Genomic DNA, 121,896 nt, shown 5'->3' with positions numbered 1-121,896 from the left:
GATGAAAACCGCACAATTTGGCATTGTCACCTGATTCTGCATGATTTGTTCTCTCCCACATTCCGGTAAGTTCCTCCACTCTCGTAAATGAAACCCTCTCTCTGCTTCCCTCCCTCGTTCGAGTTCCTCTCACCGGGGAGGCGTAGAGCTCCACCCCGCCCCCTAGCCCGGCACGGAGCCTCTTCCCGAGCACGAAGCCCCACCCCTGGCACTTAGCCCCGCCCCCTGCACAGAGCTCCGCCCCCGGCCCAGAGCCTCTTCGCCAGCACGGAGCCCCGCCCCCTGCACAGAGCTCCGCCCCCGGCACTGGGGCTCGTCCGGCACGGAGCACCGCCCTCGCGCCCACCCGGGGCCCACCTCCACCTCCAGGCCGCCCTGCCTCGGCCACCGCGCTGCCATGGTTGGGGGCCTTGGGGCCCCCGGGCGCGGCCGCGACGAGCCGCCGGAGAGCTACCCACAGCGGCAGGACCACGAGCTGCAGGCTCTGGAGGCCATCTACGGCGCCGATTTCCAGGACCTGCGGCCTGAAGCGTGCGGACGGGTAGGAATATGGGTCGTCCGGCCTGGCCTTCCCCGGCCCAGGGCCCGAGACGAGACGTTTCCAGATTGGGCCGATCCTTAGGATCCTGCAGCCCTTCCATCCTGTCCGGTTCCACCCGCGCTCACTTTTTGTCCTTGCACCCGCAGCCGCCCGGATCTCTAGAACCCCCATCTGGGTAGAATTCTCTTATCGCCTTTCACCGCAAGTAGGCTCCTCTTACCTGGCAGTGCTTTTTATCCCTGCTGACACTGACCCCGTACCATTCCTGCCTCCCTCCAGCCTTGCCCTTTATGTTTTCTTGAAAGCTCTTGAGGATGATTTTTATCCTTCTTTATATAGACTCACTGCAACTTTGTTCTGGGAACACTTTCTGGGGCTTGCACAGGCCTTTCAAGTCTCACCCTTCCGTGTATTCAAAACTGTAAACCAAATAATCCGCACTTTTCTCCCCAGGCATCCTCACTGTGTTTTCCAGTATGGAGGAACTTTCTCTCGGTACCTTCCTCTAAGGTGCTTAACTGAAAGACCACGTTCTTCTTAGCTGTAATAGAGAAGTGTGCCGAGTCTAGATATTTAAAAATGGCATTTGATTTAACATACTGTTTTCCCTTTTGTCTGGAAGTAAGTCAAGGCGTATTATAAACTGCTAGTACACCTCCATCTCACCCCCCTTGAAGAGTTCATCTACCAAGCTATTATGTCTCTGAATATTATTTTTAAAGTAGCACTTTCCTTCATCTGCCTTTACTTCTGTCATTCCACAGCATCTGCCTCCTCTACACGTCCAGGATTTCCTCCAGAAACAGGATCTTCTGAGCTGTCAGGGCAGCTCACCCAATGGGCTGCTTCCTTCATTCATCAAATATTTATTGTTCTAGGCATTGAGAATATAGCAGTAGGCAAAACAGACAAAACCTCTATCCCTAGGGAGTTTACTTTTCTAGTGCTTAATTTCAAAAGATATTTTTAACCTGAAATAGCAAGAATGTAAATATTCCCCTTATACATGCTTACAATAAAATAACATGACTTTCTAGTGATCTGGTAACTTCTCTGTTCCAAAACATTATAGAGAATCAGGAAGTAGGCCCAATAGCAGCCAAAACATGTCACACAGTGCACACCCTTCCTCAATGCAGAGCCCCTAAGAATTCATTCAGAGCCGATTTATTTACTTTATACAAACTTAGTTATCAGGTTCTAGGGAAGCAGGAATATAGAGAGGAAAATGAAGTTACTCAAGGTAGGGATACTGACAATCCCAACAATTTACAGCTGCTCACCTTTTTAACAAGATAGGAGACCAAAAAAAACAAAACAAAAACTGTAGCAGACAGGCAGAAGAATTCAAATAGCTGTCTGTGGCCCATGATGCACAGATGCACAAATGGCCCTAAACACTTTCATTAGGCCCCATAGGCAAATAATTGATGGTCATAAAGTCATAATCAGAGTTTAGTCATTCAACAAGTACTTATTATCACCGGCTGTTTGCCAGTGGTCAGGAAAAGGCTGTACAGGTCCACAATCCCTTCTCCTTGAGGCCCGATGGATTTCACAGTTCAGATGTGTTCATGTGTGTTCATGTGAATGTTACCTAATACCTCCTGTGGTGCATGGGGCAGCATACACAAAGACAACAACAAAATGAATGAATATTCAGATAGTCACAGAGTGGGATGAATAAAAACTACAAATAGCCTCTGGTCAATTCAGGCCAAATTTGCAATTGATAAATTCAGGTCAGATTTTTTTTTTAAACTTCTTTTGGGGGGACATATTATAAATGTAGATTTCAGTTTAGAAGCACATGTATATAATTTTTAAATAACTAAACAGTCTTGGAGTGCATACTAAAAATTAACTGAAAAAATTCGAACACCGCTGGTTTAAAATATGATTAACCATATAGTTGCAAATTTATTATTAACTTAATTAGCTTGGCCAGCTTTCCATATCAGCAAAGGGTCTGCTCATTTATAATTTAATGGCTATTGCAAATTTCCCTCCAAAAAGCTTGCTTCTATCTCTGGGTCCACCAGTAGTGTATAAGGGTGTTTCTTTTCCCAAATCTACCAACATTATATATCTCAGACTTTTTCGTCTTTGCCAGCAGGTAGATGAAATATCTCTCATTTTAATGTTTATTTCTTCAGTTATAAATTATGTAGACTATCTATGTTTGCAAGCCATGGATTTTTCTGTGAACTGCTCATGTTCTTTACTATTTTTCCACTGTATTGTCTTTTTTCTTATACATATATAGTCAGAATATCTACTTTTTGTTTTATGGTCTCTGTGATTGGGTTTTTTTTTCTTTTTCCTTTCCTGGAAAAGACATCCCTACTCCAGTGTTACCAAAAAATCAATTCCCCAAGGTTTTCTTTTAATTCTTTCATGACTTCATTTTTAAACTACCAAATTAAAGATAAAAATAACTTTTAAAAAAAGAGTTCTTAGCTCCATCTAAGTATGAATCTAGCCATCCCTACCTCTCCCTGCCCCCATAGCTAACCAGTTAGACAAACATAGTTGAGTTTAAATTTTTTTTGCACTACTAATTTGAAATTCTGCCTTTATACTACATGAGACTAGCTTTGTGAGGACAGGGTCTGTGTATTTGTTCACTCCTATATGCCCCGTGCCTGGTTTCAAGCTCTCAAAAATGTTTATTGAATGAAATAATTTCCATATGTTTTGGGTCTATATTTTGACTGTCTATTCTATTCCATTAATCTATGTAAGCAACAATACCACACTGCTTTACTTACACTAGTTTTATACCAAAGCCTTAATATTTAATGCGGTTGCCTTTTATAAGGCATTCTTGTAATTTCTTCACTAATTTACATTCTTTTTTTATATGAGCTTTAGAATCAGCTTGCCTGGTTCAAAAATTCTGTTGGCATATTTATTGGAATAACATTACATGTATATAATTTGGGGAGAATTCAGATTTACTTCTGAATATTTTAATGTTTGTTTACAGTGGAGCTATGGGTTATTAAATTTTTAAGAATCTAGCATTTCTTAGATTGACAAAAGGCAAATTCTTGGACAGAAAATGAATGAACTTGGTGATTTTTATATGGTAAGTTACAGAAAATATTCATTCTTAAAAAAAGAGATATGAGGATATTAGTAATTTTTAAGGCATTTAATATAAAATCCAGAGGGATGTTATCTAATTTCCATTTTCTGAGCTTTTTACTCTCAGCATTTTTATTTTGGGCATCTTCACAGATTTAAGAAAAATCAAAGGCCTGCCCAGACTACCTAGCTTTCATATGTTCCTTTATTTCTAGGTTTTTTAATATTTTCACATTGACTAGAGTTTCTCCACCATGTTTCTCCCCCATGTTACAGATCCAAAGCAGGTAAGAAATAAGAGGCCATGGTGAGCAAAATCTTGCCATCAAAATTCAAAGAGGCTATGATTAGCAGAGTCCTAGGTAACAATTGTAGGTAACCGAACACCTGAAAGTGATTTGAATTGTGTGTAATTTTCATTTAATTTCCCCAACTTCATCCTTATTCTGCTCTTGCCTTGTAAATAGTGAAGTTTAGTTACAGGCTGTCATTGACCCTCATGCTTCAGATTTGCAGCTGCATAAGATGGCTGATAAAATCCTTGTGTTTTAAGTCTTGCCCTTCATTCCAGTACTGTAAACACAGTCAGATACTTTATTTTATTGGGACTGAGTGGTAGAATGTGCCTGAGAAAAGCACGTTCTGACCAAGCAGCAGGGATTTCTGGCAGCATTGGGTGGGGCTCCTCCAGGAGGTGTGTATTGCACAGAGAAGGGTCCCTGAGTTGTGTTCCTCATCCTTTGGGGTATTTTAAGAACCTTGACTGATTTTGTTTCTTGAAGAACTGATGCTTTTGTTGTTGTTATTGTTGAGCTCAAATGAGCATTATTTCATGTTTTAGGGCTGAATTTGCATAACTCTTTGGATTTATATGTTTGAGATTTGTTTGGTTATTTGATAACAGTTCAGGAGAGTATCCAACTTGATGATCCTATTAAGATGCAAATTTAATTTATATCGTATGGTAGCAATATATGGCCTTCTCTCCTTGTGCTGGTTTCATGTCACTTGCATTTCCAGTTTTCAAAACAAATACTTTGTTTCTCATTGAGGACTTCATGTATTTTGTAGCTGGTAAACTTTACACTGTGTTTTTCTTTCCTTTGGTGTGCTTGAAAAAGCTCAGTTACTCCTTGCTTTGTGTTAGTCTGCAAATATTCCAGGAATTCATTACTTCCTTGTTCAAGTGAAGTCAAAGATTTTTATCAACACTGAATTCTCATGACCATTTATAGTCATGGAGGTCCTAACCCACCCAGCATCTGGTTGGTTAAACTGTTTTTAATCAGTCCTGTTTTAGCTCCAGTAGAAGTCCTTGAATGCACTAGTATCAGCGCTACTTGGTATCCTAAACTTGTCTTACATAAAAGTCTCTTCATGGGTTGGGGAGCCTCTTAGTTTGCTTGAGAAAGGCCTGACAAATAGTCTTATCTCTGAAAGCACTATTCCCTGAGATTTTTATTTATTTTTATTTTCACATTTATTTTCACTGAGCCTGTATTGTTTAGGATTATATTTGGCTGCATGCAACCAAAAAAAAAAGTTAAAATAATAAAAAAAAAGTTTATTTTCTCTCATGTAAAATCTGTAGTCTAGGGCTCCTTCTGTTTTGCTCTTCTACCATCCTTGTTGTGCCCCTCATAATCCAAAATGGCTATCTGAACTCCAGCTATCAGATCTGCATTCTGGATGCAGACAGCTGGAAGGAAAAAGAGATGAAGAAATTACACCCCTTTCCTTTAACATCACTTCCTGGAAGTTGCATTTGATATTTCTTCCTACATCTTATTGGCCACACTTAGCTGCAAAGGTCTCTGGTATCCAGCTGAATTATCAGGGTTCTTTCTATGGCTAAGAAATAAGGAGAGAATGGATGTTGGGGGATAATTAGTAGGCTGCTGAGAAATCCCCCCAAATCTGTGCAGAATATCATTCTGGTCCAGTTAAATTCTGTCAAAGAAAGATCAGGGCCTTACCAGTAGCCCATCAGACCAGTAACTTAAGTGTCCTGCTGTTCTCACTTTGGGTTGGCCTCACGTGGTACTCAGATCCAGACAAGCTGTTGGGTTTGTCCCCAACCATATGTTATTCCTGAGTGCTCATGGGCGTGTTCCTTCATCCAGGCCACCCTCACTGGACTCACGTACCTCCTAAAGCCAAAGTCTTTATGCATCCAGGAGTCTTCATTTTGCACCAAAAATCTTTCCTCTTTCCTAAAAGTTTATTTGGACACTATCTGGGCTCACTGCCAATATCATTGCTGTCCTGCTAGTGTTCCTTTGCTGTGGAAGTTACGGGAACCCTAGACCTGCCTGATGTTCTATGGCTAGTTCCACCCAGGAGTGTTTGCAGGGTCCTAACTCTCCTTTTTCAGCTCCCTCTTGGTGTGTGGCCTGTGTTTTACATACCAGCATCCCTCACCAGGGGAATTTCATCCCAGGGGCTGGCTGAGTGAGTCGAGGGTTTAAAGGCCTCCCTCCCTGAGGCTTGCCAGCAGTCCTTACTGGACTCATTGTGCTTTGTTAAACATTCCCTTTAGCAAAGGATATCTTCATAATGTGTAGAACCCCAGTAGGTCCTGTTTCATGAAGCTTACTTCTTGTTCCAGTGGCTCTGGGCATAAAGTCATGCTCCACCCCAAGCCATTTCTGAAGACGGTTAGTTACATTCAGATATACTCTTAATTTCTTTCATAAAAACAAAAGGGAATCTTAAACCAGATTTGTTACCTTATATATGCAGAGATTACTCACTTCATGTGGCATATGTTATCCTTGTTGCAAGTTTATTTCCATACTGGGCCCAATAAAGGCCTGTCCTTTGATTTGCATCTATATAGTTTCTACTTGGACAACTTGCAGATAATGATAGTTCTACTTCTTATTATTTACATGCTTCTTGCTCTTTCCAGTTATAAAGGGCTATTCCTGTTTTGTTGCTTCAAAAACAGATCTACCATTACTCCTAGGTGGGGTTCTTATATTTTAACACCTTGATTTAGCCCTTTCACATTGGGCCTGCTGAGTGTTGAATATCTTTAAGGAGACATTACCCCGTTCTTCCTTTTCTTTCTCACTCCCTCTCCCTCTCTTTTTCTTTCTCTTTATTGTGGTAAAATATACATAATTTTAAATTTACCATTTTAACCATTTTTGAGTATATAATTCAGTGACATTAAGTATATTCACGACCTTCTGTAAATGTGACCACTGTTTCTAGAACTTACAATCATCCCAAACAAAAACTCTACACCCATTAAGCAAGAGCCTTCTTTCCCCCAGCCCCTGGTAGCCTGGTAGCCTCAATGAATTTGTCTATTCTAGTTAGTTCTGGCTTATTTTGCTAAGCATACTGTTTTCAAGGTTGATCCGTGTTGTAGCATGTATCAGAACTTCATTCCTTTTTATGGCAGAATAATATTCCATTGTCTGTATATACCACATTTTGTTTATCCATTCAACTGTTGATGGATTTTGGGGTTGCCTCTACCTCTTGTCTATTGTGAATAATGCTGCTGTTAACACTAGTGTACAAGTATCTGTTTGAGTTCCTGTTTTCAAATCTTTTGGTTATATACTGGAATTTCTGGGTCACATAGTAATTCTTTTTAACTTTCTGAGGAATCAGGGAACTGTATTCCACAGCAACTATATGATTTTGCATTCTCCACATATTCATCAATACTTTTAGTCTCTATTTTTTTATTATTATTCCTAAATAATAACCATCCTTCTGGGTGTGAAGTGATATCTCTTCATTTTGATTTGCATTTGAAATGATATTTGCTGTTAAGCATCTTTTCATGTGCTTGTTGACCATTTGTGTATCTTTTCGGGAGAAATGAGAGAAATGTTTGTTCAGTCATTTTCTCTTTTTAAAATTGGTTTCTTTCTGTTGTTGATGAATTGTAAGAGTTCTTTATTATTCTGAATATTACTCTCTTATCAGACATATGATTTGCAATTATTTTCTCTTATTCTGTGGGTTGTCTTTTCACTCTTGATAGTGTCCTTTGATGCACAAAAGTTTTAAGTTTTTACACAGTTCAATTTATCTATTTTTTCTTTTCTTGCCTGTGTTTTGAGTTTTACACTTAATAAACTACTACCAAATCCAAGGCTATGAAGATCTTCCCTATGTTTTCTTCTAAGAGTTTTATAGTTTTATCTCTTACATTTAGGCCTTTGATCTGTTTTGAGTTCATTGTTGCATATGGCATAAGGTAACGATCCTACTTCATTCTTTTGCATGTAGATATCAAGTTTTCCCAGCACTATTTATTGAAAAGACTATCCTTTCCCTATTGAATGGCCTTGGCACTCCTGTCAAAAATCAATTGACCATGTATGTGAGCGTTTATTTCTGAACTCTCAGTTCCATTCCATTGATCTGTATGGCTGTTTTTATGCTGGTACCACAATGTTTTGATTACTGTCACTTTGTAGTTTTGAAATTGAGAAGTGTGAGTTCTCCAACTCTATCCTTTTTCAAGATTATTTTGATTGTTTGGGTCCCTTGAAATTCTCCTCTTATTTTCTTACCTCTTTATTTCTTTTTGTATCTTTTGAACTAGGTCAACTATGAACTTAGAACACTATTCTCATTTGCTATTTTGAAATAAAGTTTTCACTGGTTGTTTCACTGGTCAACAGCAAAATGAGAAAATTAAAGTCAAAATAATGTGAGTAAAGATACATCTGTGTAACATAAATTGACCGTTCTTAAGACATGACTGTTCTTTATTCTGAGATATTCTTCCTTCTGCTTTGGTATTAAAATATCCTCTATCTTCTAAGGTGATATCTACAGTAAAGGGGTGGGGCAAAAAAGAATTTTCTTGACAGAATTATTAGCTGGTGATTATAAGTCTCTCCAAATTTTGTGACCTAGGAAATGAGAAAGCCTGCAAAGATTTGCAATGTTGAAAATATCCAACATTGCACTGGTAAAATATTGTCTGAGTCTAATTTCTCTGTTTTAATGTCTTTAAAATGTGGTTGTAAAACCTCTGGACTGGATTGTTGTCAGGAAATGAGTAACAATAACACAGGCAAAGACTGGCTGATGGCATTTGCTTCAGAATAAGTTGGCCATAAGTTGATAATTATCTAAAGTGAGTGATGGGTGCCTGGAGTTCATTATACTATTATCTCTGCTTTTGTTTGAAAATTTCCACAATGAAAAGTTAAAAATAAAAAAGTAGCTGAAAGGATATTTAAGGAGACCTGTCAAAGCAGTAGTTTTTCATCTTTTTCTTAGCAACTAAATATTTTAGTTTCTGTTAGCAGCTAAAAGCTTTGTATGCTAACTTCTGTCTAATATATAAAGCAGATAAACATTGCACTGCCCTGGCCCAATTGGTTAGAGGAGGTGTGGAGCCCTGTAAGGTTAGACTCACCCTTGCCTCTTTTGTGTCCTCTCCAAGGAAATCACCAGCTTTCCTTTTTTTCTCATCCTTCTAATCCTCTAGGCTCCTATCAAAGTCCAGTCTGTCTCTGTAGGGCCCAACTTTGACAAGGAAAATGCGTTCTCTCTGGCACAGGGTTTGTTTTTAAACCATGCTTTAAGAAAATATGACTGGGAGAAACTAAGATGGCGGCTAGGTGAGACAGGGCAAAAAAACACCTCTGTGAAAAACACTAGATAAAAACCAGAAAGTGACCCAGAATACTGGTTACAGTGATGTGCCAGCTGGACGAGGTCTGTATACTTGGTGAAACTGGGAGTCTGCATTCTGAAATGAGTGAGTAAGCTGGCTGGAAGACCCGCAGCCGCGCGGCGTTGTGGGGAAGCCAGGGCTTGGCATTTGGAGACCGACTGGCTCTTTTAAAAAAAAACAAAAAGGGAAAAACCCAGGAGCGGCTGCAGTTGCGGGAGTGGGAACCACGCAGTAAAACAGCAAGAGGGGGCTGGGCCGGCCTCTTGGTGTCTGACCTGGAGGATGGTCCGCTGCAGATACCCTCGGGGCCGGGGGAACGGAGGGGAGAGCTGGAAGCAGAAAGAAACCCCGCGGCTAGCAGCTGGCTCCCCGGAGGGCTGGATAAACTCCTGCCCAGGGCCGTGCCCACAGCCCAGAGCCCCACCAGTTGTCCCGGAGCTGGGAAGGAGGAACTGTGCAAGGGGGGGGGTGTTGAGACGCCCCATTCAGCCATCTTTGCATCAGGCTGAGAGCACCCCGCACAGCCCAGCAGCCCGGGGCTTCCCTTGAGGGACAGCGCTCACTTGTGACGTAGCACGGCATTCCCTCCGCAGAGGTCCTGGAGGATCACGACTAGGAGGGGGGACCCGCTCAGAGAACCCAGGGACGCTACGCCAAGTCCGGTGGTTTGTGGGACACAGCAAGAGAGAAGGTCTGGGGCTGAAATGAAATGAAGGCTTAGACTCTTGCGGCGGCCTTGAATCTCCGGGAACTTGGGGGATTTGAATATTAAAGCTGCCCTTCCTCCCTGGCCACCCATACACACGCCCCACATTCAGGGCAGATGGCTCCAGCAACACACCCAAACTGAGTTCTCCAACTGAACCCCACAAGAATCATTTCCCCACACACCGCGGGAACAAGGTTGAGAACTGACTTGAGAGGTATAGATGACTCACAGATGCCATCTGCTGGTTAGTTAGAGAAAGTGTATGCCACCAAACTGTGTTTCTGAAAAATTAGATTGGTATCTTTTTTTTTACAACTTGAAAGAACCCTATCAAGCAAAGCAAATGCCAAGAGGCCAAAAACAAGAGAAAATCTTAATGCATATGATAAAACCAGACAATATGGAGAATCCAACTCCAAACACACAAATCAAGATATCAGAAGAGACTCAGTACTTGGCAGAATTAATCAAAGAACTACAATCAAGGAATGAAAACATGGCAAAGGATTTAAAGGACATCAAGAAGACCATGACTCAGGGTATAAGTGACATAAAGAAGAGCCTAGAAGAGCATAAAGAAGACATTGCAAGAGTAAATAAAAAAATACAAGATCTTATGGAAATAAAAGAAACTGTTGGTCAAATTAAAAAGACTCCGGATATTCACAGTACAAGATTAGAGGAAGTTGAACAACGTCTCAGTGTCCTAGAAGTCCACAGAATAGAAAATGAAAGAACAGAAGAAAGTACTGAGAAAAAAATTGAAAAAATCGAAATGGATCTCAGGAGTACGATAGATAAAGTAAAACGTCCAAACTTAAGACTCATTGGTGTCCCAGAAGGGGAAGAGAAGGGTAAAGGTCTAGAAAGAGTATTCAAAGAAATTGTTGGGGATAATGTCCCCAACCTTCTACACAATATAAATACACAAAGCATAAATGCCCAGTGAACTCCAAATACATCCACTCCCAGACATATTCTGATCAGACTCTCAAATACTGAAGAGAAGGAGCAAGTTCTGAAAGCAGCAAGAGAAAAGCAATTCACCACATACAAAGGAAACAATGTAGGACTAAGTTGTGACTACTCAGCGGCCACCATGGAGGTGAGAAGGCAGTGGCATGACATATTTAAAACTCTGAGAGAAAAAAATTTCCAACCAAGAATACTTTTATCCAGCAAAACTCTCCTTCAAATTTGAGGGAGAGCTTAAATTTTTCACAAACAAATGCTGAGAGACTTTGCCAATAAAAGACCTGCCCTACTTCAGATTCTAAAGGGAGCCCTACCAACAGAGAAACAAAGAAAGGAGAAAGAGATATAGAGAATTTTAACAGACATATATAGTACCTTACATCCCAAATCACCAGGACATTCATTTTTCTCTAGTGATCATGGGTCTTTCTCCAGAAGGGACCATAAGTTAGGACATAAAACAAGCCTCAATAAATTAAAAAAAAAATTTTTTTGAATATACTCAAAGCAAATTCTCCAACCACAGTGGAATACAAATAGAAGTCAATAATTTTTAAACTGTAACTCCACTGTTTACTTCCTACATGATATAAAATACACAAACTCTGATGACAAATCAGTGGTTTTGAACTCAACGTAAAATATGTAATTTTAGACAACTATATAAAGGTGGGGTAACGGAAGAGTATAGGAACATAGTTTATGTGTCCTATTGAAATGAAGATGGTATCAAAGAAAAACAAGATTGTTATGGATTTAAGAGGTTAATTTTAAGCCCCACAGTAAACACAAAGAAATTATCAGAGAATATAACCATAGAAATGAAAAGTAGAGTATGGGTTAAGAGAAATGGGGGAAGGGGCAATGAGGAGTTAAGAAATGAGTGTAGGGTTGCTGTTTGAGGTGAAGGGAAATTTCTAGTAATGGATGGTGGGAAAGAGCATTACAACATTCTAAATGTGATTAATCCCACAAATGGAGGGCTAGGGAGGGGGTGGAATGGGAAGATTTAGGCTGTATATATGATTCCACAATTGAAAAAAAAAAAAAGTCTAAATAGATGACAATTGAATGCCAAGTATGAACCTGGATGGGATTGGAGAATGGAGGACAGGAGGCCCAAAGGAACACAGTTGAGACATAAGAAAAAGGAAATATAGAATGTAAGCTTTGTATCATTGTTGAATCTCTTGTACTTCTTAGCTGCACTTAATGGGATTGCATAAAAGAATGTTCTTATTCATGGGCAGTGTATATGTGAATTATAGTGTTTGTTCAAGGGTGTGTGCAGCTAGCTCTCATATGTTCAGAAGACAGAGCAATAGATGGATGATAGGGAGGGAGGGAGGGAAAGAAACAGCGATATGACAGCATGTTAAAGTTGGTGGATTGGGCTATCGGGGGAGGGGGGTCAGAGTATGATGGAATTCTGTGTATGGGTTTAGTATTGTTTTTGCAACTGTTCCTATAACTTTGAATTTATTTCAAAATTAAAAAAATATTTTTTTAAATAAAAAAAAGAAAATATGACTGAACACCTATATAGAATATAATTACCTATAATATTTTAAAAATAGAACTTTTGAGCTAAGATGATTATCATCCTAATCTTTATTGATTGGCTATCTAGGAAGAAAAATATTTTCTTTTTCTCTTTTAGGTCAAAAAGCCCCCTGAAATCAATTTAGTTCTGTACCCTCAAGGCCTGACTGGTGAAGAAGTATATGTGAAAGTGGATTTGAGGGTTAAATGCCCGCCAACCTATCCAGATGTGTGAGTACATATGTAAAAAGCTTTGATGTGATTTCAGTTTTCTGTTTTGACAGCTCGAAATTAGTGGTATTTTCTCCTTCTTTTCCCCATTCCACTTAAAGTTTTATTTCCTATCCCTTGTTTCATCAAAACTACATCAACAATAGAAATTTTCACAAAGACTGTCTTGTTTTAAGTCTGCTTGTAATTGTTGAATAGTCGCTACAGATATTGTTATTTGTACAGTGACTAATTGTTTACTTCCTCTGAAGTGTTAGCTTTTGTTTATCTAATTCTTCATAAAATAGGAAGAGTAAGACTTTAGAAGGAAAAGAGGAAGTTTGGTGACTATTAAAGCACTTGTGTACTTAGTCTTAAAGTGATTGGCATCAGAATTCAGAGTAGCCTTCTGTGCCTAAGACGTTTACTTCTAGAGTGAAGGGGTGAAAGCCACCCTGCTTCACAGTGGGGCCCTCCTGGTATCGCTTCCTTGCACAGAGCTGTCCCACACACTGCAGCATGTTTAGCATCCCTAGCCCCTCCCCCAAAGGCCAGGAGTGTTCTCCACTCCACTGAGACAACCACAAAAACCCCACACATTTCCAAACTCCCCCTGGAGGTGATACCACTTCTGGTCGAGAATCACTGGTTAGAGCAAAAGCATTAGCCTATCAGGACTCACGTGTTCTTTTTTTTATTTTTTTGAATATTATGGATATTTGGTAGAATCTTTCCCCAGACATTCCATGTGAAAAGGCAGATTGGCTTGGATGATGTTATGTGGTTTGAACTTATTTTGCAGGGTACCAGTCCAGATTTTTGAGTAGGAAAGTGACAAAAGAGAACATTGCCTTACACAGTGGATGGTAAATTTATGGAATTTGTTTTCCTAAGAGGTGATGGAGGATGTGAATATACAGATAAGTCAAGGCTGAGCAACTTGAGACAACCCTCTGTGGGCCCCGACACTATACCTAGAGTGTATATATAGTAGGTATGCAAAAGCTAATTAATGAATTAATTAAAGGGAAAATAAATTTATGAAAGAAAAATAAGACAGTACCTCAAGAACTCAAAATGTTTATTCTTCTGGAAAAATCAGAATGAAGAAAACCTTAGATATATAAGTGCTAAAATGTTCATTGTAGCATTATTTATGAAACTGAAAACTGGAACCAGTCTAATATCAGATGCTAGTGCAATGTTACTCAACCTTTGGCTCTGTTGACATGTAGGGCTGGATAATTCTTAGTTGTGGGGCTTGTCCTATGCATTGTAGGAGGTTTAGCAGTATCCCTGGCCTCTACCCACTAGAGCCAGGAACACCGTCTTCACCAGCTTGTGACAGCCAAAAATGTCTCCAGACATTGTCAGATATCCCCTGGGGGGCAAAATGGATGAGAACCACTGTACTAGAGAACCATTCAGGTAAATCTTGATGTGTCCACTTGGTAAAAATATTGTGGAATGATTTTTAAAAACAACATGGAAATACTTATAAAAAGTTAGAAAATAAAAATGATAATATCAACTATATAAAATTATGAATTAATGTGGCAAAGACTTCAAGAGAACCGTGGAAAATAAGAAAAAGTTTCATTAACTGGGTACTGTAGGTGACATTTTCACCATTCTATTAGTATTGCTGTATAGTGTTTGTTTAATTTTTAAAAAATAATTATGGAAAGCTTGACTTAGGGGGACATTCCTCATCCTTTTGAAATGACGTTTTGTAGGAAAACTTTCTTTTTCTGCAAATAGTCTTTGATGCCTCTGTGAGAGAGAACATCCTGAGTTAAATGGACCGTATGTGGACTCAGAACTGTAGTTCTACTATTGTTTTCTCATATAAACTGCTTTCTCCCAGATTGCCATCCATCCAAGTAGATAATGATTACAGTGACTTATCACACTGAAGTGTTGGGAGAATGCATAGAATAGGTGAATAGGCTTTGTTAACTTAAGGTACCATGCATTCATTACTCAGGAATATTTGAGATAAAGTATTGAATAATCTATACTTCAGTAAAACTAAATGAAATCTATTTAATCTCAGTCAGTTGTTATTGGATGTTAATTGGTTGCAAATAAAAAGAAATCTGAGCTTTCCTTGAGTAGAAAATGTTGACTCTTAGAGAAGCTCTATAGGAATGAAGAGGGGCATGGATTAGGCAAACTAGGAACAATCAGAGTTTGCAGAGTATGTAAGACTGGATTTATATGTGAGTGAGTGAGCATTTCCACCCTGTGTCCAATCATAGAAGAGTGACTAGCAGGTTGTGGGAATACTATGTGGATCACTATGGTACCATCTTGCCTAGTCCTTCTTGTTCTGCTTTATGCTGGAGCACACAAACAAGGGCAGAACACTTGGGCTCTTGCCAGAGAGCTGCCAGAGCCAGATTAACTGATGTTGGAGGCAAGCCAAGATCAAGAATTACCGTAAAATGATACAAGGAAGTACACAGAGCTGGAATGATATTCTAAAAAGAGTTGGGACCTGGGCCGATTGTGGCAGCCATAGGAAGGCTGTGAATTCAGATTTGAGGCATCGCTGAGCCCGCGGAGAAGATACCATGAGCAAGGCTCATCTGCCCGAGTTGAAAAAATTTATGGGCAAGAAGCTATCGTTGAAATTAAATGGTGGCAGACATGTCCAAGGAATATTGCAGGAATGTGATCCCTTTATGAATCTTGTGATGGATGAATGTGTGGAGATGGCAACTAGTGGGCAACAGAACAATATTGGAATGGTGGTAATACGAGGAAATAATATCATTGTTAGAAGCCTTGGAACGAGTATAAAGAATGGCTGTGTTCAGTAGAGAAATAAATTGCTTCCACATGTCCCCTCCCCAAAAGGCCTTTTTTACTGTGATATAATAATTAGGTCATGTGTAGTCTTCATATTAAAATTTTTTGTTAAACTTAAAAAAAAAAAAGAGATGAGAGTCTGGGGCAAAACAGAGGCAAATATAATTGATGTTGGGAACATGGGAAACCTTAATCAGATTATAAAGCCAAAATCAGAAAAAGAGAAGTTGGGAGAAACCAAAATCAGACCTAGGGGGGCCAGATCACCCACCTGACAGCCCAGACTGAAGCTTTTGACTAGTCCACCGCCTCCCCAAAAGGTGCCATTCACTCCATGCAAAGCACTGTGGCAAATGGAGTTGCTGGGATATAGTTGAAATCCTTTTGAGATGAAGGGAAATGTTGCTGGGGGCATAGAGAGGTTCACATATGAGGCCCATACGAAATCCCCAGGACCAGTGTTGGAGCTTAGCAAATGTTCATGTGTGCTTTCTGGAGTAACTCCCTTTTTGTTTTCTTTTCCAGAGTCCCTGAAATAGAGTTAAAGAATGCTAAAGGTCTATCAAATGAAAGTGTTAATTTATTAAAATCCCGCCTAGAAGAACTTGCCAAAAAACATTGCGGGGAGGTAAGATTTGTTTATGTATAAGAAGACAAAAAAAATCTCATTGTGTTCACCAGCATTTGCCTTATTGCCCTTTCTTTAGTTTAAAGGCTTTTCCTGTGTACCTCATTCCAATTTGGACTAGGATATTTTGTTTTTATTGGTAGTTATGAAGGGGAGCATTGTAATTTATATTTCTTTAATTTACAATGTTTGTGAATTACAAATTGAAGAGTATATTTAGATGGTACTAATGATGCTTAAATTAGAATTTTTGTGAAAATAGTTGATGTGAACCTGGCTGTAGTTCTTTCACATTTTGGGCCTGCCATCATGACTTGATCTTGACTTAAACCTTCATGTTGGAAAATGTTAGCAGACAGGCAATTTCTAACCAAACTTTGCCACCTCTTCTCTTTTTGTATTAGAATTCACTGTTTTCCTTCTCAATAATTAGCACATTCTCTACTCCTTCACTGTCCCTTCTGTGCCTGAGCGTTTAGTTCAGTACCAAATTCTTTTGTAACCCTCTGAACGTAGGGGTGCACAGGAGTTCACCGTTGGGTAGTAGAGCTCCCCGTGGAGGGCAAGACTAGGTGACTGCTGAGAGCTGACTATTACTGTGATTTCCTTAAACCATGCTTCTTCTCTTTGAGTATAATCCATCTTTGTGTCACTTTTGTATAAAGTCACTCCATGTTTTTGCCTGGGCAGCTTGTGATTAATTATCCCATCATGTCAAAACTGAGAAGCCTTAAGAAAGGACTAGCCCTAGACCGCCATGTCTATTTTGGACCTCTCCTAAAGATGATCAGATGTAACTTTCACTTTCTATAAAATGATTGGACTGCTTTTCACGTGCATTCTGTAACATAGTGAACCATAATGTGGTCTGTAGGGTGCATTTGGCTATAAAATTATGTCCACCTAAATTGCTGTTTCCAAGACTTTAGTGATTGATGAGAACAGCCTGGTAAAAAAAAAATTAGAAATTAAAAATAAGCCTTGGGAGTTATTCTAAAGTTTTTTCTAGTGTCAGGGTACTCTAATTCTAACTAAAAAATGCTATATTGGAAATTCAGTACAAAAATTCATTGGTTTCTTGGATTCATTATTTGTGATTTTTTTTCTGAAAATTGTTTTGCTTTATTTTGAATTAAACCTTTTATTTTGAAATAATTATAGATTCACATGCAGTTGTAAGAAATAACACAGAGAGATCCCTGTATCATTTACCTACTTTTCCACAATGATACATCTTGCAAAACTGTAGTACAATATCACAACCAAGATATTGACATTGCTACAGTCAAGATACAGTACATTTCCGTCCCCACAAGGATCCCTCATGTTGCCCTTTTCTAGCCACCTTCCCACCCCTACCCCATGTTTGACACCTGGCAAACACTAATCTGTTCTCCATCTGTATAATTTTGACAATTCAAGAATATTATATAAATGGAATCATGTAGTATGTAACCTTTTGGAATTGGCTTTTTTCAGTCAGGGTAATTCTCTGGAGATTCCATTGTTACATGTATCAATAGTTTACTGATTTTTATTGTTGAGTAGTATTTAACCTTTCATCCTTTGAAAAGCATCTGAGTTGTTTCCAGTCCGGGGCTATTACAATTAAAGCTGTTATAAGCATTCCTGTACAGGATTTTGTGTGAACATAGGTTTTTTCCTCTGGGATAAATTCCCAGGCGTGCAATTGCGGGTGGTTCATTATTTGCATGTCCAGTTTTTTAGGAAACTGCCAAACTGTTTTTCAGAGTAGCTATACCATTTTACATCCACATAGCAATGTGTGAGTGATCCAGTTTTTCCACATCCTTGCCAGCATTTAATAATGTCACTATTTTACATTTTATTTTTATATTTTTAATTGACTTTAATTTTTAGAACACTTTTAGATTTACAGAAAAATTGAGCAAATAATTCAGAGTTCCCATATATCCCCCCAAACAATTTGTGTGTTAATGTTACCCATTAATGAACCAATTATTATTTTAATATCCATAGCATATGTTCAGGGGTTCACTGTGTTATACAGTTCTCTGGGTTCCAAGAATCCCCTGTAATTTGCCTGCTCATCCTTCTCCCCAAATCCCAGGCAACTACACATCATTTTGCTGAATATAGTTTTGCCTTTTCCAGAATGTCTTATAGCTATAATCCTACAGTATGTAGCCTTTCAGACTGGGTTCATTCACTTAGGAATATGCATTTAAGGTTCCTCCATGTCTGTTGTGGCTTTTGATGGCTCATTTCTTTCTTTTCTTTTTTTAAATTTTTATTTGAAAATAATTTCAAGCCTACAAGACAGTTGCAAAAATGATAGAAAAACCAGACCGAGAACTCCAGCATTCCCCCACTCAGATGCTCATTTGCTACATTTGCCATATCATTTTATCTATCCATCCAGCCATCCATCCACCCACCTACCTACATATTTTCTAAACATTTGGCAGTAAGTTATATATACAATGCTCCTTGAACACTTATATTTCTGTGTACACTTTCCTAAGTACAGGGATATTCACTAATGTAACCACTTAAGTACAGTTACAAGTTCAAGAAATTTAACATTAATATAAAGCTTACAGTCTACATTCCAGTTTCTTTGTGTGTCCTAATGATGTCCTTTTGGGTATTTTCTCCTCCATTATTTGATCCACTCCAGGATCATATATTGCATTTAATTTTCATTGTCTCTTTATCCCCCCCTTTTTTTTTTATTATGGAAACATATTTACAACATAAACTTTCCCATCTCAACCACTCCCAAGCATGCAATTGGTGGGATTAATCACTTCCATAGTTTTGTGCTACCTCACCACCATCCATTACAAGAACGTTTTCAACGCCCCAAAGAGAAACTGTGTACTCGTTATGCATTAACTCCTCATTCCCTTTCACCCCTGCCCCAGTAACTTGTGCTCTACTTTCTATCTCTATGCATTCAGGTATTCTAGCTATTTCATTCAGGTGGAATCATACAATTTCTGTCCCTTTGTGTCTGGCTTTTGTCATCCAACATAATGTCTTCAAGGTTCATCCATGAAATATCACATATCAGAATTTCATTCCTTTTTTAGGCTGAAGAATATTCCATTCTGTTTATCTGTTATATCTACATTTTGTTTATCCATTCATCTGTTGATGTATGCTTGGTATGCTTCCACCTCTTCACTATTGTGAATAATGCTGCTATGAACATTGATGTATAAATATCTGTCCAAGTATCTATTCTTAGTTCTTTGGGATATATACCTAGAAGTGGGATTCCCACATTATATGACAGTTCTATGTTTAGCTTTTTGAAGAACCACCAAATTGTCTTCCACAGTTGCTATTACCATTTTACATTCTCACAATGTGCTAAGGCTCCTATTTCTCTGTATCCTCACCAGTACTTGTTATTTTCTGGTTTTTTTTTTGTTTTGTTTTGTTTTATTTTTAGTAATAGCCAATTAGTTGGTGTGAAGTTTTATCATTGTGGTTTTGATTTGCATTTCCCTAATGGCTAATTATGTTGAGCATCTTTTCATGTGCTTATTGGCCATAAGTATATCTTCTTTGGAGAAAGTCTATTAAATCCTTTGCCATTTTTAAATTGGGTTGTTTGTCTTTTTGTTGTTGAGTTGGAGGAGTTAATATATTCTAGATATTAAACCCTTAACAGATAAATATCTTCCAAATATTTTCTCCCATTCTGTTGGTTGTCTTTTTACTTTTTTTGATAATATCCTTTGATGCACAAAAGTTTTAAATTTTGATGAAATCCAATTTATCTGTTTTTTTTCTTCTATTGCTCATGCTTTCAATATAAAGTCTATGAATTCATTGCCTAATACGAGGTCCTGAAGATATTGCCTTTGCTTTCTTCTAAGAGTTTTATAATTTTGTTTCTTATATTTAGATCTTTGACCCATTTTGATTTAATTTTTGTATATTCTGTGAGAGTCCAATTTCATTCTTGTACATGTGGCTATTCAGTATGATTTGTTAAAAAGACTATTCTTTACTCGCTGCCCTCCCCCCTACGTGGGACCCAACTCCCAGGGGTGTAAATCTCCCTGGCAACGCAGAGTATGACTCCCGGGGATGAATGTAGACCCGGCATCGTGGGACTGAGAGTATCTTCTTGACCAAAAGGGGGATGCAAAATGAGACAAAATGGTTTCAGTGGCTGAGAGATTCCAAATGGAGTCGAGAGGTCACTCTGGTGGACATTCTTATGCACTATATAGATAACACCTCTTAGGCTTTAATGTATTGGAATAGCTAGAAGTAAATACCTGACACTACCAAACTCCAACCCAGCAGCCTGGACTCCTGAAGACAATTATATAATAATGTAGATTACAAGGGGTGACAGTGTGATTTTGAAGACCTTGTGGATCACACCCCCTTTATCTAGTGTATGGATGAGTGGAGGAATGGGGATAAAAACTAAAGGACAAATGGGGTGGGATGGGGGGATGATTTGGGTGTTTTTTTTTCACTTTTATTTTTTATTCTTGTTCTGCTTCTTTCTGATGTAAGGAAAATGTTCAGAGATAGATTGTGGTGATGAACGCATAACTATGTTATCATACTGTGGACAGTGGATTGCATATCATGGATGATTGTATGATGTGTGAATGTATTTCAATAAAACTGAATTTAAAAAAAAAAAAAAATTAAAAAAAAAAAAAAAAAAAAAAATAATATTCTTTCCCCATTGGATAATCTTGTTGAAAATCAGTTGATCACAGATGTGTGGGTGTTTTTCTCAACTCTCAGTTCTATTCCGTTGACCCATCTTTGCGCATGTACCACACTGCTTGATTACCTTTGCTTTGTAGTAAGTTTTGAAATTAAGAAGTGTGAATCTCCTATTTGTTCTGTTTCAAGATTGTTTGGCTATTCAGGGTTCCTTCCAATTCCATATGAATTTTAGAATCAGCTTATTAATTTCTACAAAGAAGTCAGCTGTAATTCTTATATAGGGATTGTCTTGAATCTGTAGGTCATTTTGGAGAGTATTGCCATCTTAATGATAAGACCTCTGATCCATGAACATGATGTTTTATAGGTTATTTAGATCTCCTTTAATTTTTTAACAATGTTTTATGGTTTTTAGAGTATATATTTTGAATTTATTTTATTACATTTATTCCTAAGAATTTTATTCTTTTGATTCCATTGTAAATGGAATTGTTTTTTTAATGGCATTTTCAGATTCTTTAAAAATTTTAGCTATTTTAATACAAGTGTAGTGATATCTCATTTTAATTTTTTTATATTTTTTATTGTAAAGTATAACATATGTACATAGAAGTGATAACTTTCCAAGTGCAATTTAACAAGTAGTTAGAGAGCAAATTTCAAAGAATATTATCGGTTACAGTTCCACAGTTTCAGTTATTTCCTTATTATGAAATATAAATGTATACAAAAAAGGTAGTATCTTTCAAAGTATGATTTAACAAGTAGATAATATAGGAAATTTCCAAAGTTGTTATGTGTTACAGTACCGTAGTTTCAGTTATTTCCTTATTGTGAAATATAACATATATACAAAAAGGTGATAGCGTTCAAGTTACAATTTAACAAGTAGCTATAGAACAAATTTCAAAGGATACTATGTGTTACAGTTCCACCATTCTTTCCTTCTATTTCAATCCTTTTCTTCTAGCAACTAATACCCTAGCAACTAATAAAGAGAAAATAATATAAAGATTCAGTATCCATTATCCTTTGTTAAATTCCATCTTGTCTGTTGCTACCCCTTCCTCTAGTTTAATCACTTTCCCACTCTTCAGGGATGTATAGGCAGTGACCGCCCTAACCTGTTCATGTTGAAAAGGGGTGTTGACTTTATGAGCAAAGGGGACACATCTAGTTGATGTTCTTGAAGAAGCTATTGCCTCTAGGTTTGGGGACTTAGCTGGCATAAGAGCTCTCTGAAGGATTTAAGTTTCTGAAGAATAAACTTTAGTGAGTGAAACTTCTATAGAGTCTCAGATAAAGACCTGGGTATTCTTTAAGTTTTCGGTACTACTGTTGACTTGGGCTTATCATATTGTGGTCATTTGGCATATCTAGCTGAAGCTTACGTAGGAGTAACCTCCAGGACATCATTTCGTTTTTAATTTGCATTTTCCTAATGGCTAATAATGCTTAACATGTTCTCGTGTGTTGTCATTTGTATATTCTGTTCAGCAAAATGTCACTTCATGCCTTTGCCATTTCTAATTGGATTGTTTGCTTTCATATTGTTGAGTCTTGAGAGTTCTTTATATATTCTAGAAACCAGTACAAAAAAACATGTGACTTAAAATAAAAACTGGAAACCATCTAGTTGAAAAGAAAAATAAAGTGGGAGGTATCAGCATACACAATTTCAAGACTTTGAATAGCTGTGGTAATCAAGACTGTAATATTGGCTGAGGGATAGGCGCATAGATCAGTGAAATAGTACAGGGAACCCAGAGGTAGAGCCGTATAAGCATAATTTAGAAAACTCAAAAGGAGACAGAAAATCTATTGTAGTTACCCATATTTTTTGCTTGCTATGTTCTTTCTTTCCCTCTTCCTTCCTTCCTTTCTGATATTCCAAGTTTCCTTATTTTATCATTTCCTTTCTCTTTATAGAATTTCCTTCAACCATTCTTTTGGAGTAGGTCTAATGGTAAGAAATTCCCTTAGTTTTCGTTTTTCTGAGAATGCTTTGATATCTTCTTCATTCCCATGGAATATTTTCACTGGGTATACAATTCTGAGTTGACAGCTCTTTACTTTCATCACTTGAAAAATTTTATGCCACTTCCTTCTAGCCTACATGGTTTCTGATGAGAAATCTGCTGTCCTTTGAATTGTTTTTTTCCCCTGTAGAAAAGGTGTCATTGCTTTCTTGCTACTTACAAGATTTTTCCTTTGTCTTCAGTTTTCAGATGTTTGACTATGATGTGTCTTGGTGGAAATTTATTTGGGTTTATCAACTGGGTTTCACTTGGCTTCTTGAATGTATAGGTTTATGTCATATCAAATTCAGGATGTTTTCAGCTGTCATTTCTTGGAATACTTTTTAGCCCCACTCTTTTTTACCTCTCTTTCTGGGATTCCAAAGACAAGAATAATAGATCTTTTGTTACAGTCCCACAAGTTCCTGAGGCTCTATTTTTTTGTTTTTGTTTTTGTTTTCCCAGCCTATTTTCTTTTGGTTTTTTAGATTGTGTAATTTCTACTTCTCTATATTAAGGTGTACTTCTTCCTGTTCTCTCCATTCTGCTGTTGAGCCCAACCAATAGGTTTCTTTTTTCTTTCTTTCTTTAATGCAATTTTATTGAGATATATTCACATACCATATAGTCCATCCAAAGTATACAGTTAGTGGCTCACAGTATCATCACATAGTTGTGCATTCATCACCATGATCAATTCTAGAACATTCTCATTACTCCAAGAAGGGGAAAAAAAAAAAAAAAAGGAGAAGAAGGAGGAGGAGGAGGAGAAGGAGGAGAGAACACCCAAAACATCCTGTACCTCTTATCTTCCCCATCATTGATCCCTAGCATTGGTGCAGTATATTTGTTAATGTTGATGAAAGAATATTAAGGTATTACTATTAACTACAGTCAATAGTTTACAGTAGCTGTGTTTTTCCCCATATACTACTCTATTATTAATTCTCTGTAATAGTTTCATACATTTGTTCTAGTTCATAGAGGAAATATTTTATATTTATACTGTTAATCGCAGTCATCATCCACTATAAGATTTACTGAATTATACATTCCCATGTATTAACCTCTGGCTTTCCTTCTGGTGACATATGACTCTAAACTTCCCCTATCAGTTCAGCACTGTTAAGTATACTCACAGTAAGGTGCTACCATTACCTCTATCCATTTCCCCTCATTTAAATTCAACCTCATTAAAAAATTCTGCACATTTTAAGCAGCCACTCCCCAATCTCTAACCTTGTTCTATCTCCTGATAACCTATATTCTAGATTCTATATCTATGAGTTCATATAATAATATTAGTTCATATTAGTGAGATCATACAATATTTGTCCTTTTGTACCTGACTTATTTCACTCAACATTATATCCTCAAAGGTTCATCCATGTTGTTACATGCTTCAGGACTTCATCTGTTCTCACTGCTGAATAATATTCCATCATATGTATATACCACATTTTGTTTATCCATTCATTGGTTGATGGACACTTGGATTGTTTCCATCTTTCAGCAGTTGTGAATGATGCCACTGTAACATTGGTACGCAAGTGTCTGTTCATGTCCCTGCTTTCAGATCTTCTGGGTATGTACTGAGTGTGCCGGTTTGAATGTATTATGTCCCCCAAAACTCCATTATCTTTGATGTAATCTTGTGTGGGCAGAGGTAATAGTGTTGATTAGATTGTAATTCTTTGAGTGATTCCATGGAGATGCGCCCCACCCAACTGTGAGTGATGACTCTGATTGGATAATTCCCATGGAGGTGTTACACCACCCATTCAGGGTGGGCCTAAATTAAATCACTGGGGGCCACGTAAATGAGCTGGCAAACAGAAGGAACTCAGTGCAGCTGAGAGTGACATTTTGAAGAGGAGCTACAGCCAAGAGGGACACTTTGAAGAACACACAGAAGTTGAGAGAGCAGCTGCAGATGAGAGACAGTTTGAAGACGGCCGTTGAAAGCAGACTCTTGCTCCAGAGAAGCTAAGAGAGGACAAACTCCCCAAGAGTAACTAAGAGTGACATTTTTGAAGAGGAGCTGAAGCCTAGAGAGGAATGTCCTGGGAGAAAGCCATTTTGAAACCAGAACTTGGAGCAGATGCGAGCCACGTGCCGTCCCAGCTAACAGAGGTTTTCTGGACGCCATTGGCCATCTTCCAGTGAAGGTACCCGATTGTTGATGCATTACCTTGGACACTTTATGGCCTTACGACTGTAACTGTGTAACCAAATAAACCCCCTTTTATAAAAGCCAATCCATTTCTGGTGTTTTGCATTCCGGCAGCATTAGCAAACTAGAACACCGAGTAGCAGGATTCCTAGATTGTAGAACAACTCTATACTTAGCCTTCTGAGGAACCCCCAAACTGTCTCCCACAAAGTCTGTACCATTTTACATCCCTAACAGCAGTGAAAAAGTGTTTCTATTTCTCCACATCCTCTCCAGCACTTGTAGTTTCCCATTTGTTTTAATAGTGGCCACTCTGAGAGGTGTAGAAATGATATCTCTTTGTGGTTTTTATTTGCATTTCCCTAATAGCTAGTGAAGACAAGCATCTTTTCATGTGCCTTTTAGCCATTGGAAAAATGTCTATTCATGTCTTTTGCCCATTTTGTAATTGAGTTATTTGTCTTTTTATTGTTGTATTGTAGGATTTCTTTATATTTTCTGGATATCAAACCCTTATCAGCTATGTGGTTTCCAAACCCCATATTTGTAATTTCATACCACATAGTTTTTTGTTTGTTTGTTTGCTTGTTTTAAATTCAGTTTTATTGAGATATATTCACATACCATACAGTCATCCATGGTATACAATCAACTGTTCACAGTACGATCATGTAGTTATGCATTCATCACCACAATCTATTTCTGAACATTTTCCTTACATCAGAAAGAATCAGAATAAGAATAAAAAATAAAAGTAAAAAAAGAACCCCCAAACCATTCCCCCCGTCCCACCCTATTTGTCATTTAGTTTTTATCCCCATTTTTCTACTCATCCATCCATACACCAGATAAAGGGAGTGTGATCCACAAGGTTTTCACAATCACACTGTCATCCCTTGTAATCTACATTATTATAGTATCATCTTCAGGGTTCCATACTACTGGGTTGGAGTTTGGTAGTTTCAGATATTTACTTCTAGCTATTCGAATACATTAAAACCTAAGTTTTAATTATTTGACAAAGTTTAAGTGCATAAGAATGTTCACCAGAGTGACCTCTCGACTCCATTTGAAATCTCTCAGCCACCGAAACTATTTCGTCTCATTTTGCATCCCCCTTTTGGGCAAGAAGATATTCTCAATCCCACGATGCCAGGTTCAGATTCATCCCTGGGAATCATATCCTGTGCTGCCAGGGAGATTTACACCCCTGGGAGTCAGGTCCCATGTAGGGGGTAGGGCAGTGAGTTCACCTGCTGAGGTGGCTTAGTTAGAGAGAGAGAGGGCCACATCTGAGCATCAAAGAGGCACTCAGGGGGAGACTCTTAGGCACAATTATATGCAAGTTTACCCTCTCCTTTGCAGTAACGAGCTTCATAAGGGCAAGTCCCACGATCGAGGGCTCGGCACATCAAACCGCCAGTCCCAATGTTTGTGACAACATCGACACCAGTCCAAGTGAGGAAGTCCAACACTTCTGCACCTTCCCCCAGCTCCTCAGGGTTGTGGGGGGCGTGGGGGGGGGCTGAAAATATATTTTTTTATTCTCTGCCCAAATTACTTCGGGATGTGTCACTATTTCACTTTAACTTACACTAACCTACTGTATCTCACTTCCTATTCAAAGTTTCATGTAATTGCTACCACATAGTTTTTTATTTCAGTTATTTTATTTTTCATTTGTTAAACTTTCATTTGGTTCTTCAATATATCATCTGTTCCTTTGCTGAGACTTTCCAGGTTTTTGCTAAGATTTTCTTTTTTCATTTGTTTTAAATGTGTTTGTAATAGCTCATTAAAACATTTTCTTGATGCCTGCTTTAAAATCTTTGTCAAATAATTATAACATCTCTTTCATCTTGTTGTTGCCATCTATTGATTGTCTTTTCTCATTCAGTTTGAAATCTCCTTGTTCATGGTATGATGAGTGACTTCTTTTATTAAAACCTACACATTTTGGGGATTATGTTATGACACTCTGGATCCTATTTATATCTTCTGCTTTAACTGGCTTCCCATGAGACCACTCTGTCAGAGGAAGGGGGTGCACCACCTCATTACTGCAAGGTGGGGTTAAAGTCCAGGTTCTCCACTCAGCCTCCATTGACACTTGAGGGGACGGGTGAGGCTCCGGGTTTACCACTGGACAGGGATGGGAGTTTCAGCTTCCCACTAGGCCTTCAGTGATACTTCTCTGACTCAGGGGGTGGAGGTGCCTCGTTACTGCTCCCACCCTGACCTCCACTGAACCCCAGGAGGGTTGGTGGCTTTTTTACCTCCAAGCAGTGGTGAGCAGTGGCATGCTCTGACACTACCCAGTGGGGAGGGGAGGGATGCCTTGTTACTGCCAGGTGGAGGTCGGAGCCCAGGCTCCCCTTGTCATCTCCACTGACACCTTGGGAGAGGGGAGCAGTTTCTGCCTGGTGGGGGTGAAAGTCCTGCCTCCTTCTTGGCCTTCTCTGACACCACTCTGGTGGCAGAGGGTGGGGGGTAGGCGGGTGCTGGGAGCTGGCTTGTTACCGCCTGCGTAGGATGGAAGTCTAAGCTCTCCACTTGGCCTCTGCTAGCAGAGTGGGATCAGGGCCATGAGTTTTTGTGTGATGCTTATCTGGAATAAAATGGTTGTTGTCTAAAAGTTTTCTGTCTTGCTAGGCTTCTCCTCTCCTGGTCTTTGACTAGAGCGAGCAGGCTTTTCTGGACAGATTTTGTTTATTTATTTGCTTGTACCTTTTCCCAGGTTGCTGGTTTCTTAAGCTCCCAGTCTGGAATATATGAGGCAAAATGTAAACCTAGGTAACTCTTGGGTCCCAAGATCCCTCTCTGGTCTGCCTTCTTCTCTCCACCCTTCAGGATCTTCTTATGTTTGTCTTATACATATTTAATGTCCAGGGTTTTTAGTTGCACTCAGTAGGAAGAATAGGAAAAAGTACATTGACTTCATCTTCCTGGAAGTGGGAGTCCCAATTTGTGATTTTTAATATTTGTTGTGTTCCCAATGCCTTGTGAGACTTCCATGCCTTTCCTGTCAGTAGCACTATAGCTGCCATTTGCAAAGGAAGCACATCTTGATTTAAAGGGATATAAACTGTTGTTTGACATACTAGTATCAACAGAGGTATCAGCATGTAATGAAATTTGAAAGGGCATTAAACATGGGTATGCATCATGCAACTCACTGTTGTTGTTTGTCTAAAAATGTTTCTGTTAAGTCTGAACTAGTGGAAGTCTAAAATATGCATAATTTCTAGGGAAGTAGATTTATTTTCAGGTCAGATAGCGTATAATTAGATATTAAAGTGTGGCTTAGGGATTTGTTGAGGTAATACATTCACTGAGAAACCAACTTTTAAAATAAGGAGTCATTTAATTATTTGACTGGATATAGGTACTCAAAAATAATTTATTTGTAAGCACTTCTTGCCTCTGAAATATTTTTAATCTCTATAGCAACTGCATTTTTCAGTTATATAAAAGTAAACCTAGGTGTACTCCTTAGACTTAACTTTTTTTAAAATTAGTAAAGTCAAATCCATTTATTCTTTCCTTAATTCATGCAGTGAACAAAACCGTTCAAGCCATGTCCTGAGGGAAACACAGAAAGCCAGCAAATAGCTTTCCAACAAGTCAGGGGGAGAAAAGTCTATGAAGAAAAATCAAAGTAAGGGGTTTATAGAATGATGGTAAAGGGGCTGTTTTATGTATAAATTGGTAGTATTGGAGCAGAGGCCTGAGGGAAACAAAGAAATGAACCATGTAGATGTGGAGGAAGTGGGAGGTGAGTTCTCATTTTCATCCAATCTCATGTATTTTGTCAGGTTTATTTGTACAGAAAAGCTAGTAAATTAAATAAATTTGTAAAGGAAAAACCCGCCACCACTTGACTCCTGGCTCCTTTTTGGTTTAAAAGTGGTTTCTCTTTGACATAATAGAAAGTGCCTACTTTTCCCAGCTCTCCTTAGAAGAGTTGTTCTTAGACGATCTTGCCTCTTAGACTCTAGACTGAGTGTTTCTCAACTGTAAATTGAAGTATATTCAGTAAATACCAAAGCTTCTGGTGTAATGAAATATAATGTTAACTTCCCCCAACAATAGCTGTGGTTTCTTTGTGTTTGACCCCCTGAGAGAAAGGTAGAACATCAAGTTCACTAACTTCTGGATTTTTGTGTACATGAGTGCTATTATTGTATACCACCCTGAGTCCCTGTTGAAACTGTTTTAAACATGTAATTGAAATAAGAATTTTTAAATTGTTTTATTATATTTGAAAAAGAAATGTCAGTGTGGGGTTCCTCATCTGCGTAAAGAGCTTGGCACTCTTGGAGGGGAACTTTGAGTCAGTGTGAAGTCTCTGGAATTCTTGTTCTATTGCTTTACTAACCCAGGCATGATCCATGGTTCCAGGTACGATTTATGGGGTAGAGGAGAGTGGCTTCCTATATTCACATCAAGAATGTCTTAAGAGGGGGGGGCCTTTTTCCTTCTGGTACTATCTATGAATACTCCCCTAGACGGAATTGAAATACATTCTAAATATTGATCAGCCTCCAGCTAGTCCATTACTAACAGGAGGTGGTGAAGGCTTTGAGATTTGCCTATATACACTAACAATATTTTCAGTGTTCTGTGGGGATAGATGAAAGCTCTGATGTTGGCAATGTTTATTCTCTCTACAACTGTCATTATGTAGACAGGTTTTCTCGGGTGGGAGGTAGTTCTTATTTTCATCCAGATTTAAATATTTCATCAGACTTGTAGAGAAAACTATTGTGTTGGATTTATTACACAGAAAATGCCAATGAATTGAATAGGTCTACAAAAGAAAAGTAACATTTTATTTGTCTGGTTAGTGATTTGTCTTGATAGCATCACAATGAGATGAGACATTTAAAAGCTTTCTCCTGCCATGAGTGCATCTCATACCTAATTCAGAATGTGTCATATAAAAATGAATATCACTATTGTAAGTGGTCTCTGATTGCCTGCTTGTTTTTTCTGTAGTCGTTCTCCTATGAGCCCTGTCTTCCCATTGTGTGATCGATTGTGGTTGATTTTGGTCTACACGTTTAGGTGATGATATTTGAACTGGCTTACCACGTACAGTCATTTCTCAGCGAGCACAACAAGCCCCCTCCCAAGTCTTTCCATGAAGAAATGCTGGAAAGGAGGGCTCAGGAGGAGCAGCGGAGGCTGCTGGAGGCCAAGCAGAAAGAGGAGCAGGAGGTGAGACGCTGCCGCCAGCCTGAGACTACAACCTGTTGTGGGTTTTTGTTCTCTCTCTGCCTGACCCTAGGCTCGTCTTCCTTTAAGTTTTGCTCAGATTTGATTCAAGAAATATGGATTAGAATGAGAAGAGGTCCTAAGAGTAACTGGAAAATAATTGAGTGGTTATTGCCCTCTCAATGATCAGTGCTGCCACTTAGAACCCTTAGTCCAGATCTAAAAATAAACAAACAAACAAACAAACCAGGCTTCCTGTGGCCGTCCTGCACTTGTTAAGCTGTCTGGGAACTCCCTGAGTTTTGGAGGCTGTTTTCTTCTTCCCTTTGTGAGACAAATATCTCCATGCCCAAATGGATAGCAAAAGCCAGGGATGGAACTTTTTTAATGTTCACTAACAATTTGTATTTTTTCTTCAATCTATTTGTGTAAAGATATAAAATCCTGTTTATTTTTAGGAATATTTTTCTACTTTGTGTTTTTCTATGATTTTTTTCCATGTGCAGGATTTAATTTTTACCACAGCTAATTTTTGTTTAGGGCTTCTTTCATTGCTGTTGTTTTTTTTAAAGTCCTTTATCCAAAGGTAATATATATATATCTAAATTTCCTCCTAGATTTCAACTTAATTTTTTTCTACTAGGTCCTTTAGTTAATCAACTTATCTAGAAACTTATTTTGGTGCAGGTTGTAAAAAAAAGGATCTAAATTTATTTTTTTCCCAGACATCTTAATACCATTTATTAAATAATTATTCTTTCTTAAGTGATTAGTAATACTTTCCTTAAAGCATCTTTTAACCACACACACACACACACACACACACACACACACACACACACACATATTCTGCTCAATGTGTCTCTTTTTCTTGAGTCTCTATCAAACTCTGAAGTATTTAAAATCTGGGTAGTCAAGCTTTTCTTTGTCCCTCCCCTTTCTATTCTTCTTCTTCTTCTTATTATTATTATTATTATTATTGTTATTGTTATTATTTATATATATGTATATTTCTCAGCCATTCTCACCCATTTATTTTTACAGGTGAACTGTAGAATTGCTTTCTCAAAATCAAAACAAAATAAACCCTTTGGGATTTTAATTGAAATTGTTCTAAACTTACATTTTCATTTGGGAAGAATTGATATCTTGACAATATTAAACTTCCCACTCAGAAATGTTTCTCCATTTATTTTTATCTCTTTGTGAGGATTTCTAATTTTCTTCATATAGATGTAATTATTTCTTACAGATATTTCTAGGATTTTTGTTCTTCCCCCTGCTTTTCTTAAGTTCTTATGCCTGGTTTATTTTTCTTTCCCCCTTCATTTTGTTATCCTCTCCTTATGTTAATTAACCCTGTCTCTTTGTTAGTCCCATTCTTTCTGTTACTGCCTATCTCCTATTTAATTGTAAATCCTGGTTATCATTTAGCATTTAAGGTTCCTTATAATGATTCCTTATGTCATTGTTTTTAGGAAGGCATATTTTTACTTAGAAGGTAGTGAATGTTTAACCAACAGTCTTGTTTTGGTATACTGCTCTAACTATCTAAAAATTTGGGATATGTTTTTATACTTTATAGTATTATTGTTACAGTTTTTAGTGATTCTCTTAATAGTTTTTATAATTACAATCTGGACTTGTAGGGGGCCAATAAACAGAACACTCTTTTTCCCTACCTAAATTCAGAACTAATTAAGTGATAGATAAATGAGTCAAGTGGATGAAGCTCAAAATACCACTTAATACTGAGAAAGGTGGTGGAGAATGCAGCTGAAGGCTTATGGCAAAAAGGCATGGTGCCTCTGCCATCGCCACCCCCACTCCAGACGCAGGCACTGAGGGCAGCGGAACCCTCCTCCAGTGAGTGAGCCCCTGACCCCCTGGCAGAAAGCAGGCACAGAGCATGCTCTCTGTAAACAAGCAGATGTCAAAGTAGAGAGGCTAAGTCAAAGCACTGTAGTGAAAATCCCTCCACATGGAAGCATGACTAGTGGGGATTAAATGCCTCTCCCAGCAGTCTTCAAACCTGTTTAAGTGGAAATGCCTGTTGGATAAGAACTCTGATAAAATTATCTAACTGCAGTTTGTATTACAATTCTGTATATTCAGGTCTCTTAGGAAAGAGGGACTTGAGTTATTGAAATTCACAATATTTTCTGTGGTCCCAGAATTTATGTGTTGCATAGGTTTTGGAGATGGGCTTTTGATGATAGTGTAATTTATTTCAGCAACGTGAAATCCTTCATGAGATTCAGAGAAGGAAAGAAGAGATAAAAGAAGAGAAGAAAAGGAAAGAAATGGCTAAGCAGGTATTGTATCATTAATTCTACCAATATTTACTGCTTTAGTTTTATAGGCTGCTTAAAGCAATGCCATAGAATGGTTTGGCTTAAGCAATGGGAATTTATTCACTTACAGTTAGAGTCTGGAAAAACGTTCTAATCAAGGCATAATTAAGGTGAAGCTTTCTTTATGAAGACTAGCTGCCAGTGATCCTTGGCTCTTCTCCCACAGGGCAAGGCACATGGAAGCATCTGCTGATCGCTCCCTTCTCTTCTGGATTTCGTTAAGTTCAGCTTCTTGCTTCCAGGGCTCACTTCCCACCCCACCTCACGCCCCCCTTCATTCCACTTATAAAGGACTCCAATAAGAGGGTTAAGACCCATCCTGAATGAGGTGGGTCACACCTTAACTGAAGTAAGCCTCATGGGAAGGTCCTACTTAAAATGGGTCCACACCCACAGGAAAGGATTAAATTTAAGAACATGTCTTTCTCGGGGGTGGGGGTGGGTGGGTGGTACATACAGCTTCAAACTACCATATTTGTTACTAAATAAAAAATGTTTTTATTTCCATTGATAATACTTTGCCCTTCCTTATTACTATCAGTAGCAAAGCTTAAAAGAAGCAGTAGGAAACCAAAAATATCATTGCAAACTTAGATTCCCCAAATAGGTAGCAAAATTTAGAGTTGTATGTAATCTACAGATGACTTCGTGTAACTAAGTAGCTTATCAAATGAGTCAAAGGAAAGAAGAGGTTAGAGAAGAGTTGAAGCTTTGATAATTAGCCTAGACTGGAATTTTTAATACTTGGAAAATAAAACTGTTTGTTCATACCTAAGAGTGAATGAAAACAATATGGATCTACCTGAGATTTTATTTAGTGATGGAGAAGAAAGATTCAGCAGAGCAGGTTTTAAAGGCAGTGGTAAAAAGGATAACGTACCTTTTCCTTTATCTTTCCCAAATCCAACTCAATCAAAAAACAGTTCTACATGTTTGGAGAAATTTGTACTTACTCTTTTTTTATAGAATTGTAGAATTTAACTTAAGGGAAGCTGTGCGATGTAGCAGAAGGAGGCACTGACATAAGAGGGAGCCACACCTGGCTTATGGCTTTGGCTTTTTACTGCCTCGCTCTGTGACCTGGGATGTGACACTCTGTGACTCATTTTCATCTCCTAAAATGGGACTGATAGTGCCGTCCTTTCTGCCTCGTGTATTTATTCCCATGTATGAGTGTGCTGCCTGTGTAAAAACACAAAGCCATGTATAAATGTAAGGTGATTTTACTGTTTCTACTATTTCTCTCTTATATCTGATCTGCCTTCCCATCGGTCACTCCTGCTCTTTGAATGCCCCCTTCTTCCGTTCACCTCCTCTTGCTCTTCTCTCTCACTTCTTACCCAAATTCCAAGATTCTAAGCATTTCCACGTATAAATGTACATTATCTCAAAACCATAACATGGACTTCAGACTGTGTTTCTTAAACTAGTACATATTTTAACATTAAATCTTTCAAAGTTGAGTTAGACTCTATTGTGTTTGTAAGCATTCAGTTTAAATAAAATTTGCAGTCTGTACAGTGACTTATATCTACTGTGACTTATATCTAACATAAGTTTTCCTTTTTCTAGGAACGCTTGGAAATTGCTAGTTTATCAAACCAAGATCATACTCCTAGGAAAGACCCAGGAGGACACAAAACAGCTGCCATTCTCCACGGAGGTTCTCCTGACTTTGTAGGAAATGGTAAACATCGGACAAACTCTTCAGGAAGAGTTAAGTAAGTTCCCTTATTTCTGATCTGGGAGAATGAGAGGTGTAGAATTAAAACAAGTTGTAGTGAAATTTGGGGGATATTTCAGGTAGTAGATGTAATAACTTTTTAAAAGCTTATATATTTTAATATGTTAGCAGTATAAAACGTTTTCATTTAACCTTTTCCAAATATCTTTAATGAAAGTTTTGCAGCTTATTTGCCATAGATAAACCTCTTTATAACAGCCTTTAACACTTTATAGTCTTATCTACAGTATGGTTTGAGCTGACTTTTAATGACCCAACTACCCTGTAAGTGATTTTTAAAAATTCTGCCATCTGAATAATCATCATCCAATCAAATTTCATACTGTATGTGTTTCCGTCTGTAACTCCTTTGGTTCCACAACAGATTTGGGGAATGGTCCATAATGGGCACTGGTGTAAGAATATCCTTTACATGAAAACAGGAGACCCAGTTTGCTGTCAGGCCTCCCTCCCTACTGTTACCAAGGATATTTGGCTTCCCTGTCCTTGCAAGTGGGCTCTTGGGTTGTTCCCTGTCACCTGAGGTCACATGAAGGATATTACTTCTTCCACATCATTTTCTACTAAAGAATTGAAAAAAAGGCCCCCATAGGCCAGAAATGAATTTTAGTACAGAACCCATTTATGAGTGGGTAGGTTATTAAGTAATGTAAGCATTGTAATTCAGCTTCTTTATGTGTTTAAACTATCTCTTGTGAGACTCCTAAGCAGCACTTAAAACCAACATTTACTTTGCATCTATGAAAAGAAAAATTTTAGATACTATACTAAAGACTTATATGAACTTTGGGGCTATAGCTTGTTTATTAAAAAGGAAGCATTTAGTTCTTTTCCTAATTATCTATTTTTTTAAAAATCAGCTCAGAAAATCATTTTTCTGTTAATATTTAATCACCTGCTGTTAAGGTGAATTAAATATTTTTTGAATACTGTTCCTGAGAACAGTTCCTTTTAAGGTTGTAACTCCTACCAATTATTTCTGCAACTGTGCCAGAATATAATGGGCTCCCAGTAGGCAACATAGTTTGAAATTGTCAGGAGATTTCACTAGGAAATGTTTGGCAAATTCTTATTGTATAAGAAACATAGAATTAAATCACTGGTATGAATAAGCCTTTTCGAACATATGGAAAAAAATTGTTTAAATATCTGAATTTTTGCGACTAACTATAAACAATAGGTCCAAGGTTAGACTTGCTTTTGAGATTAAAAAGAAAGTTAGCAAGTTTAGGAGGAGAAGAAATTCTTTCTCCCCCCAACATAGGTAGAACAGCTTTTTATATAATACCTGTAGAGTGGCATTTTTGCATCTTGGATAGAACAACATTCCATGAGCATTCAAGAAGGAGAATGAAAAGAAATAATTTTCATCCTTCTTATCTGTTGTTTGCCAAAGTCGTTGCACACACCTGCATGGAACTGTGCATTTGCACTAACTTTTTTGTCTACTGACTAGAAAAGAATAAATCTTTCCTGAAATGTAGTTTACATGCTGCCTTTGGTTTAAAAAAAAAAAAGTCCTTGATACTCCAAAGTAAGTATTAGTTTACTCTCGATTCTTTTTCTTCCTTGCTGTTCATTGGTCTTTATGGGTTGGAAAATTAGAGGAAATAAGCAGTATTCCATTTTCAAAAAAAAATTTATTGAGCATTTACCATGCACCAGGCACTATTCAGTAAACAAGACTGAGAAAGACCCAGCTCCCATGGAGCTTATATTCTAGTTGGAGGAGACCGTCTCCAAGTAAACAAGAAAATATCAGATAATGATTAGTGTTATGCATTAAAATTAGTACTATGAATTAAAATAAGGCTATGTGAAGGAAAGACTGGTTGACTACTTTAGATTGGATGTTTGGAGGGAAAAATACAAGGGATTGGATATTGAGTGATAAAGGAGGGTGGTTTTAGATTGTGGGATGTGAGATCTGGATGACAAGAAGGAGCCAGCCACACAAACCAGAGAGCAGCTGGTACAGGAGACCTGAGGCTGGCACAGACTTGTGTGCAAAGCTCATCAAACAGGACAGTGTGGTTAGAGTTAGTGTGCATGGGAGTGGTTCAAGGGGCTAGACAGGGGCAGGTCACAGAGGTCTTTGTTGGCCAGACCATGAGTTGAGATATATTGAGAAGTCTTTGAAGGATTTAAACAGGAATAGGACATCATCCAATTCATATTTTTAAAAAATTTTTCCTCGCTGCAAGTGGAGAATGGCTAGCAGGGGGACAAAAGTAGAAGAATGGTTTCCACACCTCATTTCTTACCACTCTTCCCATCTCCCTCACCACTAATCTTTGCAGCCACACTAATCCTTCAGTTCCTTGAGCACACCAAGCTCCCCCCATCTCAGGGGCTCTGCGATCACTCGGCCTGGCTTTGCATGGTTCTTTCCTTATCACTCAGGTCTCCCCTCAAACAGGACTTCCTCAGAGAATCCTCTCTGCTGCCCTCCCCTGCTGGGTCAGTCATTATCCAGTTCTCTGTTTTATTTTTCTCTATAACCCTTACCATTCACTGAAATTCTTATTCATTTGTTTGCTTTTTTGTTGTCTTGTCTCCTTTCATGAGATTGTAGAGTTTATGAGAACAAGGAACCTCGTCTGTTTTTCTCAGTGCCTGGAACACTGCCTGACAGACAGTAGGTCCTTAATAAACATTTGATGAAGGAAAGAAGGGAGGGAAGATGAAAGAAAGAAACAGAGAAACTGTTTTGGGCACTCTTAGGGTCTGTAACCTCTTTAACCAGCACAACTGTGCTTTTCTTTATCTGTGGGGTATATCAAGAGTCAGTAAGATTTTGTTTAAACAAAAGGTTTCCAACTGCTTAAAACATGAGAAAGGAGAAAAGAAAACTTAATATTGTAGTAGGAAGAACTTAAAGGCGTGATACTCAGAGGTCTGGCCTCTTGGCCCAGCATTTTTTTTAGCTGGCTTTCTCTCTCTTTTTTTTCCCCAATTCAGTTTCATTGAGATATATTCACATACCCTACAATCATCTGCAGTGTACAATCAGTTGTTCGCAGTACCATCATATAGTTGTGCATTCATTACCACAATCAATTTTTGAAAATTTTCATTACTCAAAAAAAAAAAAAAAGAGTAAAAATACAAGTAAAAAAGAACACCCAAAACATCCCATCCCCTGTCTTATTCGTTTAATTTTTGTTCCCATTTTCTACTCATCTGTCCATACACTGGATAAAGGGAATATGAGTCACAGGGTTTTCACAATCATACAGTCACATCATGTAAGCTATATAGTTATACAATTGTCTTCAAGAATCAAGGTTACTGGGTTACAGTTCAACAGTTTCAGGTATTTCCTTCTAGCTATTCCAATACACTAAAAACTAAAAAAGGATATCTATATAACGCATAAGAATAACCTCCAGAATGACTCTTGACTCCATGTGAGATCTCTCCGCACTGAAACTTTATTTTGTTTCATTTCTCTTCCCTTTTTTGGTCAGGAAGGCTTTCTCAGTCCCATGATGCCAGATCCAGGCTCATCCCTGGGTTGGCCTAGCTTTTTGCTGACGAGTCTTTGCCTTTTTGAAAAACGTTTTGTTCTGTGTTCTTATAGCTGTCTTTTGTAACATGTCAGCATAGTCTTCCCCAATCCTTGCCTTCTTCCCAGGGATATTGTATCTTATAAAGAGGCATTTGAGCTTTTCAGAAGAAATAAACAAACAAATCTTATAATGAATGGCTCGTGGTAGAGAATTATTTTTACATATTCCAATGACTTGCCCTTTTTTTCAGATTATTAACTTGAAGTGTATTTCCACTATCAAACAAGATCAGGTTATCTCCTTGTTTGTTTTTCCCATCCTAAAACCAGGGTATGGTAACTGCTGGCTCGTCAGCCCTACAGAGAAGTTACATCAAGTGAGTACGCATCAGGCGTGGAATTCCTTCCACTCTCCCCAGAAAGCCAGTGAACCATCTAATGTGTAAAAGACGGGAGGAGACGGGGAGGTGGGGGCAGTTTAACACATCTCTGCAAACCTGTGCTCCTCCGTTGTTCTCCACTTCTCTAGTTGGTTCCATGGGGGCATGCACTGGTTCACCTCCAATTAAACAATATCAGGAATTCTTATTAATTTGGTTTCCACAAAGCTACCCTGAGTTTCAAATTGAGGGATCAAGAGCTAGAGTTTTTTGTGACATCTTGATGAATTAGGCAAAAAGGTAAGACTATCCTAGCCCCCTGTGTCTCAGGTGAGATCCTCTCTCTCCATCCCATCCCAGCCACCTGCAGCGTTGGCCAGCCCTGTTGGCTGAGCAGTCTGTTGGATGGTAGCCCAGTTCTCAAGTACCCACTTGACAAATTGCCACCTCTCCCCTTGCCTACTTGGCTTTTTTGTTGTCATCTGTTCTTCCATTTTTCAGGTATCAAGGTCCTATTTGCCTAATGTAGTCTTCTAAATTTGAGTTATGATTCTGTTCTCTATAAGACTAGTTAATATTATTCAACAATTTTGTTTAAAACATCCTGTCTCCTCAGTAGGTTATATACTACCATAGCTACTAGAAAAAAACTGATAACATGGCTGCTGTTCCTAGTTGTATTGCAAACGCCCATGAACCTTCCACAATCCTAGAATAGACCATTGGAGATGAAACCACAGCATCATTGCTTCTAAATACCATTTGTGTGTATCAGAAGAGCTATTTCTACTGGAGTTCAGTTAGGAACGGGTTATGTTCCAAAAGGTTACTTGAAACCCAGTTGTTGATGAATCCAAAGTAGACAGTGTGAGCAGCCAACTTATACACATCTATGTAAAGTTAACTTTTGAGTGAAAATAATACATATTGATGACATTGGATTTTGCTTCTTTATTATTTTCAAATTCTATGTGATTTGCTTTGTAATTCTTCAGAATTGTTCCTACTGTCAAACAGTCTGTCCCATCTGGCATGTACCACATTTATCATTTTCTTGCCACTTTCACTTTAAAATTTCTCTCTACTTTTCCTTCAATACTAATTATATAACTTTTCTTAATAGCACTCTTAACACTCTCACTGTTTTTGTATTTGCCAATCATGATGGAGGTATTAATATTCCTAAATACCTTAAAACTAAGCATTCTTATGCTGTACACTAAAGAACAAAATGGTAGCCTAGACTAAAATGACTTTTAGCAGATGTAGAGGTGCTTCTGGATAATTTATGTTAATAAGTCTAGCATATCATTTTAAACCAGTTTGCTTTTATCCTTTTCTCCATTATCATCTAAGTCTCCCCCTGGTTGCAAAAATAACTTTAGAGGTAGAAATTTAAACAGAACCACTGTGGATTAATTATTCCCTGTTACTTATAATATGTGGACACATTTGTAATATGAGTGAAATATTAAAGACCCATATCATAATAGGTCCTGGCAGGAGTATGGAAGGGCAAGGTTTGGGGAGGAGAAGATTGATAGGTTAGCAAGTGAAGAGACCAGTTAATGATAGAGCATTTCACATGTCCAAAAGGAAGCTGGTGACGACCTGAATGGGGACAGGAGAAATGGAGAGGTGAAGATGGTACTTGGGGGTTAATTAGATGCAGGAGATCAAGGGACCCAGGAAACTCACAAGTTTCTGGCCAGTGAGACAGAGTGGATGAATGTGCCACCCACCAAAGTTGAGCCCTCTACCATAGGTTTTACCCTTGGGAAGACGGTTGCTTCAAAGGAGAGGCTAGGCCTCCCTATAATTGTGCCTAAGAGCCTCCTCCCGAATGCCTCTTTGTTGCTCAGATGTGGCCCTCTCTCTCTAGCTAAGCCAACTTGAAAGGTGAAATCACTGCCCTCCCCCCTACGTGGGATCTGACACCCAGGGGAGTGAATCTCCCTGGCAACGTGGAATATGACTCCCGGGGAGGAATGTAGACCTGGCATCGTGGGACGGAGAACATCTTCTTGGCCAAAGGGGGGGGTGTGAAAGGAAATGAAATAAGCTTCAGTGGCAGAGAGATTCCAGAAGGAGCCGAGAGGTCACTCTGGTGGGCACTCTTATGCACACTTTAGACAACCCTTTTTAGGTTCTGGAGAATTGGGGTGGCTGGTGGTGGATACCTGAAACTATCAAACTACAACCCAGAACCCATGAATCTCGAAGACAATTGTATAAAAATGTAGCTTATGAGGGGTGACAATGGGATTGGGAAAGCCATAAGGCCCCCACTCCACTTTGTCTAGTTTATGGATGGATGAGTAGAAAAATAGGGGAAGGAAACAAACAAACAAACAGACAAAGGTACCCAGTGTTCTTTTTTACTTCAATTGCTCTTTTTCACTTTAATTATTATTCTTGTTATTTTTGTGTGTGTGCTAATGAAGTTGTCAGGGATTGATTTAGGTGATGAATGTACAACTATGTAATGGTACCGTGAACAATCAAATGTATGATTTGTTTTGTATGACTGCGTGGTATGTGAATATATCTCAGTAAAATGAAGATAAAAAAAAGAACTATTCAGATTGAGAGTGTGTGGGAGGGAGGCGGCAGTTTTATTGACATTGCAGTGTCAGGAGGAATTGATAGAAGGTGAGGATGTGGAGACAGCAAGTGTAGAAGTTTGAATATGAAGAACAAGATGGGGTAGATGGTGCAGGATTGAGGGAGGGGAGTTTGGGGATGGATGAAATTTATGGGCTGAGGGGAGGAGCCAGTGTAGAGGGACAGATGGAACATACAAAAGAGAGGAACTAACAGAGAGACCAAAAGCCCAGAGGGGACATAGGGACTGGAACTGAGAACACTGTGACCTTCCTCAGAATCTGGGAGAAAGAAAGAATGGTGCAGATGCCAAGTAAGTTTATAGGTGGAACCATAGAAATTGTGGGGCTTCATTTCTCATTGCCTCATGTTCTCAGTGAAAATAAAAGCCAAGATCATGCTTAGAGTGAGAAGAGAGCTTTCTAGAGGTCTGTGTACCTTATCAAAGCATTTCTTGCAAGTAGCCAATGCTGGTCATCAAGAGCTCTCTCTCTTTCCTCTTCCCTGCAACCCCTTCCCCAATTTATTGATTATTTTTGCATTATAATCTAGTTTCTCAGCTATTATTCTCCATCAAGGAAAAAGGTTGGGAAAAAAAGAAAATGAGGGTTGGGTTGCGAGTGTATTGGAGAAATCTTGGAGGGAAATGGAACAAGTAAAAGAATGAATGTGTATTCAATGGTAGAGAGCCCAACTGGAAATCAGGAACATATAGTGGCCCCAAACCCCCTGTTATGCAGCTTTCTCCATATGTACATGTCCATGGGAATGAAGAGAAGTGGAATCTATGTGGAATTGATCTAAATTGTTGCTGTCTAATAGAACTTTCTGTGATAATGGAAATATTCTGTATATGGCAGCCACTACCCACTTGTGGCCACTGAGTACCTGAAATATGGTGACTGTAGTCAAGGAACTGAAATTTTAATTTTATCTAATTTTAATTAATTTAAATTTAAATAGCCACATGTGGCTAGTGGCTACCATATTGAACAGCATAAATCAGGAGTTAGGGGTTTGTAGAGTTCACATGGAGAAGACCACACTGGGGATTCAGGGTGGGGAGGTTGAACAACTTTCCCATTAGCACCTTCAACTTAATTCCCAGTGAAGATGGATGTCAAACTGTGAATGGGCTAATAAACAGAAGAAAATGATGGCGCAAGGATTTCCCATATTAATCTTAAGTTAAATAAAAAAATCATTGTCCAAATTTATTTTTAAGGCGAGAACGTCAGTATTCTATATGTAGTAGTGAAGATTCTCCTGGCTCTTGTGAAATCCTGTATTTCAGTATGGGTAGTCCTGAGCAGCTCATGGTGCACAAAGGGAAATGTATTGGTGAGTAAACTAGCTAAATTCATTTAAATTATTCTAACAACAAAAGTTAATCATTAAGGAGCAGGATAGAATAGAGACTGTGACATCTAACCAGTGCAGGCCAAGGAAGCCCATCAAAGCAGTAGTGTCATTCTAGCTCTCATTCATTCCTGATGACTAGAAGAAGTTGTTACTAAGATTTCCGCATCTATAAGTTGGAAATAAATTCCTATGCTCTCAGAAATATTGTTAGAATGAGATCATTTTAAATTTGTCATCAGTATAATTATCTTTGAAACAAAAAAAATGATTGAAATATTATGAATCTGAATTTTGCATTATATGCATCTGTTACTGATAAAATATGTGTAGTGAAATGAATCCTAATGTCTGTGATCTTTATTGATCAAGCCTTGTTTTCTTACATTGATACTCATCTATTTGGCGTTTTCCTGCATGGCATGTTGTACCTGACCAGGAAAACCACTTTATTTTCTAAATGTTTTATTTAGCAGTTTTTTCTACCGATGGCTATTGGGAGTGAAGCAATTCAGAATTTGAAGCAATTCAGAATCAGGTTTTTAGAATCTACTTCCTTTGCCATAAACATGCATCACCTTTCATCAGACATAAAAATATAGCCATTCATTGGTAGGGATCACTTTCATACACCAAATTTGACAACTTGAGTTTTCAGTACAATTGGTATTTTTACCAGTGCTGAAAGGTATTCAAATCATCTAAATTGAATTTGCTTTCTCTTGGCATTGTTTTCCCTTCCTCCTTAAGGAAGTACAAATAAGCAGGGAAGCCACCAGGGAGCAGGCAGCAGGTGAAAGGAGAAGAAACCAAACATCTGAATAGCCTATGAACTGGGCACTTAACCTTGGGTGACCGAAAGTTGCCTGGACAGTTCAGGGTCCTGCGTGTGCTCAGTGTCTGCCATATTCAGAAAAGCAACAATGTGGACAGGTTTAAGCACTTGGTTGAGATGATTGGCTTTGGACCTGAGACTGTCCTTGACTCAGAGGCATTTCAGATTCATGAAATTGACAACCTAACACTCACTACTGCTTAATAATCTGGGGAAATCAGGAAGGCAAATTAATCCAACTGCTTATTACCTTGGCTCAGTCTGTAATTCTCACTGGTACTCATTAGACAGATTCACCTTAGTTAATAACCTCATTAGGAGGTAAACTGGCAATTTGAAATTTTTTTATAAAACCACTGAGTAAATTATTTGTTTTCTCACAATGGGTCCAATTATTAAAATAAGCCCTAATTTTCTATGACATGTTTTAATAAAAGATCAACTAATTAATTTTGTTTTTCAGTTTAAAGCAGTTGTAACTAGAGAGAAAAGAAAACTTACATTATAGGTTATAGCATTTTTTAAAACAGCAATTAAAATACCTAACTACTCCCAATTGGGAAGATAGATATTGAAAGATATTGCACTGCATACTGCACAGATTTTACTAGGCTTTATGTAAATAACATTGCCCTCCATCCCATAAACATTTAATATCATTTGTCTCTCACATGTGCCCCTTAGATCCCACATGTCACAATTAGCTTTCTTTGGTTGACAAATCTTCAAACATCAGGATTCCTCCCCCCCACCCCACTTAGTCTAAAATGTTAGGAGTTATTTATGACAAGTATAGCAGATCATTTTAATTAAAATCTATAAATTTTCAGTATTTCTATGAAGCAGAAACTTTCTCAGGTAAAAATTCTAGGTAAGTTACTTTAGCCATCTTTCTCTGAAGTATTTCTGCTATGACCACTTTGTTTTATATATATATAGACTACTGCACTTTTCATTTTTCAAATGAAAAAATAATTATCAGTGTTTCTTTGAAAAGTTTTTTTTCATTCTGAAGACAATGGTAGTAGCATCATGGAAAGCTGTTGCTTATATGCTAAGAGGTAAAGGGAGAATACTATATATTAGTGGTTCTCAACTGAGGTCAATTTTGTCCTCTAGAGGACATTTGGTGATGTCCGGGGACATTTTTGATGGTCACGACAAGAGTAAGGATGGTAATGACATCCCATGGGTAGAGGCCAGGGGTGCTGCTAAAGAACCTGTACTGCACAGGACAGCCCCCTACAACCAAGGATTCCCAGTTCAAAATGCCAATGGTACTGAGGGTGAAAAACCCTGCTATCTATGCTATGATTTGGCAGATTAGGGGAAAAAGAGTAGAGGAACTAGAAGAAAAATAAAACAAAATGGTGATATTGTGGGTATTTTTCTCCATTTTCCAATTTTTCAGGAATTTTCTATCATAGTCTCTAATGAAAGTATCAATTTTTAAAAGAAAATTGTTAATGTTACAGAAATTTAGCTCTCCCTGGTAAAAGTGGAAACCATATGCCTATTACTAAATAAATGTGTTTCTTTCTCTAGTTTCAAATTTAAACTCCCATTTCCAGTTTATTTTCTTGAAACCATTGACCAGTTTGTATTTGCTGAGCATTTGCAAAATTTGTACTTAGAAAGTCGTTAATGAGTTTAAATTTCCAAATTACTAATCCTGCTTTTACTGTGCACACTAATCTCCACTGACAGAATAATCTAGATGGAGTGTTCTCTATTTCCAAATTCTTTCTGTCATTTTAGTTGGTATTCAGCTGTGGCACACTGCCCAGTCATCAGAAGTGAATTGGTTGTGAGAGTAACATTATGAATAATGGCCAGTAGGAAAAACCATTGGTCTCTTCACTTGGTCATATACTAAGATCTCATTGTTGGTTCTTGTTCCTTTGTAAAAAAAAAAAAAAATATATATATATATATATATATATATATATATTTTAGAGCACAGGGTATATTGTTAAATATTAAAAATCTGTTATAAAGCGCATATATTACACAAAGTCATATTTTTCATCGTACCCATTGATGAACAAATGAATGTATATCCCCACCCCACCCCTTTTTTCCCACAGAAAATGTACCAGTGAGATTAATTACATTTTCTGTTGAATGTGCAGGCAGTGATGAAGAGCTTGGAAAAGTCGTCTACAATGCTTTGGAAACAGCTACTGGCAGCTTTGTCTTGTTGTATGAATGGGTCCTTCAGTGGCAGAAAAAGATGGGCCCTTTCCTTACCAGTCAGGAAAGAGAGAAGATTGATAAGTGCAAAAAGCAGGTAGGCACTGCGTGCTTCCAGGGTGGCTGCCTGAGCAATGGGAGCTTTAGGAGACGACAAAGAAGCTCTCTACATTTGGTTAGCTTGCAAAGATGGTCCGGAATGGCATGAGATCTGTTTCACCAGAGACCAGCCCTTTTGCTTTTCTCGGTCTTTTCTTGCCTCTTTCGGAACTTTCACAACATGGCCAAAGCTTTTGCAGCTTCTTCCTTCCTCAGCTCTTATTATGGCCTTAACAGCCATCTCTACAGCTGAGACTAAACCATAGTGCATAAATTTTGCTTTTTTGCATTCATTTTTATTTTCTCCACACTTCTGAGTATTGCTTCAAAACAGAATTTTGGAAGACTGGAGAATTTTAAAGTTAATGTTTAATACTGAGCTTAAGGAGAACATTTAATATTGCATATTGCAGTGCTAAGTAATAAGGAGATTACAAAAGAATAGTTAAATATTGCATTTGGAAATGTTTGTGTTTTTATATACAGAAAGAAAAACTGGAAGTAAATATGATGAAATTGTTATCTTTGTATAGCGGCAAAAATAGATTATTTGGGCTTTCTCTTTTCTTTGTATTAGTACTTGAAAAAATGTTGGCAGTATATCTTTATAATCAGAAAAGGCTATTTTAAAATTAATGTTTCTTCTTTTTTCTGGTGGCCATATCTCAAAAGAAATGGCTTTCAAAAGCTGTTGACTAATTTTATACTATTTCCAGACTAGATTTTGAGGTTAGAAGTTGAGAATTAGCTAAATTTTTCCATCTTTATGAACTATTAGGTGGGCCATGTAGTTTAAAAGAAGATTCAATTCAGGACATATTCAATCTCCTCTCCTTTGAAAGTATGTTTTCTATCAAATACTTCACTTTAGAAGCGAAACACCACTTAATGCTGATCAGACCAATATTATCTTATTGTTTTTTTTCTCTATCAGATCCAAGGGGTAGAAACGGAATTCAACTCACTGGTGAAACTCAGTCATCCAAATGTAGTACGCTACTTTGCAATGAATCTCAAAGAGCAAGACGACTCCATTGTGGTAGACATTTTAGTGGAGCATATCACTGGGGTCTCTCTCACCACACACCTGAGCCACTCAGGCCCCCTCCCCGTGCACCAGCTTCGCAGGTACACTTCTCAGCTTTTGGCAGGCCTCGATTATTTGCACAGCAATTCTGTGGTGCACAAGGTTCTCAGTGCCTCCAATGTCTTGGTGGATGCAACAGGCACTGTCAAGATTACAGACTACAGCATTTCCAAGCGCCTAGCAGACATTTGCAAGGAGGATGTTTTCGAGCAAACCCGAGTTCGTTTTAGTGACAACGCCCTGCCTAATAAAACAGGGAAGAAAGGAGATGTTTGGCGTCTTGGCCTTCTGTTGCTCTCCCTCAGCCAAGGTCAAGAATGTGGAGAGTATCCGGTAACCATCCCTGGTGACTTACCAGCTGACTTTCAAGATTTTCTAAAGAAGTGAGTATCACTGAGATTCTTTCTGATTGAATTTTATTCCTATTCTTTTGATTGTGCTTGGGTGGGCTAAGCATCTAAGTGATGTATAAACTGCAAAGTTGAGAACCAGGATAAGAGATAATTCTTTGCTCCCCCAGTCCTTTCCCAACCACATATTTTCTGTTTTCTTTCTTATGTTTATCATTCCCTCAATTCCCACATTCTCCTAAATTTGTTTGGACTTAATTGATTTTCAAATTAATTTTGAGGACTGCCTCATGTACTCTAGGAAGTCAAGAGGGATTGCTGTACCTATTGCTGTGCCCCTGTTATCCCAAGTGGAAGACCCTCTCCGTCTGTCTCTGCTACTGGTTCTTCAGGGGTCCAAGACAATGCCTCCTATTTAGATCTAGGAGTGCAATTCTGCCTCTCATTCTTCTTAACCGTTCTTCTTCATTAGCAGTGTCTTATTCAGCCAAGTTGTTGAATGCAAATGACTTCTTAACTCCACTGAGAGGATTTTTGATACCAGTAAATGACAGGTGTGCATTTCATTGCAGGCCACGTTTTATCTAATTTGAGGGAATCTTCCCTGAGAGGCTTTTCTTGGGCCCAAAGTCTTGTCCAGGTCCTTTATTTCAGGCCTTTCTAATGTAGACCTTAGCCTTCTCTGTGATTCAGAAAATTGCAGTCTGTCCTGCCTCTGTTTTCAGTCTAAGCCGAGCTGAGTTTCCTCAGTTTCTCTGTTAGATGGGAACTAAGATCCCCAGTCTGAGTTTTTCCAGATACTCACCTGATCCATCCTTCCTGCAGGACTGGTCTCCCTGTTCTAACACTCTCGTCCTGTTTCTCAGCTTGTTTATTTTTTCCCAACCATTTGCTTTTCTTCACTTCATTCACTCCCTACATGTCTTTTCTTTTACCCTTCACATTTCTTTCCCTGTCCCCATACATCCCAATTGCCAACTGACCTGATCCATACTGTTATTTCCTATCCCTCATCATCTTACCCATTATAAATGTGTAAGTGACTGCACTTTTTTTTAAATAAGAAAGTTTTTGTCCACTACAAAATAGAAGTAGACCTGATAAACAGGTAGTTGGTAAAAAACTGACTTTGATTCTTTATACTGTGTTCTTACCTTAAAGAATATAAAAATCTTTCTTTGATGATTTATTTGAAATGCAATAGAACTTCAAAAATATTTATTTAAATGAACCCTAATAAAATTAGCTAAAGTGACTCAAAGGCAATATGGTGAGAGAACCACTGAAGGAAAGACTAATTTCATTCTTTAAAATCGTTCCTTTAGCTTTCTGCCCTTCTTCATTGGTCAAGAGTAATTTTGTAAAGGTTAATGATAGTATTTGTATATTTTTAAAAATGGTTCTGGGAGATTTAGGTAGATCGTATCTTTCACATTTAGTAGCAAAATGGCTGGCTCCTTAGCTAAAGCTTTCGTAGTTCTTGTCTTATGGAAAACAGCTCTGTGCTCTTTAGTTTTGAACTTGAGATCAGTGTTATTCTGATGTTTTTTATAGTCCTCTCTCTTCCTGGAGTGGTTTGCTAGGCAGTGCTTGGTAAAGTAGGAGCTGCAGAGTATTGTTTTATTCCCTTTCTTGCTGCCTGTCCAGCCCCAGTTAAAAAGGAAACAATCATTTGCAAAGAACAAAAGAATGACAGCATTTCATTGGTACATATTTTCATTTGTACATAGTTTTACTTATGGGCAAACACCCTTTGGAGAAAGATTTTGTGTTGTCAGTCTCCGTGGAGATTAAGAGCCCAGACTCTGGAACCAGCAACTGGGTTCAGCTCCTACCTCTATTCCAAACTGACTGAGTGTCTTCAATTCCCAGCCCTGAGTTTCCTCCTTTGTAAAATAGGGTTAGTACGTTGCCTGCCTTGTGTTTTGTGAGGCATATGGTTAGACTGTTAGTTATCATCCTCCTCCTCAGCAGTGAGGACTGTGGACCTAATGTGTACTTTTCGAGGCACTTCATTGTACCTTTTGGTCCAAAGCTGGACCTGCTGTCTGCCTTTGCTACTTTTGGCTACTGTGTTGCCAAAATATTGGCTCGGAGAATTTCTCCTAAGTGAGATTTTGGTAACTATAAAACAATAAAATCCCTTAAAGTTAAAACTCATTCTAGATAGAGTTCCACCTTTATTTTTTTTTTTTCGGGGGGGGGGGGTCCAGATTTATTACCATGTCAATCACAGTAATGTTTCAGCTAAGTTAAAATGGATATAGACCTCAGAAACCCAACAAGCCATGTATAGGGATGCCCTTTGTGGCATTTTTGTACGCATAAACATAAATGCCCTTTGTGGCACTTTGTACGCATACCTAAAAGTCTAATAGTAGGAGAATGTAAAAGTAAATTCTGGTAGGTCCATACCTATACAGGAGTTAAAAAGAACTTTAAAAACTAACTTAGAAAGATCTCCAAGACACACAGTTGAATGAAAAAAAACAAGTTGAAGAATAACAAATACAGGGTGATGCCATTAGAAAAAACACCTATAGCCACAAAAAAACACCATATCCTTTGTTTGGATAGCTGTGTGTTTATATATGATGAACGCATAGAAAAAGGCCTGGAGTGATGCATGTTAAGGGGAGGGGAGGAAGTGAAGAGAGTGGGGATTTGGTCACAAACTTGATCATTATCAATAATGTTTTAATATTCACAAGGAGAAGGTATTCATCTTTTACTGATAATTAAAAGCTAATTTTAAATTTAGGGAAAAATACAGTGTCTTATGTAGGTGGTTTTATTGGAATCTTTCTTTGCCCTTCCAAGGTGTGAAATTAGGAGTGCTTAGTGCTTTTAGTGTTGTGACATAAAAAATAATAAACATGTTACCCTTTGTGATAGTTTTGCTGTCACCACTTTATATGTACAGATTTTAAAGTTCAGATTCACCATGGTGCTCGATTCTTTTAAGCACATTGTTTACAATTAGGGCCAAGTGCTACCACCTGACATTACTTGGGTTCTCCCTGCCATCACTGAGACCCAGACAGCTCAGATTAGTTAAAACAGTGGTACCCAGACTTTAGATTGAATTGAAATCACCTGGAGGGCTCATTAAGCCACAGAGGACTATGAATCCAGATTTGCTGATTTATTAGGTCTGGGGTAGAGTAGAATTTGTAGTTCTAACACATTCCCAGGTGCTGCTGGTCTAGGGACCCCACCTTGAGAACCATTGGATTAAAAACGACTGAGATTGAGGACTTTTGCTCATTAAAAATAACAACAATGACAACAAAATAAACCATTTACCAGAACATTAAATAATAAGTTAATAGGCTCAAGAGACAGGGTTAAAAGAAAATGTATGGTAAAATGTGGGACTTTAAAAAATTAGTCTCTAATTGTTACCAACTTATTTCATATTATGCACAAGCTTCAGTTAAAGTTTATCAGATTGGGCCCAACCCTCCAAAAGTGATCAGATTTGCTTCCTTTAGAAAGCTTTATGACTGGTCCCCAGAAAGGCTTGTTTAGCATGGCAAGTCCTTAAACTGTTAATGGAAGTGGAAATTCATAGGCTACTTGTGCTATCTTAAATTTTTTTTAATTGTTCCATGAGGCTGTCTTCCTGCCTCTAGAGACTGTACTTTTTTTTTTTTTTTTTAATTCCCCACTGCATCCACCCTGGTGTTCAGCATCTAATCAAGAATATTTATTGATTTAAATTAACCCAATGAGTGCATTTTGGTCCATAAGTAACATGAACTCTCTAATGTGTATCTTTAAAAAATAAACTCATAGTTAAATGCCTTGGATTAACCAGCTTTGTATTTATTTTGTGAGTTGCTGAGATTCTTCTTTCCCTCTCACTGAGGTGTGTTTGCTTGGATGACAAGGAAAGATGGAGTCCTCAGCAATTGTTAAAACACAGCTTTATAAATCCTCAGTCAAAAATGCCTTTACTGGAGCAAAGTCCTGAAGGTGAGTCTGTGGCCTTGCTTTTTTGACACCCTGTTTGACATTAAATTTTTTTGAAATTATACACAAACCTAAAATTGGAAGAAGCTACAAGGATTATTTATTTTATCTATCTTATGCAGAGCTATACATAAATCCAGTCATTTGATGAGTACTGTTGCATGGAACTGTTTTGCCACCCTCATTTTCCCAGTCTCTTCCAATGGAGTGTCCATTGGTGTAGCCTCTTTTAACATTTAGTTACCCTTATTGTCATGTCACCCTTATTGTCTTGTCACTAGATTTCCTTGATGCTGCTTAAGGTAGTTTCTGTTGACCACCCCTTAATTGTGACCAAGCAGATTAAGGAACCTCAGAAAAGGTTGGGATGAGTTGAGAGATCTGGGTTTGAGTTCTGGCTCTATATAGTTCAGTCACTTAGTTACTCTGTCTCTGTTACCCCCACCTGGGATAATTATATATTTCTACCTATTTAAGGAGGGCAAGATGAGAAGTATTAAAGGGTGTGTGAGGTAGGAGGACTTTTTCAAACTACTTGTTCGAGACCTTTTTTCTAGTGCTTGCATTATTTTCCTTGTTGGATATGGTAGCTCTTCCTATATTTGTAATGTCTTATTTGCCTCTTACACTTTGTCTTCTCTCAGATTCTGGAGGACAAGATTATGTTGAGACTGTAATTCCCAGCAACCCGCTACCCAGTGCTGCATTCTTCAATGGGACACAGAGACAGTTTTCCCGATATTTTATTGAGTTTGAGGAATTACAGCTTCTTGGCAAAGGAGCTTTTGGAGCTGTCATCAAGGTGTGAAAGGGTTATCCCCAGTCCCTTTTAGTGCTATTTCTCTGTTTCATTTCTGCAAAGACTTGACTTCTGTTTTGGAGTGGGGAGGGAAGTGAGTGCCACCATTTGAAACTATGGTCATCTTCACCTTCCTGGAATTAAAGACTTTATTAAAAAAAGGACACATCATTCCTCTTCCCTTAGCCATTAACATGAAAAATACATGATTATAATGGCACTTCAAGTGGTGTCAAGACCTCTGAGTAAAGAACATTTTTGTGTGCTTTGGTTCAGGAAGAAAAAAAAAAATTGTTCTCTTTTTCTCCTATTTGCTGTTAGAACTACTGTGGACAAAAGCATTCCAAGGTTAGAACAGAGATGGAATGCAAAGTAGAAAATGGCCCCAGGTGTTTTTGATGGCTTTTATTTTCCACTCTTATTGAAACAGAAAATCAGTGCCGCTTTATTGATGGGTACTGTTGTTAGGTCTTCATTTCAGTCTATTTGGATGACTTTTATTATCTGCCCCTTGTAGAAAGGACTTTAGCTGCTTTTATATAATTTAAGTATTTTGATTGCTTTAGGAGACCCAGATTAATATTCTAATATTAAATTCATATATGATATATGTCATCTTTCATATAGGAAAGTGGCCCACCTTCATAGGGCATATGTCTACTTAGGAATCTGATAGTTTCACTGGGAAGTACTATTGTACTAAGAAGTATTACCAGAATTGCTGCAGAAGGCCTTTTACACTGACAAAAGAATTGAATTATTTATTCTGCAGTAGTGAGAGCCAGAAAGATCATCTTACCCAAGTTTTCCAAAAGGAAATTATAGTATTTTAGGAAATTTTCAGCTTTCTTCTTTAAAGTATAGACATTACAGTAAGGTGACTAAATAGGACAGACAGATATCCTGATCGGGATTGTCAGTTATCTTTGAGGAGTGGATGATTGATGTATATACTACCCTTAACTCACAAGTCCTTTAACTTCTTTACACTTGATATTCTTGAAGAAAAAACATTAACAATATTTCCTTATTACAAATACTGAAGAATGATTAGTAAGCTCACATAACAAAAACATCTTAGTAATTTAAGTTCCCCAATTTTTGAGGGGGAGAATCCCACAGCCCCCACACCCCCAACTCTGTATTTTTGGTTTAGGGCAGGGCAGGCTGCTCAGCGATCTGCCATTTCCTTAGCAGTTAAACCCATTTCTGTTTATTTACCTTCCATTTTAATAAATGAATTCCTAGGAGTTTCCAGCATAGCTAGATTGACACCCACTGGTGACTTACAGTGTATATTAGATTTCATATAGTTGAGCTAAAGACAGGTAGATTAAATGTGTGACTAGAAAGCTTGTGCCAAAGTTTCCCACTGTCCTCTCTATTAGTTGCAGGGAAAGAACACATAGCTACATTTATTAGAGCACGTTCCGTGTTTCAGGTCATTTCTTGGGTGGTTTGCAAACACTATCTTTCAATCTCATGACATTCTTAAGAGGTCAGCATTATCCCCATTTTCCAGATGAGGGAACTGAGTCTCAGAGAAATTATGTAATTTGCATGAGGTTGTACAGCTACTAAGACATGAAACCAGCATTCAGACCACATGTATTTTACTCCAAAGCTTGTGTTCTTGCCACTATTACCACACAAACAAAAGTAATCTGAAGAGAATGATGCTCTGTTTTGTCTTTTGTAGCCAGCTAATTTCTCCCTCTGTCCATGGCTGAGTTGTTGCTTGCGTAAAGTATATCCACACCTCAGTTAGCCTGCATGATTGGGACTGAAATGTTCTAGTGAACAAGTTTCTGAAAATTACTCCAATCAACCCAGTTCCATAGTGAAACTGCTCAGGATATGGAGGATATTAGGACTTGCCTTTGAAACTTTTTCTTGTACTTTTTATTATTTTATTGTGTTCTTGATTGTGTTCTACTTTTCATACATATTATCAGTCAACTCTTCAGTCTTAATAACAAAATCAATGGACAGCAATTGTGTTAATAGCAATTCCTATTATTTACTGAGCACCTTTCTTGGTGAGACCTTGATGCAGGTGCGTTACCCTCTTTATCTCATTTAATCCTACAGTCCACTTGGGGTAAAGAAAGTGATATAATTGCCACTTTATAGATAAGAAAATTGAGTCTCAGGAAAATTAAGTAATTGACCCAATTCACACAGCTTTATATGTTAAGGAATTCAAATTTACATTCAGGTTTGTTAAAATTTTTGGAGTTTAGTTTGTCTTAAGGGCAAAAAAAAAAAAAAAAAATCAGAAAGAAAAACTGAAATCATCTTCTGAAACTTGACACTTACTTTAGGAGTCCCTCAATAATTATAATTATATTAAAAACAAGGTTTACTTAGGAATTTAGATAGCAGATGTCATATCGGGAAAGCAGGGAAGTAATTGTCAGTAAAATTAATGATTAAAACAGAATTTGTTTTGCCCAGAGTCTCTTGGCAAGCTAAATTACTCCACACATTTTCTGTTTTTGGAAAGGAGACACTGTTTAGCTGAAGATTTTCAAAAGTGTGGTTCTCCACCGTAGATGTTGATTCTCACTTAGAACTCTCGGTTCTCCTGGGGAGGAGATGCTGTGACACTGTCTAAAATGGCAGTCTGTGCTGGATTCTGACCGGATGACAATACCGGGTCCTTTCCCCTTCTCTTGCGGCAGGTGCAAAACAAGCTGGACGGCTGCTGCTACGCGGTGAAGCGCATCCCCATCAACCCGGCCAGCAAGCACTTCCGCAGGATCAAGGGCGAGGTGACGCTGCTGTCGCGCCTGCACCACGAGAACATCGTGCGCTACTACAACGCCTGGATCGAGCGGCACGAGCGGCCGGCGGGCCCCGGGACGCCGCCCCCGGACAGCGGGCCCCAGGCCCAGGCCAGGCCAGGCGCGCCGGGGCTGCCGGATGAGGACACCAACAGCGTGGAGGCCGCCGCGCCGCCGCCCATCCTCAGCAGCTCGGTGGAGTGGAGCACGTCGTGTGAGCGCTCAGCCAGCGCCCGCTTCCCTGCCGCGGGCCCGGGCTCCAGCAGCGACGAGGACGACGACGAGGACGAGCGCGACGGCGTCTTCTCACAGTCCTTCCTGTAGGAGCGCGCGTGCTTCCCTGGGTGTGCCCCCAGTCTTTAATCCCAACGCAACGCCCCCCAGGGAAAAAGTGATTTATGTAAAAATCCAGACCTGTGTTCACGATGTTACAAAGCAAACAAGAAATCCAGTTTTAGAAAGTATCCAAATGCAATGCAAAGTTGTTTTTGTTTTGTTTTATCTTCAGAATATCTCCAAAATCCAAGTCCTGGAGAAAGGCAAGATAGTATCTGATCTTAATACATTTAATAGAAGTTCCTGTAAGACATGCCTTTAGAGAAGGGCTTGCAGCTCTGGAGCCGTTCAAAAATAATTTGGAGTTGTGATATAGGGCCAATTGCAGTTCCAAAAAAGATGACCTGAACCAGTAATTATGATCTTAAAGTTTATGCATCTTAGAATTTACCTTGGTCATGTACTTTCATGATTGTGACCTGATTTCCTTTTATTGTGTCCAGTTGAGTAGAATTTATCATAACTCTTAGCTATTAACTTTTTTCAGGAAAATTAGACAGATTTTTACTTAAGAGTTCTATGTTTCATATATTAGGGATGTAAAAATCACCATGGTGTTGAGTACAGATTTATGTCCATGAAGTGATGGTACAGTGTTTGTAGCCTCTTTGCTTTCTAGTAGTTACAAAACATGTTGATTTTTAGAATTGTAACAGAGATTTTGCTTTCTCTAACATTTCTCTATTTGTCTTTTTAAGACCTGCTTCAGATTCTGAAAGTGACATCATCTTTGACAATGAAGATGAGAACAGTAAAAGTCATAATCAGGTAAATATATAAATAAAAATTACGCCATTTTTTTTTATTTATCAGAGGGTGGGTGTGAAAGGAAACTGACATTTGATGTTAAAAACCTCAAGTGAGATATTATAGCCTCAATCTGACATGCAAATGTAGAAACCAGCAATTTTAAAACATGATCATTCATTTAAAATTTATGCTACTCTATGTTTATTGATAGACTTTAATTTATCCACATAATAAAATAAGCCTCCTTTTAAAAGAGAGGTGTAAATTGAGAAATTGCCTTTTTTTTTTTTTTAAATAAAAACCATTTCTAGACGATTTCAGGAAGTTTTTTTATGTTTGAGGATACAGACTGAATGCAAATTCAATTAAACAGCCTGATTGTGGAGTTACCTTGGTCTCTCCCCACATCAGTTAATCTTGATTTATTTTCATACACCATCCTCTAAAACAGTGTTTTAAAACTGTGAGTCATGGATAATGAAATCAGTTTAGAGGGTCACAACCAGCTTTATTTAATTTTTAATGTGCTAGAAAGGAGTAGAGAATTCCAGAATTCTAGAATCATACTAGCGGAGGAACTCTCCAGTTACAGAACTTGTTTCTCATCAGTATGTATAATGGGTGTAATGTAAAATATATTTCTCAGTGTGGATCATGGTCAAAAAAGTTTGAAAACCATTGCTCCAAGTCTCAGACCCCACTCAATTCCTCATCTTCCTCTTCCCAGGCCAGCAGACCCCCTCAAGGCTGGTGCATGGAGTTCAGTGGTGAAGCTTTTTAACTGTTAGGACTCAGTTATTGCTGCAGAGAGACATTCTGCAGGTTGGGGCTGAATGAAATGACTTTATTACTGGGGATAAAAATGTAATTATGAGGCGTTACAAGGGTACATTCACAGTAGATAAAGAAAAATTCTACATGTAGACTCTGTTGGATAAACAGTTAAATTGATTTGAAGGAGATTTGACTGCATCAACCAATTTATTTTATAAGTACTTCCTTCATCTATTAAAATTACCTTAAACTCTTCTCATTTAAGAATTTGTAAATGATAAATTTAACCAGGAAAATAGCATAAATAATCTAAGCTTAGGCTAAACCAAAAGTGATCTATGTTTTGTTTTCGGATGCATAAATTATAACGGAAGCATCAAATTTATTATCCTGGTTTTGCTCAGTTAAGGGCAGTATTCCACAAGCACTACAATTGACAGGTAGAAGCCCCTGTGAGATTAACAATTTTCTATGGATAATCCCCACAGTATATAATTGATTCAAGAGTAGAGACTGAGTTTTTTCAGAACATACCTCTTTTATTTCCTTTGATAAAGGAAAAAATGTTTTTTAAAAAAATGCTTCCTTAAAAAAAAACCTGTAAATCAGAAGCAGTCAAATGCTAACCAATGCTTTTTTCATGCTTGGGGTGGGGGGATACTTAAACACACATATCAGAAGATAAAATAATTTTTTAGAAAAACCTAAATGGTATTGTGTATTAGAAAGAAAATCAGCTGTAGGGGACAAACAGACAAAGCATGTGGAAAAGCAGTCCAGAGGGTCACGGTGTGCTCATTCTTCAGGAGTAGAGCTTGCATAGCTGTATGCCTCTTGCAATGTGGTCACATTTTGTTTTAGCTGAAGATGGATTTCTGGTCTTCAGTTTCCAAAGGAAACCTACCACCAGTGGAAGATTCCAGTAAATCTGAAGCTTTAAAATATTAGCCTGTGTACATTCTACCCTTCTTATCCACAGAAGGGTCTTGATGATAATAAAGATTTGGCTTGATATCATTCTGTAGATTGTACATCCTTAATACTTACCTGTTTCCTACTTTCCCCATCATTGTTCCTTATAGGGATAGACCTGTAGACTTCATGGTGGGTTTAGGTAATAGCAGAATTCCTTCTAAAATGCTGTAAGCTTCTAAAGGACAGTGGTTGTGTTCTGCTCGCTGACCTCCACAGGCAACAGGATAGCCATGTATTTGGAAGGGAGAGCACACCTATTTGATGGTGGTGATGATCTTGTTTAATGTCAGCCCCATTTTCAGTTCTCATGTATTCCTCTTGGGTTAGGATGAAGACTGCAATGGAAAGAACGGTTACCATGACAATGAGCCATCGGTGACAACTGAAGCTGTGCACTATCTGTATATTCAGGTGAGGCCCTGGTGTGCAACTTGGTGACAATGCAATTCCCAGTAGTTGCTAGTAGGTATGTTTCAGGAGGCTAGAACAAGACAACAGACAGAAGAGATCTCACCAATACTGTCAAGGATTAATTGCCAGAAAGGATTGAGGCATTGAGACCCTTTCCTCCAGCCTTGAATTCTTTTTTTTCCTGTACCATAGCAGGAGGTGGCATAGGGCAGTGGTTATGGGCTCTGGACTCAGGCTGTGTAAGATCACATCCTGGATCCTGAGCTGTGTGAGCTCAGATAAGGTTTTTAAACATTCTGTGCCTTAGTTTCCTCATCTGAAAATTAAATTATAGAACCTATCAGACTCCTTGTGAGGAATAAGTGAAATAAAACATGTGATATGCTTAGAACTATATCTGAATTCAAGAAATGATAACTTTCACCATTTTTTAACATGCTAGACTTTGCATGAATAGAAACTTCTCTTTGTCTAACAAGCTGAATTTGGACAAGGTATGGTGCACACAAATGAGTGTGCATGCAGAAGGAACACTGACGTGGGTTTAGACAAACCTCTGGGGGACAAGAGCCATGAGCAAACCAGTTCTGATAAGGCATTATTAAAAATAAGCCTAGACAAGGAACAGGTTCTCCCTTGGAAACTCCAGAAGGAAGCACTCCTGCCAACACCTTGATTTTAGCCCTATAATACTCCTTTTGGACTTCTGGCCTCCTGAACTATTCAAGAATAAATTTTTGCTTTAAGCTAAAAATGTGTGTGTGTGTGTGTGTGTATAAGTTCAAAATAACAATACCACATCATTACCAACAATATGATTACTGAAATGTTTCTTTGCAGGTTTTTTGTTTGTTTTTTGTTTTGGGGTTTTGTGTGTATGTGTATTTAGGATATATATACTACTACGGGTTACAGACTAATTAAAGTCACTTGGAATAATAGCAATGTACGTGATTAAACTATCAAGTCAACGTTTATTTAGATTCATTTGTTTCCCTTTGTTTTGATTTCTTTTGAATTTTTTTGCAGTTTGATTTAATTTTGTATTAAAATTGTTAAATTTAAAAAAAGAGTCTAAGAAATCACAATGACCACATTGGCCATTTAAAATCAAAGCTATAAATAATTTAAAAATAAAAAGTAAAAAAAATAATAATAAGCCAAGGCTTTAGCCTGCTTACTCCCCTGAGGGGCAACATCCCAAACAGTGGCATGCTCTCCCATCGGACGGTCAGCCACAAACCAAAGGGGAAGTGAACAGGACCGTGGGTCATTATTAGTGTGTTCAGTCATATCTGCAAGCAGGCAGATCTTTAAATGTGAAATACGCTGTGTGAAGAAAGAACCTAAGACAAGCCGGAGACTAAAAGAGATTAATTTAATGGTTGCATTCCTGGGGTTAAAGCTGGTCTTTGACGTTCTCTAACGTAAGTAGCTTGGAAGCACCACTTAAATATATAATAAAGCATTTGTTACCCAAAGCTACTTACTGAGTTTCTCCTATGTGCCGTTACCCTCTAAACAATTATAACGAGATAGAAGTACATCAAGGAGGTGCATGTGAGGTGAGTGGAATCCTGGTGTGGGGCTCAGAGGCCCTGGCTGAGGATGGGGGCTTCATCCTGGAGGATGAATCAGAACATGCAGACGGTTATTCTGAGGTCAAGAGAAGCAGAGCAGGTGTTCCTCTCTATAAAAACAATAAAATCTTTCTTCATGAGAAATCGCAATTCGGGCACTGGTTTGAAACATATAGGCTAGTTACATAAATCAAATGCTACATGTTGATTTATGATGTAAATGATGCTGCGATGTTTTCTAATACATTAATACAATTAAGAAGGGGTCAGACAAAGCCCCTTTTTTGAATGTTGTAATTAATATTTACAGTGTTTTGCTTTAGACTTGAAGGTCACTTGTCATTAATTTAATGTACAGATAAGAAAGGCTGTGATATCATTAGATTAATTAGCCCCTCCTGGGAATTTGGGTTTGGAAGCAATCTTGTAAAACACCATAAATAAAATTTTACTTAAATTTAATTCTCAGATTTTTCCTATTATTTGTGACCAGGATTTTAAACAAGTCTCATTTTTTAAAAAAAGCAGTAATAAAGAATAAAAATAATTGTGTTGGGGTGCTGAGATTATGCATGTTTCCCCAACTTTTTATTTAATATTGTTGGTTTCTTTTTTCAATTAAAAAAAATCAAGGCTTTCCTATAACTATAAATGAAGGATAACGTTAATTGCAATTATCTTCCTTAATTTAGACTCATTGTATAATCAAATCCTGACTGGCTTGTTCTTCTCCGTAGATGGAGTACTGTGAAAAGAGCACTCTACGTGACACCATTGACCAGGGACTGTATCAAGACACCATCAGGCTCTGGAGGCTTTTTCGAGAGATTCTGGATGGATTAGCCTACATCCATGAGAAAGTAAACTTTACAACATTTCATATCTGAGAACTTATGTCTATGAAATACTTATAACTGAATAAAAAAATCAAATTGTAAGAATGGATTAAAAATCAGAAACAGAGGGAAAACTGGGTATATTGAAATAATCTATTTTTGTAGGGAATAGAATGAAGTGTCAAAAGACAAGAAAATAGTACAAAGTATCGGAGTTCAAAGAAACCATGGAGAGTTAAGACAGCAGTTGGCAAACTCAGGCCTGTGGGTCATATGCAATCTACCACCTATTTTATATGGCCTCTGAACTATTTATGACTTTTACATTTTTAAATAGTTGGAAAAAAATCAAAAGAAAAATAATATTTTGTAAGACATAACAATTATATGAAATTCAAAGTTCAGTGTCCCTAAGTATAAAATTTTACTGGAACACAGCCATGCTCATTAGTTTATGTATTGTCTGTGGCTACTTTCACACTACAGTGGTGGAGCCTAAAACTACTGAAGTGTGCCATCCCCTGGGTTAGGAGGAGATATTTCAACATGAATGAAATGTGAGGATGATTCGAAGATTGGCTTAGAAAAAAGTGAGGACATGATTAATACATGCCAATTTATTTGATTCTAACCAAGTTAGTGTTGCCCTTCCTAGGAAAATGGAGAAACCAGAAGTCATCTGGCAAGTATAAGAAGTAGGCTGTTTGAATAATGTAGTTTGTCACATGTATAAAATGTCACTTTAAAGCTAGAAATTGTCATTTCAATGTAAATGCTAATGGGCCTATCTTCAGAATGAAAACACTGCTTAAATTTTAACTGAGATTGTCTAGTGAATTAGCCAGCATAAATATATTAATTTTTTCCTTTGCCTCAATTTTCTTTAACCTTAAAACATTCGTACAGTACACATTTATACTGAAGATCGAGGGCTCTTATTTATATATATAGTTTATATATGATTGGGTAGAAGCAGAATTTGCAAGAGTGAAAATAAAAGTGATTTCACGAGGGCCAGCAGAACTCTATTACTGTACTATCACCATGGTGTCCTAGAACCAGGCCCTGTGTGCTCTCTTCCTTTCCATCTAATTTGTTCAGTATTTGCTAATCATTTGCTGGGTATCTAACACTGTCCCACACCTAGGAATACAGAGAAACATGAGTATATGACAAACTCCATGTTTTGAGAGGGACTTAGTTTTTGAAGGAGCCAAAACTTATCTTCATGTCATAGTAAAAAAAAAAAAAAACAACATACGATAAAGTGTTGTTTGTTTTTTTTTTTTCATTTTTATTGAGATTGTTCAGATACCATACAATTATCCAAAGATCCAAAGTGTACAATCACTTGCCCCTGGGTACCCTCATACAGCTGTGCATCCATCACACTTAATTTTTGTTCAATTTTTAGAAACTTTTCATTACTCCAGACAAGAAATAAAGTGAAAGATGAAAAAAGAAAAAAAGAAAAGGAAACTCTAAACCTCCCCTATCCCTAACCAACCCCCCTCAATTGTTGACTCCTAGTATTGATATAGTACGTTTGTTACTGTTTATGAAAAAATGTTGAAATACTACTAACTGTAGTATATAGTTTGTAATAGGTATATAGTTCTTCCCTATATGCCCCTCTTATTAACTACTAATTGTATTGTCATACATTTGTTCTGGTTCATGAAGTGATTTCTAGTATTTGTACAGTTGATCACGGACATTGCCCACCATAGGATTCAGTTTTATACATTTCCATCTTTTGACCTCCAACTTTCCTTCTGGTGACATATATGACTCTGAGCTTCCCCTTTCCACCTCATTCACACACCATTCGGCACTGTTAGTTATTCTCACATCTTGCTACCAACACCCCTGTTCATTTCCAAACATTTAAGTTCATCCTAATTGAACATTCTGCTCATACTAAGCAAGAGCATCTGCATTTCTTCCACAAGGCAGGAGGGAGAGTCAAAGAAGGTAGAGAGGCAAAAGAAAGAGGAAAAAAAAAATGACAGCTAGGAAGCAGCAAAAGGAAAAATAACCTTAAATCAAAGTAGAATAAAGAATCAGACAATACCACCAATGTCAAGTGTCTAACATGCCTCCCCTATCCCCCCCTCTTATCTGCATTCACCTTGGTATATCACCTTTGTTACATTAAAGGAAGCACAATACAATGATTCTATTAGTTACAGTCTCTAGTTTATGCTGATTGCATCCCTCCCCCAATGCCTCCCCATTTTTAACACCTTGCAAGGTTGACATTTGCTTGCTCTCCCTCGTAAAAGAACATATTTGTACATTTTATCACAATTGTTGAATACTCTAGATTTCACCAAGTTACACAGTCCCAGTCGTTATCTTTCCTCCTTTCTAGTGGTGTCTCACATGCTCCCCATCTTCCTCTCTCAACCGTATTCATAGTTACCTTTGTTCAGTGTACTTACATTGTTGTGCTACCATCTCCCAAAATTGTGTTCCAAACCACGCACTCCTGTCTTCTGTCACCCTGTAGTGCTCCCTTTAGTATTGCCTGTAGGGCAGGTGTCTTGTTCACAAAGTCTCTCATTGTCTGTTTGTCAGAAAATATTTTGAGCTCTCCCTCATATTTGAAGGACAGCTTTGCTGGATACAGGATTCTTGGTTGGTGGTTTTTCTCTTTCAGTATCTTAAATATATCACACCACTTCCTTCTTGCCTCCATGGTTTCTGCTGAGAGATCCACACATAGTCTTATTAAGCTTCCTTTGTATGTAATGGATTGCTTTTCTCTTGCTGCTTTCAGGATTCTCTCTTTGTCTTTTACATTTGATAATCTGATTATTAAGTGTCTTGGCATAGGCCTATTCATATCTCTTCTGTTTGGAGTACGCTGCGCTTCTTGGATCTGTAATTTTATGTCTTTCATAAGAGATGGGAAATTTTCATTAATTATTTCCTCTACTATTGCTTCTGCCCCCTTTCCCTTCTCTTCTCCTTCTGGGACACCAATGATACGTACATTATTGTACTTTGTTTCATCCTTGAGTTCCCGGAGACGTTGCTCATTATTTTTTCATTCTTTTCTCCATCTGCTCCTTTGCGTGTAGGCTTTCAGGTATTTTGTTCTCCAGTTCCTGAGTGTTTTCTTCTGCCTCTTGAGATCTGCTGCTGTATGTTTCCATTGTGTCTTTCATCTCTTGTGTTGTGCCTTTCATTTCCATAGATTCTACTAGTAGGTTTTTTGAACTTTTGATTTCTGCTGTATACATGTCCAGTGCTTCGTTTACAGCCTCTATCTCTTTTGCAATATTTTCTCTAAACTTTTTTAATTGATTTAGCATTAGTTGTTTAAATTCCTGTATCTCAGTTGAAGTGTACGTTTGTTCCTTTGACTGGGCCATAACTTTGTTTTTCTTAGTGTAGGTTGTAATTTTCTGTTGTCTAGGCATGGTTTCCTTGGTTATCCAAATCAGGTTTTCCCAGACCAGAACAGGCTCAGGTCCCAGAGGGAAGAAATATTCAGTATCTGGTTTCCCTGCGGGTGTGTCTTAGAAAATTGCTCCACCCTTTGATGCCTCAGGTCACTGTGCTTTTCTGCCCAGCAGGTGACGCCTGTTAGCCTATAATTCTTGTCTGGTATGAGGAGGTATGGCCGTGTTCCCCCAGGCTCTGGGGTCTGGTTCTGAATGGAAAGGGCCCCACCCCTTTCCTCCTAGAGAAGACAGACCCCTCAGGTGGAGGTCATTAGCATTTCAATGGTCTCACTCTGCTTGTGGTGTCTCCACCCTTCCCAGAGTCACAGCCCTGGAAACTAAAAATGACTGGGGCTTTCTCCACTGAGCCAAAAAAGAAACAGATAGTCCCCTTCAGACCCAGTCCAAGACAACCCTCCGGCTCTCCCAGGTCAGTCGTCACCCAAAGCCTCTGTCTGTTTTTGGGGGCTGCGTACCTGTAGTGAGCAGTTCACACTCGCTCCTTAAAACCCCAGTTGGAGCTCAGCTGAGCTGTATTCGCTTGCTGGGAGAGAGCTTCTCTGTGGCACCACGAGGCTCCGCAGCTCGGGCTATGGGGGAAGGGGTCTCCTGACCTGGTTCCGCAGGTTTTACTTACAGATTTTATGCTGTGTTCTCAGGCATTCCTCCCAATTCAGGTTGGTGTATGATGAATGGATGGTCTCGTTTGTCCCCCCGCAGTTATTCTGGATTATTTACTAGTTGTTTCTGGTTTTTTGTAGTTGTTCCAGGGGGACTACTTAGCTTCCACTCCTCTCTATGCCGCCATCTTGCCCGAGTCCACGATAAAGTGTTTTTATTACATTTTATAATTTCCCATGTTATAATATATGAAACAGTCAGCATTATGAGCTGTCGGGAAGGGGAGAAAGCCATGTTAGTGTAACAAATAATCATTGAGCACCTACCTTGTGTGCTGGGGATGCAAAGTAGAATTGTTAGAATTTCTGCAGAAGGCTTCTTGCATGAGTTGGCATTTGTAAATGTTGGTACAATTCAGATGAGTGGAGGAAAGCAAAAGAGTTTCCTAGGCAGAGGAAATGGTGTGAAGGAAGAGCTAGGAGAAGGAATGAAAGTGGTGTATGTCTTCCATACCAGTTTTTTGTGATGCAGCAAAGAAGGATAATTTGGTGAACCTGGCAGAGGGGGCCTTGGATGCCACCTTTGGGCTTAGATTTGACCTGATCAGGATCACCACCAGGTAGAAGTGGGAGATGGTAGAGAGGTCCCTGGTAGGACAGTCAGGAGACATCACAGAGGCCAGAAAGCCTGGCCCAGGGTGGTCTGTGGGAGAAGACCTTCAGATTTTCATCACTAGGTTGGCCTCTCAACTTAGGAAACAGATGTAACTATAAATTATGACTGAGAAACAAGTGCTGGTTTCTTTTGTGCCTTCCAACAGGGAATGATCCATCGGGATTTGAAGCCTGTCAACATTTTTTTGGATTCCGATGACCGTGTGAAAATAGGTGATTTTGGTTTGGCGACAGACCATCTAGCTTTTGCTGTGAGTATTTTTTAAATTGGACTGAAACTGAAAAGGGATTCAGGCCCTCATGATCATGAAAGTGTTAGAATTCAAGGTTGAGAGTTCAGTGAACTCTTGTATAATCCTCAGGATATTATATACATCCGAAGGCGCAAGCTGCAAATGACCTTTTAGGCTTTGAAATTGTGAATTCATGAATAGTGAGTGCATTGTTCTCCAGGGAAATGAAATGATTAGCTTGTGGATGATAATCAGGTCAAAGGCATATATTAGTTTATGAAATAATTTGATATTTTGGTCTACTGTGATTGGTACTGTGTTGGATGCTTTACATTTGAGGGGCTTTCAGTTGGTTTGGGAAAATGAGGCTCAAAAAAATAAAACATCAGGAAAACCAGTTCTAGACAGCATATAATTCAGGAGTTTGTTCTTCACAGCCTTGAAGAGTAGTTGTTTAACATACAAAGCTAAATAATGTAAGGTGAGAAAAATAGTGATATATTATTATATATTATTATAGTTATTCTGATTTCAGCATAATATTTTCACTCAGTCTTTCTTTAGAAATGGGTAAGCCATTCTCAGGGAATAATATAACATTTAATTTGATATTTGGTTTACTTGCATTTTTAGGCTGACGGCAAACAAGATGATCAGTCAGGAGATCAATTAATTAAATCAGACTCTTCAGGTAAATCCAGAAGACTGTATATTTAATTGGTATATTAAAATGCAGAGCAAAGAACTTAATAACCTCAAACCTATTTCTTATTTATAAAGATTATATTAAAGCAAATGGTGATTATTCATTAAATTAACAAAATCATGAAAATGCCTTAATTTTTTTCCTTTTCACTCTGTTAATTGTTCTTCAGAATTTTAAGAAATTAGACCTTAAGCTAGTTGAATAATGCCTCCCATATAAACAGTTATATTTCATTTAACCCCAAGTGGTAATGTGGGGCTCCTTTATGACCTGGTCTGTCTGGGGTCTTCATCTATGAGTGTCCCTCCTTTGCAACAGAAAGACATCCTTGTGTGGGACAGAGTGTGTGGACATATGTGACCTGTAGTTAATCATTTTTGTAAAATGCATGCCGTTTCTTCCTGTGAGGAGTGTGAACAGTTAACAGATTGTTACATGTCATGCTTCAGTCCTAATAATTTTTTTTTTCTTTTTGATAAAAATTTGCCTTAACCATCAGTTCTGTTATTGGAAAGCTTTCCCTCTGTCCTCCTTCACACAGGTCATTTGACTGGGATGGTTGGCACTGCCTTATATGTAAGCCCAGAGGTCCAAGGAAGCACTAAATCTGCATACAACCAGGTAAAGGGAAAGCCTTTGGGGGGGGTGGGGCAGCGGTAAAGGTTTGAAGAGTGAGGTAATAGTAAGACCATGAAGATCACAGCATTTGGTATTTAGTTACAGTGGAAATAGTAATGAGCATCCACTTATTCATTCAACATATATGCAGGGCCCATGGTGCCCAAAGATGGTGAAGGAAGCCACCATCGCTGTCAAGACGCTTACTGTCTATCCATTAAAAGAATATTTGAACTAACCCCTATCCCAGGAAGACCCTCAGTCAGGCATCAGGAACACAGAGAACATGTCAGCTAAAAGAATAAGAACGATGTGGCCCCTGTCCTCAGGGACCTCTTACAGTGGTGGATGAAACATGATAAACAAGTCAAAAACAAAAGAAATAATTGCAAATTGTGACAAGTACTAAGAAGAAAAGAAATGGGGTCCAGTGACAAGAGAGCAACAGGAGGGCATCTTCTTTAGATAGGCTGATGGGAGAAGGCTGCCCTGAGGATAAAGGATGAGAAGGACAGGCCATGCAAGGTTAGAGGTGGAGGTATACCTCGGAGGAAAGGAGGGTAATGCAGAGGAAGCAGCATGCATAAAGAGAAGATCCTGGGTGAGAGAGTGCTTGGCACATTTAAGAGACTCAAAGAAAGCCAGTGTAACTAGAGCATGGTAAGCAACAGGTGGAGAGAGGCAAAAGTGACGCTGGAAAAGAAGACAGGGGTCAGATCATGCAGGACCCGGTTACCCATGAAAGGAGTATGGATTTTATTTGAATTGCATAGGGAACCATTGAAGAATTTTGTACAAGAATTCACTCTAGCCACTCCCAGGAGGCTTTGCAGAAGTCCAGATGGAGAGGCTGGTACCTGGAACTAGAGTGGTAGCAGTTGAGATGGCTAGAAATATGATAATATGAGATACACTTTGGAGGGAAACTGATAGAATTTCCTGATGGAGTGGATAGCTGGTGATGATAAGGAAGGAAAAAAGTATGGTGCCCAGGTTTCTGCCTGGAGTCACAGAGTAAAGGGTTGTTTACTAAGATGAGGAAGCCTACGGGAAGGATATATGGAGTAGGAGGAGATGGCCAGAAAATTCAGTTTGAAACATATTAAGTTTGAAATGCCTGGTGAAAAATCCATTTAGAGATGTCCAGTGGGTTGTTTGAGACCCAGGACTTGAGTTTAGAGATAAAGGTCAGAGTCGGAAGTATAAATTTGAGAGTCATCAGCACACAGAAGGGATTTAAAGCCATAAGACTGGGTGAAATCATTTAGGGCAAGAGTGTAGAGCTAAAATTTTTTTAAAGTAGGAGGAAATTTACATCAAAGCCTATTTGTAGGCTTGCAGTAGAAACTCAAGCCTGGGTTTTGCTTCTGACAGGGTACACTGGGCAGTGACATAAAAGTAGCTAAAGCTGAAACAGATCTCCAAGTACTCATCGAGGGTAAGGGTGAGGTTCTGGGGAGACAGACGTGCACACACCATGTCAGGGCAGGCACATTTAGTGTCATTGTTCTGAGGTTTTTGTGGCAAAGTATCATGACATCCTTAGAAGTGCATTACTCTTTGGCTCTGCAGCTCTAACTTTAGAGAGTTATCCAAAGGAAACAGTGAGGGGCGTCCAAAAAGACATATGTAAAAGAGGCTCATCACAGCACTATTTATAATAGTGAAAAATAACCATGTGTTTAAAAATAGGGATCTGGTTAAATAAATTATGAAATACCCATATAATTGAATTCTATATATAGTCATTAAAATCATGTTTTAGAAGCCTCTATTAGAAAAATGACATACTAATATTGAAAAATATTCTTGCTATTTTAAGTGAATAGAAGTTGCAAACAATAGTTTTGTAAAACACACAACGTGGATATATCTTAAACATCAATAGTATATATCCCTCAGTGGTGTGATTATAGGTGATTTCTAGTTTACTCTTGGTGCTTTTCGTATGTTCTAATTTTTTTACCACCAATGTGGTCTAGAAGATGTCACAATGAATGTTTGTTTAAGACTTCAGAGATCACTGGTGATAACTTGATAAGCTCTCCTACTAATCCTTGAGTCATTTTTTCTTTTTTAGAGAAGTTATAAGTTTACAGAATAATCATTCATAAAATATGGGATTCCCATATACCACCCTATTATTAACACCTTGCATTGGTGTGGAACATTTGTTACAATTGATGATAGCACATTTTTATGATAGTACTATTAACTATAGTCCATGATGTAACTTAGGGTTCACAGTTTGCATATGGATTTTTTTAGAACTTTTATTGTTACCATATATACAATTTAATGTTTCCCTTTTTAATCACATTCAGATATATATATTTCAGTGCTGTTAATTACATTCACAATGTCATGCTACCATCACCACCACCATTACCAAAACATTTCCGTCATTCCAAATAGGAGCCCTGTACATTTTAAGACTTAACTTCCAATTCCCTTTCCCACCCTGGTAACCTTTATTCTAGATACTGATTCTATGAATTTGCTTATTCTAATTATTTCAAATCCATGGGATCATATAATATTTGTCCTTTTGTGTCTGCAAAATGCATTTTAAGGCTTTTCCTTGAAAGTGGCTTCTGGACTGCTTTGCAGTGTGATCCAGGGCAACTTACAATGAGCTGTCTTTCCCCGAGCTCAATTATGACCCTGGCTTCCTCAGACACACTGCCTTCCAAATGCCATCCTCCCCTCTGCAGCTCCACACCTTAGATTTTTCTCTGCACTGACCTGCCCATTTCCTCCTTTAATTGCACTTCCATATTTTGTTAGGACTAGTCACATGATCTTTCCAAACCTGTTATGTCATTTTTCAGTCCTCATTGGTTTGACTTTGCAATCAATAGCCAACCTTTGCTCTCAGCTACAGATGTAGGTCTGTGTTCCCCTTTTGAGAGGATTAGGTAAGATGCAAACAAACAAATTCAAATGACATCTCGGTTGTCCTGTCTCCTTAGCTGTCATTTTTAGTCCTCAGCCAGTGTTTATCCACCTCTGTGTATATAGCTAAACCAGTTAAATTAATTTTCACAGTAAATGTTGACCAAAATCAGTCCAAATATTTTAGCACATATAAATCTAAAATCTCTTATTTAGGCTTTATATCTGTAATTTTTAGAACAATCATCAAATTATTCTAGTGTGGCTTGTTTTTTCACTTATGCCAACTTTATTCCTTCCAGCTAACAGTGCTTATCCTACAGTTCCCTGGTAAATTATACTTTTATATCAAGGCTCTTAAATACGTTTTTCTCCCTTAGAAAGTGGATCTCTTCAGCCTGGGTATCATCTTCTTTGAGATGTCTTATCATCCCATGGTCACAGCCTCAGAAAGGATCTTTGTTCTCAACCAACTCAGAGATGTATGTATCAGATATTTCATTACATAAATTTCCAGTAACCTGAATCTTAGCATGAAAATCCAAATTCAAGGCAGGGTGGTTTTCTGGTATTTATAATATAGAAGAGGGTATCCTATTGTAAATGTAATGACTCGTTTGCTGAGGCATGCCAAGCTAACTAGTTCTCCTCTTTGCAAAGAAGCATTTGTCTAAGCAGGGGAAGTCACCTTGTTTGAGTTCTTAAAATAGCAGTGTTAGTGGCCAAAGGCTTTTTACCCTAGAAGGGATCTTACTGGTCTCTCTTCTCTATTTCTAGTGACAGGAAATCTACTTCTGCTTATGCACCTCCAGTGATGAAAAACTTTCCCAAGTTTTGCTTATTTTTGGAAATCTTACCTGTAGAAATTGCTAGTTATAGTTACTTTTTAAAAATTATTCTTGGAGAGATTTCACTCTTGCTATTAAAACAAAGGAAGAATTTTAAAAATTGTGTTTTACTAAAACAGTTACAGCAGTAGGAATGAATAATAAGAATTATGACAATTTAGTTCTAGAAATTAAAGATTCCTGCTGATTGGACCTGGTGTAGTAATGCTAAAAGAATATTACAATCCAGAATTAAAAAGGGACCTGAGAAAAATATCTACCACTTGAATTGAACTTACTTTTTTTCCTCCAGTGAAATCTCCATTTGGGTGCTGGGGTTAATCATTTGCCTCTTTTATTGCCCAAACTAAAAGAGACTAACATTATATTGTGTAAGATCAAGGATGTCTATTGGAAAATGGCAATAGGATTTCAGTCGAGAGTAATGTTTGGGTGAGGGTGATTTAGATTCACATATTCATGAGCAAGAGGTATGGAGAACTGTCCTCTTCCTTCCTGAGCAAAGCAAAATAGGTGGGTCCAGTAGGTGAAGTCTCACACACTGTAACCAAGAATACTCCTCTAGATATTTTGGAAAACAATTGAATTATTTTACTACAAATACAGCATGGACAACTGTGTTTATATAGTTATAGACTAAGTAAAGTGTCCTTGCCTTGACTTGAGAATGCTCTTAGATGATTGTCCTTGATGAAGTGCTTTTCTTTAAGTCTAAAATTCATGTTTGTTCCCTCAGTTCAAGAGTATCTAAATTGTCAAGTTAATATTATAATTGCTCTCCTAGTTTCCAGAAAGTTGAGAGCTTTTGGGAAAGAGGGCTTTTAGCGTTAATATTTTTCTCTTACCCCATGTTGGTGATTTGGTGTTTTGCCTTTTTTTTTTTTTTTTAATCTATGTATTTAATAAAGCTGCTTTGTCTTTCTCTGAAACACCAGACTTTAAAATACTTTGTCTCAGATGAAGTGATTTCCGTAAACCTAAACTGTCATTTGAGTAGTATTTGTATTAAACTGATATGTATGTATTTGGAAGCATGGGCATTGAGTTTCAAGAAGGTTATCATCTCAGGCTTCCCTTATTAGCAGATTTTTATTTCTGTATTTGATTTTCCTACCCCTGGTGAGTAAACACTTTCACTGTGGCAGTCTGCCAAGCATTTGCTAATTTGAATATAATATCCTTTTAGCCCACCTCCCCTAAGTTTCCAGAAGACTTCGATGATGGAGAGCATACAAAGCAGGTAATTTTCTGATGCTTTAATTACTATGTCTTCAGTCTTGGGTTTTAATTACTATTTCTCTTCTTTTTCAATTAGTAATCTACATTCTACTGCCACTCATTCTCTTGTGTCCTTGGAACAACGTGGGGAAAAAACTCAAGAGATGAAGTACTTAAAATGTTATTAGACTTGAAATACATGATAAAAATGTCAAGGGCTGGCATAGAAAATTAACAAACTACAGGGTTCTTTTGTGTGGTTCACTGTGCTTTTGAAACACTATTTGAACCCTGGGCTGAGCTATTGAAACAGGAAGAATACTTTTACAGCTCATTGTTTCAGATAAAGCTTGGAACTTTAAGAAAAGAAAAATGTCATTTAATAAAACCATACATTTGTGATTGAAGTAGCTCAGATTATAAATGGGGAGGGTTGAATTTTCTAGACAATTTGATGTTACAGTATTTTAAAGCAAAATAATTTCTCCTCCACACCATAAATATCTGAATGTATGTCTATATAAATCATGTCATAGGTTTATATTGGCTTCCAGATAATAAGAAAGAATAATTGTTAGTGAATTTGTGTGTTGTGTTTCTGATATGCCTTCTGTTCTCAGTGCTGAATGTTTGTCTTGATGAGACCTCCTTCTAAAGTGGTTAATTCTCTTGTCATGTGGAATTCTGTCCTTAAACTGTTTTTCTTCTTCCAATTTTACTGAGATATATTCACACACCACACAAACCATCCAAAGTATACAATCACTGGCTTACAGTATCATCACATAGTTGCACATACATCCCCAGGATTGATTTTAGAGCATTTCATTACTCCAGAAGAGAAATAAGAATGAAATCATAAAACCCAGATCCTCCCCTATCCCTTATCCCCTCTTCATTGTTTCTTTGACCTACAGTATTGATGTAGTACATTTGTTACTGTTGATAAAAGAATATTAAAATATTACTGTTAACTTGTAGTCCATAATTTGCAATAGCTATATTTTTTCCCATATATCCCTCTATTTTTTTTACATTTGTAGTGATTCATGCAAGAACTTATTTACATATATGACTTTAAGCAACCACTTTCAATCAAATTCACCTGTATTACTATTTCTTATAATCCCAAGAATGACCTACCATCATCTCTGTCCATTCCCAAACATTTAAGTTTAACCTTGTTATCAATTCTACCTAACATATTAGGTAACCACTCCCCCTTCTCTAGCTTCTATCTATCTCTGGGTACCCTATATTCTACATTTTTTTCCCCATGCATGTCTTTTTATATTACTCATCTAACCATAGACTGGATAAGAGAGGTATCAGTCACAGGTTTTTATAATCACACAATCACAAGATAAAAGCTATATAGTTATACAGTCATTATCAAAAATCAAGGCTACTGGATTGCAGTTCAGAAATTTCAGGTATTTCCTTCTGGCCATTCTAATACACTAGAAACTAAAAAGAAGTATCTTTATAATGATTCAGTGGTGATAATCATTTGTTAAACCCTAACTTCTCTGTTACAACTCCTCCCTCTCATTTAATCAATCTCTCAGTCTTCAGAGGTATTTGAGCCATGACCATTCTAGTTTCTTCATGCTGAAAAGGGGTATCGACATTATGGGGTAGAGGAATGCAACTGGCTTATGCTCTTGGGGAGACTGGTACCTCTGGATTTCAGGGCCTATCTGGGATAGGAACAATCTGGAGATATTAAGTTTCTATAAAAAATAAACTTAATAAGAGAAACTTTTTCATAGAGACTTAGAGCCAAGGGTATTCTTTAGGGTTTTCAGGAGTACTATTGGTTGGGGCTTGGCATACTGTGATAATTTGCAATATCTGGCTGAAGCTTGCATAGGAGTAACCTCCAGAATGACCTATTGACTCTATTTGAAATCTCTTAGCCACTGAAACTTTATTTTGTTTCATTTATTTTCCCCCTTTTGGTCAAGAAGGCATTGTCAGTCCCACGGTGCCAGGATCAGGCTCATTCCTGGGAGTCACGTCCCATGTTGTCAGGTTGACTAACACCCCTGGAAGTCATGTCCCACATAGGGGGGAGAGGAGTGAGTTTATTTGCAGACTGTCCTTAAACTGACTCTTATTCACAATTATAATCAAGGCAAATTTTCTTATTTAAATTACTAGCATTGAGATCAGAAGCCTAGCTATTCTTGCTTTTATTGGTTATGTGTCTGGATGGACATGTCACTTTACCTTTTTTAGAATTTAATTTTCATTACCTGTAAAATGAAAGAATTAAATAGCCCTTTTTTTTGTATTAGCACTACCATCCTGTAATTCAGTAGTGTTTAACAAGACATTTATTTATGGATCTAGATACCCATTCTGCCTCATATATTTAAATAATAAAGGACCATTAGAAAATACATTGTCATGTTTCTTGTTTGAATTAAATTGTTTGCTGTTTCTGGAGGTCATAAATAAATGTTCCTTTCATAACCTTTACCTATAACAAGTTCAGTCTTATTCTGTATTTCCATGTGTCAACAGCTGTCATGGCATAGGAACTTTATTAAACTACAAACTACAAACACAAGAGCAACTATACAAAGACAAGATCATGATAATGATTGTTCTCCTATCATCAGACACTTATTAGGTACCCTGGAGCACTTGGGTTTAGACTGTAAAAAAATCAGTGCCACAACCACCATCCACATAATCATTGATGCTTAGTGTCTGAAAGGAGGCAACATAGGAAGGGCTGGTAGTCTGAGTATACTACAGTCGTTGCCACACATCAAAAATAAGCAGTATAGCAAGCATCCATTTTGCTAAATAGGAATTTAATTGAAATAAACTGTTTTTATCGGTTTATTTCAACCTCAATTTTCATAGCAGTTATGTCAAGTCAGTTTCTTTCATTATAATATAAAACTGCCACATCACAAAAAAAACAATTAGCTGTATTTTTATCTCAGCCTAAGGCAGAGGTAGGAGGTAGAGGGGAGAAATTTTAAAGATGTATAATTAGAAAATGCTTGATATAAGCTTCATCTAGAAACTGAGGTTTTCTGGTCTCAAGTATTCCTCTAACTCCTTATAAACAAGAGAATTAAGAATCATTATAGAACTATTCAAAAGCTTAGATTGCCTTCAAATGATTCCCTGTTTAATGATGTTTTAGCTATGAAGGTATAACAAATGAGTAACATAAATCAAAAGGATTCAAGGGAATGGTGTCAATACAAATAATGGAGAAGAAAAAAATTAAAATGTTTTACATTGCCTTAAGGATTCCAGCAGCTAATATGCATCATGGTTTTTACCAAAATTATACATCTAAAGCTATTTGTTTTATGTTCTAACATCTTTTTTTACACAATTATTTGTGTTTATAAGGCCTAAGCTAGTAGTGCTTCTATATGTTTGTTGAGTTGAGGAATTTTTGGGCTGGTTGTGACAATAAAACATAAAAAGGGCCTCCATCTTTTAATAAATACTCATATTAAATTGCTACACAACTCTGTGGCTATCATAAAGTGAAGGAAAAAAAAAAAAGACAAATTCAGATATTTCAGAAATACCAGTTAAAATGCACCACTAAGTGCAAGAATTGTGGTCTCTTTCCTTTGGCCTGAACTAACCACTGAGTTGTCAGGAGAATTCTGAGTATAGCCCATTATATCCCCTCAGTGGTGTGCTGGGTTTCTTTACAGAAATCTGTCATCTCCTGGCTGCTGAACCATGACCCCGCAAAGCGGCCCACAGCCACAGAACTGCTCAAGAGTGAGCTGCTGCCCCCTCCGCAGATGCAGGAATCGGAGCTGCATGAAGTGCTGCACCACACCCTGGCCAACGTGGATGGGAAGGCCTATCGCACCATGATGGCCCAGATCTTCTCCCAGCGCATCTCCCCTGCCATCGATTACACCTACGACAGCGACATCCTAAAGGTGGGCTTCAGCCATGCTTCCCAGAGAGAGCTTAGGCTGTTCCACAGAAAGGAACTAGTCCATCCCTTGCAGATTCCTTTAATGCTTCCGATATATGCTCTTAGTCTGAGGTCTGTGAATCCCCAAAGAGGATATGCAAAATTTGTGTATAGTGTATATGGATTATTCTGGGAATAAGAGCCACATTGTTAATCACTTACTTGGAGTTCTTAACCCACTCCCCTTCCTCAACCACCCAAAAGATTAAGAAGCAGTACATGTAGGAACTAAGCCCTGGCCCAGCTGCCCAGAACCCACGATATCCAACCAGCTCAGGTGTAAAACCAATAGTATGTACAGTAGCACATCCAGATCACCCAGAAGGTGCCCAGCCCTAGATTCCAGTGACTCAGAATCTCCAGGTATGAGATACTTCAAGAATATAAAAATAAAAGTTTCCAGGTGGTTTCTGAGGCACAGCCATGTCAGGACACCTTCAACATTTTATTTATTGTTTCAAAAGTGTGGGGGGTGGGGGTGGGGGGTATGAAGCAATATAGCAAAACGTTAAAATTTGATAAAGCCTGTGGGTGGGCACACGGATATTTGTTATAGTCTCTATATGTTTCTGTATGCTTAAAATATAATATAATTTTAAAAGACACAGTAGGTATAGAAGATAGAGGTAAAATTTTGTGAAGGATCAGTATAGATTTTAAGAGCCAAATGGAGTTTTTGCTGCCCATTTGTAGGATTATAGGTGATGTTCTTTACTTTTGCCTTTTGCTCATCTGTTTCTGAATTTTGTATAGTAAAATGGGATTACTTTTATTAAAAGGAAAAAATGAAAAGGAAAGCTCTTTACAAACTATGTAAATGTCACATAGCTTTAAAGGGACCTGCTGTGAATCACGTGAATTATGTGGGAGTGGGCCTGATGCCATTAGATTATTTGATCTCTCCACCGTGTCCCTGAGACTGTCAGAGAGAACATTTATACTTGGTTAGCTCTCTCTGAAAGACATATGCTGGAGTGATTAAGAGCTTGGATGTTGAACTCAGGCAGTGTTCCCTTTTCTGGAAAGGTAAGGACATGCATTCTGAAGCAAGGCATGTGGTCTGTTCTCCCTGAATTTCTTCAAAGATGGACTGACATGTTGGCATCTCTTTTGTGATCCTGGGAATAAACAATGTAGAACATTCTGTGAGCCACATGTTATTATTTTAGGATATCTCTGATTATGCTTTGATACTGTCATTTTAATTGGTCATGTTTTAGGGCAGCTTCTCAATCCATACAGCCAAGATACAACAACATGTGTGTGAAACCATCATCCGCATCTTTAAAAGGCATGGTATGTCCTTTTAAAAAAATCTTATTCCTTCTCAAAAGGTGTTTGTTCATCATTAGAAATGGTGTGAGTGGATTTGAATACAACCATATTTTACTTTTAAATTCACTTACAAGCAATTGATATAACCTGAAATTTAAGCTTATTTTTATAGCTTAGCTTATGGAGAAACTGATTCGAAGATTGATAACCTTGCTTCTAAGATACAGCTGCTTTCTGGAGTCAGCAGTAGGACTTAACTGACAAACTTAATCTAGATGAGCTCTCCATTATTAGTCAGTTTAGACAATTGAAGGAAGATAAACTGATGATGATTTCAGTGGTCCCAGTAGCAGACTGCTTAACTATCAGATTTGTGTTCCTTTAAGTTGCCTCCTTGGAAGAATGGGAACCTAGCGATTAATTATGTTTTCTAATTTTATAGGAGCTGTCGAATTATGTACTCCACTACTGCTTCCCCGAAACAGGCAAATATATGAGCACAATGAAGCCGCCTTATTCATGGACCACAGTGGGATGCTGGTGATGCTTCCTTTCGACCTGCGGGTGAGGCTCCTCCAACAGTCTGGACACAGTGATGGTGTCCATGTTAAAGGATTACCCCTACAGATTATCTTTTTCTCTAGGCTTATCTTCTAAATGTCATCTGTAAGAACCTTATTCTTAAGGGAGTTATTAGGGTGAGAGCATAATTAGAATTTAGTAAACGTTTGACCCTGCACTTAGCAACGTTTGACCTTGCTAATAGCACAAGTGCTTATGGCCCTAGAACCCGGAACCTGCATTCCAGGTGCCACATCTGTCCTCGGTACTGAGCTCCGCCTAATGGCCCCAGCAGGTTAACCTGGACAACTCAGACAAATAAGTGTAGTTTTTTTCCTTTGCTTCCTGCCAGATCTTCAGTAACATCTTAACATGTTAATGTCTAGAATAATTAAACTCTTGTAACAGCAAATGTCTCTGCTAATTGGGCATGGTGAGTTTTTCTCATGCTTCCTTTCTTCTGACCTCCCAGGGCTCCCTGTGGCAGCAACATCCTTACCAATCATTCCTTACACATGCTATTGGCTGCTGGGAAGCACATCTGTAGCACCGCACAACTGACTGGAAGAAAACATGCAATTCATACATCAGACAGGCTTTCATACCTCAGCATACACAGAGCACTTAAAAATAGCTTTTTTCAATTATTTTTTAGGACAATAGCTTTGTAGAGAAATGAGGAATGGATATAACCAGCCAATTCTCAAAAGAGAACATGGACATGGCTGACAAACATCTGAAAAGATTTCAGCCTTGCTAATAATAAAGAAGTGCAAATCAAAGCTATATTAACTTCACCCAAAATGCTGGCAAAAATATTTAAATTATTATCATCCAGGGATGGCAAGAGCACAGAGAAATAGGTACTATCATACGTTAGTGATAGGAATGTAAATTGCTAATCTTTTGGAAAAGTAATCTGAAAGTATTTAATAAAATTTAAAAATTTTTAAATGCATATACTGTACACTTTGAATAACAATCCCACTTTGAAGGATTTATCCAAAGAAATAAAAACACATTACTATGTGAATGTTAAAAGGATGTTCATTGCACTATTTTTGTGGTGAACAAAAAGTGAAAACTCCATGTTCATCAGTAAGAAAATGATTGACTAATTTATAGTGCATCAATATTATGGCAATTATTAAAAATAAAATTTAGATTTATACTTTTATATGATCGAATGCACATGTATGTTATGTATGTATAAAGTCAAATATACAGATATATTTAGATATATCTACATTTGATCTGTAGAAATGTCTATGGTATACTGTTAGCTGAAAAAAACTTTCAAAGGGGCATCTAATTTCCCATTTTTGTTATAAAGAAAGTTTTTTTTTTAATGTGTGCATGCATAAGGTGCACTTTGTGTGTGTGCACATGGTATATGTAGGTATAAACATGCTCTTATATGTATGTGAATGACCCTCTTTGTATCACCATCGAGTAAGGTGTCAAAGAATACACTTAAACCTTTAACTTAATTTTTCATATCTATGTGGTGTGGCTTATTGCAAAAGCATGTTTTGCTTTTATTGTTTAAGAGAAAATTCCTTCCATATTGTTGGCCTCTGTTTTCCTTCAACAGTAAGTAAAGTGGTTTGGAATTATTTTAAGTTAGGAGTGAATAGATAGTATATTAGATGTTTTGTCTCTGCTAAAGAAGGGGTAAAAGTACCAACATTTACATAGCTATATTGTTGTATTTAAAATGGCTTCTTATTCTCTAAATGTTAGGAGACTAAAGTACAAATTTCTAATCATCAACTCCCTTTCTGTGAGCTGCTCAGATGCAAAAAATAAATAAAAAGTGATTACCCTTTGAGAATTTGACCCATTAATTAATGATACTACGTTAAGTCTCTTGGGGCGATCTGACAATAGTTTTATAAGTTGTGGTTACTAATTGTGAGTGGTTATTAAGAAATTCTCCTAAGAGATCTTTAGGAAAGTCAGGAATGTCACTGCAAGAGATAATACCCATTTTGAGTCTATTACTGTAAATGATGCTTTCAAAAAAATTTTGCAGGGGACCAAATAACTTGCACCAATTTTTTTTTTTTTTTTTACAGATCTTGATTACACTTGTATTTTTCTTACTGAGAAGGTGGTTGTAATGTCATTTATTAACTTGATGCCATAGGTTAAGCTAAGATGTTGCCTCTTGCCATCAAGGCATGGATCTACTAGGCTGAATCAGAAAGAAATCTCTTCAGCCCACCAACCTAGCTAGAATCTTCCTAACATAAATAAGAATTTTTATTGAGAAACAAATGGACTTGCACTGATTTTAATTTACATAATAAACATTTAGCAGAGTATATTTAACTAAAAGTGAATTTTTCTCAAAGTTAAAAACCTGAGAAATGCCCTATAAGACTGATGGTCTGTCTCACGGTGTAGTCTGTCGCTGACTTAAGCACCCAGGAACATTTTCAGGAAGGGTGTGAGTGGCAATCAGGGCACAACTGTATCAGTCACGGTTCTCCAGAGAAACAGGCCAATAGTATATAAATACAAAAGTATTTATTTTAAGGAATTTGCTCACGTGATTTTGGGGGCTGGCAAGTCTGAAATCTGTGCAGCAGCCTGGAAACTCAGGCAGTAGCTGATACCGTAGTCTTGACATTCCTCATGGGGAAACCTGGTTTTGCTCTCAAGGCCTTCAGCTTGATTGGATGAGGCCCACACACATCATCAGGGTTTTCTCCTTTACTTAAAGTCAACAAATTGTAGATATTAATCACATCTACAAATCCCTTCACAGCAACACCTAGCTTAGTGTTTGATGAAATAACTGAGTACTACAGCCTAGCTTTCCTAGCCATGTTCATGACACATAAAACTAACCTTCAAATAACCTTGTGAATACACTAAAAATAACAAATTGTACACTTTAAAAGGGTGAACCTTATGAATTTTATCTCAGTAAAGCTATTTTAAGAAAAAAGTGTGTGGTAATTAACACATCTTGACATTGATTTTTAAAACTTCATTTATCTTTCAGATTCCTTTTGCAAGATATGTGGCAAGAAATAATATATTGAATTTAAAAAGGTAAGAAACAATGGGAGTTTCCATTTGGTGGTTGTGGAAAGAGACGAAAGAGGATGTTTTATTACTGTGATCCTTTCACAGTAAAGCATTTTGGGTTCAAAGTAATGAGCTTGGAATGTCAGAAAGCCCAGCTGCAATACCACTTTCTGAAGTGATGAGGACTGTCAGCCTCCGCTTTAGGAGGAATGTAGCAGTGGGAAACCATGAAATTCCTGTAGTCTATGCTGTGCCTTTTAAATGTCCCCAAGCAACAACACTAATTATTTTCACAAATGGTTGCTTGAAAAAACATCTGGCTGTTCTCAATCACAGATGGCTGCTTTTAAAATTTAATTGGAGGGACAAGTGGCCAATGGTCTCTGCATGAAAACTGCCTACACAGGTAACTGAACAAAAGCTGCTTGTAGAGAAGCGGAGTAAGCCCAGCAGGAAGGCTGAATGCTGAGGACCTCCAGGCACTTAGTGTTGGAAAAAGGTTTTCTGTATGTTTAAATACCACAGGAGTCAAACACTGAGATCTTCATAAATTGGGGCAGTATTATTCTCAAGGAGGCACCCTCTTTTAAAGTTTCTGTCTTCAAATGAAATCAAAGCCCTTTATGTGTTTTTATTCTCAGCTGCAAGTGAGCAGTTAATAGTCATAGTCCTAAAGTGTGGGTAACCCTGTGTAAAAAGTCAGCACTTAACGTAGAATTGTTTTTATGTAATTTCATCTCTATTTCAGACATTTTAAAAAATAATAATAAGCCTCACAGTTTAATAGTGGCAAAACTAGGAATTGGAATGTAGATCACAAGGCAAGACTGTTCTGGCCCATTCTGTCCATAAGCCCTCTTGATCTTACCACCAATTAAATGTTTTTATTTGTTTCTTCTATTTTGTTCAACAGTTTCTTAAATATATTTGTTCTAATAAGGATGACCATAAAAACCTGGGTTTCTCTCTCCAGATACTGCATAGAACGTGTGTTCAGACCTCGCAAGTTAGACCGATTTCATCCCAAAGAACTTCTGGAATGTGCATTTGATATTGTTACTTCTACCACCAACAGCTCCCTGCCCATTGCTGAAATCATCTACACTATCTATGAAATCATCCAAGAGTTTCCAGTTCTTCAGGTTGCTTTCCCAATTTAACATTCTGAGATTACCCCTGCCTGAGCCCTTCACCAGATGTGAAGGGGAAGCAACAACTACAGAACTGCCCTTCTTAGTTTCTGCAGGCAATGAATCCCATCCTTACTAAAGTAACTGAAGAGTCTGATGATGTTGCTTTTGAGGTTAATCTTGATAGGAACTGGTTTCATTTTTGTCTGCTTTTTGTTGTTGTTGTTTTGTTTTGTTTGGAGGGGAAGGAGTGTTATTTCTCTTCCCATACCTCCAAAACACAAAAAAAGCAGGCTATGGGTCCTACTAGCATTAACTAGTCCTACTAGTTCACAGTCCTGAATCCTCAGTGGCTCCCTCCTCCACCCTCTCTCTTAACTCTCCAGCTTTACTTTTAAGTGTGTTTTACCCTGCCTAGCCAGTGTGACTCCCTGCAGCTTCCAGTACGTTTACCCTAGTCAGGCATCCCCATCCCTTCCCACAGGCATGCTCTGTGGGCTCCCGCCATCGTGCCCTCAGTCAGCCATCACAGTTCCTCATCTAGAAAGTCTTTTGTCTGCCCAGCTGTAGTTTGGGATCTTTTCTCCCCACAGAGCCTGCTCCTTCCTCACTAGTTGGTCCCCTTTTCTTCTCAATTCTTATAGCACTTACTATGAGACATCCATACACCACCTGGAGTTGTGGTAGTTGTTTTCTCCAATCTGAGTAAGTTGCAGAGCCCACGTGTCCACTTTTTCTGAACCCCATCACACCTCGTTCAGCGCACAGCTCACCACTGTGCAAATGCTTATGAACTGACTTATGTGGATAAAAGTAGCAATAACTTCCCACCAGCCTGTGCTTATAGGTCAATTACTGTTGAACCAGATCCTCTCTCTCTTTGATATCTGCATGAACTCTCACAGGCTTTTTTACATAACTGAAGGCCTATCAGAGCATTTTGGATCATAAAGTGTTAAGCTATGTTCTTTGAGTACGACTACGTAAAAAGAACGCATATGAAAAAATAAACAGAAAGAAATACACTAAAACTCAATCCTTCCATTGTGTTACAGTGGTTAGTTGATAGTAAGATTCCAGATTTGGTCATGTAGCTATATTGCTTTTATGATAAAAATAATTTTTTGTCCTGTATCCTAGGAAAGAAATTATAGTATTTACTTAAACCATACCACTATATTGAAAGCAATTCTCTTGCACTGTGGGATCCCAGAAGATAAACTCAGTCAAGTCTATGTTATTCTGTATGATGCTGTGGTAAGTATTTTGTTTCTATGACTTGATGTTGAAAGAAATAATTTAGGATATTTTCTTACTGATACAACAGAACTATTATAGTCAAGTCTAGACTTTTTATTCTTAAGGACAAAGGGAATCTGTCTGCATTGCACTGAAATTCAGGAAACAGATAAACTATGAGTTAGACATCAGTTCATAGTTACTTAGAAGCATTTTAAAATCTGGAATTCAACACAAGACTGCACTCATCACTATACCTCACAGTCCAACCCTCTCACCTGGTCACGTCTATTCTATTGCTTTAAAAGGAGCAAGAAATATAACATAATAACCCGCTGTATTAGTTTGTTCATGCAGAATTCAAAATGAACATCAGAAGTTGATGACTTGGGAGTTTTATCTCTTTCCCTCGTTGCTCTAAGTGAAAGAACCAATTGGCTTTGATTATATCACCATTTAACAAGGATTTTTTGAGCTCTTATTCTGTACTATGACACACACTACTACCATCCCCCAGTGTGCTTTTTTGAGAAGGGTAGCCTCTGATTTAAAATGATTGAATTATCTTATTTTATAGATAATAAAGTTCTTTTCTAACCTGCTTCTTAAAGCAAAAAGTCACTAAGTAATTGGTGCTGATAATGGCCAATAATAAAAAAAAATTTGTATAATTATTATATATGTTTTTTATAACATTTATTGAGCACCTGCCTGCATTGTTCTGAGCACTTTACATGGATTAACTCACTCCATCCTCACAACAAGTGCTCTTATTATCCTTATTTTACAGAGGCCAAGAGAGGGAGTGTTAGCATTGAGAATAAAAGGCTTATGCCCTGCCTTTAACTCTTCCAACTTGCCCATACTTATTGTAAGGTCATTTCTAGATTTTCATTGAATGAATTAGGGGAGAGTGGCTTGGAGCCCCATTTATCACCCTTTTCTTTGGTACCAGGGTTTTAGCATCTTTAGTTACTCTTCCCTAATTTAGCCACATCATAGTAATCATTATATTATAGTATGAATGCAGACATGGAGCCTGGAGCAGAAACATTGAAAAATTAAAATAGTGTTATTTTATGGTACGAGGAGAGAGGTGAATGTTATTTTTTCTAATTTCTTTTCATGATATATATATATAAAATAAAGGAAATAAGAAGCATCAAGGAGATTCAGTAACAGTGCCAGGCAGTCTGTGATTAAGGCAGAAATAATAGCGGAAGTCCACAATGACTTGTTGTTCTTTTTATATACCAAAAGGCTTTTCTTTCATCTGGCAAGTATAAATCAAAGACCTAAACTTTGTCTCTTAATGGTTCTTTTCTACCCACACAGTTTTGCTGCTGCTTTGGCAGTGACAGATACAAGAAAATCTGTCAGTCAGACCCTGGCAGAAATGCAAAGGATTGTGCAGAGGGGCTTCAGCTCATTCTTGTTCATATCCCAGAGCCACAATCCCATTTGCCAGTGTGTGATGAAATGCTCAGAGCTGATCAGTACTTAGCTTACATTAGGCGAGAACAGCTCCAACTGATTCCCTCCCCATTCAAACAGAAACCCCTGATGACACCTGTCCAGGTCTGCATTACCTCACCATTCAACAAGTACAACTTTCTCTTTTTTAATTCCTTTATGTCAGGATTTTCCAAATTTTAAAACAACTTTAGTTATGGTTTTATGTGAATTGAAAAACAATTTTTTTAATTACAGAATTAAACTCATCCTTCATCATTGGTAGTAGTTTGTCCAATAATGAAAGATATAATTGTCAGAATTAGCCTGGAAATTGTATCTTTACCCAGGGCCAAATTTGGGGGCTCTCATTGTTACTTTTTCTTCTACATTAGACAGAAAAACTGACGAGGAGAGAAGTGGAAGCCAAATTTTGTAATCTGTCTTTGTCTTCTAATAGAGTAAGTACTTTCTAACGGTGTTATTACAGCTTTCTCTGTAATTTTGTGATGCCAGAAAAATGTCACCAAATTCTTGCTGCAGTAAGGGAGCAGCACTTCCTGCTGCCTCACAGGCACAGTTTTCTCCTTTGAGGGTTAATAGGCAACCTCTGGGATTAGGAGAAGGAAGAAACTATGCTGTGATCAAAGAATGTCTCTCCATGGTTCTTCCTGATGTGCTTTACTCGCCCTGTTCTACTTGGTCACCAGATATTTTCTTTTACATCCCTCACAAAGGCTGTCCTGGGTACAGCCTCCCACTGAGCGGATCTAGTACTAGCTGTCACCCCCTGAAATAGACTAGCGTGAGGCACAGAGCTCAGCAAATTCATGTGGGCATCTCCCCAGGTCTTCTGACTCAACAGTGTTGAATTGGAGCACTTGTCTTCCTGGTACATTTTCTACTTCTAAAATCTTATATATGAGCCCATTGGCAACAAGGAAAATCTTATAAGGTAAACAGGTTCATCATATTCTCCCTACAGGCATCAAATCAAACCCAGATCTTTGGTACAGTAACCCACATTTAACCAAGCAGCTGAACAACAGAAGATAACAGGGATTTCTTACATCTTCTTGAATATTTATATAAGAAGAGATTTTTTTTTCTGAATATTCCCGGAACCTGTCTCGCTCCCAGTCTGACAGTCCATTACATGATCCTGTAGTGATCAGCAAAATTTCCTTATAGGATAGATCAAAATATAGTTCTATATAGGCACGTCACTCAACCTTTTGGACATCTGCAATGTGGCAGGCATAGTGCTGGAGATATAAAGAGGAATAAGTTGAAGAGCCCACAGTCTGAATTTGACTTCTTAATTCATGTGGGCATTAAAAAAGCCATGAGGGAATACAGGTAGCATATATCTGCTCTCAGCTCTTAGAACAACTTTTACAGGGTATGTGTAAGCCACTGTAAAGAAATTGCTCATACAGTATGCAAGCAGGGAAAGTAAACCAGATGCATAGCACTAGGAGTTCTGAAAATTGAGCCTGGTAGGGTTTCAAATATTTACATTTGAATATTTAATATTGGAGGAGATATTAATGAATGACCCAATGGCATAATATTCAAATATGAAGAACCTTATGTACATAATACCCTAGACATGTACAAAGCACACACCTACATGCAGAAATAGTCCCATTTATAAACAGCACAATTTGCTGAAGTACAAGGAAAGCTTGAACTTATAAATCATACAACTTTAACTTAAAAGACTGTCAAATTCAGGGCTTCCCTACCTGATGGTTCAAGCCCAAAAGGTTCTTTGAACTAATTTCATGTTTTAAAAATTCTCACAAATAGTTAACATTTGCACATGATAGAGCTGAATTGATTGCTAAAATGTCAACTTCTTTGCTTTTTGCTAAATCTCAACCCACTGGTTATCTTATGATGGGAACAAGTATTAATTAGAAGTTTTATGTTTGATTAGTTTAAAATGGGAGAATTAGTATCTAATAAAGGCATTTGGTATTTTCATTATTTCAAAATGGAACTCTAAGGATTATAGAAAGGGAAATAGAAATGTTGCAAAAGAGTTTCAAATATATGGCACGCTCTTCTTGTTTTACAGATGAGACTCCCTAAACTTGTTCATAGTCACACGGAGTAGTTGTTAGGGTGAGAACAAAAATCTGGGGAGACTGACTCCAGTACTTCTGGTAGTTTATTAATGGGTTAATTTTATGTTAAAATGTATTGAGAAGAAATAATTTTTTATTTCATTAGGAAGAAAAATAATTTTAAATCAGAGACTTCTATAGTTTCAAAATTTTATCTTTAATAAAAGTAAACTGATTATAAGAGACTTTAACCTTTTTTGGATTTTTAAAAATACGAGTGACTTATGATTATCTATTATAGTAAGCTATATTTAACTGCCTTCATTCAGCTCTTAGTTTCCATGTGCCAATTTATATTTGAACCAGGTTCTACTTGCCTGTAATCTTAGTATAGCTATAATTTTGTTTCTTAATAGTTTCCTCTTTAGCTCCTGGGACTTTTCTTTCCTGTTTTGTGATCATGATTATTTCCTTTTTTGCCTGTTATGTGCCAGGGACTATGCCTGGCCCACAGACAGATAATCTCTAAACCCAGCCCTCCTTTGGTAGATAAAATAGGTACAGCTGGTCAGAGCTGGATTCGAGGTCTGGGCCAAGGGAAAGATGGTTCGGGAGATGAAATCCGAGCTTCATCCCAAGGCTACATATAGAATTAATTCAAGCAAAGGGAGGAGAGGGAGTTTCTGGCTGAGTGTAGTATTAAAATGAGTCAGACTTTGTGCCTTTCTGTCCCCCACCCCCACCCCCATGTATGTACCCATAATAATGGGAATTCATGAGAATGAGAAAGGTAAAGAGGAACAATACTGGCTTGAAAATATATAATGGAGGTCTACTCTGCTGGGGTCAACATTAACTGTGCATGAGTAAAAACTGTAAATACATGTCTAAAGCACTTCTGCAAGAGGCCTTAGAGTTGTTGGAAAACATAATCCTTAGTCAAGAGTTGTGACAAAGGCTAAAATAACCCTTGACCACAAAAGCCCCCCTCTCATAGATGCAAAAGCTCTGCCTGTCCCACTCTGTGTATCAAACACAGTGCAGAGTGAGTCTTTTCCTGCCATGATTTGGAAGCTAACAATGCTTCTTTGCTTTCCAGCTGTGTCGCCTCTACAAATTTATTGAGCAGAAGGGAGATTTGCAAGATCTAACACCAACAATAAATTCTTTAATAAAACAGAAGACAGCTGTTGCCCAATTGGTGAAATATGGTTTAAAAGATTTGGAAGAGGTTGTTGGACTGTTGAAGAAACTTGGCATAAAGTTACAGGTTAGGCAACTCTCTGATTCTGGCAGTATACGTTTGTAGCATTAATAATAGTAGCGCAAGGGGGAAATGGATTTTATTTTATTATTGCTAATAAGTCATTTATTTTTCAGAAAAACTCTGCTTTCTGCTTTTTGGAGCATTTGATATCTAGTAATAATTTTGGCTTAAATCAGGATTTCTTTAAAGCATCACAATTCCTATTGTGCAGCAATTCCTGTATTGTTAATTAGCCATGGAGAGGTGGTTATTCCTGAAAGAGAGTTTCTCTTAGTTGGCAGGATATACAGTTAAACAGACTTTGTGCCAGATCTTACTGAATATTTTGTTTATGCTAAATAGATTGTTCTGATGTTGCTGATGGGAAACAGCATTTTCAGAGTTGTATTCCGCATCCTAAGTCTCGAGCCCACTCTAAATTTCTGTGGCATTTCACTTTACAGGTCCTAGTCAATTTGGGCTTGGTTTACAAGGTGCAACAACACAATGGCATTATCTTCCAGTTTGTGGCATTCATCAAACGAAGGCAACGGGCTGTACCAGAAATCCTTGCAGCTGGTGGCAGATATGACCTGCTGGTAAGGGCTTGCCTCTTATTTTTTTGTTCTGACTTAATTTTATTTCTTTCTCTTCTTGTTTAAATATTTTCAAATCTGCTGAAAAAATGAATCAGCAGTATAATTCAACACCTTCATATCTTTCATCTAGAAATAGAAATATAATGTGAGCCACATTATAATTTTTACTTTTATTTTTAAATAATCACAGATTCACAAGAAGTTATAAAGACAGTATAGAGAGGTTCCATGTACCCTTCACCCAGCTTCCCGCAGTGGTTAGATCTTGCATAACTATAGTAAAATATCAAAACCAGGAAATTGACATTCGTATAATGTATGTGTATAGTTCTGTGCCATTTTATCACATGGGTACATTCCTGTAACCACCACGCAATGAAGATACAGAACTATTCCATCTCCATAGAGATCTACTGGTGTCAGCATTTTACCAGTTCCAATGAAGTATGGAAACCTTACCTCCCTTTTCATCCCTTTACCCCATCCCCCATTTGTACTATTGTCTTATATATTTCCTCTACACACATTGAAATCTACAGCGGATAATGTTATACTTCTTGCTTTGACGGTCAAACACAATTTAGAAATGCAGGAGGAAAAGGAAAGTCTATTGTATTTATCAATAATTTTGCTCTTAGTATTCCTGTCTGAGAACGTCTTTATTTACCCTTCATTCCTGAAGGATTTTGCTGGATTTTGGATTTAGAGTTAATGGTTCTTTTCTTTCAGAACTTGAAAAATGTGATGCCACTTCCTGCTGGCCTCCATGGTTTCTGATGAGAAATCTGCTGCCACTGAGAGTGGTTTTGCCCCCTATAGGAAAGGTGTCATTTCTCTTGCTGCTTTTAAAATTTATTTTTTTATCTTTAGTGTTCTGAAATTTCATTGTGATATATCCTGGCATGTATTTCTTTGGGTTTATCTTGTCTGGGGTTTGCTCAGCTTCTGGAAACTGTAGGTTGACATCTTTTGCCATTTTGGGAAATTTTTCAGTCATTATTTCCTCAAATATTTTCCAGCCCTGCCTTCTTTCCCAACTCTCTTTCTTGACTCTGATGACAAAGATGTTAGATCTTTTATTATAGTCCACGTGTCCCTAAGGTTCCATTCATTTTGTTTTTCAGCCTATTTTCTATTTTTTTAGATGGAGTAATTTCTATTGTTTTATCTTCAATTTCACTAATTCTTTCCTCTCTCATCTCCATTCTGTTGTTGAGCCCTTCCAGTAAGCTTTTTAGCTTCTATTTGCTGAGACTTACTGTTTTTTCATTTGTCTCAAGCATACACATAAATGATTTTCAATGCATTTTTGATAGCTGCTTTAAAATTTTTGTCATATAATTCCAGCTTCTGTGTCATCTTGATATTGCTGATGATTCTCTTTTCTCATTCTGTTTGAGAGCTTCCAGGGTTTTGGTATAACATATGCTTTTCAGTTGTATCCTAGGTATTTGAGGTTTTATGTTATGACACTCTGAATCTTATTTAAATCTTCAGTTTTAGCAGGGCTCTTCTGACACCACACCAGTGGGGAAAAGGAGGCACTGCCTCTCTACTGCCAGGTGAGGGTGAAGGTCCTGGTTCCCCACTCAGCCTTGTTATTGCTAAGTACTGGTAGGAACTCAGGCTTCCCACTAGACTTCTGCTGTCACCAACCTTGTAGGAGGGGGTGGGGCTCCTCATTACTGCTTCCCACATGCCTCCTCTGACACCGTGGGGGCCATGGGCATTGTTACCACTGGTAATAGTGAAAGTTCCAGCTTTGTACTCAGCCTCCTCTGACTCTACCCCAGTGGGCAAAGATACCTTGGTACTGCTTGGACAGGGTGGAAGTCCAGGATCCCCAGGACAACTGACACTGTTTGGGGTGCTCATTACCTTGGGCAGAGATGAAAATTCCAGCTTCCTTCTTGGTCTTCTCTGATGCCACCCTGCTGGGAGTGGGGCAGGGAGAGGGTGGGGAAAAGGAGAACAGACATCATTACATCTGGGCAAGGGTAGATGTCTAGGATCCTCACTCAGGCTTTTCAGGTGGGAGAGGGCCTGTAGTTTTACTGTGATGTTTAGCTGAAGCAGGGCAGTTATTATATAAAAGTTTTCTGGCTTGTTACGTTATCCCTTTCCTAGTCCTTTAGCTAGAAGGAGCAGGCTTTTCTTGGAGCTTTTTTATCTGCACCCAGTGGCATTTCTGGGTTGCCACTTTCTCTAGCATCCAGTCCAAGATATATAAGGCAAAAAGAAAACCCAGGGAAAAAAATCCATTTACAATAGCAACTAAAAGAATCAATATTTAGGAATAAATGTAACCAAGGTTGTAAAGGACTTGTATACAGAAAACTACAAAACATTGCTAAAAGAAATCAAAGAAAACATAAATAAATGGAAGGACAGTCCATGTTCACGGATTGAAAGACTAAATATTGTTAAAATATCAATTCTACCCAAAGAGATTTACAGATTCAACACAATCCCAATCAAAATTCCAAGAATTTTTTTTTTTTTTATTTATCCTTATTTGCAGAAATGGAAAAGCCAAGGGCAGACATAGAGATCAATGGAATAGAATTGAGAGCTCAGAAATAACCCCTTACATTTATGGCCAACTGATTTTTGACAAGGGGGCAAAGACCACTCAATTGCAAAAGAATAGTCTCCTAAGCAAATGGTGCTAGAAAAACTGGACGACCATATGCAAAAGAATGAAGGTGGACCCCTACCTCACACCATATACAAAAATCAACTCAAAATGGATCAAAGACCTAAATATAAGTGCCAGAACCATAAAACTCCTAGAAGATAATGTAGAGAAGCATCTTCAGGACTTTGCATTAGGCAATGGTTTCTTAGACTTTATACCCAAAGTGCAAGCAACAAAATAAAAAAATAGATACATGGTACTCATCAAAATTAAAAACTTTTATTCCTTAAAGGGCTTTATCAGGAAAGTAAAATGACAGCCTACCCAATGGGAGAAAATATTTGGAAACCACATATCCAATAAAAGTTTAATATTCAGAATATATAAAGAACTTCTTCAACTCAACAATAAAAAGTCAGACAACCTAATTTTTACATGGGCAAAAAACTTGAATAGACATTTCTCCAGAGAAAATATACAGATGGCCAAAAGGGACATGAAAAGATGCTTAACATCATTAACTGTTAGGGAGATGCAAATCAAAACCACAATGAGATACCATTTCATATCCACTAGGATGGCTATTTTAAAAATTGAAAATAACTTTTGGCAAGGATGAAGAGAAATAAAAACCTTCATACATTTTTTGTGGGAATGTTAAATTGTACTCCTGTGGAAGACAGTTTGGCAGTTCCTCCAAAAGATAAGTATAAAATTACCATATGAGAGGAGGGGCAAGATGGCGGCATAGAGAGGAGTGGAAGCTAAGCAGTCCCCCTGGAACAACTACAAAAAACCAGAAACAACTAGTAAATAATCCAGAATAACTGCGGGGGGACAAACGAGACCATCCACTCATCATACACCAACCTGAATTGGGAGGAATGCCCGAGAACACAGCATAAAATCTGTAAGTAAAACCTGCGGAACCAGGTCGGGAGACCCCCTCCCCCATAGCCCGAGCTGCGGAGCCGAGTGGTGCCAGAGAGAAGCTCTCTCCCAGCAAGCGAATACAGCTCAGCTGAGCTCCAACTGGGGCTTTCAGTAGCGTGAACTGCTCACTACAGGTAGGCAGCCCCAAAAAACAGACAGAGGCTTTGGGTGACGACTGACCTGGGAGAGCCGGAGGGTCGCCTTGACTGGGTCTGAAGGGGACTATCTGTTTCTTTTTCGGCTCAGTGGAGAAAGCCCCAGTCATTTTAAGTTTCCAGGGCTGTGACTCAGGGAAGGGCGGAGACAGCACAAGCAGAGAGCGAGACCATTGAAATGCTAATGACCTCCACCTGGGGGCTCTGTCTTCTCTAGAAGGAAAGGGGTGGGGCCCTTTCCATTCAGAACCAGACCCCAGAGCCTGGGGGAACACGGCCACACCTCCTCACACCAGTCAAGAATTATAGGCTAACAGGCATCACCTGCTGGGCAGAAAAGCACAGTGACCCGAGGCATCAAAGGGTGGAGCAATTTTCTAAGACACACCCGCAGGGAAACCAGATACTGAATATTTCTTCCCTCTGTTCTGGTCTGGGAAAACCTGATTTGGATAAACAAGGAAACCATGCCTAGACAACAGAAAATTACAACCTACACTAAGAAAAACAAAGTTATGGCCCAGTCAAAGGAACAAACGTACACTTCAACTGAGATACAGGAATTTAAACAACTAATGCTAAATAAATTCAAAAAGTTTAGAGAAGATATTGCAAAAGAGATAGAGGCTGTAAAGGAAGCACTGGACATGTATACGGCAGAAATCAAAAGTTCAAAAAACCTACTAGTAGAATCTATGGAAATGAAAGGCACAACACAAGAGATGAAAGACACAATGGAAACATACAACAGCAGATCTCAAGAGGCAGAAGAAAACACTCAGGAACTGGAGAACAAAACACCTGAAAGCCTACACGCAAAGGAGCAGATGGAGAAAAGAATGAAAAAATATGAGCAACGTCTCCGGGAACTCAAAGATGAAACAAAGTACAATAATGTACGTATCACTGGTGTCCCAGAAGGAGAAGAGAGGGGAAAGGGTGCAGAAGCAATAATAGAGGAAATAATTAATGAAAATTTCCCATCTCTTAAGAAAGACATAAAATTACAGATCCAAGAAGCGCAGCGTACTCCAAACAGAAGAGATATGAATAGGCCTATGCCAAGACACTTAATAATCAGATTATCAAATGTCAAAGACAAAGAGAGAATCCTGAAAGCAGCAAGAGAAAAGCAATCCATTACATACAAAGGAAGCTTAATAAGACTATGTGCGGATCTCTCAGTAGAAACCATGGAGGCAAGAAGGAAGTGGTGTGATATGTTTAAGATACTGAAAGAGAAAAACCACCAACCAAGAATCCTGTATCCAGCAAAGCTGTCCTTCAAATATGAGGGAGAGCTCAAAATATTTTCTGACAAACAGACAATGAGAGACTTTGTGAACAAGACACCTGCCCTACAGGAAATACTAAAGGGAGCACTACAGGGTGATAGAAGACAGGAGTGTGTGGTTTGGAACACAATTTTGGGAGATGGTAGCACAACAATGTAAGTACACTGAACAAAGGTAACTATGAATACGGTTGAGAGAGGAAGATGGGGAGCACGTGAGACACCACAAGAAAGGAGTAAAGATAATGACTGGGACTGTGTAACTTGGTGAAATCTAGAGTGTTCAACAATTGTGATAAAATGTACAAATATGTTCTTTTACGAGGGAGAACAAGCAAATGTCAACCTTGCAAGGTGTTAAAAACGGGGAGGCATTGGGGGAGGGATGCAATCAGCATAAACTAGAGACTGTAACTAATAGAATCATTGTATTATGCTTCCTTTAATGTAACAAAGGTGATATACTAAGGTAAATGCAGATAAGAGGGGGGGATAGGAGAGGCATGTTAGACACTTGACATTGGTGGTATTGTCTGATTCTTTATGGTGGGCAATGTCCATGATCAACTGTACAAATACTAGAAATCACTTCATGAACCAGAACAAATGTATGACAATACAATTAGAAGTTAATAATAGAGGGGCATATAGGAAAGAACTATATACCTATTACAAACTATATACTACAGTTAGTAGTATTTCAACATTTTTTCATAAACAGTAACAAATGTACTATATCAATACTAGGAGTCAACAATTGAGGGGGGTTGGTTAGGGATAGGGGAGGATTAGAGTTTCCTTTTCTTTTTTTCTTTTTTCATCTTTCACTTTATTTCTTGTCTGGAGTAATGAAAAGTTTCTAAAAATTGAGCAAAAATTAAGTGTGATGGATGCACAGCTGTATGAGGGTACCCAGGGGCAAGTGATTGTACACTTTGGATCTTTGGATAATTGTATGGTATCTGAACAATCTCAATAAAAAAAAAAAAAAAAAAATAAAAAAAAAAAAAAAAAAAAAAAAAAAAAAAACCAAAAAAAAAAAAAAAAAAAAAAAAATAAAAAAAAAAAAAATACCATATGACCCAGCAACCTCACTTCTAGATATATATCCAAAAGAATTGAAAGTAGGGATTCAAACAGGTATTTGCATGTCAGTGTTTGTAGGGGCATTATTCACAATTGCCAAAAGATGGAAGTAACCCAGGTGTACATCAACTAATGGATGAATAAACAAAATGTGATATATACATGCAATGGAATATTATTCAGCTATAAAAAGGAGTGAAATTCTGATACATGCGACATGGATGAACCTTGAAGATATCATGCTGAGTGAAATAAGTCAGACATAAAAGGACAAATATTGTATGATCTCACAGACATGAAATAAGCAGAATAAACAAAATAAGAGTCAGAATCTAGAATATAGGTTACCAGGGGATGGGGTGGGGGTAGGAAATAGGGAGTTAAGGCTTAAAATGTACAGAATTCCTATTTAGGACAATGGAAACGTTCTGGTAATGGGTACTGGTGATGGTAGCACAATATTGTGAACATAATTAACAGCACTGAATTATATATTTGAATGTCATTAAAAGGGAACATTTTAGGTTGTATATATGGTACTAGAATAAAAATTGGGAAAAAAATCTATGGAACTGCACAACACAAACCCTAAGTTAAACCATAGACTACAGTTAATAGTACAATTATAAAAACATGCTTTCATCACTTGTAACAAATGTACCACAGCAATGCAGGATATTAATAATAGGGTGGCATATGGAAATCCTGTATTTTATGCCTGATTGTTCTGTAAACCCACAACTTCTCTAATAAAAAAGAAAAAGAAAACCCAGGGAACTCACCATATGTTGTTCCTTTGGTCCCAAGGTCCTTAGCAGGTCTGCCCTCTTCTCTCTGCTTTTCACAGTCTTTCTATGTTTGTTTTATATAGAATGTCCAGAATTTTTAGCTGTACTTAGAAAGAACAGAGAGAAATGTGCAAACTCCATCTTAGTCCAGGACTACAACCTATATATGTATTTTTAAATTTTCTAGTAACATTATAAATGTAAAGAGAAATAGGTAGAATTTTTAATATATTTTTTAACTTAATATATCCCAAATATTGTTTCAACATGTCTTCAAAATCTTTAAAATTATTGAGCTATTTTACATCCTTTTTTTCATACCAGGTCTTTGCAATCCCGAGTCTTTTTTACATGATCAACATATCTCAATTCAGATTAGCCACATTGATACTGGACAAAGGCAGTGAATTCTCTGCCCGATACGCTCAAATGCCCAATTCCCAAGTCACTGGGGTTTCAAAGAGAGAAAGACTTTATTGCTAGGCGCAAAGCAAGAGATCAGATGGCCTCTTGACCCAAAAATGTATCTCCTCAAACTGCAATAATTCTGATGGTTTTACAATATTAAAAGATGGGCAGGTTTTAGGATAATGAGCACAATGGCTCCAGATGATGTAATTAAAGGTGATCTAATTATTGAGATGCACAAATTGATTACATGCTTAGTCACAGAATGTGTTTAAGAAAATGGTGGCCTTAATATGATGATGGGAGTGATTTTTAGTATTATAATGAGGTATAGGAGGTATAGGATAAAGTCTAAGCTACTACATATTTTGGTTAGATCCAGCTTAGGTTATCAAGATAACTTTGGAATTGGGGTGGATTAGTTCCAGGCTGACCCAAGGCCCTTCATTAATAAACATTAGGGACTGACTTTAATGATCACAAGACTCCAAAGTCGAAAAACCAAACAAAATGGGTATAAGTGAGGGTCAGTCACAAAGTTTTTACAATCACAAGGACACAAGATAAAAGCTATACTGTCGTTATTAGAGATCAAGGCAGCTGAATTACAGTTCATTTTAGGTATCTCCCTCTGTTCACTCTAATATGCCAGAAAGTTAAAAAAGGAATATTTGTATAATGATTCATCATAATCATCCCTTAAATCCTAACTTCTCAGTTACAACATTTCAAGTGCTCAGTAGCCACGGGTGGCTAGTGGCTGACATACTGAACAGTGAAGATCTAGGTGCAGCATTTCCTAACATTTCCTAACATTACGTGTGTGCTTACTTCTCTCTCTACACACATGCACACACACATATGCACACACACACACTTCCTTTTGTTGAACTCGATACATTGCTGATAGAGTGGTTGCCCTAAAACCACTGTCTCCCCCATAATCAAAGTTTCTTCTCTATTTCCTAACCAGAAGTGTGTGTTTCTCCATAGATTCCTCAGTTTAGAGGACCACAGGCTCTAGGGCCAGTTCCCACTGCCATTGGAGTCAGTATAGCTATAGACAAGATATCTGCTGCTGTCATCAACATGGAAGAGCCTGTAAGTTCCAGCTCTGCTTTCCAGCATCCTTTGAGATGTCTTTCCTTTCTAAAGCATTATTTATCTTTTGTAGTAATTTACATGGAGCCTCAGATGTGGCAGCTACAGACTGAGGGTATTGGATATTATCTTTACTATGACAGGCAAACCTAAGCCTGGTGTCCTTGTGTTTCAGTCCTTACCCTCAGCTTTCTAGCTGCATGACCTGAGGCAACTCATTCATCCTTTTGTTGCCTTACTTGACTCATCTGCAGCATGCTATGTGGATGTGGATGTGATAGTTGTTAACAGGCTCGTATCAAAGCCCCTTGTTCAGAAATCCTGCTACAGTCTACAGCGCTAGAAATGGTTCTTTTTCTCTTGGGTTTCTGGTGTGATTAGTGCTCTCAGAGGAAAACAATATCCTTCTGATGGCTCAGAGTAGTTACAATAATTTCTATCTTGTGTCTGTGTCTGTGTCTTTGTATGCATGTGTGTGGTCCATCTGCTTCAACTGTTTTCCTTCTCCACCTACTCTGAGGCACATGCTTACTGAGCCTGATGTCTGTTATATTCTCTCTTTCTCTCTGCCAAGCCACAAATAATTTAATTTCTCTAAATTAAGTTCATGTATGGTCTGAACTTACTGTATCCAGACAATTGATGTGTTAATTTAAATATTGTATTTATATTGAGGTAGTTTAATTATTGAATGCGTAAAACTTCTTTTAAGCATTGAATAATAATTTCTCTAAAATGTATACTTTAATTCTATTTTTACCAATAAAGAATTACTTTCACTTCATCTTGTCCACATTAAGTGCTAATGCCTTCAATTCATTTTTAAATGTACTTGATTTTTAAGGGAAACTTCATGTTAGAGATGTCACCATGATTATTCTCTGTTGTCTTAGTAGAACCACTTTGAAAATATTCTCTCACTCTCTGTCCATTATTTCCTGACCAGTTGTGAACACTGGAGATCTGCCACCTAACAAATTCAGACTCTATTTTTAAACCAAAAAGAGTAAATTGGCAGCAAATATGGAATGTACTAGAGAATTACATGGCTACAGTAATTTCTATTTTAAAAGGCTAATATTTTTAGTTTAGCATGTCATTTTGGAGCAAAGACTTTTTTAACACTGTCTGTTTCTGATCCAGGTTACAGTCAGCTCTTGCGACCTCCTGGTGGTGAGTGTTGGCCAGATGTCCATGTCCAGGGCCATCAACCTCACCCAGAAACTCTGGACAGCAGGAATCACAGCAGAAATCATGTATGACTGGTCACAGGTAATGAGACAAAAAGCACCTGTGTACGAAGTACAGATAGACACGGCTTTAATAACAAATTGTCCTGTGCACCTTTTGGTTCCATCAAATTGTATCTCTGCGGTCCTAGTTGCTTTCTGTATTAGTTACGTATGGCTGCTGTAACAAATTACCACAAACTCAGTGGCTTAAAACAACACCAACTTATTATCTTACAATTCCAGAGATCAGAAGTCCAACATCAGTTACACTGAGTTAAAAATCAAGTTGTTGGCAGAGCTGGTTCCTCCTGGAGGGTCTAGGAAAGAATGGTTTCCTTGCCTTTTCCAGCTTTTAGAGACTGCCTACATTCCTTGTCTCATGGCCCCTTCCTCCATCTTCAAAGCCAGAAATGTAGCCTCTCCTCTCTGACCTCTGCTTCTGTCCTTACCCCTCTCTCTAACTCCGATCCTCCTGCCTCTCATAAGGGAGATTACACTTGACCTACCCAGATAATCCAGGATAATCTCCCCATCTCAAGCTCCTTATCATAATCACATCTGCAGAGTCCTTTCTACCATGCAAGGGAACATATTCACGGTCCTGGAGATTAGGACATGAACGTCCTTATGGGGCCATTATCTAGCCTCTGACACTTCCCAGGGGCATTCTGTGCTTAGTGTGTTTGTACCTTCATATCCCCAGGCCTCCCACAGTAATCAGGCCTGAAACCTGCCCTGAGTGTGGAAGCAAGGCAAGTGGCCCCCTGACCCCCTGCCTGCCCTTTAGCTGGGAGGCCTTTAGGTAACTAACATCTGTGCTGCCGCAAGAGGATCACAGAAGGGGCTGCATCCTCAGGTGATCATCCACGTTGTACCCACATCTACCTACGCTGCAGGTGGCCTAGAATATGAAGAGATGACATGGGGAACCCTCACAGCACCTGCCAAGGGACCTCTGAAGCTATTGCTGTCCATCTGTGTGTGTGTTGTATATAGTCCGTGTCAGAGATTGTGCTGAGCAACAAGTTTTAATCATTTAACAGAGAAACACCCTCTTCCATTTGTTTCCTAAGTTGTTCTGTCTTGAAGTAAAATATAAGACGGGCAACTTCAGTCCTGCATGATGGCATCCTCTGCAGGCTTCTCTGCCCTAGTGTTTATTTGCTTTATGCTTCAGTGCTACTTTTCTCTTCTTATCTTTTGTTGCCTTTGCTTCCTCAAAGGCTTTTTCTCTTTGTATGTGTGTGTATACCTGCATGTGTGTGTGTGTTTGCATGGGTGTAGTGATTTGGGGCAAACTACATTACGACTTGAAGCTTTTGCATACCTCTTACTGGATTCTGATCACATTGGTTGTCCATGGCAAAAGAGTTCTTATTCCTCCTTTGAATTCTGTGCTTTTCTTGCTTAATATTTATATCCCCTGGAGTCAACATGTTTAGTAATTCATTTTGAGAATACTATTGAAAGCGGTATTTTAATTCTCCATAATTATTTGAGGCTGCTCCAGGTGCTCTGTGTTTATTTTATACACTGTGTTTATTTATTTCAGTCCCAAGAGGAATTGCAAGAATACTGCAGACATCATGAAATCACCTATGTGGCTCTTGTCTCGGATAAAGAAGGAAGCCATGTCAAGGTAAAGATCACAGAAAGTTTTTCACAATTCAACAGTCACATTTTCCAAGCTATGTATTACTTCTGGAGCACCTGACTTCCCACTGAGGTGCAGCTCTTAGGTGCTGGTTGAAATCCATCACATCAGTTCTCTCTTTGAGTTGCTGGGCTTGTTATTGGAGAAAGGGCATAAAACCAGGAAAAGAATCTGAGTCGGAGTCCCTTTCATAGAATTAAAAAACAAACAAACAAACAAAAACCTACAGCTGTAGTTTTTTTTTCCTACTTTGCTGCTCCCCTTGTTCTCTTTTCCATTTAAGAAAATAATAATTAGAGCTGATAACTGCTGGCTTGTGTATCCTCTGGCTGCTTCCTAACCCTTTTTTTACTATGTTGCATTTAACTAAAAATGCTTATAAATATGCCACCTCATACCCTTTATGTCTAATTATTTTTAAAGGAAAAAATACATATATTTAGTTTTTTAAACTCGGTTTTACCGGTTCAGTTTAAATGGAATCCTAAAGCTGGTTTGTGTCCTAACATGGTTTTATACGTTCTGCAGCCTCTTTTCTCCGCCATTGGAGGCATTTAGTCTTATGAGGCAGCAAATCACTAAAGCATGTTCTGGATATGTTTCATAGATTGTTTCAGTTTTAATAAAATATAAACTAAATAAAGCAGTATGTACAGACCTATAGGTTCACATCCATGTTGACACTGTGTTAGGAGTGATGCCCTCCGTATATCCATAAACAAAAAGAGCCCCTGAACAGCAGTGCCCTGCAAGGGTCCACTTTTTCACATGTGAAGATACCCAGTGTTCCAGTGCTATATGTTGAAGACTGTCCTTATCCTCACTGAATTACTTTGGCACCTTGCTGCAAATCAGTTGACTCTATATTTGTGGATCTATTTCTTGATTCTCTGTTCCAGTCCTTTGAGCTAACAGCCTTGATTACTGTAGTTTGATAATAAGTTTTGAAATCTAGTAGTTTAAATCCTCTAATTTCATTCTTCTTTTTCAAAATTGCATTGGCTATTCTGAGGGATTTTTGTTTCCTTCTAAGTTTTAGAATCAGCTTATCAATTTCTGCAAAACGGCTTGCTGAGATTTTGATTGGCATTGCATTGTACCTGGGGAGAACTGACATCTTAACAATGTCAAGACTTCTAATCTCTGAACATGGTCTCTCTCTCTCTCCATTTATTGAAGTCTTTTTAAATTTCTTTCAGCACTGTTTTATAGTGTTCAGTGTATAAGCCTTACATGTACTTTGTTGAATTTATCCCTGAGTATCTCTCATTTATTGATACTGTTGTAAAGTGTATTGTGTTTTTAATTTCAGTTTCCAATTGTTCATTGTAGTATAGAGACATAGAATTGATTTTTGTATGTTGACTTTATATTCTGCAACCTTGCTAAACTCTCTTTATTAGTTCTGATAACTTTTTTGATAGATCATTTTAGGTTTTCTACATAGACAGTCATGTCTGTGAATTAATTAAAAGTTTTATTTATTCCCTCTAACCCATATACCTTTTATTTCTTTTTCTTGCCTTATTGCAATGGCTAAGGCCCAACAGTACAATGTTGAATAGAAGTGGTGACAGCTGACATCTTTGTTTCTGATCTTAGAAGAAAAACATTGTCTTTCAGTTATGCGTGATGTTGGCTTTAGAGTTTTTGTAGGGTTGAAAAGGTTTTTCAACCTTTATAGGTTTGAAAAAGTTCTGTTCTTATTTTGCTGGGAAATTTTTTCATGAATGGATATTGAATTATGTCAAATACTTTTTCTGTATCTATGGAGATGATTACTGTGCATAAGAGAGTTAACATAACTATTCTTAGAAGGGCCTGCTTGGAAGGTTGGCCCTTGACTGGAATCTGCTAACTTCAATTGCAGGAGGGTTCGTTCCCACCATTTCCTGATAACAGTGGCTCGCTATGCCTGAACTGTTTGTACAAAGTGGTTTCTGCGGAACACCTGTTTTCCTTCTGGGAATCTGAAATTTTTATATATGCTAGGCAGAGGTTGCCTCCATAACCAGCACCCAATAAAAACCCTGAGCACCACGTCTCTAAAGAGCTTCCCTGGTAGCCAACATTTCACACATATTGCCACAACTCGTTGCTGGGAGAATTAAGCATATCCTGTGTGGTTCCACTGGGAGACTACTCTTGGAAGCTTGCATCTAGTTTCCTCCAAACTTTACCCCATGTTCCTTTCCCATTTGCTGATTTGCTTTGTGTCCTTTCACTATAATAAATCATAGCCATGAGTATGACAATTTGCTGAATCCTGAGTCCTCTTAGTGAATCATTTAGCTTGGGAGTGGTCGTAGGGACCCCCCAGCACAATTACAGTGATTGATTTTCAAATATTAAAACAACCTTGCTTTCTTGGATAAACCCCTCTTAGTCATGAGATATTATCCTTTTATGTATTGCTGGATTCAGTTTGCTAAAGTTTTGTTCAGGGTTTTTGCATCTATCTTTGTGAGTGTTATTGGTCTATAGCTTTTACTTTTTCCCTCGTTTGTCTACTTTTGGTATTGGGGTTATGTTGGCCTCATAAAATGAGTTGGGCAATTCCCTCCTCCTCTGTTTTCTGGAAGAGTTTGTACAGAATTGGTATGATTTCATCCTCAAATATTTAGTAGAATTCACCAGTAAAGCCACTTGAGCTTAAATATAGAGGTATTCAAGCTGACCAGCTTCTTGAATGAGCTTTGGTAATTTGTATCTTTCCTAGAATTTGTCCATTTCATCTAAGTTTTCGAATATTCCCATATTATTATTCTGTAGGATCTATAGTGATATCCCTTCTCTCATTCTTGGTATTGATAATTTGTATTTTCCCTCTTTTTTCCTGATCATCCTGGCTAGAGGTTTATCAATTTTGTCTTTTCAGAGAACCATCTTTTGGTATCATTGATTTTTTGCTTTTTGTTTGTTTGTTTGTTTGTTTTTGGTTTCTGTTATTATTTTCTTCCTTCTGCTTACTTCGGATTTAGTTTACTCTTCTTTTTCCAGTTTCTTCAGATAAAACCTTAGATCAGGGGCCTTAGATCAGGGGGTGACCTGCAGGCTAATTCCAGCCCACAGGTGATCTTTTAATGGCCTATGAGGTAGGAATAGTTTTTATATTTTTAAAGGATTTTTTTAAAAAAAGCAAAACAAAAGTATGTGACAGCAACTGTTTGTGACCCATGAAGCCTAAAATAAAAATATTTACTATCAAGTGGGTCCTTGACAGAAAAATTTTGCCAGCACTTGGCTTAAATCACTGATTTTAGATTTTCTTCTTCTCTAATTTAAGTGTTTAATGCAATAAATTTTGCTCTAACTAATGCTTTAGTTGCATCCCACATTTTATATGTAGTATTGTTATTTTATTCAGTTCAGAATATTTTCTAATTTCCTTTATGATTATTTCTTCTTTGATCCATACGAAATTTAGAAGTATATGGTTTAATTTCAAAATATTTGGAGATTTTCCAGGTAGCTTTCTTTATTGATTTCTAGTTTAATTCCATTGTGATTGGAGAACATGCTCTATAATGTCAATCCTTTAAAATTATTGATACATGTTTTAGAGTTCCAAATATAGTCTATTTTAGTGGTGTTTCATATGCATTTGAAAAGAATGTGTATCCTGCTTTGTTGGGAGGAGTATTTGCTAAGTATCAGTTAGGTCAACTTAGTTGATAGTGTTAGCCAAGTCTTCTATATCTTTCCTTATTGTTTTGTCTACTTATTCTATCAGTTACTAAGAGAGGAGTATTGAAATCTCCAGCTATCAGTGTGGATCGATCTATTTTTCCTTTCAATTTTATCATTTTTTTTGCTTCAGGTATTTAGAAGTTCTGTTATTAGGTGAATACACATTTAGGATTTTATATCTTCCCAATGAACTCACCTCTTTATCATTATGAAATGTTCCTCTTTATCCCCAGTAATATTTTTTGTTCCGAAGTCTTTTGATTAGCATTCACATGACTTATCTTTATCCATCCTTTTTTTAACCTGTGTCTTTATATTTAAAAAGGGTTTCTTTTGGATAGTCACCAGATGTGTTTCACTTTTTTTATCCACTCTGATAATCCTTGCTTTTTAATTGGATTGTTTAGGCCATTTAAATGTGTAATGAAATTATTTAAATAACTGGGTTTAAGCCCACTATTTGCTACTAATTTTCTATTTGTTCCATCTGTTCTTTTTTCCTTTTTTTCCCCCTTTTCATGACTTCATTCAGATTGAGTAATTTTTACGATTCCGTTTTATCTTTACTGTTGGTTTTTTGACTCTCACTGTTTGGTGGGGGTTTTTTAGTGGCTCTTCTAGAGTTTATAGTATACATCTTTAACTTATCACATTCTACCAACAAGAAATATTATACCCCTTCAAATGTAGTATAAGAACCTTACAACAAAATATCCATTTGCCCGTTCATCCTTTGTGCGATTGTTGACATATATTTTTTCTACATGTTATAAACTCTACAATACATTATTAATATTTTTGTTTTAATTAGTAATTATCTTTTAAAGAGGTTTAAAAAATTAAGAAACAGGTGTGTCCTTTGCACAATGGATAGCACATTGGACTTCTAAGAAATGAGGAAAAAATGTCTTTTATATTTACCCACAACTTTACCATTTCGGCACTCTTTATTTTGTGTAAGAGCCAGATTCATTCTGGTCTCATTTTCCTTTTGCCTTTAAGATTTCTTTTAGTGCAGGTCTGCAGCTGATGAATTCTCTCAGCTTTTATTAGTCTGGAAAAGTCTTCATTTCTTCTTCATTTTTGAAAGATTTTTACTGGGCATACAATTCAGGATTGACATTTCTTTCTTTCTTTGTAGGGTAGGGTACCTAGGACATTCATGAATGATTATAAGGTAGAAAATGCTAAGTGCCATAAGAGTCCTATAGCTAAATTTCTTCGAGGGTTCTTCAGCCTGGGAGATACTTTAGGGGTAGCAGGAAAGTCATCAGGGTGAAATGAGATTGATGCTGGGCCCTCATGGATGGGCAGGATATAGATATATGCTGAAAAGACCTTTTAGGCAGAGGGAATAGCCAAGGTGATGGTAGTTCTTTCAGTAAATTTTCCCTAAGACAGAGGCCAGCAGAGAATTACTCTGACACTACTCTGAATTGTCTATTTTGGGTGTAGCCAGAAGGATTGAAAAGAATGGTACGTAGGCAGGAGAGAATGGACAGCCTAAATGCCCAACCAAGGAATTTGGACTTTATTAAGTAGCTAGTGGGAAGCCACTAAATGTTTTGGACAGAAGGGGATATCATCATTACAGTTAAAAAAAATTAATCTATGGCGATGTGTAGTAGTATGGTTTAGAGTGAGGAAAACTGAAGACAGGGATAGCAGTATGAAAAATATTATAGCCCAGGCCAAGGTCTTCATGGAATGAAGATTAAAGAGCATGTACCACAAAAGTGGGATGCCAACACTTGAGTTTAGAGAGCAGAGGGAAAACTTATAGATAATATCGAGGTTTCAGAAAACTTGCTGACTGACCAGAGGATGTTTAAGGGAAGAATATGTGAACAAATCAAATGAAATAGGAGGAGGATCATCTTGCCCCCCAGCCCCTTTTTTTATTCTATCGTCGGTAGTAAACTACTGTAGTCTAGACTTTAGACATTTTGGGTCAGATAATTCTTTGTTGTGGGGGATTTCCCTGTTCGTTGTAGTACGTTTAGCAGCATCGCTGGCTTCTATCCACTAGATGCCAGTAGCACGCCCCCACTCCACAGCTGTGACAACCAAAAATGTTTCTAAACGTTGCCAAATGTCCCCTGGGGCGGGGGCAGGGGGGCGCAAAATCACCCCAGATTGAGAACACTGGTATATACTGTTGATCTGTGGTACTCTGAGCCAGGTGTTTGGCTTCAGAAACCTCCTAATGATAGATCTGTTTCATTTCTTTTAAGGTTAAGTCTTTTGAGAAGGAAAGGCAAACAGAGAAACGGGTGCTGGAGTCTGATCTTGTAGACCACATGGTACAGAAACTGAGGACTAAAGTCAGTGACGAAAGGAATATTAGGTAAGTTAGTAAACAAAAGCCCAGAAAATCAGCTGTGAGCTATTCATATAGAAACTACACACATTTATTTGAAAAGTCAATCTGATCCTTCTGGAAAATAAAGATAAGTCAGGACAACTTTTAATGAACCATTGTATTTCTTCCAAATAATTCAATCAGCACTTTAATTTTATAACCCTTTATGTAAAAGTAGTCATATCTCCCTTTCAGCATTTGTTCTTCAAAACATTTCAAAGAATTTTCTAGCATTTGAAAGGACTGAGGAACCAAAGTCCACCTGCCATTATCTTATTCTGTCTGCTAATCAATGAATTTGAGTTAATCTTTTGTCAATGTAATTTGAAAGATACATTTCTGGGAAAAGTTCTTATATACTCATGCTGGGAGTGTAAATTAGTTCAACTACATGCTAGTAATTTAGCAAAAATAAGTTAAAAGACTTAAAATTAAAAATAAAAGTAAAAAAATAAAAATAAAAAATAAAAAAATAAAAGTAGACATTTGACCCAACAATTCTACTTTCGGGAATTTCTACTAAAAATTTTTCCATAGACATATCTACAAAGATGCCTATCAAGGCATTGCTTAAAACAGCAGTTCTCAAGTTTTTAAGTCTCAGAACCCCTTTATACTCTTAAAAATTAAGGACCCCAAAGAATTTTTGTTTATGTGAGTTATATCAATATTTTCTATATTAGAAATTGTAAAGTGAAACATTTTAAAAGTACTTATTTGTTTCGAAATAACAATAATCCCATTACATGTTAACCTAAATAATGTACTTTTAATGAGAAATAAATATATTTTCTCAAACAAAATAAATTTGATGAGAGCCATTGTTTCACATTTTTGTAAATCTCTTTCAAGCAGTGTTTTACATATTTGTAATCTTTTAATGCCTTAATAGAAGACTACTCAATTCTCATTTCTCCTTCTGCATTTAGTCTGTTGAGAGGTCACGTACCATGTAGTTTCTGGAAAGCTCCATTGCATACTTATGAGATGAGAGTAAAAAAGACAAAAATGTTTTAGGATTATTAAGAAAACAGTTTTGACTTTGAGGACCCCCTAGGGGTCCCTGGACCACACTTTGAGAATCTTTGGTTTACGATATCAAAATACGCATTGATAGAAGATTGTTCAAATTAGGATAAATACAGTAAAATACATGCAGCCTTTAAAAATGATGATTTTAGAAAGCTGAGTTTATTGACATGGAAAGATGTCCACAGATAGAATGTATGGTATTATCCCATTTTTTGTTTTAACCAAAATACACAGCCCAAACATAGAAAAATATCTGGAAGTTTGTACCAAATTTTTAGCTGTAGTTATTTCTGATCAGTGGGATTACAGGGGATCTTAATTTTCTTCTTTAAGCTTTTCTATATATTTGCAACGTGGGTATAAATGTTCATAATCATAAAATACAACACTAATTCTTTTTTACTTTTAACAGTGATTCTCAGTCAGTAGCAATTTTGCACCCCACCCCTAGATCATCTGGCAACGTCTGGAGACCTTTTTGGTTGTCACAGCTGGGGCGGGGTGGGATAGGGTGGGGTGAGTGGTATTGCTACTGGCTTCTAGGGGGTAGAGGCCAGGAATGTGGCTAAACATTCTACAGTGCACAGGACAGCCCCACCACAACAAAGAATTACCTGTTCCAAATGTCACTAGTGCCTGGATTGAGAAATCCTGACTAAAATAAAAGTATTTGCTTTCTTCTCCCTTCCCTGCCTCTTCCCATTTGCCCCTAGCTTGAATATATTCACCATCAGACTTTCTAAGGGAATGCAGTGTTCTAGAAGTCACCAGGAATTAGAACCACGGACCCAAATCAAAGACACAGGTCTAGGAAAGAATTTTAAAATAGACAACTAATCAATAGAGAGTACGGTGAACACTATTCAGACACTTAAAAGGCTGGATGGGAATTAGTTCTAGCAGGAAAAGTTTCAAAATCTTTCCTTGGTGTGAATGATTATTTCCCTGTGTGTCTCAAAGGCTATAAATTAAGTCACAGCATTTGGAAGAAATCCATCCACAGCTTTTGAAAGAATATCCTTATTTACCAAATGCTGTTCTGTGGGTGGTCCCAAGGCTGCCCGTAATGAAGGTGGGGCATGTGTTGCTAATGTTTCCTTGTACTGTGAGGAAAGAATACCAATTACATTTCATTGAAATTAGCTTGTTGTGTCAAGCCAGGATTTCAAACCCAGATGAATAAATCAGAGTATTTTCTTTAGGCAATTGTTCACTCGAAATGACATCTTTTATAACTTTTTTTTTTAACTTGCTCTTGACACAAATTTTAAGTGCAAAATTTTTAAGTCTTTTTCCCCTCACAATAACCAAGAGATACATATTTCTATATTTAATAGAAAAAGTAGCTCACTGTAAGTCTGAATCGCTGAAAGTTATGTGTTGCTTTTGCCCTACTGACTGTTTCCTAATTGTTTTTGTTTGCTTATTTTTAGAGAAGCTTCCGATAATCTTGCAGTGCAAAATCTGAAGGGGTCGTTTTCTAATGCTTCAGGTATAATTACTAATTGTAATCCAAACATAATAATGCCTTGTGTTACTTACGTATGTTTGCTGTAAGCAATTACTACTTTGGCTAACTTCCTGTTTCACTGGAAGGATTTTTTAAAGTACTAGTAATTAATCCAATAAATTGTACCAAATGGAATTTATCCTTATGCTTTGAAATCCACATCCTAAGAAGTGATAAAACAAATAGGAATTAAGCAACTCTTCTGAGCCTTGGTCTATCTCTGTCTTAATGTCCTATTTTTACAATTCTGGCTTAATCTTCCTTTGACTCAGTTTATTGTAAATATTTAATGTGGATAATTTTCCTGGAAATTTTTCCAATTTAAAAAAGATTAAAGATAAGTATTTTGAAATTCCTTGGAGAAAAAAGTATTAGAGTTTGGGAGAGAGTAAGTTTGATTTTCTTAGATCCATGAGGTTTTGGTGACTTGTATTGCCTGCCTGCACCTTCATCACCCCACACCCAGACCCAAGGAGAGAAGGCTGGTAGTTTTGACAGAGGCATCAAAATTCCTGGGAGTGGGGTTCTGGGCTCCTCCCTGGTGATATGCAGGTAGTTGCAGAGGTAGCAAACAGGGCCCAGATGTAATCTAGCCCTTAGAATCAAGGCAGTGTGATTCTGCCATCTCGCTATGGTGTGTTACAGAAAGCCTATAAATTCTGAAACTCTGTTTCAGGTTTGTTTGAAATCCATGGAGCAGCAGTCATTCCCAGCGTGAGTGTGATAGCCCCGGAGAAGCTGTCAGCCAGCACTAGGAGGCGATATGAAACTCAGGTACACGGGGGCAGGGTTTCTTTGGCTTCCTAATGTGAACTACATAGCAGAAAGAAAATGGGAAAGGAAAATAAGAAACATGGAATTTCCTGGAACTATTTTTCTTCCCACTACCCTAACTTGATGGTTTCTGAAAATTTCATCAACACAAAGCCTCTCTCTGGTGCCAAGATTCTGACCCATTGTCTTGCCAAGAGGCGCCAGTGCTTTGTGGGCAACAAGCAGCAGCTGTTGGTCAGAATGTAATGGATCTAAACAAAACTTGCTATTCTCGCTCTAATGGCAGATTGGATTTTCTGTGGTTTTATTTTAAATAACAACGCCGAAGCGGTTCATCACAAATACATGAGGCAAATTTCTCCTTCCATACATGTTTCTAGTATCTGCCATAGGGCTGATGCTGCTGTGCTGAATGCTGTGTAAAATATGAGAATTACGACATGGCTAGAGGTTTATGCATTATATAATTGGAGAACAGTAGAATAAAGTAAGTAATAGAATGCTAAATTAAATATATTGAATGTTTTAGACTGTGCTATGGACGTATGGGGAAGCTAGAGATCACTTCTTGAATGATCAAGAAAGGCTTCATGGAGGGACAGTAGGACAGGTGGCACAGACAGTGCTAATAAGCACGATCAGGAAACTGGCCTCATTTGGGAAGAAGGTGAATGTTAGACATTGGCCATTATTTAGAAATGTAATTAGATTGAAATACGAAAGATCAGGTACCTGATTTTTACAATCTCTCCTACATGTTCTCAGGATGTTAAGATGTTTCATGTCTTCCTACTGCTTTCATCACCTAACATATTTCATTTCCATGCTCTCATTTGCTGAGTCACCTGCCCCTTTTTCCAAATTTAGCTTAATACTAAAACCACCCTGCTTTGGAGTATACTATTTCACTGTACTAAGCCTTTATTAGATATGATTTCAAAATTATAAAGAAATAAGCAATAAGGAATATTAAATGATCAAGATAGGTTATAAAATCTTATTTCCCCTGAGATCTTAGTGGGGTGGATATCCATCTTTCTGAGATGGATAAAGAGCAAATCTTTAGATGATATTGGGAATACCTTCTGGACTTTGGTTTGTCACTCTGTGATTGTTTCGTGGAATACAAAATAAGAAAAATGGCATGGTTCAATGTGTTCTGAATTCTGTTTTCTTATTGTTAGGTACAAACCCGACTTCAGACCTCCCTTGCCAACTTACATCAGAAAAGCAGTGAAATTGAAATTTTGGCTGTAAGTCACTTTCTTTAATGTTTTGAGGATGGCTTCTGTCCACATTGTGAAAAGTGTCCTGAGAGTTTAGGTCTTTTTTGCTCAGTGTCAACAATATTTGATGCAGGCCTTGTTATAATGTAAACCACATGCAATCTAAACCTGTAAGGAACTGGGGAGAAAATTGGAGGGCCCTCCCCTTTTAGTGTCTCTTTTTTTCTTCCTGTAATAGATAGAGGGGAGGGAATGAAAACAAAAACCATCATTTTTCTAAATGTTTCAGGTCTTTGCCTTACTAAGCCTACACTGAGTACATGTAGCAGTGTCAAACTTGGGGCAGGGGGCACTGGGAGTAGTTTCCACTGCTTACAGTTCATCAGTGCTGAGATCTTATCACTGCATAGTTCAAGTTTGTTCTGTAGCACAATGGCATCTGAGACTCAGCCAGTCCTATTTATGTTGCACCATCCAAAGTGACACCATAGTCACAAGTCAGTATGTGCTGCCTAGAGCTGCCTGATAGATGATGCGCATTTCTGTGTATTGACAGGTGGATCTACCCAAAGAAGCAATCTTACAGTTTTTATCATTAGAGGTAAGCAACATGAACTCTTCTGTGCCATGGCCTTTAAAAATCCCAAAACTTTGCTGTTAACTTGCCAAAAGAAAATGAAAAAAGTATTAGATTTTCTTAGTGATAATAAGTGTTTTTCTGGCAATTCCATGAATTCATTAACCTTGTTCCTTTTATATGATATATATTACCAAATCATATGTTGAGGACATCATACTCCTGTAGTGTCTTTAATTTCAGAGATACATTATTTTTATTTTATTTAGCAAACACATAGTGCTTTTACTATGTGTCAGACTCTGGCAGACCCTGTTCTAGGTGTTTTACAAATACTATTTAATCATAACACCCCAAAAGATAGGTACTATTATTCCCATTTTACAGATAAAACAACAGGAGCACAGGGGTTAAATATTTTACCCAAGAACACCCAGCCAGTAGGTAGCAGAGCCAGGATTTGAACCTAGGCAGACTAGCAGAATCTATTCTTAACCACTGTACTATGCAGACTCTCAAGTCAACCTTCATTCTAGCTAGGGAAGCGCATTCATAGAATTACAAGTATACAGAAAATACTTTTGCAAAGATTAAAATTAATTTGGTCCTTTTTTATGTGCTTTTTTTTTTTTTAACAAATACATACCTTATCATCAAATAGCCAGATTAGAACTTTTATAATTTGAATTAATAGTTCCCTTTGCTATTCAGAATGTTTAACTGTAATCACAGCTACAGGTGATTTCTGCATGTCATAAAGAGTAACTTTTTTGTCCAGAGTGTTTAGTCTCAGATTAGATGAAAAATGAAATTTGCCACAGAACTAACATATACTGTTTTCTGTTGCTGTCTTGCAAATAAGCATACACACTATACTGGCAAATTACTGATTTACGATCCATTTCAAATGAATACATATCAAAGATGGTATCCGTTTTATACATAGGAAACCATACGAAGAAATAACTGGACTAAAGTCATATTAGCACACTGGGACTGCAGCATTATTAACCAAGCTTTAAAAAGGTAGTCTTGTTTTTAAAACGAAACAGTATGTCAAAGGAAGAACTACCAGCAGCAGTCTCCCCACAGTTCTCCTGGTTCCCGCTTTCTTATTTCTTGTAGTATTTTTTAAGGGGGAATGGCATTGGCATTTCACCAGTGATCCAGAAAAGGCCAGGTAATAAACTCTAGTGCCCAGCTGTTAAGACTTATCTATTTTTTCCCAGTGGGATGCTGATGAACAGGCATTTAATACAACTGTGAAGCAGCTGCTGTCACGCTTGCCAAAGCAGAGATACCTCAAATTAGTCTGTGATGAAATTTATAACATCAAAGTAGAAAAAAAGTAAGTAATCATTTAGGTGTAGTAGGTTTCACATGGGTTAGCCCTCTGGGAGGGGTTTTAGAGTAACATGTATTTTATTGCCTTGTTAAGGTTTGATGTCAGATAAGCCTGTTATGTTAGAACTACTACTGGCAACCAGTAAATCTTGCCCAGGACTGTCAATCACATGGCTGTGATTTTGTCACTGATGAAACACAGTGGTCCCAGGGATAGCTATTCCATTTGTAATTTGTTCACCCAGGTAACTCTCTTGAAGAAATATAGTTAAATGAAAGAAAATAGCTGTGACCACTTTGTGACCACATGTTATCCACTTAAAAGGCAGCAGTGAAGCCTGTGGAGGTGAATGGTGCTCTCCTCATATAGGACCTCATAGTGCAGGCCCTTCCCAGTAGTCACAGCTTCTGTAAAACACATGTGAGTTTTTAGTGACTAGCCTTCCATCTTGTTTTTGCTTGAACAAAGCTCCTACAGTTTAAGTGTTCTAAATATATACATCTTTTAAGTGTTCTAAATATATACATCTTTTATTAACTCTCTTCTTTACCCATTATGCTTACCTATAGTCTGTCCTTTTAATCAGCCTTTTCCCTTCTTTTGCAGGGTGTCTGTACTATTCCTGTATAGCTACAGAGATGACTACTACAGAATCTTATTTTAATCCTAAAGAACTGTCATTACATTGTTCAGGCAGGGGTTTATACTATGGAATGTTGTACATTCACTATAATTTTAAATTAAATTCTACGAGGCTGTCCTACAAAGTTGAGCTTTGTCAGTTTTACATGTGTAATATCATAAATATCCTTCTGAATATAATAAATGCTTTCATATATCTGCTGCTTTCTCATTGTTAATCTATTATTAACACCAAAGATTTCCTGGAGCTGGAACACAAGAAAATGGCTTTGTTCATCCCATTGCCCTAATGATTAGACGTGAAAATGCCAAACTAAAGAGCATTTTATAAAAAAAGTCATTACCTTGGGATCTTTTATTCTTGATGATTTTATAATATCCTTATTCTAAGGTGGTTAAGCAAACTCTCATTTGGCTGTGAGAACTCATTCAAACTTGCTAAAATCAAGGACCTATAATGATAAAATTATACAGCCAGGTGGCAAGAATGCCCACGAGATAACTTTTTATAAAATTGTTATCTTTTGGTTCCAACAACCTAGACAATTCCACTAAAGCCTATTCATTAATCACATCATTCCAGAATTAGTAGTTATTGTCAGCAACTATTAAATTGGGGTAGGGAAAAGGAATAAAAGGAATTCAGGCTGATAAACAGATGGGTTTAATGATACATTGCTCTTCACAGAGAATGCTAAAGGCCTTTAAACTGTAATCCAGGAATATACAACCATGCAACACAGACCAATTAGCCAGGTCTAAAATAGCGTGGCTTCTTACTACAACTACCTTATAAACATGGCAGCCCTGTTCTGCCTTTCTTCCCTCCAAAATGACCCTATATCTCACTTGAAAACAGCCACTGTGGGGAAACCAGAAACCTAGCTGGGTTGTGTGTGGCCAAAAGTAAAAACCCAAGGAAAAATAGCAATTCGGTGGTTAGTTGGTGAAAGCAGGAAGTCAGGTACCCTTCACTGTGCTGCTTTGCTCTTCTTGCTCTTGCTCTTTTTGTCCCTCTTCTTCAGCCCATCCATGTTGGCTCTCAATAGGCTTGAATAAGCCTAAAAAACAGAGCATGACCTTAATAGGAATGCTTACAAACTGGTAAAGCAGCTGCTTTCCATAATGAATTTAGGGTAGCCAAAATTGGAAAACCTACCTGATAAAAAATATAATACCATGGGACACTTGCATTTTAAGGAAAACAGTGTAAGACAAAAACACTATAGCAGCTTGTTGCCCACAACAAGTTACACATTTTTAGCTTAAAAAAAAAAAAAAGGAAAAACACAAGCAACAATTTTTATCAGAAACATAAAGCAACAAAATCTAGTCTTTTAAACTAGAAAGGAAGATGGTGTTGATGCTAGAAGCAGAATTAACAGCCTGGCAGCTTTTTACTTGTAAAATATTGGTAAAACTTATCAAGGGGGAACAGTGAACCCAAATATCAAATCTTAACCCAGTGTTCAATATTATGCCAACTCTTGCCCTGAAAGGCGGACATAGAAAACACTGGAAACTCACCATCTGAAACTTATTAACTTCTTTGGAGCTCACCTAGAAAAGAAGGCAAAAAGAGATTATAATCCCTGTTATCCATAAAGGAATCCTCTGCCTCAACCCAGACGATCTCAAAACCTTCATGAAGACAATACCCTAATCTTTAAAATTTGGAATTCTTCCCAACTTCAGCAGTCATAGTACACCAAAGGCTATTTTTTTCTCTACTTTCCTCTGTCTGAGAAACAAAGTTGCCTCTATACCTTTTCCCCACACAGTTGAGAATTGCACCCAAACACGAAGGAAGCAAAAATAAGTTCCTAAAGAAGCTACGTTTTTCACCCGTTGGAACCTCTTCCACATTTTGCATTGTGTTTTCTCCCTAGGTTCTGAGAGATGTCAAAGGAATTCTCAGTATTAATTTTTCATGCAAGATACATTTAAACCACTCCCTCCCAAATTATTTTAAATCTGCCTTCTATTCAGGCCAATTTTAAGCACAACACAAGCTACCACAATAAGAAAAATACTACTCTGAAGAAGACTCCTTAGATTTTTGTTATTTTGCAACACCCAACCTAATTTTTAAAACAACATAAGTTTGCTTCACTTTAAAAGTCTTTATCAAGATAACTTGTAAAGGGAGACTTATAAGCTAAGTCTCATAAATGTCCTATACTAATGTGACTGGAGGACAGTCTGGATCTGCCCCATCAGAATCTGGGGAATCTCTAACTGCCATATTCAGCCTCTGCCCTGAAAGGGAAGACTAGAGTTCTTGACTATACACATACTCTCCCGGCCTAACACATAGCTATATATTTGCTCCATGAACCACAAATACACAAATGATCAGCATAGTAAGGGGATAAGGAATTGAATATTTATGTCAAAGCCTCCTTGATATGTTACTAGGGGTAATAAGGACTAATATGCTAATTTTATTTCCATAAATATTTTAGCAGAACAAACAGTGATCTCTATCTTCCTTTTAATTTTGTGGGGGTTTTCTACCAAAGTGGTATAGGAAGGCCCTGGTTGAGTAGCTGAGAGCTACTCACTTAGTTCTTATTTGGGTGGAGTGGGGGGGAGGAAGCCTGGTCCAGACAAGTCCCTTCCTCAAAGTTAAGTCTTTAGACTCCAAAATTGTCGTGTTAAGAATCCAGCTCACCACAGTGCTGATCTTCTTCTTCCCATCAGTAGCTCTTAACAGACACTTGTTGTCAGAAGGCTCAAAGCCCTCCACAGTACCCTTCCTTGGAATGGGTTTAGTTCGACCGTCATCTGCATTAAAAATACATCCTGATGAACACAGCCACATTGACTGGTAGACAAAAAGTTAATAAAATAGTGGGGAAGGGATGCGAAGGGCTTACCTAATCCACCCCCTGCTCGAGTTCTATTAACCACATCATCCCCTATCACCGACGGTTTGGCCAAACCTTACAGAACTATATACTTCCACAACGGAAACACTGTAACGTCAAAACAGATTAAATCTAATAATAGCAGAACTTGGGATCCTTGACAAAAGAACAGCCCCGATATGCTTGGGGGCCACACCAATCACGACCTCCGTTATTCTCCATTTCCTCGGCCCTGAATGTGCCCAGAACAGGGTAGATGAAGGTAGGGGAAGGTGGGGATCTGCGGCAGATTCCGCCTGTGGCTCCCAGACACCGGATACCCGGGCGGGGGCAAGGTTCAGCGTCCAGGGCGCCCTCCCCCCAGCTTCCTTCCGGCCTTGCCGAGACGAGGGCTGCTTACACTTCTTCAGGGTGATGAATACGCTGCCAGACAACCGACACTTCTGGAAGAGCCTGGTCAGCTCCGTCAGGAACTGGAACACAACAAACCCGGCCCCGTTAGGCGGCCCCAAATCCCCGCCGCGCCAAGTCCCGGCCCCTCCCACAGAAAGAACAGAGGCCCCGAACCACATCCGCCCCTCATCAGACCAGATCTGACTACCTGCTCACTTTCCAACAGCACCATCACGGAGCTGCTGGCTCTACTCCCTCAACACAAGCAGTTGGGACCGGAAGTTTCTCCTGCCTGGGCGGGACTTCCTCTATTAGGTTTCAATTCTCCTCCGCCAATCCCTATCTCCGCCCTCTCCTCGCCCCACCCGAACGGCGCCTGCGCTCTGAGACGTTCAGTCCTGTCCTCTGGAAGGTACGGCTGGCAGAGCCCCAAGGCTGTCGGATCCGGAACTCCGAAGAAAATGACCGAGAGCGAATAAAAAAAATTGATAGAAACGTATAGCTGTGTTTATCCCGCTGTAGGCTGGACAAATTACCTAACAGTTTAGCGCCTCAGTTTCCTCATCCTTAAAGTCAAGATAATAATAGTATCTATTTCGCGGTGCGGTTGTGAAGATTAAATGATTATATTATTAAACACCTAGAACAGGGCCTGGCACATAGAAAATGTTCAATAAACATTACTGTTGTTTTATTGTTGTTGTTCTTATTATGAGTCATTATTATAATAAATTCTCATGAAGCTCCTGTGAACTCTCCTTTTCTGACCAAGCTGGATGGCCTCAAGGGCCACCACCTCAGCTGCTCCAGGGACTGCTGCTCCACCTCTAGACTAAATCAGGAGACCTGGGTTCTAGACCCTGCTCTCCATAGCCGGCTTAAACCTTAGACCCCCTGAAAAGTCAAGCGTTCAGTCCTCCCACAGGTTTTTACTGAGTGCCTGAGCCTGACACTGTTCTAGGAGTTGGGGATACAGCAGGATACAGGAAAGCTAAATCCTTGGTCTCCTAGAACTTGGACTAAAGGGATAGGTAGGAAGTAAACCATGAACAAACGATTAAGTGGTATGGCCTCAGATAATGAGAACTGTGATGACAACTAAACAGGGTGATACAATTGAGACTATCAAAGCAACTACTTTAGGTTGAGGTCAGGGAAGTTCTCTTTGAGGAGAACTTTGAGCTGAGAGCTAAGGGGAGTCCAAAGATAGGAAGACAGTGTTTCAGACAGAGGAAATGGTTAGAGTAAAGGCTCCCAGATGGAAACAAATTGCCCCATGTCAGCAAGGCAAAGGTGGGATTGGGGGTTGGGGTGTAAGGGAGGCAGAGGAGAGGGGACTTGGGAAAGGAGAAGTGAAGAAAAAGTATGGAGAAACTAGAGATCTTGTAGGTTTTTATATAGGCCATAGTAAATTTGGAATTTGTTCAAGATTCAGAGATCTTCTTGATAAGAAGGCTTTAAGCATAACATTGACAATCTAATTTACATTTTTGAAAGATTCCACTGTCTGTGGTGTGAAGAATGGACTATAGAGAGGCAAGGCAGGAAATGGAGAGAGAGATTATTAGCTTCTTATTGCTGTTATAACAAATTATCATAAACTTAGTGCTTAAAACAACACAAATGTATTCTCTTACAGCTCTGGAAGCCAGAAGTCTAAAATCAAGGTGTCTGCAGGCTATATTCCATCTGGAGGCTTCAGGGAAAACTCTGTTTCCTTGCCTTTTCCAGCTTCTGGCAGCTTCCTGCTTTCCTTGGCTGGTGGTCTCCTTCCTTCCATCACTAAAACCTTTGCTTTCATCCTCACACCTCCTGTTAATGACACTGCTCATCCTGCTTCCCTCTTGGAAGGACGGTTGTGATTATATTGGGCCCTCTTGGGGAATAAAAAGTTTTGTAGAAAGATGAAAAATTTTGTTTCAGTCATGCCTATTTACATGTCCAAGTGGAATTTTCCAGTTAACAGCAGAATATACAAATTTGGAGTTCAGAGAAGAGGGAAGAGCTAAAATAAAAATCAAGGCATCATCTTCCCATGCCATAAGAGTAGCACCGACTGGAAAATTCTGGTGAAAACCTCTCCTATGGAGCTGCCAACATAAGAGCACTCTGCGATGGTCACTGCTATTAATAAGGTCTAAAGAGCCCTGGGTCTTGGTATCACTAGCTCAGAGGTCGAAGTCCTGATTGGGAGCATGAGATTGGCCAGGCCAAGGTCAAAGGCCTGAGCCCCAGTGGCTGAGAGTAGGTGAGGTGTAGGTAACCCCTTTATTTTCCTTGCTTCTCACCAAGACCCACCCAATTGGAAATTACAAATAGGTTCAGATCCTGGGAACCAAAAGCCAGCAAAGGTCTGCTACACAAGGTCATCAAAGGTGAAAAGTGGGCAGAGGGTAATGGAAGTTTGGAAAAAAAGTGTGAAATCATCAGAGAGCAAGCATATTTGGGATGTGTTATCTGATTGCCAGGCGTTGTGAGAGCCCATTTGATATTTGTGGTCATGAGTTTACGTGGAACCAGTTACCGTGGTTGTGCGATCTAAGGGTTGACCTAAACGATGACCATCAGGTTCTGAGAGTCTATCATTCATTGAATACTGAGTAATGTTCTTTGGAACCACAGGGTAAGTACAGGAGGCACCAGGATGAAGGAGATGGTCCTGCCCTTGAGGAGCTCACAGCCTGGAGCTTGTGATTCACCTGGAGCCCCATCAAGATTTGCCTTCAGTGTGAACACATCCCACCTGCTTGTTGTGGACTCAAGAATCAACACTCAAGAATCACAGTCATGCTGGCCACCCCAGGTGAAGTCTAAAGGCTACCGCCCACCGGATAAACCACTCTAGAAATAAAAATACCTAAGTCTGCCAGTTTTAGCATCACACTGGTGCCAGTACAATTCAACTATCGACAGAGTATTCTTCGGGCTGTGTTTTACTATTGGAAGTAATTAAGAACACCTGTTCTAAAGTTAGACCGGTCTGGGTTAAGATCCCATCTCTGCTACTTAGTAGTTACATGATCTCAGGCAACCTCTCAAGGCCTACATCTCTTCATTGGAAAATGACAATATTTAGTGCTTAGATGTTATGAGGATTTTCCTTAGACCTGCCCTGCCTAATTTGGTATATGTGTGTCCTAGTTTACTAAAGCTGGCAAAATGCAGATACCTTAAGATGGGTTGGCTTTTATAATGGGAACTTATTAGTTTACAAGCTTACAGTTCTGGGGCCATGAAAATGTCCAAATCAAGGCAATGATTTCTCCCTGAAAACTGGCTGCCAGTGATCCTGGGCCTCTCTGTCATTTGGCAAGGCACATGGCGGCATCTGTAGGTCTCTCCCTTATCTTCCAAGTTTCATTCTTTTTAGCTTCTTGGTTCTATGGCTTTCTGTCTGCTTCTGGTGCTTTCTCCCTGTATTCATCCCATCTATAAAGGACCCCAGTAAGAGGCTTAAGACCCACCCTGAATGAAGATGGTCACATCTTAACTTAAGATCCTACTCACCAAAAGATCCTACTTACAATGGGTCCACACCCACAGGAATGGATTAGCTTTAAAAAGAACATAGTTTTCTGGGGTCCATTTAGCTTCAAATCATCACAATGTAGACATTTAAATTTAAATGTAAATTAATTAATACTCAATAAAATTAAAACTTCAGTTCCTCTGCCACAGGAGCCCCATTTCAAGTGCTCAATAGCCACACGTGGCTTGGACAGTGCAGATACAGAATTTCTATTATCACAGAAAGCTTTATTGGATAGCACCTCCTTCAATGGGCCAGGCACATAATAAATGCTCAGTAAACACTACTGACCACAGTTATTATTTATAGACCATCCACCTTTGTCATGAGGACATCACCATCCTGATGTCTGCCGTCATCCTAATACACCTGTACTATCAGTTAATATTTTTCTTTAAGGTGACTCATTTCATACTTAAATATGTTTATTTAATATCATTATCTTAAATGGGAAACCATTATCATTTGCCATAAATAATAGCAATCATAAAAATAAGTACTCTGAAACAAAATAATGCTCATAAATTAAAATTTTTTAGATTAAAAAAATTAAACATGATAAACAAAAGCAATAATGAAGCCAATCCATTTATTAAAAATACAGATCTGAAAAAAAAATTCTCCATTGAGAAAAATGGAATTGTTTATGATCAGTCAGGAATGAAGGTAGCTCAGTGTACACTGACATTGAGAGTGTGTTTCAATAAGACAAGGTTGAGTTTTTATGTTATCCAGCAACCAAAATCCTAATTTGCAATTATGTATGGTCAGGGTAACATGTCATTAATCAAATTGTAATTTCAATGTATACTAACGGTTGGTTGCTTCTGGTCATTGGAGCAGAGAAATAAGTATGCAAGGCGGGAGGCTGAGTCACTGTTTCCAAGTCATGCAGACGGACACCTTCCCACTCCCTCTCCCTCACCCCAGGAGAACAGTGAAATGAAAATGGCTATCATATCTCCTCCCACATCACGCGGCCCTCAAAGGCCTCCTTAGCATGAAGAGCAAAATGAAGCCCCTCAGTGCAAAGCACCAGCATATCCATGTACTAGCTTCAGCTGCCTCCTCTGCGTGGGGCTACTATAAGAGCCCAGAGAGAAAACCACCCTGATCTTCTCAGCTGTCTGGGCAGGGGGCCTGGGTGAGGGTTCCTCCTTCTACCATCTAACATCCTCTCTCCTAAAGTGCTGTGGTCACACATATTCTTTTCTCAGACAGAGAGCAATTTCACTTATTAGGTTTTAACTAGGGTTGGGTTAGAATTAGGGTTAATATACTTGCTTAGGTGAAGGGGTGATTATTTTATAGCTACAGTTACACCAATGTAAGTAGGCTTTGCAGTTCCTGGAATGTATTATGGTGGTTCTAAACAGATGCTGGATTCTGGCTGCCTGGATTTAAATCCCAGCTCTTCTTCTTCTTGTCTAAATGCGTGGAGGCAAATTACGTGACCTCTGTTAAAAGATAATTTTCAAAAGAAAGGTGAAATCATGATTCTCAGAAACATATTAAAGTTTTTTAAACTTACTAAGAACAGGTGTGTTTATAGATCCAGAATATTGAAATAAATTTGCAAATGGAAGCAAAATTGGATTTTCCAAAAGAAAGGAGGGTTGTCCCTCCATTAAACAGAATCCAGTTGCATGCCCAAAGACGAGAATCATTTGCATTTCCGTTAGTTTTCTACAACCTACCAAGTCAAGTAGCTCAATGTACTGAAAGGCTAGACTCAGATAACCCAGAAGGGCGAGCTCTAGACATCATACAGTTTTCCACCGGAGACACCCACTTGTCTTTTTTGCTTATTCCAAAATTACTTCTACCCCTCTGTGCCTCCGTTTCCTCATCTATAAAATGGGGACATACTAAAATGCCTACCTCACTGAGTTGTGGGGAGGATTAAATGAGTTAGTATACGCATTATTACTTCCAGTCACCCACACGAGACTTGGCTGTTCCCATTTCCTACTTGTCAGGGTGGATTTGTTCAACAGAAGTGGACAGCAACACAACATGCCTGGATCAGTGCCCACCTTGCCAGACACGGTGCCGTCGGGATCTGTCATCTGTGCCAGGCTGACTGTTTCCAGTTTTGCCTTGAGGGAACTACACTTTGCGTTCTGAGCTGCCTCACGAAGCCCATTGTGTTGATGACAGGTCAACTCAGGGTGAAGGAAGAAGTTTAGCATCAAAACACAGCAGTGACTGGCACTGGAATGGGTTTAGGTTCAGGGTGACAGGAGTGGGTCACTGAGCACCTCGTGAGTCAGTGGAAGGTGATTAGCTCCAGTGGAGGCATCCTAGAGGAGACCAGAGGGGTGGCCAGAGGGAGAGGAGGCTGTGTCCTGGAAGTCTGGGTGCCCAGAGTGAGAGAAGAGCCACCCTGCAGCCACTGCTACACACTCCCTGGACTGAATCCACCCAGTCCTCTGAGAGGTCAATGCTTCTATTCTTTCCTTCTGTCAGTCAGTGGATCAACAAGAGTTCTTTGTGTGCCTACTCCAGGGACTTCGGCCTCCTCCCCCCATTCAGGATGAAGTCCTGAATTAGATCCCAGTCTCAATGACCTAAAGAGACAGCAGGAGTGCACTGGACTGGCGGTTAGCAGGGCCACTGGGTTTGCCACTGGTTCTGACTCCAGGACCTCGGCCATTATTCTGTGTGGGACTCTGAGCAAGATACTTAACTCTAGTTTCCTCATCATAGAACCTACTCCCCAAAGGTTGTTTCAGGGTTTAAATGGTATATTCTATGCAATATAGTAAGCACCCAATAGATAGTCATTGTTTTTCCTCTT

The 121,896-nt window shown here is 38.2% G+C and overlaps 2 protein-coding genes and 1 pseudogene across 7 annotated transcripts; 2 read left to right on the top strand and 1 right to left on the bottom strand.

The window, feature by feature from the left end:
• Nucleotides 1–312: 312 nt before the first annotated feature.
• Nucleotides 313–112,500, top strand: EIF2AK4 (eukaryotic translation initiation factor 2 alpha kinase 4). Of its 6 annotated transcripts, none has more exons than XM_037834328.1 (40): nucleotides 523–541; nucleotides 12,635–12,747; nucleotides 13,529–13,716; nucleotides 16,066–16,168; nucleotides 30,119–30,271; nucleotides 32,503–32,583; nucleotides 34,195–34,343; nucleotides 42,087–42,202; nucleotides 45,188–45,345; nucleotides 46,282–46,817; nucleotides 50,656–50,762; nucleotides 51,404–51,561; nucleotides 54,243–54,664; nucleotides 55,379–55,448; nucleotides 57,507–57,590; nucleotides 59,908–60,030; nucleotides 64,900–65,004; nucleotides 65,620–65,677; nucleotides 66,234–66,313; nucleotides 69,586–69,687; nucleotides 71,240–71,293; nucleotides 74,970–75,206; nucleotides 76,465–76,540; nucleotides 76,962–77,083; nucleotides 80,094–80,143; nucleotides 81,093–81,261; nucleotides 82,390–82,506; nucleotides 84,336–84,401; nucleotides 87,112–87,282; nucleotides 87,723–87,857; nucleotides 96,153–96,260; nucleotides 97,404–97,532; nucleotides 99,045–99,131; nucleotides 105,071–105,183; nucleotides 107,664–107,722; nucleotides 108,417–108,514; nucleotides 109,699–109,767; nucleotides 110,297–110,341; nucleotides 111,547–111,665; nucleotides 112,269–112,500. In XM_037834328.1, the coding sequence occupies exons 5-40, from the start codon at nucleotides 30,122–30,124 to the stop codon at nucleotides 112,324–112,326; spliced, it is 4,581 nt and encodes a 1,526-aa protein (XP_037690256.1). In that variant the 5' UTR covers nucleotides 523–541; nucleotides 12,635–12,747; nucleotides 13,529–13,716; nucleotides 16,066–16,168; nucleotides 30,119–30,121; the 3' UTR covers nucleotides 112,327–112,500. The 6 variants fall into 6 exon arrangements, with proteins under 6 accessions (XP_037690253.1, XP_037690256.1, XP_037690254.1 ...); XM_037834326.1 differs by having other exon boundaries at nucleotides 13,529–13,720; XM_037834327.1 differs by lacking the exon at nucleotides 523–541 and adding an exon at nucleotides 8,205–8,312 and having other exon boundaries at nucleotides 13,529–13,720.
• On the top strand, nucleotides 15,120–15,531 carry LOC119532175 (annotated as a pseudogene).
• SRP14 (signal recognition particle 14) lies at nucleotides 110,938–115,874 on the bottom strand. The gene is made up of 5 exons (XM_037834332.1): nucleotides 115,776–115,874; nucleotides 115,575–115,647; nucleotides 114,979–115,091; nucleotides 113,832–113,864; nucleotides 110,938–113,365 (listed from the first exon to the last, which is right to left on the bottom strand). The coding sequence occupies exons 1-5, from the start codon at nucleotides 115,797–115,799 to the stop codon at nucleotides 113,276–113,278; spliced, it is 333 nt and encodes a 110-aa protein (XP_037690260.1). The 5' UTR covers nucleotides 115,800–115,874; the 3' UTR covers nucleotides 110,938–113,275.
• Nucleotides 115,875–121,896: the final 6,022 nt, after the last annotated feature.

The sequence above is a fragment of the Choloepus didactylus genome, chromosome 4, assembly GCF_015220235.1.
Source record: "Choloepus didactylus isolate mChoDid1 chromosome 4, mChoDid1.pri, whole genome shotgun sequence".
Classification (NCBI taxonomy): Eukaryota; Metazoa; Chordata; class Mammalia; order Pilosa; family Megalonychidae; genus Choloepus; species Choloepus didactylus.
Note: the sequence above shows the minus strand (reverse complement) of the source record. Positions and strands in the feature narration are given on the sequence as shown.

What these genes read in the sequence shown, in the direction of transcription:
- EIF2AK4 (XM_037834325.1), top strand. Translation starts at nt 398, where the DNA reads ATGGTTGGGGGCCTTGGGGCCCCCGGGCGCGGCCGCGACGAGCCGCCG. An exon ending in TTTCAAGATTTTCTAAAGAA is followed by an intron (nt 46,818 to 50,655) that starts GTGAGTATCACT and finishes CCTCTCACTGAG; the next exon opens with GTGTGTTTGCTTGGATGACA. An exon ending in AATATATTGAATTTAAAAAG is followed by an intron (nt 80,144 to 81,092) that starts GTAAGAAACAAT and finishes TTCTCTCTCCAG; the next exon opens with ATACTGCATAGAACGTGTGT.
- SRP14 (XM_037834332.1), bottom strand. Translation starts at nt 115,799, where the DNA reads ATGGTGCTGTTGGAAAGTGAGCAG. An exon ending in ATTCATCACCCTGAAGAAGT is followed by an intron (nt 115,092 to 115,574) that starts GTAAGCAGCCCT and finishes TTTTTAATGCAG; the next exon opens with ATGACGGTCGAACTAAACCC. An exon ending in AAGTTAATAAGTTTCAGATG is followed by an intron (nt 113,366 to 113,831) that starts GTGAGTTTCCAG and finishes TCTGTTTTTTAG; the next exon opens with GCTTATTCAAGCCTATTGAG.